This window comes from Zeugodacus cucurbitae, chromosome 3 (genome assembly GCF_028554725.1).
Source record: "Zeugodacus cucurbitae isolate PBARC_wt_2022May chromosome 3, idZeuCucr1.2, whole genome shotgun sequence".
NCBI lineage: Eukaryota > Metazoa > Arthropoda > Insecta > Diptera > Tephritidae > Zeugodacus > Zeugodacus cucurbitae.
The window spans coordinates 39979218-40123396 of record NC_071668.1 but is presented as its reverse complement, the minus strand read 5'-3'; the positions used below and the strand labels follow the sequence as shown (position 1 = coordinate 40123396).

The 144179-nt window shown below is 36.3% G+C and overlaps 3 protein-coding genes and 5 long non-coding RNA genes across 10 annotated transcripts; 2 read left to right on the top strand and 6 right to left on the bottom strand.

Annotated features, from left to right (window-relative positions):
* Window positions 1–10248: 10248 nt before the first annotated feature.
* Window positions 10249–13149, bottom strand: LOC105219704 (2-oxoglutarate and iron-dependent oxygenase JMJD4 homolog). Of its 2 annotated transcripts, none has more exons than XM_029045268.2 (2): window positions 12576–13149; window positions 10249–12520 (listed from the first exon to the last, which is right to left on the bottom strand). In XM_029045268.2, the coding sequence occupies exons 1-2, from the start codon at window positions 13103–13105 to the stop codon at window positions 11806–11808; spliced, it is 1245 nt and encodes a 414-aa protein (XP_028901101.2). In that variant the 5' UTR covers window positions 13106–13149; the 3' UTR covers window positions 10249–11805. The 2 variants fall into 2 exon arrangements, with proteins under 2 accessions (XP_028901101.2, XP_011194303.2); XM_011196001.2 differs by having other exon boundaries at window positions 10249–12517; window positions 12576–13144.
* Window positions 13150–37396: 24247 nt separating this feature from the next.
* On the top strand, window positions 37397–47733 carry LOC105219706 (uncharacterized). Its single transcript, XR_008470581.1, has 3 exons — window positions 37397–37531; window positions 37599–37765; window positions 47502–47733. It is a non-coding gene; the product is annotated as an uncharacterized LOC105219706 (long non-coding RNA).
* Window positions 37398–44742, bottom strand: LOC128920514 (uncharacterized). Its single transcript, XR_008470580.1, has 3 exons — window positions 44086–44742; window positions 37597–37861; window positions 37398–37519 (listed from the first exon to the last, which is right to left on the bottom strand). It is a non-coding gene; the product is annotated as an uncharacterized LOC128920514 (long non-coding RNA).
* Window positions 47734–48443: 710 nt separating the features above from the next.
* LOC105219705 (uncharacterized) lies at window positions 48444–54998 on the bottom strand. Its single transcript, XR_008470578.1, has 5 exons — window positions 54864–54998; window positions 49384–52839; window positions 48973–49320; window positions 48750–48911; window positions 48444–48692 (listed from the first exon to the last, which is right to left on the bottom strand). It is a non-coding gene; the product is annotated as an uncharacterized LOC105219705 (long non-coding RNA).
* LOC128920512 (ATP-dependent Clp protease proteolytic subunit) lies at window positions 54319–89964 on the top strand. 2 transcript variants are annotated; one of them, XM_054227902.1, is made up of 3 exons: window positions 54319–54662; window positions 67531–67947; window positions 89598–89964. In XM_054227902.1, exons 1-3 carry the CDS (start codon window positions 54621–54623, stop codon window positions 89847–89849), a joined length of 711 nt encoding a protein of 236 aa, XP_054083877.1. In that variant the 5' UTR covers window positions 54319–54620; the 3' UTR covers window positions 89850–89964. The 2 variants fall into 2 exon arrangements, with proteins under 2 accessions (XP_054083877.1, XP_054083876.1); XM_054227901.1 differs by lacking the exon at window positions 54319–54662 and adding an exon at window positions 55008–55140.
* Window positions 89965–94894: 4930 nt separating this feature from the next.
* LOC128920513 (uncharacterized) lies at window positions 94895–96346 on the bottom strand. The gene is made up of 4 exons (XR_008470579.1): window positions 95858–96346; window positions 95688–95777; window positions 95435–95625; window positions 94895–95017 (listed from the first exon to the last, which is right to left on the bottom strand). It is a non-coding gene; the product is annotated as an uncharacterized LOC128920513 (long non-coding RNA).
* A 16409-nt stretch (window positions 96347–112755) lies between these two features.
* On the bottom strand, window positions 112756–113706 carry LOC114804985 (uncharacterized). The gene is made up of 3 exons (XR_008470577.1): window positions 113547–113706; window positions 113170–113494; window positions 112756–113093 (listed from the first exon to the last, which is right to left on the bottom strand). It is a non-coding gene; the product is annotated as an uncharacterized LOC114804985 (long non-coding RNA).
* A 21364-nt stretch (window positions 113707–135070) lies between these two features.
* LOC105219707 (uncharacterized) lies at window positions 135071–136693 on the bottom strand. Its single transcript, XM_011196002.3, has 3 exons — window positions 136278–136693; window positions 135994–136216; window positions 135071–135924 (listed from the first exon to the last, which is right to left on the bottom strand). The coding sequence occupies exons 1-3, from the start codon at window positions 136317–136319 to the stop codon at window positions 135692–135694; spliced, it is 498 nt and encodes a 165-aa protein (XP_011194304.1). The 5' UTR covers window positions 136320–136693; the 3' UTR covers window positions 135071–135691.
* Between the last annotated feature and the right edge of the window lie 7486 nt (window positions 136694–144179).

The window sequence follows — 144179 nt, the reverse complement described above, 5'->3', positions numbered from 1 at the left end:
TTAGCCTTATATGCCCACGACAGGCTTTAGGATGCAATCAATGGCAAATGAGAGGCATATCGCTTTTTTGGTTTCGGAAATAAAGCTTTCATGGTTTCGGAAGTGGTCAACTTTATGCACAACGTAAGTATTTATGTTACTATTTTTAAATGTCCTTAACAGTGTAGCATCATTGACTGTTCATGCAATATGCTGATTCGATGCTGCTGCAATATTAACAGGACTAATTGTGGGATTTTGTATGACTACTAATCTTCTGCTTTCTCTTTGAGTTATCACAGGTTTCCGCCCAGTTATCTTTAAATTGCCCTTGTAATATTTCGTGTCCTTCTTTTTAATAACATTATAAACAGTATTCCTTTAAATTCTATACATTTTTACTAACTCCGAAGCCGAAACCCCAGTCTTAAACTTAGTAACAGTTTCCGATCTAGTTATAATCCTTAATTCCTTTGGTTTCTGCATTTTATTTACCAATTTTTGTATTTTAAGACTGAGTTAGGTTGTTATGAATGCAATAGAATCCAATTACTACTCTTGTTTAAACCAAATCCAAGGATAAAGGCTAAATCGGCGTGTGTAAATACTTTTGACGCAAAAAAAATGTGTGTATGTAAATACTTTTGACTACAGCGAGCCTTCAGTGCATTTGCTTATTTCTCCGCCATATTTCTAGCTATTCTAGCCAAACTGACTTCATTCGCTCAGGAATAGATCAAGGTTTTTAACAACATAGCATTTTGTTACCCTGCGGAAACAACAACAATAAGCGAAAGCTTTTTGTGTGAAACTTGTAAAAAAACGTCCGATGTGTAAATAATTTTGACTACCTCTGTATATGTTTATATCTTTTCAATCAATAAAATCAATATTGGTTTGCTTTATTTAAGAAAATGTTTCCAAAATCCAAATAAAAACTTGATGGAAAAATCGTACGTTCGCGACCCGTACGTTCGCGACCGGTACTCAACCTTATAAATAAAAAAACAATATACCTTTCACAGATGCATTTCTTTTAGTAACTATGTGTTTAAGCAAATCTAAAGACGTAAGAAAAAGTAAGTAAAAAAATAAGAAAACGTTTTACTAATTCTTTTTAGCCGGGTTGTTTGCTAGAAACATTAAGGTTATATATGTAGTTAACCGATCTGAACAATTTCTTCGGAGATATTATTACCTTAAGCAGTATCCATGTCAAATTTCGTGAAGATACCACGTCAATCGCGAAAATTTGCCATACGAGCCCTTGATTCCGATCGTTCAGTTTGTATGGCAGCTATATGCTTTAGTGAACCGATCTGAACAATTTTTTCGGAGATTAAATTATTTCTATGAACAATAACTGACACCAAATTTCGTGAAGATATGTAGTAAAATGCGGACGTTTTCCATACAAGCCCTTGATTCTGATCGTTCAGTTTGTATGGCAGCTATATGATACCTGTTCCGACAAATGATGATGGCAGTTTCGACAAATGAGTAGCTTCTTGAAGGGAAAATAACATCTGCAAAATTTCAAAACGATATCTTAAAAACTGAAGGACTAGCTTGTATATATACAGACAGACAGATGGACATGGCTAAATCGACTCAGTTCAACATACTGATCATTTATATATATACTTTATAGGGCCTATGACGCTTCCTTCTGGGTGTTACAAACTTCGTGATAAACTTAATACACCCTGTTCAGAGTATAAAAATGAGCGCTGGCCTCACCAAAAGTTATGTTATACTGTATGCACTGCACTACGCTCAGATTGGCAGCAATGCAAAACTAATCAAGGGAACGCCTGATATTGATATTGGAAATGGAAGATCATACTGCTGAACAACTCGCTCAGAGTTTACTAGATTTCTTAAGTAAGTATTCTTCGATTTTATTGAAACCTCCATAAATGTTTTTCAGTTTCTAGCTATCGATTGGAACCTACTACGAACGCATTGAAAAATTCTACCTTAGAAATTCCGATTTTGAAAAGGTTAAGGCCGATCTGATGCTTCGAAGGCGCTTTTATATGGTTTTATCACTATTAAGCAAGTTTTGGAAGACATTCTTAATAACGTGGATCAAAACGTAGAGTGACATAATAAAGCATACATACGGACTAATTTCAACGATGAATAAGTTAGAAACGCGAATATTGACAATTACGTGAGACAGAATTCTACAACGTTTGAAAGCGAATAGTGCTTCGCTCCAGGAATAAAGGATACGCCGTTTATGAACACTACATGATTACGTCCAAGCAATGCGATGCGTTTTATATATTAATAATAATAATAATAAACCCAAACGATTTCCCTCCTCCCGCCCAACCGACGCGTGGGGCGCAGTCCGCATACGAGCGGAATTTGCCGAGCCTAGAAAGGCAAGAGATTTTTAAGCGTCCGGTTCTAAAACTTCTCAGCAACAGAAAAAAACATTTCAACTGCTGAGATTTAAAAATTTATAAAAACAAAAAGTTCAAAATTTCTGAATCTTACTTATTAAGAGAAGACAAAATAGTTTTTTTGATGCTAAATATTGAGTCAGATGGATCAAATGTGCTGGAATGAGAATTAAAATCCTGACATATTCGGCGGAATGGTTCATTTAACTCAAAATTTGTTCTAGAAGATTTTAGAAGTAATGGTCTAAACTGCCTAGATGAACGAAATGGGACATTAAACTTAATATCAGACAAAAGGAATGAACTACAAACTAAACCATTCAGAAGTTTTACTAGGAATATTATACCTAGCATTTCTCTGCGACTAGTGAGTGTGGGAAGATTTATAAGTTTTAAACGACTAGTATACGGGGGAAGATTCAATCTTGAATCCCAATGTAAGTGGCCTAAAGCAAAAAGTAAAAATTGTTTTTGAACGGACTCAAGCTTATCAGAATGGGATTGATAGCTGGGATTCCATACCACAGAACCATACTCCAATATAGGCCTTACCAATGTTGTAAAAAGAATTTTAGTAATATACGGATCACTAAATTCTTTAGACCAACGTTTAACAAAGCTAAGAGCACCTTTAGCTTTTAAGACAATTGAATTTACATGAGAATTAAAATTTAGTTTAGGGTCCATATTAACTCCTAAATCAACAAAGCTAAAAACTTGCTCTAAACCGAAGTAATTTATTACATAGGGAGAAAGATCAACAGTTCTACGGGAAAAGCACATCGTTTTACATTTTTTAAGATTCAATGGCATATCATTTTTGTGACACCAAGTAACTAAATTATTTAAATCCGATTGCAACTCAGTCCTTTCGTTATGAGAAGTATATAATTTAAAAAGTTTTACATCATCCGCATATAATAAAATTCCTGAAAACTTAATTACAGAAGATATATCATTGATGAACAACAAGAACTGAATCGGGCCGAGATGACTACCCTGTGGAACCCCTGAAGTGACACTAATTGGATCGGATAATGTATTATTAAATAAAATTGTTGAAAACCAAGAAGATCCAGTTTTTGCAAAAGAATTGAGTGGTTTACTCTATCGAATGCTTTACTAAAGTCTGTATATATAACATCAGTATTCTTATTATACCTAAAACCCATTGACACATGGTTTACGAATTCAAGCAAGTTTGTTACTGTACATTTCCCTTTACAAAATCCATGCTGAGAAAATTAAATTAAAGGAGAGATTAAGAAAGTTATTTGGTCAGTGACAATAGCTTCAAATAGTTTGGGTATAGCTGACATTTTAGCTATCCCCTATAGTTCTCAACAGATGATCTAACTCCACTTTTATGCAAATGTATTATAAAAGAGTTTTTCCACATTAACGGAAAAATACCTTGTTTAAGAGATAGGTTGAAAAACTTAGTTAAGGGCAGATAGATATATTTTGCACACTTTTTAAGAAAGCTTGAAGGAATCATATCAGGGCCATATTTAACCGAATTTTTTAATGTAACTATATAATTTAAGACATCTGTTTCAGAAATAATTGGTGTATTAATTACAGTACTCGGACATAACACTTAATGATATGGCACATTCATAGGGGAGTTTGAACAATAATTGGATTTGAAGAATTCTACAAACATATTAGAAATAATATAATTGTCACATGACATTGTTGATTTATATTTCATCGCGGACCGAAAATTAGATAACATACGTTTGGAGTTGACGAAACCATAGAACAATTTCGGATTACGAATAATATTATTTTTTACTTTAATTATATAGTTTTTATAACATTTTTTGTTAAGCAAACTGTCGCAATTAAGAATATTTTAAATAGTCAACAAGAGCTCCAGTTTTTTTATAAAGTTTAAAAGCTCGAGCTTTTTTATTTTTTAATTTACATAGCTCATTCGAATACCACAAATTTGAACTTTTTCTTTTGGTAATAAAACATTTCGGAACAAATCTTTCAAAAATATTTAAAATTGTTTCATTAAAATGTGATACATTTAATTCAATATTACCACTGTAATCAGGCAAAGTCAATTTAGACAGTTTACAATTAATCTTTTTGAAGTTAGCTTTCGCAAAGTTGAATCGAGAACAAAGGTCCTGTTTATTGAAAACACGTAATTCGTCCATGATTTCGATATTAATTTCCAAGACAGGGTGATAAGAGTCCTCTGTCAAAACTAAAGGATCAGACCGGACCACAGAAACTGTTGAAGTATTATCAACATAGACCAAATCTAAGAATTTACCATACTTGTTCGGAATTAAGTTAATTTGGTTAAGACCCATCTCAGACATTTCTTCCAAAATTTCATTAAAGCTTAAACGAGTGCAAACAGGGCTAATGCAATCGACAACAGATGTGAAGATTATCAGCAATGATCTTCAAGGCGAAGTAAGCGGAATACAAAGTATAACCATTCCACCGGCTTCACTACACTCGACGACTTTGTCGAAAATCAAACACATAAACAACGTTTTGAAAGTCAGGAGTTTTTTGTCATTATTGATCACGTAATGTATGCTTTAACCAAACTTATGAAAGAATTTCATAAAATTACTGGTGTTTTTGGAGTATCTCAACAGCTAAAATCCCTCAAAACAGAAGATATTTTGGAAAACGCCTGAATTATGGTCAGTGCTTTTGAAGAAGATGTTAAGAACAGCATAGGTGACGAACTATTACAATTCGCTGAACTGCTGAAAACAGATGTGCCTACTATTATTGACTTGAAGAATCAAGATGGAGGATGGGGTCATGTGTAGAAGTTCACGTAAGTGAGGAAAGTTCCTGACTGTCATTCACTTGGGAGTGACCGGAACTATTCTTTTGCATGTGGCTCAAGCCGCTCACGACTTCCAGTCTTAGACCAAGTATCCTCTGAGTAGCCAACAGACATCCGTTTGGAAGCGAGCTAAAGTGAGAAAGCGAACCCCGCTTATGCAGTTGTTCGTAGGTTTTGGGACTCACCACATAAAAAGTAATAACCAATGAACAGGGAGCAATAGCTCGGACAAGGAACCCCAATATTGATAACGACCACTGCATCCAATAAATGCGATTGACGGGACAAGGTCGGAAGAAGGTGGGTCCTTATGACATCTACTACAGCAGTCATATAAAGGAGCGCAAATTTGGTGTTGAATTTGTGGTGGGAGTGAGACTCCGTCGCCGATTCCTGGAATTAACCCCGTTGGATGAACGTTTAGCCACATTGCGCCCACACACCGTCGGAAGAGCAGGACGATGTGACCAAAGATACTTTCTATGAGCGCCTAGAACTCAACTATGAGCGCTGCCCCCGCCATGATGTCAAAATCGTACTTGGCGATTTTAACGTTAGGGTGGGTAAAAAAGGTGTCTTTGGTACAACAGTAGGATAATTCAGCCTCCATGACGAAACATCGCCAAACGGCCTGAAGCTGATTGACTTCGCTCAGGCCCGAAATATGGTCGTCTGTAGTACTAGATTCCAGCATAAGAAAATCAATCAAGCTATTTGGCTGTCCCCGGATCGAATCACTCGCAACCAGATCGATCATGTTGTGATAGATGCCGAACGATTTTCTACTCGACTTACACTCCTGCACTCTGAAAGCACTCATCAGCAGCTCGGTATAACTGTGGGTCGGCATATCAAGCTCCTTACGTACAGCTGCAACCAAAACTATTGGTTTTCGGAAATGTCAAAAAAAATAGCTGGTATGATGAGGATTGTCGTCTCGCAGGGGAGAGAAAACAGATTGCCTACCTCGCAATGTTGCGATTGACCGCTACACGTGCGGGATGGGATAGATACCGGGAGCGGAAGCGAGATGCATTTGCATACTAAAAAAGAGGCCGAAATGAGTGAGTATGAAGAGCTTGACAAGCTGGCCGACAGGGGTAATGCTCGAAAAATCTACGAACAGATCCGCCGTTTAACATAAGGTTTCAAGACCGGAGCACACTCCTGTAGAACCCCCTGAGGTGATCTAGTGGTTGATGTCCAGAATACACTGAATTTGTGAAGGGAACACTTCTCGGATCTGCTGAATGGGAGTGAAAGTACAACACCAGGAGATGGCGAATCCGGTTCCCCAATCGATGACGATGGAACAGATGTTCCAATGCCTGACTGTGGGGAAATTGGAATAGCAATTTCCCGCTTGAAGAACAACAAAGCGGCGGGGGCCGATGGATTACCGGTCGAGCTATTCAAATACGGCGGCGAAGAACTGATAAGGTGCATGCATTAGCTTCTTTGCGGAATATGGTCGGAATAGCGCATGCCCGACGATTGGAATCTAAGTGTACTCTGCCCAATCCACAAAAAGGGAGACGTCACAATCATTTCACTTTGATGAATATTGTATAAGTTGCTCGATATTGGAAGTGTTATCTTTAAATTTGTCCATATTAAATCCAGAAAAGTATTTTGTAACAGTTTTGTTTTATTTAATAACCATAACTTGAGAACCTATAGGAAACTAAGCGTCTCTTGACAGTATGTGCTACAACGTTATAATCAGCCCTATTCCTGTTGTCGTTGTCGTTCTTATCGTCGTTTCGTTCCTACCCTGCAAAACATGTAGTTACTTATCTTATGGTGCATTGGTAAAAAAACCTGTATTATTTTATTGGTCTCTCTTGTTCTAGCAGCAGGAAAAAGTTACAATTTCTCCTCTTTTACGGGATGTCGGTCTCTCTCTCTCATTGATTTTGATGAAAATGCTGCATATGTCTTTCTGCTCTAATTTTTCTATTGTTTTGGAAAGCCATATTTCACTCTGTGGTTAGCAGAGCCATCTTTCCATGGTAACTTTAGTCATAGCAAATGGTCATTTGTGTGGCCACCGCCTCGTTACTAAAATTTGGTTCAGTAGTAGACACCTCGTTCATGCTACCGGTTACCTTTTATTCCGTTTAAAAAAAAAAATAAGTACACATTTTTTTATTTTTATTATATTTAAATTAGAATGGTATTTACATTAAAAATAATTATTATGGATTAATTTTTAAATGTTAGTATTTCAGTACAAAGTAAATTTTAATTTTTACAAACATTTTTTGGCTATCATTATACATTGATAAAATTTACATATTTTACATAAAAATTAGTATGAATTATTTAATTTTTATAATTTACAATTTCTCAAAAGTTTTAACTATTAACGATATATTGTATCGCCAAAGAAGTGATCGACATTTTTATAAATATTTTGCTTTCTTATGTAACGAGACACTTCTTTAAAGCAGTTCTTAATGGATTTTATCATATCCTCTATTGACTCTAAACAGTATCACTGTACTTGTTGCACTTCCGTTTATCTACCCTACAGTTTTAGTTTTCCATATATATTACATTTTTTCTAAATTTACATGTACATATATAACTGTTAAACTCCTTCTTATATAAGTTTTGAAAACCGTGTTCGACGCAGGATGGCGTTGCGAATGGATTTAGTTTTTTGGAAATATCACTCCAAAAAATCGAAATTTAAAGGTTTAATCCTTTTTCTAAAATCTCGGGCATACGCAGGTTATCTTTCCATTTCAGAAATTAAAATATCAAACTACAGTGGAACTTCCGGCTGGGATTTAGTATAGCATCGCACGATTTCGGGAATAAAGTGGGTATGAGATATTCGCGTTTAAAGTTTAAAAATTGTCTAATTATAACACGTAATTTCTCGCAATATATTGGATTTTTCATTTATATTTTGAACTTATTATACACTTACACTTCACTACTTTCTTTCCATGTATTTATTTTATATTAATTATTTTGAAATTTGCTTTAAATAAGCATTTTAATTTTTAGACGAAGAGACTTAGGATACACCGAGATATAATTAGGGGTAAAATCCCTCCTTTTTATTTATTTTGATTCATTTGAAATTTTTTTTAGATATGACAATGCTTATTTTTCGTCAGCATGCAACCTTTTTGTTATTGTGTGAATTGATAAAATTGAAGAAAAATTAAAATGCTTACTTAAAGCAAATTTCTAAATAATTTAATATAAAATAACAGCTCGATTCTGTGCACTTGGCAAAATAACAAAAAAGTTTAAAATTTTTTTCAGATTTTTATCAATTAAGAATTTTTTTGGTATTCTGTGACAATTTTGATAAAATAAAAAGTACGCATAGCTTTTCCCCACACGTGTGGGAAACAAAATAATGTAAACAGAAACAGCTGATTCTGTCCAATTATATTCGCATTGAATTGAAAAATTGATTTGAATTTTTTTTAACGTAAGTTTTCAAATACATTTCAATATTTGTTGCAAAATAGTTAATAATTCAACTTCAATTTCACAATAAATCCATTGCTTTTGGTCTAGACTTTTCTTAGGGTGCGCAAATATTCCATGCTCCGAAATTGGCACTATTTTTTATGCAAAAGGCCGTTATTTGCATGAGTGTTTGTTTTAACAGAGCCTTCTTCAGTGTGGCTTCGTTGATAAGTTTGGTTTATGATTGACCAAAGAGTTATCAGCCTATCTATCCGATTCTGATGTCGAGATATCGACTGAAGCCTTTCAGACCTGATGCAAAGTATTTGGTTTGGTTTCACAACTCCATTTACTCTATATAGATGACAAGGTTATACCTAACCAAACAGGGAGTGCCGCGCGTAACTAAAGTTGATTGATAATCAAATGGCAGAGCCTATATATTTACTTTTCCATCCCAGATCCTCCATAGTCTTTTGCTCCCCCGCAAAGCCGTAGAATACTTCATAATACATATGCATATGTCCTTTATAATATATTTAAAACTGTTTGGAATGCAATTTTGATTTAGTTGGTTGTTATGTTTACCTTCAGAAAAGTTCCTTGGGGTCTACGAAATCTAAACTTTGTTCTCTGTTGGCAAAAATTTTGCTAAGCTGTAATCCCATGCAATATATAGAAAACAATTTCGTCAATGTTACCCTCATTATCCTCATTTTTTTATACAAAAAACCGAAAAATAAACTTCTTAACATATTATAAAAACGGCTCAATAACGCGAGCCATCCACATGTTCATATTTTTCCTCTTTGTATAAAACTAACGACAAAAGTAAAATATCTCCATTGCAACAAATTCACTTTCACAACTATCCACAGCGAGATATTTTATTTGTCAAGAGCATTTTACTTCTTAACAACTTATAAAGAAAAGAGCTTTTTGTTTTAGACACAGAATACGAAATGCTTGATAAATTTCAATTTTTTACAAATTAGAAATTTGTTGAATTTGTAAAGTGAATAGAATAGAATAGGGCTGTAAATATATGGAAAGAAAGTAATGAAGTGTATGTGTATAATAAGTGCAAAATATAAATGAAAAATCCAATATATAGCGAGAAATTACGTGTTAAAATTAGACAATTTTTAAACTTTAAACGCGAATATCTCGAAAACTATAAGTCTCCTGCGGCTATAATTATATATATATTCTTAATCTGGAGGATCTCCTCTATACAACCATACACATTTTATCCCCGAAATCGTGGAATGCTATACTAAAGCCGAACTTCCATAACTCGAACTTCTATAAGTCGAAAATCGCCATAACTCGAAAATTTGAATTGGCAATGGCGTTTAGAAATCAAATTTCATACAAATTTTCTTCCATAACTCGAACTTCTATAACTCGAAGTTCTCCATAACTCGAACTCTTGAAATGGAAATACAGTTGATCTCCTTTTTGCACGGTTAACTGGGACAGTAAATTACTCGTGTAAAAAAAACCGTGCGAAAAAAACCGTGTAAAAAGGAGATCAACTGTAGAAGTAAAATTAAAATTTAGAATTTTACTATCGAGGAAGTATTTTAAAAGATATAGAAGTCAAGAGCCAAACAATAGCAAACTGCAACATACAAAATTAGAGAATATATGTTTTAATGTATTAACATAAAAGTTTGTGCGAAGTAAATAAATAAAACTGTAGGTAAATCTATATTTTACAGCTTTTTAAAAAATTGCATGTTTTAATGAAAATGATGATGCGAGTTAGAGAAGTTCCACTCTATTTCTAATTCGTAATTTTCATATTTACCTCAAATATTCGGCCCTATTCCCGTTGTCGTTGTCGTTTTAATATTCGTTTGTAAGTCGTCGTTCCTAAATTGGTATTCTTGAAGTATATCGTAACGCCTAAGATAAGTTATCGAAATTTGTCTACATATTTTATATAGTATACTTTAAGGCGCTCTTTTCCCATATAAAAATTTCTTTCTTATGTAACGAGACAAATTTTTAAAGCAGTCCTTAATGGATTTTATGCTATTCTCTATTTACTCTAAACAACGTTATCACTGTAATTATTGTACTTACGTACAACAATGTTAGTCTTCCATCTGTATTTGATTTTTTAAAAGAAGTAGTGGTGACATCTGCGTCCTCCTAACTTTCTTCTAAAATGTGTTATACTTCCAGCGTCTCATGCTCCTTGCTTCTGGCTAATCCGACTACTCTACCTAGTGGTCCAGCCAAAGGAGACATGGGTAGGTGTTTATTAACTCCTCGTCTTGTTGGAGTACTATTTTCTTCTTCGTTTTGAATTTTTAGACCTTTCATATCTTAAATATACTCTTAGATATAAAAATGCAATTTTATTAATGCCAACAATTTCCGACGCGAGAAAGCAGTGGAATGGCTATAGTTTTTTTTTTTTTTTTTTAAATATCCCACACAAGAAATCGAAATTTGAAGGATTTATCCCTTTTCATATGCATATGCAGGATATTTTTCCATTTCAGAAATTAAAATTTCAAACTGTTTCCGATTTGGAATTTTCATCTTTACTTCAAATATTCCTTCAAACAACCGCGTCGTTTCTATGACGCTCACAATTATAGCAACGACAAAAAACGACTGTTTCTATGTCGTTTCTATAGTCGTTGCAAATTGGGAAATCTCAATTTATTTTCGATAAATGTCGTTAACGCCAACAGGAATGCCAAATAGGCGTTCTTAAGTCGTTTTAAAACGATAACGACAACGGGAATAGGGGCGATTCTTTCAAATAACCGTGTCGTTTTTATGTCGCTCTTAATTATTGCAACGACAATAAACGAGTGTTTCTATGTCGTTACTATACTCGTTTAAAATTTTGGAATCTCAATTTATTTTCGATAAATGTAGATAACGCAGACAGGAATACCAAATAGGCGTTCTTATTACTTTTAAAACGATAACGACAACGGGAATAGGGTCGAATAAAAACAATAACAAACATCTAACAAAATTATAACGTTGCTACCGCAAAAAGCTAAATATTAGTAATCCAACGATATTCTACAATCAATCCTAATTATATGAAGCCCATATATTGCCATTACGAATACAACAAACAAATTCAGCTAATCTGTTAGCATTTATTTATAATTATTTTTATAAACAAGATGTACTCTCGCTCATTTGATGGGAGTATTGATCTAAGAGACTGATAAATGTTATGCATTTCTTATATAATTCTTTGCAGTTGTAGACAATTTTATCCTGAGTCATTGTTTTTAATAGAGTGTAGATATTTTTTAAATCATAGCAAATATGGAAGTCATTAAGATGAAACATCATACTTGAGAGGCACTGAATATTTCCATTGTTCGCATTTCCCCGACTTTTTTCTATCATAAATAAACGCTTCTTAGCTATAAAACAAAGTATATCCAAAAATTCACAAATATTTAAACCAAAATCTGCGTGCAAAATTTGTTGACATTGTTCATAAAAATTGTGAAAATTTTTGAGATCACTTATTTCATTCATAACTTTTCTTAAATTTTCAGAAACATTACACCATATGTATCTAATATTGACAGCATTAAACCAATTATGATTTACCGATATAGTGTCGGTAATGTTGTATACTTGATGATACCACCCACTTGGCACGAATATCGCTTCATTCTTTTGTTGATATATTACAAAAAAAGCTACATTTGATTTTCTTAACGCTTCCTCATTAATTTTGGAAGGCAATTTTTTGAACTGATCCAATAATTTTAACTCCTCACCGGCAGGTAAAAGAATCCATTTTTTGCAACCATATACATTGACAGACCAACTGAATGATCCGAAAACATCTACATGAAAAGGTGTCCTACTTAATAAATAATAATGATCAATATTTTTATTTTCTTCTTATTATAAAATATTACCAGGTGTTTTTCGGTCCCATATAAACGAATCGATAATCATCTAAGCCATTCTCTGTTAGAAATTCATTTAACCAATCTGAGGAAAAGTGTTTGGGGATATGATAAAATTCGTAATATGGGAGTTGCGATTTTAAATGCCAATCTTTTAAATAAGGGAAATTACAGTCTTCATCACTGTCACTACTTTGAATATATTTTTCCCATTTGTTTAAGAAATCATAAAATGATAATTCACTCGATACACTTTTGTCTGAACAGATTGTTACAGGAACTAAACAATCTTCTATTTTATCCTTGAGGAAAACAAAATTAATGGTAGCATCTGCACCCAGCTTGCTTGATATCCATGTGTGACTACATTCCCACTCATTGGACACATTCGTTAAAATCGCTGGCCAGTTTTGTTTTATAAATCTCCAATAAAAATTATTGTAAGATATTTCATCTATACAAAGTCTAATTATATTTGTTTGTAAATTTTTGTCTATTTTCTTACAACTCGACAAATCTATACGACTCATATCACTCATCCCCTAGCCTGAAGAACAAACAGTGAAAAACAATTTCTTCGTGAATTCTCGGTGGTAGATACCCGCCATTTTGGGTTTTAAATGGTGGAAAGCACAGTGCTGTATATATTGAGTACTATAATTTAGTAAGACTTTAATCATAAAATAGCAAATATTATATATGTTGTTGTCTTAAATAATGCGAAATTGTTTATTTATGCAATATTTCACATATAGAGGTTTTTAACGCCAATGTGTGCTATATTATATGCAAAAATATTTATTGAATATACATGAGATATTTTATAAGTTGAGTTTTTTTGAATAAAATACTGCTCTGACTGCAGCAGTTAATACTAATTCATTTATTTAATTCTACTAAGTTCGACGAATCGTACACTTTTTATTTTGTAAAAGTATAAGCGTTCTTTCTCGAATAGTCTTAAAGACAGCAAACAATTGTGCAATTTCAAATATTTTTTATACATATAACCATATAAATATGCAAATGGATTTCCCTGAAGGAAATCGCTTTCACTTATTTATATTTCCATACAGTGTCCAATAGATTTCTGACTAGCTATGGAAGACATTGCCAAGGCTTGAAAAGAGTGCCAAGAACAATCTTAAAACCAAATGTACTTGTTTAAGGTTATTTAGTTAAAATTATTGAAATTGTTTCATAGTAATATTAAATCTTTTAAAATTTGAAAGGGTCAAATGCAGTGTCATCAACCCAGGGATCACCACCATACAATTTATTGAATATGGAAAATAATCCCAATAATAATGAAAACAGTTATTTTATTATTTAATTATTTATTTAAGAACTGTTCATCGAACTTTAAAATTTTTGTGAAGGTTAAATGCTACCACAACACCCTAGGTACGACAATGGTACCGAAAAAAGCGTAGAACATTGCTCAAGTACACCTCGGTGGTGAGTAAAAATATGTGAAACAATTAAACTTTTTTTACTGTAACGAAAATGGATACCAGTAAAACCCAGAAACGACAATCGAAATCGATAATTTGCTAGATTTATCCAGCCATCCATATTCATTTTTGCCAGAGTGTTCTCGATGCGATGTATCGTCAACAATCGCCTATATAAGAGCTGCCGGATCGGCAGCAAGACACAGTTCTAATAAGAGAGTTGCGGAGTAAAGTACAAGAAGTTATAATATATACTTATTTTATGGCAAGAATGATAGAAGACAAGATTACGACAGGCGTTTACAGTTAGCTTTTTTGGGTTTTGAGTTCCTGTTGAGTGACAACTTTCACGACCCCGAACACGCGAGCAAAACAAAATTGCACGGTGGTACGAAACAATAAAACCAAAACAAAGAGCTGAAGTCAAGGCTAGTGCTTAATTATTATTTAAAATTCTAAGTGAAAAATGTATTAACTTGAAAAAGAAGTCCGCAATGGCGGAATTAAACAACAATAGTACAAAAAAGTCGTCTATAAAGAATTTTTTTCACTTTTCCAACCAACAAAAAAGTTGGCAAAATGGCGAACTTTTTGTAACAAAACATATAATTTTATTTATAAATATGCATTATTATATTGGATCATTTTATAAATGAAGATTTTAAGAATTACGTTCATTGTGATATTTTATCTGCACATTATTCAATTTGGTTCACTTTTCCCATTCGTGGGTCGTGAACGCTTCAGCCTGTCGTAATCTTGTCTTCTATCATTCTTGTTTTATGGATTATTTTATTGGTGTCTCTTGTTCTACCAGCAGGGAAAAAGTAACCATTTCTCCTCTTTTACGGCATGTCGGTGTGTTTATCTTGCTCGTTCTCTCTCATTGATTTTGATGCAAATACTGAATATGTAAAAATAGCTTATATTATTTTATTGGTCTGTCATGTTCTAGCAGCAGGAAAAAAGTTACCATTTCTCCTCTTTTACGGCAGGTTGGTGTGATTATCTTGCTCGCTCTTTCTCATTGCTTTTGCTGCATGCATGCATATGTCTTTCTGCTCATTTTTTTTATTGATTTGGAAAGCATAATGTCACTCTGTGGTTATTAGAGTCCTCTGTAGTAGTTTTTTTTATTTAATTAGCCGTCTATCAGTGGATATTGTTTGATGTATCATTTTCAGGGTCACCCCTTAGTCACAGGAAGTAAATTTATTGGTCATTTGTCGACTCAACTTTTTATTACATAAATTCGGTTAAATGATCTTTTATTCCCCTGACAGACGGCGGCGTTAACTCGGCATAACTGCTTTAATCGGGATTAATTCGAGAGTTATCTCAGTTAACTCCGTTTACTAACTCCCATTTAATCCTCAAAATTTTAGAGAGTTAGTGGGAGTTCGTTGAATTTTCGTTGGCAACATTGTTAAACATGGCCGCTTTTTATCTATTGTGAATGAAAATATGCAATACTGACAGATGTTTTTCAATTAAATGTAAACAAAAACATACGCATACTATTTTTTTCTAAAATGGAAGTAATGATATCGTAAGAACGTATTTGTGCGGCTAACAACCGCAATAATTGCTTTCTATCCAATTTTATTTCACCAAAATGGGAATATTATTGCCAATCAGCTGTTATGGGAGTTTATAACTCGCTTTGCTGCCGTCTGTCACCCACAAAATTGGAACTGATTAAAATCGCAGTTAATCGGGAATAACTTTGCCGTCTCTCTAGCGTATTAGTTTCATTTCACAGGTCACCAACTTTTTCGTTTAAAATGAAAAAAAATTAAATTTTTATTTTTGTTTATTTTATTGTATAAGGTATTCAAAATTATAAATTAGTATGGTATTTTTAATTTTTAAAAATTATTATAGACAAATTTTTATTCTAAAAGTTGCTAAAGAGAGTATTATAGTTTTGTTCACGAAAAGAAATGAATGATGGCCATGGCGGGGATTTTTGGGGTAAAATAAAATAGGTATGGTTGGAAAGCGGCGGTTCTCCAGATTATGTATATATATACGTATAACTGCACTGCTGACTTATACAGACATGTTCTGCAAATCGTTTTCGGGCAATATTTTCTCATTTTCCGTTTTCAAATCTCTTGACATGTTCTGTAATTCGTTCTGTTTTTGTTTTTTCGAATATCATTCTGCAAATCGGAATCGTTACAATTTTCCGTTTTCATATTTCGCAAGATAAACGATAGCGATTTTGAATCAAAGCATCGTCGCATTTATGCTGAAAAAGCCTTTTCTGTTAAAAAAGATTTTTGTTTGCATATTATTTTACCGTAGTTGCATTCCTGGTATTCCAAATTTTTTCACAAACCGACGTTGACGTCATGCTTTTCTGGAATCCACTTCAGACATTTGAAGCTTAATCCACTTCGGACACAAAATATTTTCTTAAACATTAATCACTTCGGATAAAGTGTTGGACATTGTACTTTACCTATAGCAATGTCGGCATACTTTCCAAATGATCGTTGATATGTACCTTCAGCTAAACTCCTAAGTCATGCAGTTTTATTAAATTTGGTATGGAGATTTCTCTTCAAAATGTATACTTTGGTTAAGTTTTTCTGAAAATGCACGCTTACTTAACCGACATCTGGTAACAAACCTGAAACCTGAAGTCGACAACTAGAAACGTTTTAGCAAAACTCACGTGGAATCCGGTGCCGGCAGCGGATTAGAATGGTCTCTCAAATGTCGTCTTTCCATTCTACCTTGATAATATCGTTTAAAACCAATTAATGGAAATAAAAAACATTGTTTCTTTAATAAAAACTGTTTAATTTCAAATTATTTAAAATTTTTAACTAACGAATTATGTTTTCTTTGTTTTGTCAAACTGTCACAAGGAAAACAGCTGTTTCGAATATAAATTCGAAATCAAATGAAATCGTACGATTTGCAGAACACCTAAAATAAAATCGTACGAATTGTAATTTCGGATCCGAATTGAAATCGCGCGATTTCCAGAACATGCCTGATTAACATGTTTTGCCTGGACTTGTAGAATTTTCGCGGCCGTTGAGGGCATTTAAGATTCTCGAAGTTTTGGGGTAGAAAATTAGTGTATCGGTGGAAGAACGTCCACAGATAAGCAGAAAAACCCTCTACATGTTTCCGAAACTCAAGAAGGTTTAGAAATAAAATAGTAATTCAATCATAGAATCATCGTAATTATGCAGAAAATACCTTGTACTATATGTTAAAAAAGATGTTCGTTTACAAATCGTTTTACCGTAGCTGCATGAGTGCCATCAATGCATCCTATCACTCTTGGTATTCTAAATTTTTGCACAAAATGAAGTTTCGCTTTTCTGGAATCCACTTCAAACATTTGAAGCTCAATCCACTTCGGATAAAAAATTTTTTCTAAAACATTAATCACTTCAGATAAAATGTTGCATATTGTGCTTCTACCCTTAGTAATATCGGTATCCTTTTAACTGAACCTTGATATGAACCTTCAGCGAAAAATCTAAGAATTGACGCCAATTTTAATAAATTTGGTGTGGATGTTTCTCTTATATATATAAACATATATATTTGGCGTAGAAACCGCTTTAAGCGATTATCGCCGAATCCACCAGACGAAACTATCTACTACTTCAAAGGTATAAATGTCAAAAGTGACGTGGGAGCCAAGACGCGAGTGCGCTGACTGTTTGTTTGATGACAGGAGATATTTCGTCTTGTCCTCATTCACCACCAAACCCATACGCTTCGCTTCTTTATCTAGTCTGGGAAAAGCAGAACAAACAGCGCGGTTGTTGCTTCCGCCGATATCAATATCATCGGCATATGCCAGCAGCAGTACACTCTTGTAAAAGATTGTACCTTCTCTATTTAGCTCTGCAGCTCGTATAATTTTTTCCAGTAATAGATTGAAGAAGTCGCACGATAGTGAGTCTCCCTGTCTGAAACCTCGTTTGGTATCGAACGGCTCGGAGAGGTCTTTGCGAAATATAGTCGGAAGAAAGCATGCCCGACGATTGGAATCTCAGTGTACTTTGCCCAACCCACAAAAAGGGAGACCCCACAATCTGCGCCAATTACCGTGGGAAAAGCCTCCTTAACATTGCTTATAAGGTTCTATCGAGCGTACTGTGTGAAAGTCTAAAGCCTTTTTTATAAGAGTGTACAACTACTGGCGTACGCCGATGATATCGATATCATCATAACAACATTCGCGCAGTTAGTTCTGCTTTTTCCCGCCTGGATAGGGAAGCGAATGAGTCTGGTGATGAACGAGGACAAGACGAAATATCTCCTTTCCTCAAACAAACAGTCGGCTCATTCGCGTCTTGGCTCCCATGTCACTGTTGACAGTCATAATCTTTGAAGTTGTAGAAAATTTCGTATACCTAGGCATCAGCATCAACCCCGATAATAAAGTCAGCCTTGAAATCTAACGCAGAATCCCTGAGTAGGCAATTGAAAAGTAAAGTCCTCTCTCGACGAACAAAAATTAAACTCTACAAGTCCCTCATCATTCCCGTCCTACTTTATGGTGCAGAAGCGTGGACGGTGTCAACATCCGATGAGACAGCACTAGGAGTTTTCGAGAGAAAGGTTTTGCGGAAGATCCATGGTCCCTTAAACATTGGCAGCTGCGAATATCGCAGACGATGGAATGATGAGCTGTATGTGTTATTCGACGACATAGCCATAGTCCAGCGAATAAAAAAACAGCGGCTACGCTGGCTAAGTCATCTTGTTCGAATGGACGAAAGTGCCCCAGCTCTGAAAGTTTTCGATGCAGTACCCGTTGCTGGAAGCCGAGGAAGAGGGCGGCCTCCACTCCGATGGAAGGACCTGTCTTCACTTGGTATTACCAATTGGCGCCAAACTGCCAAAAGGAGAGATGCGTGGCGAGCTGTTGTGGACTCGGCTATAACCGCGTAAGCGGTGTCTACGTCAGTCAAGAAAAAGAAGGCAGAATTGTCGAAAAAGTTAAATGTTTATTTACAGAAAATTTTAGTATAATTTATAGAAAATAAATATGTAGAAACTATTTGACAATTCAGTGATAAACGTAAACAATTAATTTAGGAAATCCGTTACAATTGGTGTCAAAGTGGGGTTGCCAAATAAAACTACAGAAGAAATAATGTCTCTTACTCAAGAAGACTTGAACACTTTATGGGCCGCTATGTCCTAGATATCAACACAATTGTCAAAGTTCAAAGAACAGCAGTCACATATTTTCAGCCAGATAGAAGTGAATGTGGACCGTATATGTATAGCGAGATAGAAGCGCATGGGGCCTTCTATGTAGCATGTTGAAAGAGACATTGTCTAATATGCGAGTGAAGTTTTCAGCACAGATTTCTTCACAGCTTAAAGAAGAGGAGGTGTCAAAACAGTCGGAAGCGAATGATTAGTCCTCACAATTGAAAGAGCAGGAAGAACGTAAGTCGATTGATGAGACTTCAAATAGAGCAGAGGTGGTTGAAGGAGCAAGAGGCACATATATCGACGCAGGTGACCACAGAGATGGCAGAAGTGTCATTGAAAAAAAATTGTGTGAAGGAACTACAAGGATCTCAACATGAAGTTCAAATTGAGAATCATCTAAAGAAAGAAGAAATGGCTACAGAACCTTTAGTCGCAAAACCTCAGTAAAACAGTTTTAGGTTGGCGAATGGTTGCTTATATCGAGTGTGGATAGGCAAAGAAGGACATTGCTCCCGATCTCACATGGTTGTTTGAAACGAAACATCACCTAAATTTCGCTACAAGATGCACAAAGGTCCAAGTGAAGGGCACAATGGCAACACGGAAACTTTGGGAAAAATAAAGCAAAGATTTTATTGGATTGGTTGTCGCCAATCAGTCACGTCCTGGATGGCTAGTGCTCAGTGCATTGAAGCTAAAGGGACGAGTTCCAAGAGTCATGGTCAGATGGAGCAGTATAGTTCGGGAGCGTCATTTGAGCGAATCCTCATGGTTGTAGCTGGTCCATTGCCTACCAGCAAATATACCCAAGCAAGAATACCCAATTCCAAGGCAAGAGACTAACGAGATGGCGGATGTGTCCTTCAACAATTTGGAAACGAGCCAGAAGCTGGGTGTCCGGAAAACACTTGCAGTTGCATTCTATTCACAGCATGGTTGAACAATTTAGCCGAAATTTGGTTAAGAATTTAAGGAAGCTGGTGGACAGGTACAGGAAATACCCATATATCCGTGTTCCTGTCTTATCGCCCTGCTTTCCAAGAACCAACGGCGATAATTTTTGGTTACTGATTGATTTAGTTAAGTTTAGAATTACTGCCAATGAGAAAGAAATGCTAAGCGTTTGATTCTGGCAGTATGTCTAATCGGGACGATCAGACTTATGTGGAGGGCATCGATCGAAATCGATAACTTGCTAGATTCGTGGCGATGTATTGCCAACAATCGACTATATAAAAGATGTCGGACTGGCAGCAAGACACAATTCTTAATAGAGAGTTGCCGAGTAAAGTACAAGAAGTTATAAGTAAGAAGTTGTAAAATTGTATAACGAGTAATAAAGTGTTAAGATCTTTGAGTTAGAAATAAAGATAAGTATATAACCATTAAATAGTGACTTTTATTTGACAATCCAGTGATCGAACTCAGGGTGGAGTTTCAGCGTAAACAACAGTTTTTGGAAATCTGTTACAATATGTTGTGATTGCTAGAATTTTTAAAAATTTTTTTCTTCTTAATTTAAGGAAGTTTAAACGTGAAAATAGGCCTACATAGGGACCGATCACCTAAAAAAGTCAGTAACGCTTCTTATTGCATTTCCCAAGGGTGGGGCTGAACTTTCAAAGCTTTTTAAATATAAATATTTGTAAATAATTTATGTAAAAACTAGTACTGTGACCTAGCCGAAGACGTTAGTGATAAGCGATATTTCACTACCTTCTTCTTCTTCCTTCCATCGGAGCTTCCACCAGCGGGTACTGCATCGAATACTTTCAGAGCTGGAGCACTTTCATCCAATTGAAAAGCGTAGCCGCTGTCTTTTTATTCGCTGGACTATGTCTATGTCGTCAAATAACACATACAGCTCATCGTTCCATCGTCTGCGGTATTCGCCGTTGCCAATGTTTAAGGGACCATAAATCTTCCGCAAAACATTTCTATCGAAAACTCCTAGTACCGTCTCATCGGATGTTGACATCGTCCACGCTTCTGCACCGTAAAGTAGGACGGGAATGATGAGAGACTTGTAGAGTTTGGTTTTTGTTCGTCGAGAGAGGACTCTACCGGTGACACTTATAGCGACAGTGACTGTTAGGCAGTAATATCCGTGATTGGTGATTTTTCTACAGCCACTCTTTTACTGTGAATGGAATTCATCACGGTACGAACTAGTTAACGGATGTTGTAGCGGGATTTTTTTTTGTGTTCGCGCTTGATATGCGGCTTTGTAATATTAGGTTGTTCATTTCAACAAAATTCTTCAAATAAGAAGTTTAATATCGTGAATCGCGTGGTAAAATTGTATATGTATTATTATTATTATTATTATATAAAATTTCGAAGATGGCTTTTAATAAACAAAGAAGTGAATTGTTTAAATTTTTCGACCCAATAAGTGAAATTCAAGCAAAATTTAAAATATGCAAATCATTATTTCGAATAAAACAACGAACGAAATAAAAGCAGGCTTACTTTTTGTTTCAAGTCATTCGTTCATTTAACATGACAATTCAATGTTTTGCTCTCAGCGAACAATTCAAATCCACAACACACTCAGAGCAACAAAAGCAAATGCTTGCATGACATTTTTCTCACCAAGCATTGTTTCTTCAAAACATTGCTGTCGGCAATGACAATGAAAGGCAATGAAAATCAAGCCTATGACAACGAATGCAATAAAACATTTTCCTTGTTCAAGATTTAAGTACGTCGGAATGCATTCCAGTGCATAACTAGCAACGACACAAACCGATCACATCAATCAGCTGATTAATCTATGCTGAATGATCCGCATAATTGTGATTTTTATTCATCTCCTTTTTGCATTACCACTCCTAGCGTAGTAGTTTCACTCTAACACATGTAATATTAATCTAAGCTCATTTGCAAGTACCTATAAGCATGCATGTACATACGTTTGGTATGGCGTGATGCTGTATACAGTTAGACAAATATGTATTAAAGATTGGCTCAATAAAGAAACGTCGCATTTGATTTACAAGCGGTGGACGATTAATACGGTTCTTTTTCTTTGACGTGTATTTTTGGTTAGACTCTTTAACATATTTTTGGTTCCTCCTGTGAGGAATCTATCGCGATCCACGTGTTTTTTTCTAATTATTACTTGAACTTCGGTTACGGTTACTTACGGTTCCTTATTATGGCTAGTCGTGCGCATTGGCAAGATGACAGAGAAATTCAATCCAGACCGAATTGAATGTGAGGTGCTCCGAGGCCAGATGGACAGGCATTTTGAAAGGTTTTCTGAGTATCACGCTGACCTAGCCGCCACCGCAGAAGCCAGTGAATTGACCACACATGATGAATTCTTTGCTGCTACAGAGATGCGGTACACACAAGTATGTATCAGACTACGTCGTATATGTGACAGCGTTGAAGACGAGACTCGGGTTGCGAATCAATTGGACATGCGGCTAGATCCGATTAAGATTCCTACTTTCGATGGTGACCCTTCGAATTGGCTAGCTTTTAAGGATCTTTTTGAAGCCCTACTGCACAATCGTAAGGATCTGGATTCCAGGAAACCCCGTTCAGTAAAAGCTACAAAGGTAGTTTGTCAACTTTGTTCTAACGGACACCTCATATACAGATGTCAACGGTTCATCAACCTGCCCATAACTGAATGTTGGGATACAGTTAAGCGACTTTCATTGTGTTTCAATTGCCTGAGAAATGATCATGGGTCTCGAGACTGTACATCACGTGATTGCTTCAAGTGTCATCGTCGCCACCACACCATGCTATGCAGGGACAATGCTGCGGACAGTCGGCCACTTCAGGAAGAGATATTACCAATAAATTGCCCGCACAAAATGTACACGTGGATACGCCTACGACACAGGTCCCACATATATATTCACGTCAACAAAGACAATTGACCAAGTCCGGTAATTTTTCGTTCATGGCGACCGGACCATTTTACTAGCAACAGCGAAGGTCGTCTTTATCGATCACCATGGAAGACAATTCGCTTGTCGCACTCTTTGCGACGTAGGCTCCCAGGTGAGTCTCATTACCGAATCTACTACAAAACGTATGTGTCTTCGTAGGCGACCTGGAGAAATACGCATCGAAGGCATTGGTTCTAGCACCGGAATTTACAGTAAGGGGCACGTAACGGTTCAGATGCAGGCTGCCGGCGACAACGGCACTGACTTCAAACTGGATGCTTATATCATACCGACGATAACCTCAATACGACAGATGCACATATCGATACAGGTTCCTGGAGCCATTTGACAACTTTACCGCTAGCTGACCCAACGTTTGGTACTCCCGGTCAGGTAGATCTGTTACTCGGTGCTGACGTACTGACAGGTCTTATTCTGGAAGGTTTGGTACAGGGTTCCTCAGAGCAACCTTGCGCTTTAAATACACGTCTTAGTTGGGTCGTATTTGGACCAGTGTCAACATCTACTCAAACCAAATCACACGCGTCTCTGGGTGACAAATGTACCAACGAACAATGGTTGGACACGTTACTTCGAAACTTTTGGGAACTTGAAGAACCCACAGTCACATCTGAGGTTCCAGTTAATGATTGTGAAAATATTTTCACCGACACGGTCAGTCGCACGTCAGACGGTCGATACCAGGTGCAAATTATATTTCGACTAGATACTCCTTCTCTTGGCGACTCCCAATCAGTTTGCAGTTCGTCAGTTCCTACAACTCGAGAGGAGGCTGGTGAATGATTCATGTCTTCGCGAACAGTACATCGCTTGCAGGAATATATTGCCCTCGACCACATGGAGCCTCTCGGACAGGATGCAATCAATCCAGGGTCTGGATATTTTATACCTCATCATGCTGTAACCACAAAATTTCGGGTGATCTTCAACGCTTCCGCGAAGACCTCGAATGGAATCCCCCTAAACGATACACAGTTTTCGGGACCTCAATTACATGCTAATATTGTCAACATTCTTCACCGTTTCCGTAAGTTCCAGACAGCAATTACTGCAGACGTAAAGAAGATGTTCCGGCAAGTATTAGTAGATACCCGACACCGTAAATGGCAACGAATACTTTGGCGTGAATCGCCAAACGATCCTCTTCAAATATATGAATTGAAGACGGTAACTTATGGAATGGCTTGTAGCCCATTCAACGCGATACGCGCACTGCGTCAATGCGCGAACGACAATTATAAAGTCATCTGTGACCCGAGCCGGGATGCCGCAGCGCGTCATAGCATACTTTGTAATTTCTACGTTGATGACTATTTGGATAGCGTCGAGACCGACGAACTCGCAATCGCCCGTGCAGAAGATGTGACTACTATTCTGAAGCAAGGTCAGTTTATATTGGGAAAATGAAACTCAAATTCTCCACATGTATTGTCTACGATCACTGGTACATCCGTTTCTGCCTCGGAACTGGAGCTGAACGACTCAGCAACGAAGGTTTTGGGTCTCTACTGGGATCCATTGTGTGATGAACTCATCTTCAAGGTACGCTTGCTTGAAGAGACCTAAATGCATACCAAGCGAACGGTCCTGCCTGACGTAGCGAAATTATACGACCCAACTGGGGTCTTAGCACCTGTAGTGGTTGTAGCCAAACTCTTCATACAGGACTTATGGAAGGCTGGTCTACCATGGGATGCCGAACTCCCTCCAGGGCTACTGAACACATGGCGGATATTCCGCAACAGTTTACAATATATTGGACGACTTCGTATTCCGCGTTGGTTGGGGATACGAGTAGGCTCTTCTGTGCTCTTACACGGCTTTTGTGACGCTAGTCGTAAGGCATATATATATATATATTTGGCTTAGAAACCGCTTTAAGCGATTATAGCCGAATCCACAGAGCGCGCCACTCGTTCCTCCTTTTTTGCTTTTTGGCGCCAACTGGAAACACCAAGTAAAGCCAGGTCACTTTGCACTTGGTCTTTCCACCGGAGTGGAGGTCGTCCTCTTCCTCGTCTTCCTCCAGCGGGTACTGCATTGAACACTTTCAGAGCTGGAGTGTTTTCATCCATTCGTACAACATGACCTAGCCAGCGTAGCCGCTCTCTTTTTATTCGCTGAACTATGTCAATGTCGTCGTATAAGTCGTACAGCTCATCGTTCCATCGTCTGCGGTATTCGCCGTTGCCAATGTTCAGAGGACCATAAATCTTACGCAAAACCTTTCTCTCGAAAACCCCAAGAGTCGTCTCATCGGATGTTGTCATCGTCCACGCTTCGGCGCCATACATCAGTACGGGAATAATGAGCGACTTGTAGAGTTTGATTTCTGTTCGTCGAGAGAGGTCTTTACTTTGCAATTGCCTACTCAGTCCAAAGTAACACCTGTTGGCAAGAGTGATTCTGCGTGGGATTTCAAGGCTGACATTGTTGGTGTTGTTAACGCTGGTTCCCAAGTAGACGAAACTATCTACTACTTCAAAAGTATAAATGTCAACCATGACGTTGGAGCCAAGACGCGAGTGCGCTGATTGTTTGTTTGATGCCAGGAGATATTTCGTCTTGTCCTCATTCACCACCAAACCCATACGCTTCGCTTCTTTATCTAGTCTGGAAAAAACAGAACAAACAGCGCGGTTGTTGCTTCCGATGATATCAATATCATCGGCATACGCCAGCAGCAGTACACTCTTGTAGAAGATTGTAGCTTCTCTATTTAGCTCTGCAGCTCGTATAATTTTTTCCAGTAATAGATTGAAGAAGTCGCACGATAGTGAGTCACCCTGTCTGAAGCCTCGTTTGGTATCGAACGGCTCCGAGTGGTCATTCCCGATCCTGACGGAGCTTTTGGTGTTGCTTAACGTCAGTTTATATAGCCGTATTAGTTTTGCAGGGATATCAAATTCAGACATCGCTGCATAAAGGCAGCTCCTTTTCGTACTATCGAAGGCTGCTTTAAAATCGAGGAAAAGATGGTCTTATGCTGGCTACGAAAACCTTCTTCAACATTCAAACAGTATGTATCCAGTGTAGCTTACATCCAAGCTAATTCAGACATCAACGCTTGGAAGCGTATTCGCTCGGAATTGAATCCTGACGATTGTGCAAGCAGAGGACTATCTCCTGCTTCCTTAGAAGATCATCGACTTTGGTGGACTGGACCGACGTGCATTCACCAAAGTATAGGCTACCGAAATATCGACAACACACATACGATGTGGTTTCCGTCGCTGACCAGCATCGGGCGTTACTTTTACATATTCGCCAGGTACAAAACAATATTTTTAAGCATGAAATTAATGCACTTGCATCTCAATCCAGAATAGTGGGTCGTAGACAAACCTTAGCCCTTAATCCATTCTTGGATGCAGACGGTATATTGAGAGTTGGTGGTCGACTTACCAACAACGACTTGTATGAAGATCGAAGACATCAAATTATAATTCCACGTGGAACTCTCGCTACCTAGCTAATAGCTGATGCACATACACGTTGCTTACACGGTGAAATACAACAGATACAAGTAAAGTCTTACATCTGGGGATGTAAATGGCTTCGCTCCCAAGAGAACGTGTACTGGTGGCACCAACCATCCTACCGTAGTGGCTTGGATTACTGTGGACCATTCCATGTGCGGGTAGAGGCACATCGCTCCACCCCCACCACCAAGACATACGCAGCAATATTTGTTTGTATGGCATCACGTGCGGTCATTCAGTCATTCATCGATGTTTATGATCGTTTCATTAGCCGACGAAGTGTTTGCGCCACTTTATACAGTGATAATGGCACTCAATTCGTAGGCGCTAATCGACAAATGCAGGAAGATTTAAAGGCTTGGGTATCCACACATGCCCAACAACACTTGGCGGCTGAAGGTAGGCGTTGGAAGTTCATCACCCCTTGCGCACCTCATCATGGTGGATAATGGGAGGCAGCAGTCCGTTTGGCTAAGAAGCATCTGCTGAGAGTCATGGGTAGACAGACGCTGAGTTACACTGAGCTCTCCAACCTCTTAACTCGTATTGAGGCTTGTCTAAATTCAAGACCTCTGATTGCTCTTTACGATGATCCTGAAGGAGTGTTAACTTTAACGCCGGGTTATTTCCTTATTGGACGCCCAATTAATTGTCGCCCAGAACCCCCATTGCCGTAAGCTCCGCTGAATCGTTTCCGCTACTGGCAACGTCTTCAGAAAATGCTGTAACACTTTTGGCGGCGCTGGCAAACGGAATACCTGAATACCCTTCAAGCTCGAAATAAATGAACCAGAGCGGAACCTAATGTCCAACGCGGTGACGTAGTTCTTATACGAGGTGAAAATCTACCACCGTCTGTCTGGCGCATAGGACGGGTAATCGACACCCATCCGGGCAGTGATGGGTTGGTACGTATTGTAACGGTTGAGTACAACGAAAACCAGAGGTAATCAAACGGCCTAATTGTTCAGCAACGATGTCAGCAACGATGTCAGCGACCGGTGCAGAAATTATGCCGCCTAACAGGTCCGTCAGAGGAATTACTAAACCGCGAGGGTTCAGCCACTTCTTGTAGTACGACAAAATGATAGCACATTTAAAAATATAAACACAAAATTAAATAATTAGGCAAAATTTTTAGATACTAGGCGGTGTTTAATAATGTGTGGATCCTCCTTGGTTTTTTAAAACTTCAGTGAGACGATTGGGTTTTGACTTAAATAATTTTTTAATGTATTTTTTCGGAATCAAATCCCATTTTGACACAATAGCATTTTTCAGTTCTTCAACGCTAGTGTATTGTTTATTTTCTGCATAAACGTGCCTTACCAGATATCCCCAACAATTTTCAATAATATTAAGGTCAGGTGAACGTGCAGGCCACTCTAAAATTTTGACATTTTTCTCCTCAAAGAAAGACTTGACTACTCTTGCAGTATACACAGCCGCATTATCTTGCTGGAATATCATGGGACACTCTGTTAATTGTTGTCCCCGATTCACTACTTCATTACCAATCAAAGCGAGATAATTTTGGCGGTTCATTTTTGACGGAACAAATTTTATTTCAGTTTTCCCACGATAGCCAATTCCAGCCCAAATCATAACACTTCCTCCTCCATGCTGGCGGCGTCTAAGGAAAAGGGTTTCGTGGTAACAGTAAGATCAACCATCTGGATCATCTAAATTAATTTTTTTTTCTCATCTGTAAAAAGCACACGACGCTATCTTTTCTTCCATTTTATATAACTTTCAGCAAACTTTAATCGTGCTTCACGATGCTACGCTGAAAGTGGTGGTTTTCTGAGCAACTTTCGACGTTTTATGGTATCGGAATTTTTCAAAATTCTTTGTATATTGCGAAGATTTGTTTTTACACCAGCTTTTACTGCGATTTGTCAGGCTGTGAGGTGACAATTCGATGCAACACGCAAAATTGATATTTTTTGCCGAAGATTTATAGCAATTTTTACCTCTGTGTCATCGAGCTGTTTTCCTCGACCAATTTTTGTAGAAATGTTGTTTAATAATTGATGTTTTTCAAAATAAATATCGCGATTCTAATTAGAATATTATAGGATAATTTTTCAAAACACTAGCTGATGCTTTATTGGCGGTTAAACAGCAACTAAACATAATTATGCCAATTTGTGCTATCATTTTGACGCGTCATAAACAGTTATTTTCTTTGCTTTGTTTAAACCAGTGGTCGGCAAATTTATACAATCAAACAATTTATTTTGTGAGAGTGTATACGTGTTGACAGCTACTCAACTGACCTGTTCTGTTCTACTGGTCCCGTACTTTTTTAGAACTGGTGAAATTAGGACCAATACTGTTTTCCTAACAATAATTTTTATAGTGTACGTTAGCTAAACACATACAATCAATTGTTTTTACTGCGTAGAAATGTGTATGAAAACATTAAAAAGCCGTAAACTTTATGTAAATTACATTCTTTGCAAAACAAAAATCGATAGTACTACTTCGAATTAAACACACAATTATTAATTATATTACAAACATTTTAAATGGCGAATGAAGTTGGAAAATTAATCGTTGTGTTTTTATGAACTGACTTGCAAAAATAATAGAAAAATTAATAATTTAAATAGAAATATAACAATATATATAAAAGCATTGTCGTTTGTGTTCATACATGCGTGCGTAAAATCCACCATACGTCCTGCTCGCTGTGAAGTCAGCAAGCAACTGACCTGACATCGCGTCTATAGTGTAAAAATGATTGCAAGTACGTGTGTTTCACACGTACACTCAGTGTGTGCTGGGCTGCCGATCACTGGTTTAAACTAATGTACCGTTATGTGCAAAAAACCAAGCGGACTGTTGTGACTACAGCAGTGGTCGGAACGAGAGGAATTGTGACTGTATAGGTGAGCACGAAATAATGAATACCCAGTGAGTACTCTGTAGCCTAACATTTTAAGAATGTTTTTAATTTTTCCATAAAACATGAATTTTTGTGCTCATTTATTCATTTTAGTTATTTTATTATTTAAACAAATATATTAGAACACAAAAGCATTAACTTTTCTGTCTTTAAATAGCTTAAAACCATAAATATAATATATAACATAAAACGACATTCATAAAAGTAGGCATTTCGCGCAGGGCACTTATGCAAAGTGCCATAGCCATGCGCGATGTTTACACGTTGCTGGTTCGACAACGACTGAATGATAGAGCGTAGGCGTACGTGTGACTTGAAGTGCTGAACACATAGACGATTACAAACGACGAGCGACATCTGTCAAATATTAAAATGCTTGCGTTCTTATTGGCACGGATTTTTGGACAACAGCACGACTTCACGACAAAAGGGTTGAAGTCTTCGCTGTCGCCAAATTAGAAATGTTTCTAATTTTTCCAACGACAATGGCCGCTGTAGAGTTGCCACTAATATGTGAAAGGTAATATTGTTTAATGTTCTCACAAGTATGACGTTATTTTGTCAGCAGAAACGTAAAATAGCTTTTCTATATCATTGTAATAACAATCGATTATTTAAAACAAATAAATCGACCATTTTTACATTTTTTGCACATATAATTTCACTTTGAACAAAATAAGTAAACTTTATTGAAGTGAAAGGTTTCAGTACGGCAGCAATGAAATTGCTGTTTGATATGTCACTGCCGTCTTCAAAATGTTCAAGACGCTGGCTTCAAAGCGACATTTGTAATCAGCCGTCGCTACGTCGTGTCGTGTCGTCGTCTTTGTGTTCAGCACTTGAGTCGGCACAATTGTGGTATGGAGTGCCGACCACTGGACTACAGTTACTACAGTGAAAAACAAATTCTTTGCACATGTTTTGAAGATAAAATTTTGCAAAAGTTTAATTGTGCTATCCTTTTGTCGCGGACTGTACATACGTTTGGTATGGCGTGATGCTGTATACAGTTAGACAAATATGTATTAAAGGACTAGCTCAATAAAGAAACGACGCATTTGATTTACAAGCGGTGGACGATTAACACGGTTCTTTTTCTTTGACTTACATATATTTTTGGTTAGACTCTTTAACATTCCTAATACATGCCAACACATATTGTTATTATTTTTATGCCAAAATATAAATTATTTTATAAAAATATTAAGTTTAAGAATATTTGTACACATAAAAATACTATTTCTTTTAGTATTAATGAATTTACATGCATAAAAATGTTTTGTCTACATAGAGAACGAGCATTTAATAGCAAACTCATGCAATAGGCCGCACACTTCTTTGGTGATTTCAAGTGCATTTGTGCAGCAGTTTATTTAGTGAAAATATTTCTAAATCTTTAACAGTATTATTAAATTTTGAAAGTAGCTTTTCAAGTGAACATTAAGAAAATTCAACAACTCTTGATTTTAAGAAGAAATAAATTGTGGACGGCTTGAATATGCGGGGGATGGTAGGATTTTCAGTGGTTGGCTCTGTAAATTGGTTGGTTGGTAATTGTAAATTTTGGTAAGCCGACATACCCGCGAAGATTCGCCATCGTCATCATAATAAAACGGCTTTTGGTTGACCAGACGCGCAGAAAAAATAGTGTGACGCTGAGTTGCAAATGCACGCACTTTGTTTTGTCGAAGACGGGCGTTCTTTAAGAATGAAATTGTTGATGGAGAATGAAATATTTAGAATATTTGCAGTATTGTATAAGGATACAAGAAGCCAAAGAATCAGCTGGTTAACGAGAATTTTTTCACAGCTGAGATCACCTGATCGATTTACTACGTTTTTCGACACATAGTTTTAATTAAGCGTAATGTAAAATATTTTTGTGGATAAGTATATGATAGAATTATTAATGAAAAATTTCATTCATAGCTATAGTTAATCTACTATGCAAAGACTAAATATCCTCAAACCCCTATCTAATGAATAGTGGTGGAGAAAGGGGTTCTTAACCTGATAATTACGGCGTATAACAGACAAAGAAGTGAACAACAAATAGTAAAGTAACATAGGCAAACATACACAGATTATATTCCGACTCATATTGACAGACAAAGGGACAGAATTTCTTTTTGTGTGTAACACACAAGAACTTGATATCGAAAATTTAATAACATAAGCATAAATTTTAAAACATTTAAAAATGTTTTGATACAAAAAATAAAATTGTGATAAAAACCATACAAATTATTCATTACAATTTCTAAACACCGAAAAATAGTAGAAAAAATTGCCAAAAGTTTACATCAAGTAATAAATTGTTGCAATTTGACATTGTAGATTTGAGTTTTTTTAGTACACTGCAACCCGCGCGAAGTGTCTATCGCCTTGAGACATTTGGCCTTTATAGTACCAAATTGTCCTTTTAGTAGTATATAACACACGAAACCCTTGCGAAGTGACTTGCGTTTTCCTTCATTCTATTGCATTCTTATCGCAATTTCTTTCAATGTATTTTAGATTTTCTACTTTTAGGTTTCTACATTGAAGAGTAAACATGGGAGAAAACAAGCGGATTATGTAATATCACTTCTTGTAATAATGAGATACATTTGTTATATTAGCAATTTTATGTATTTGTCTATATTTAGAAAATACATTATTTGAACAGAATCATTTTTTCTTTTAAAAATTACCCTTTTTCCATTTTTCCTCCAAATAACCAATTTTTTTTTATAATAAGCTATAATTTGATTACGGACTCTAGCCTTTGATATCCGTTGTCTTCCTCTCTGATTATGAAGGAAGGTTCAGAGTTCGACTCCTTAGTGCGAGCTTGCATATTTTTAATATTTTGTTCAGCAAGCCGCTGCGTTCTTTCGATACTCGGCTCTCGGGCGCGTACTTAAGGGGTCCTTAAATTTTGTTGAGCAAGCCTCTACGACCGTTCGTTACTCTATTCTCTGGCACACGATTGTGATACATATTCTCTTTGACTTGCAAGACTAGTTTCAGTTTATGATAAAGATTCACCATCACGGCGTCTTTTTGATACCCTCGCCTGGAAACTATTTCCAGATAGTTGAAATCTAGATCTTTTGAGCAATTTAAAATGAAAAAAAAAAATTAAACTGCCTTTGTACCAACATTGTACTAAATTATATGCTTAATAGCTATAAAAATAAAATTGACCAATCGGTGACAGCTATTATTTACTGAAAACTTAAAATGAGATGGATTTAGTTCTGCAAAGAAGTGATGTTTAGTTCTGAACATTTTTAGTGACATATGATTTTTGATTTCCTCTAAATATTCAGAGCGGGAGCATATGCGAAATGCCATGGCTAATGCATGCGTCTGAGGTTTTTTATGATTTTTGGGTAAATTGTAACTAGCGTTGCGAGATTCAAAACAAAAATTCTAACGATATGTACATAGCAGCTTTAGCGGAGGCCATGCGACATTTTTCAAACAATTTACAAAATTTCCAAAATGAATAATTCAAAAAATTATATAAAGGAATTGGAGCACACTTAAATATGAAGTTGTTTAGATAAGGATTGATTCGAAAGTATAAATGAAAAAGCTTTTATAGCGGTGGCATTTATATATATTTTTTCAAATGTAAAAAAACTTACTGTGACGAAACTATAATATTTAGACATATGCCGTCGCGACATTTTTTGAAGATAATTATAATAATAAATATAATTATAATTATCTGCAAATGTGTAGTACATTATTTTGTTCTATAAACAATAGTTTTCACAGCGCACCTCATGGAAGTAAAATTGTTGGTAATTTTGGCACACCTTGGGTTACATTATTTGAATTTTTATATTGATCCCTAACTTTTTTCAAAATTTAATATAGCCTATGTTCACCACAGATAGTGGAGCTTTCCAACGGTGAAAGCATTTTTCAAATCAGTCAAGTAGTTTCGGAGCCTATTCAATGAAAACAAACAATTAAATCTTTCCTCTTTATAATATTATTTGTATAGATAACTAATTTTAATGTTTTTAGATGGCAGGAAATAAATAGTGAATAGTTTCAACTACAACAATGACAACCAGCGACGAAAATGTGCTGATAGATTAGATAGGATAAACTCAGAATTGCAAGCACAGTTGCAAGAGGCAATGGAAGAAGTAAACATAAATTTGACAAAGCGACAAAAAAGATAGAAGGGAATTGAGGGAGACATTAGTGATGAGCGATATTTTACTAACGGTGAATGTTTCACCGTGATTGAAAAATCGCATATAGCAACTGCGATTAATTTTTGTAAATAGCAGTGAATTACAATCGTGATATCAGTTCAATAATTTGAGTTCGAGCACAGTAGCTATAGAGAAGTTTGGTGTTTTTGTTCACAGTACATATAGGAGTTAAGTAATTCCAATTCAATCACTGTATCAATAGCATTTCAGTAATTCTAATTCGATCACTGTAGCAATAGCAGTTCAGTGATTCTAATTATATCGCTGTAGCAATAGCAGTTCAGTACCAATAGCAGTTCGGAGAGTAGCAATCACAGTTCAGATGCAACCACAGTTCAGTATCACAGTAAAAATGTTAGTTGCCATTTCGATAATTTTGGGTGTGGTGAGTTAAATGTACCCAAAAATTATTGATTTATTAATTGTGATTACAAAAGCAGATACATTTTGGATATTGTTGAAATTAGGAAAAGAGCCGGACGCGCGTATATTGACACTGGTGACCTCACAGATTTCGGAAGAGCACAATAAAATGGAAGTTGAAGGGAGAGAGAACGAGCTACAATTCAATCGATCACTTATGCCAACAGGCGTTGCCAAAATTAAGACTGCATCGATCGACGGCACATTTTCGTTCCGCGTTTTCAAACTTCAATTTGAAAAGGCGAAAGAAAATAAACTCGCCGCATTATTCGGCTGTAGCAGAGTTTTAAAAGTATTCCTTATTGTGAATCGAATATGTGACAGATGCTACAAATGGTCAAAGTTAGATCTTCGAAAAAAAAATTTATATATCGATTTGCATTTGTCATATAAGCTTTCTACAAGCCATTTAATTAACAGGAATATGTAGATTATATCTTTATTTTGAATTTTTTAATAACAATATCCTGATTTAATAAATATTACAGTACTTTTCGTGTAATTGACCCTATGGTTAATTGATTTCCCCGTTTAATTGAACGGTGTTATCGGGTAAAAAATATAGCATATGAAAGCACATGTTAATTTTCTCGGATAATTCGGCTCAGTTAATTGATTGTCCTGCTTAATTGGTTCATAATATATGTAATCAAAAATCATTTTCCTTACATTCCTTACCCGGTTAATTTCACCAAATAATATTGTTGAAAAAACTAATATTTTAATCAACACTGTATAATTTTTATACTCTCGCAACTAAAGTTGGTAAAGAGAGTATTATAGTTTTGTTCACATAACGGTTGTTTTTTAACACCTAAAACTAAAAGAGTTAGATATAGAGTCATATATACCAAAGTGATCAGAGTGACGAGTAGATTTGAAATCCGGATGTCTGTCCGTCCGTCCGTCTGTCCGTCTGTGCAAGCTGTAACTTGAGTAAAAATTGAGATATCTCGACGAAACTTGGCACAAATATTCCTTGGTACCATAAGAAGATCAAGTTCGAAAATGGGCAGAATCGGACTATTGCTACGTCCACAAAATGGCGAAAACCAAAAACACATAAGTGTCATAACTAAGCCATAAATGAAGATATAAAAGTAAAATTTGGAATATTGGATGTAATTTTTTTGGGGAAGTGGGCGTGGCCCCGCCCACAAATCGGTTATTTGTATTTAACTCGAAAACTAATGAAGCTATATAAACCAAACTTTCTGCAGTCGGTTCTCTTACACCCCACCACACACCATGAAAAAAGTTGAAATCGGATAATAACCACGCCCACCTCCCATACAAAGGTTAGGTTGAAAATTACTAAAAGTGGGTTAACTAACTAACGAAAAACGTCAGAAACACTAAATTTTGCAGAAGAAATAGCAGAAGGGAGCTGTACTCATATTTTTTTACAAAATGGAAAATGGGCGTGGCATCGCCCACTTATGGGTCAAAAACCATATCTCAGGAACTACTCGACCGATTCGAATGAAATTCGGTATATCATATTTTCTTGACACCCTGATAACACGGACAAATGGGCGAAATCGGTTCACAACCACTACTACTTTCCTTATAACTCAATTTTGAAATCCATCTTATTCCTTCACTTTATAATGTAAACATAAGGAACCAATGAAGATAACGGAATAAAACTTTACACAATTAGTGTATATCATCTCTGGCTTCACTTGTGAAAAAATTGTCGAAAACGGACCATAACTTTTCAAGGCCCCAGATATCGAACATATTGAACTCAGCGCCTAAGGATAAATTTTAACCGAAAATATGGGTAAATCTCTCAGATATCTCAATTTAATTCAGAGGAAATTGTTTTCTTCTAATAGTGTGTCTCTGTTCCAAAAATTATTAAAATCGGGTCATAACATTTCCATATACCTCATTGTAGGTTTTTCAAAAGTATCTTCTCCTAGCTCCCATATACCTAATTATAGGTTTTTCAAAAATAAGGTGAGCTTTATTCCGTATATATGTTTTGGTTAAATTTCTTCAATAAATTGCGAGAGTATAAAATGTTCGGTTGCACCCGAACTTAGCCTTTCCTTAATTGTTTAATAATAAATTTGAATAATAAATATATATATGTACATAAATATATTCATAGATACCTATATTAGTTCATAAAATTGGTATTGCATTTTTTCCTATACTGGTAAAATACAGTGGAACTTCTCTTATGGAACGAAATTAGTATGAAATTTGATTTATAAACGCTACTGCCAATTCAAAAGTTCGAGTTATGGAGATCTTCGAGTTATAGAAATTCATGTTATGGAAGTTCCACTGTATATTCAAATATTTGTATTCAATCATGTATTTCATTCAGCATATTAAAGATACATATTTAAACAGTATTTTGTGAAATTTATATATACAAATTCAGAAAGCTTAGCCGTAGGTACCTCATCTACCATAAAGTGCCCAAAAAAGGTTCTTGCCGTGGACATCATAACGCGAAAAATTCATCCAAATCAACAAACCAAAAATATTTATTTTTAATGAACGAAGGAAAAAAGAAAAGATTACAAATTTAATTTTGGATAGATTTTGAACTAAAAAACGAACTTTTGTGGTAAAATTTTCGCAATATACTGATAGTTGTAAAAAATATATGTGGAAATTCTTCAACAAAACCGCTTCCTAACTGTTTAAACGTCCACTAAACGCTACATTCGCTCCAACCGATTCTTTCACATCCACCTTTATATAAAACTATTATTTAAAATATAAAATTAACTAAAACATATAAAGTCTAATATTATAAATTGTATCAGCGGAATATTCGTGTTTCATATATATAAATATATATATGTATATAGAGTTTCAATTAAGCGCACTGTTAAAAAATAAATATTATTGTATTTGATAAAATTATTAAGGAAAAACAATTGTTAATCTACTATGCAAAGACAAAATATCCTAAAGCCCCTATCTAATGAGTGGGTGGGTGGGTGCTGAAAAAGCGGTTATTTACGCAAAAATTAGTATATACTAGTAGCAGTTAGCAGCCGTGAGATGTAGAAACAGCTGCTCTATATATATGTGACATTGTGCATTTAGTTGAATAGTATTCGTCTCACTATTCAGACGTCATATCTAGTTAATAGAAGTGAAATAAAAAATATGTAATAATAAAATTTAGTGAAGATTTTAATAATGAATTCAAAATGAAAGTATTTGTTTACAATTGATTGATTAAAAATAAATAATATAATTAATCTTTTCTGGAAGAGCCAACTTCTGAAAGAGCAAGAATCTGCAGCATATCGACATCTAGAAGATTCATTTATTGATTGATGATACACAAATGGCTATTATACAGAGTATATTATAGCATAATATTATTTAATAAGTTAGTGGAATTAATTTTCTATCATAAATTATTTACAGTTGCATTGAGTTCGAGTGAGTCAACTGACAGTGATTCCGAAGTTAATTATTTATTGCATTGCCAAAGTTATTAAACCAACAAGTGCTTTTATTGAGTGGTTACGCCACCCTGAACGCAGGAGAATTGGATGGTTTTTTAGCAATTTTTTTTTACAAAAATATTTGAGGTAGGACTTCTTTACATTTATTTGTAATTTAATACATATTTTAAGCATTATAATCAATTTTCCGGAGCACTCCACGATTGACATTTAAATTTTTGTCTGAAACAAGAAAAATAATATTTTCCTTAAAAGGTGGAAAGAAAACATATGTAAATAATTTCGTATAAATTACGGTATATATATATTTTATTATTAAATATATTTTATTATTAAAACGTATATGTATATATATATATAGACATATATATTATATTGCCTATTATGAAAGGGCGACACGCAATTGTGTACGAAACTATTTGGAAAAGATAGTTGCAACATACATAGAGCAGGAATTTCGTTGCCATTTTAGAATATCGAGATGCCTCTACAAAAAATTGTGTAACGGGTTTGCAGAAAGTCGATGGTATAAAGATTTACGTGAAGACAAGCGTGCTTCTGAAAAAATACACCTGGGATTTTTTTGTCGTTTGCTGGTCATGAGGCATGGTTGATAGCAAAGAAAAATATACCTACTAATAAATAGTGAATAAACAAAATCAAAAAAAAATGCCTAGTAATAAATAATGAATAATCAGAAATACAACACTGTGTTGATGTCGTTGTCAAAAAAGTTCACAGATGTCTATCTGATGATTTCTGCTAGTTTTCCGTTTCTTTACATTCGCTAGAGAATATCTTGTCATTTTTATATTCCAATCTTCCAAAAAGCTAGCAGCTACTAGCAGTACGTATACAAAGCTATTGTATCTTTATACTCTCGCAACATGTTGCACAGAGTATTATAGTTTTGTTCACATAACGTTTTTTTGTATCACCCAGAAATAAAAGAGTTAGACATGGGTTGTATACGTATATATAAATGATCAGGATGACGAGTGAAGTTGAAATCCGGATGTCTGTCCGTCTGTACGTGCAAGCGATAACTTGAGGACTAACTAAGCCATAAATAAAGATATGAAAGTTCAAAAATGAGAGAAATCGGATAATAACCACGCACACCGAGGTGTCGCCCACTTATGGGTCAAAAACCATATCTCAGGAACTACTCGACCGATTTCAATGAAATTCGGTATATCTTCGCATATAACTCATTTTTTTTCCATCTGATTCGTTCACTTCATAATATATACATTAGGAACCAATGAAGATAGGAGAATAAAACTTTACACAAATACCGTATATCATCAGTGGCTTTACTTGTGGAAAAATTGTCGAAATCGGACTATAACTTTTCAAGGCACCGGATATCGAACATAAAAAACTCAGTGAATTATTTTTCTTATAAAGTTTGCCTCTGTATCAAATGGTACATCGGGCCATAACTTTTCCTAGATCCCATACTCCTAATTATAGGTTTTTCAAAAATACGATGGACTTTATAAATCTTTTAATATGCGATATATCTTAGCAAAATTAAGTGAGTGTTGTATATTTCATCTTGTTTGTGAAAATGAGTACAATCGGTTCAGGAATTCCCTCAGCCCTCATATACTTTATATAAGGATTTTCGTTATTCTATTGGACTTTATGCCGAATGTATGGGTCGAATTGTGTTATCTTTATAAAATTAAATCAATAAACTGTGGCCATATGCTCCTTGTAGGAGTAACAGGAACTATATATATATAAATTGCGAGAGTATAAAATATTCGGTTGCACTCGAACTTAGCCTTTCCTTAATTGTTTTTCTTAGTTCTTTCCACGTACTGTATGCTGTAAGAGAGAAAGAAACAACCAAGTTTCCGCTTGAACATGCCTACTTATGAAATTATGGAAAATTAAAATCGTGTTTTTTCTAAAATTATACAGAGCTATAATAAAACGAAAAATATGAAATATAATATAAAAAAATGTATTGATCTTGAATAGAGTTAGTGTTGTTGTGATTTAGTTTTCTATGATGAAATGGAGTCCATGTTTTTTATGTTGCTGCTATATATTGTTACTAGCAGATCCGGCCACACGTTTTTGTGGCTACGGTATACATTAAATTAAGTTGGTCCAATCTTGGCTTCGGCGACGATATTGATTACTGGAGGTTGATTTATGTTACGCAGCTGATTACAACTCACACTAAATTTAATTGCAAAATAAATGGTGATAGTACAGGCAATTTTATATAGTTTGGGATAATTGACTACGTCATCCTGGTTTGTAGCTGTGTCAACTCAGCTCCTGGAACGAAATTCTAAATTGTCGCATTAAGATCATCGATATATTTTTTTACCACCAATATAGGTCATTCAATCAGTCATTTATGGTTATCATATTGAGGTTTCATGTCTGGAAAACTTCTCTTTCGAGTAAATGAAGTGACAGAAATCTGTTGGAAATGCTATTAATCCATCGAGGTGTCAACTGCCAACTACTTCTACAATCGCAATTTGATATTGTTGGAAAAACACTCATATGTTAGTTGTTAATTGGCGATTCTTTATGTGTCGTCTCAAATTAAATGATTTTAGGCATGCGATTAGCCCGTCAGTAACAGTTGATCCAGGAATGATTGGAAGAGTCTGGCGTAAATCACCCGCTAACAGAATCCTGGCTCCACCAAAAACGTTAATCGACAATCAAGATCTTTTAAAGTCCTGTGCAGTACCTCCAGCGACTTTTTGAATATTTGGAAAATCTTCGTTATAGCGCTATTTTTGGCGATTTTGCAGACTGGTGTTTCGTTCATTTGCAATTCAGGAGTAATTTCAAGGCCGAATGTGCCCTTTGTTTGCCTACTAACAGGTGCCAAGTTGCCCCTATTCCTATATACTATATATGATGATTTTCTATTGGACTTTATGCCGAATATATAGGTCAAATTGTGTGTTATTTTAATAAAATTACATCAATAAATTGCGAGAGTATAAAATGTTCGGTTGGACCCGAACTTAGCCTTTTGTATTTGTTACAAATTGTTTTGGACTAGCGACACAACCTTATACAATTGAACAATAACAAAAATATTTTAACAAAGCAACAATGACAACCTTCAAAATATTATTTTTTTGTTTTCTCTTTTTATATTTTTCTTGTCAACTCGAATAAAATTCTCTTATTATTATCTTCCTCGCAATTTTTCCCGTACCTCCGTGCCCGAGTGACGCCTACAACTCTACAACGCATAGTTAGACGCCGAGCGGCTTTTCAAAATTTTTAACCCGTGATATCTTTTGAATGGAATGTCAGAATCTAATAATTCAAAAAGTTATATAAAGGTTTTGAAGCGATATTAAATAATAAATCATTTATTTCGATAAGGATTAATACTAAGGTACAAATAAAGAGCCTTTTCAAGTAGTGGTATTTTAATTAATTTTTTTTTATAGAAAATCGCTTATTGTGACAAAACTATAATAGGGTTAATTCGTAAACGCAGTAACTTGGTTGCACTGCATATTTGCAGGGGAAACGCGTTCGTCAAAAAAAAAAACAAAAACATCATTCCTGTGGGGGAGAATTCTTGAAATAATTAAAGAAAATACAAACCATGGCTAGCCTTAGAGATATGCTTCAAAAGTTTTTAGACAGATAAGATGATAGTATTTAGTCTTAAATATGAATATGGCTGTACCATATGTATGGCTGCCTTTTCTTTTTTAAATAACTTTTTAGTAAAAGATTTCTTCTCTTCACTTGTTTAATCCTTTTTTTATTGTAATTCAATAAAATATTCTCACTCTGAGTTTCCTGGTTATCAATAATTACGTTAATTAAAAATTCCATTTCTCTGGCGTTCGTAAATGCGAAAAAATTCATCGCAGCACAATCGCAATGGCAAGGCAGTAGAATCAGCTGATTGTGCAGTAGCAACCACAGCCGGCAAGAATACAGCAGGGTTGCACAAAATTACTGCGTTTACGAACTAACCCATAGTTAGAGATATGATGTCGCGACGTTTTTTGTAGATAATGATAAGTTCTACAAAATTGTAGTACATCACTTTGTTATATCTTCAATCGTTTTCGCAGCATTCGCGTTAAAGAAAGTTTTTTGGTATTTTTTTTACATTATCGGAGTTTTGGTAAGTTTTTTTAAACTAAATATAGCCTATGTCACTCAGGAATAGTATAGCTTTCTAACGGTGAAAGAATTTTTCAAATCGGTTCAGTAGTTTCGGAGCCCATTCGAGACAAACAAAAACAAACCTTTCCTCTTTATAATATTATAGTATAGATAAGTAAATGTTTGGTAAAATATTGAAATTATTTATAATACATATCATATATTCTTGATATTATAAATAATTTCTTTATCAATGTATGAATATTGAATAATATAGGAATATAAGAATATTCATAAAAATAATAATAAATTTATGTAATTTTAAATTATTGTAAAAAACATGTGTAAATATATACATAAGTGTTTTCACATAAAAATAGCTAAATTAATTTATAATTTATTTTGAATAAATATAATTATATAATGTAGTGATTTGAAATGTCTGAAATGCTAAATACTGATTGCTATGAATAAGAAATGATGACATATACACCGAGTTTCAGCGACTTGTGTCAATTCAACCATAAAAGGCCTGCGACACGTTCAATATGTATCGGAATATTTAGATCTCAAGCCTGTAAGTGTTTGATTGGCATTGAAACCGTTCAGCAGGTTATTGCCGAATCGATGATAGCGCGCCACTCCTCTCTTTCCCAGGCAGTTCGGAGCTAGTTGGAGATCCTAAATATAGCCATGTCGCTACCTGATCCTTCCAACAGAGTGGAGGCCTTCCTCTTCCTCGGCTACCTAGCCGGCGTAGCCGCTGTCTTTTTATTCCCTGAACTATGTCAATATCGTCGATTAACAGCTCATCGTCCAGGAGCTTTTGGTGTTGCTCAGCGTCAACTTACACATCCGTATTAGTTTTGCGGGGATACCCAATTCAGACATCGGGGCATAAAAGCAGCATCTTTTCGTTCTGACGAAAGCAGCTTTAAAATTGACAAAAAGGTGGTGTGTTGGTGTTGTACTTTCACTGCCATTCAGCAGGTTGGCGAAGTTTTCTTTTTTTTTATCAGTTCTTCGCCGCCGTATTTGAATAGTCCTGCCGGTAATATATCGGCCCCCGCTGCTTTGTTGTTCTTCAAGCGGGTAATTGCTATTCGAATTTCTTCACGGTCGGGCAATGGAACACCTGCTCCATCGTCGTCGATTGGGGAATCGGGTTCGCCATCTCCTGGTGTTGTACTCTCACTGCCATTCAGCAGGTCGGAGAAGTGTTCCCTCCCTAATCCCAGTATGCTCTGGGCATAGGTAACTAGATAACCACCTTGGTCTCTCTCATGAGAATGCTCCGGTCTTGAAACATTCTTTAAATCGCTTAAATTTTTCTTAAACTTTTCGAGCATTACCCCTGTCGGCCAGCTTCTCAGGCACTCCATACTCACGAATTTCGACATTTTTCATTTTTTGCAGCGATACGCAGTGAATTTGAGGTGCAGTTCCACAGTTCGCTTATACCGAGATGCTGATGAGTGTTCTCAGAAAGCAGAAGTGCAAGTCGTGTAGAGAATTTCTGGGCCGTCTGTTGCGACTACAGCTTTCTGACATCGAACCTTCCTTGTGTTTTTGAGTCAGAGGCGGGTGCGTATCTGCTGCTACCAGACTATGGTCCGAGTCTATACCTGGTCCTCGGAGAGTACGCACACACTGGAGGCATGTCTTCCGTCTATCACAACATGATCGATTTGGTTACGCGTAGGACACAGCCATGTTTCTTGATGAATTTCACTGTGCTGGAATCTGGTACACCAGACGACCATATTTCGGGCCTGATCGAAGTCGATCAGCCTCAGGCCGTTTGGCAATGTTTCGTCATGGAGGCTGAATTTTTCCACTGTTGTGCCGATTTTGACATCGTGGCGGGGGCAGAGCTCGTGTATGCGTTCTAGGCGCTCATAGAAAGTATCTTTGGTCACATCGTCCTTCTTTTTCGTTTGGGCGTGGGCGCAAATAAGCGATATCTTGAAGAACCTCGCTTTTATGCGGATTGTGGATAGACGTTCATCCACCGGGGAGAATGCCACAACCCGGCGACGGAGTCCTCTTCCACCACAAATCCAACACCAAATTTGCGCTCCTTTATACGGCCGCTGTAATAGATGTCACAAGGACCCACCTTCTTCCCTACGCACAACCGCAGAAGCGGGTTCGCCTGCTCACTTTAGCTCACCTCCAAACGGATGTTTGTTGGGTACCAAGAGAGCACTTGATCTAAAACAGGAAGTCGTGAGCTGCTTGAACCATGTGGAGAAGAATCGTTTCTTGCCACCCCCAAGTGAATGACAATCAAAAAGTTTCCTAATTTACATGAATTTACACACATGATGCCATCCACCTGTATTCCGATATTTATTGAACATTTAGCACGCAAAATTGATGGATTGCGATCCATATCAGCAAATATTTAAATATTTTGAAATCCAGATTATGGAACGTGGAACGCGTGATTTACAAGTCCAAATCGGTGAAAGGTGCCAAAATTTAAATATTTCTAAAAACTTTTATAATTTCTTTAATTTTATTATTCATATAATTATTGTTCACAGTAGAGTTTTTGCCAGAGCTATCCCTACAAGATGAGTAGAGTTAGTTATCTTATGGAATATTGGTTACCGGTAAAGAAAGCTTGTATTATTATTTTGGTCTCTTTTGTTCTAGCAGCAGGAAAAAAGTTACCATTTCTCCTCTTTTACGGCATGTCGGTGTGATTATCTTGCTCGCTCTCTCTCATTGATTTTATTGCCAATGCGGCATATGTCTTTCTGCTCTAATTTTTCTTTGTTTTGAAAGGCATATGTCACTCTGTGGTTAGCAGAGCCCCCTGTAGTAGTTTTTTTTTGTAACCAGCCATCTATCAGTGGAGACTGTTCTATTTATTATTTTCAGGGTAACCCTTTAATCAAAGGTATTGGTCATTTGTTGGGTCACCGTTTCGTTACTTAAATTTGGTTCATTGGTCTCCATTGGTCTTCATTCTATAGGTCACCTACTTTTCCGTTGAAATTGTTTTATTTTTATTTTTATTTATTTATTATAATTGAATGACGTATTTACATTTATAAATTAGTATTGTATAATATTTAAAATTTTTAATAATCATTATAGATTAATTTTTAAATATTAGCATTTCAGTACAAAGTGAACTTTTTACAAACGTTTTTGCAGATATTTATACATTGATTTTTTTAAAAAACTTTTTTGCAGCTATTTATACATTGAATTTTTATACATTTATATTTATACATTGACAAAATTTAAATATATTTTAAATATAAAGTTAATATTAATTATTAAATTTTTACTTTTTACATATTTCATATATAAATTTAGTATTAATTATTACATTTTTATTTTTTTGTAGTTGTTGCTATACAATTCATATAAAATTCCATTAGTATTACGAATGTTATTAGTATTCGAACATTCATTTGTATAATTTAATAATATTTTACATCTAAATTATGAATTAGCAAATGAATAAATTAATACTAAACGCGAACGATTTCCTTATAACTATCCTGTAAAGATCCAACGAAACTAATGAACCAATTTTGTTTGATGTCAATCCTATCCCATACGTACATCATAAAAAGGTTCAGCTCGTCGGAAAGAGGTTGTGCAACTGTGTGTTTTGCGATCTAAATGTCGGATGGGATTTGTTGTTGTCTTGTTTATCATGCATGAAAAATATTAGAAATAGAAATTGTTATTAACGATTAGAAAATATGAATATATTTGTATTCGTAGTACAAACCTAAGAAAAGTTGGAGCTATTGTAATTCTCCATTTGTACAAAGTATTTGTGTTAATGGTCTGAGTAGGCAATTGAAAAGTAAAGTCCTCTCTCGATGAGCAAAAACTAAACTCTATAAGTCCCTCATCATTCCCGTCCTACTTTATGGTGCAGAAGCGGGGACTGTGACAACATCCGATGAGACGGCACTAGGAGTTTACGAGAGAAAGGTTTTGCGGATCTATGGTAAACATTGGCAACGGCGAATACCGCATAAGATGAAATTATGAGCTGTATGTGTTGTTCGACGACATAGGCATAGTCCAGCGAATAAAAAGACAGCGGCTACGCGGGCTTGGTTATGTTGTTCGAATGGACGAAAGTGCCTCAGCTCTGAAAGTTTTCAATGCTGTACCCGCCGTTGGAAGCCGAGGAGGAGGGAGACCTCAACTCCGATGGAAGGACCAGGTGAAGAAGGACCTGTCTCCAATTGACGCCTAACGCCTTTGTGTCTTCAATATCTTAAATGGATAATGAAAATATAAGTAATGCTAAAAAACAAACATATATATATATATTTTCCATTGTTTCTGCGTTGTTGTTATACTACATATATTGCACCAGTGCTAAATCCAAAAACCTGAAATTATTTAAAATTACTAATTTGTATTATGTATTAAAAATATATGAAACATACCTCCACCAATTCCACCGTCACCTCCTTGCTCTTCCTTTACTGTGCACACGTATAACTGGAATGAAATTATTTGAATTATAAAAACTAATAACAAAAACAACACAAATAACTGCATTTATAAATTCTAAAAATATCCAAAAACACTTAACAAAATAAAAGAAATATTTAAAACGCACTTACATCCATTCACTTAAAATTTTATTTTCAAATGAACAGCGGCCATGGCGGCGATTTTGAACGGTTCATTGTATCTCTCTCTTGCACATACAAAAATTAGGGTTAATGAATTTTGCTACTCTAACTACCAAGATTGCCACTTAACTACAAAATGTTAGTAATGTGTATGTATTGGTAAAAGCATGTGTAGTGGTGTATGAGTTAGCTCCGTCTTGTAGGGATGCAACTCATCTGCCAAAGGTTTTTTTTGGTAACGTCCAAATATTGGATGCATATAATGAATTATTGTGGGTGGAAGAACAATAGCCAAATACGATTTTCTTTGGTTTTCTTCCGACATTTCATAAAAAAATTTACGAAAAAATAAACGTTTACATTTTTAAAGTATTTTTTCTTGTAAAAACACAACTAGCATCGCATACACTATACATACCACTACACATGCAAATTTTTTCAGCTTTTACCAATACATACACATTGCTAACATTTTGTAGCTAAGTGGCAATCTCGGTAGTTAGAGTAGCAAAATTCATTAACCCTAATATTTCTATGTGTAAGAGAGAGATACAATGAACCGTTCAAAAATCGTCGCCATGGCCGCTATTCATTTGAAAATAAAATTTAAGTGAATGGATGTAAGTGCGTTTTAAATATTTCTTTTATTTTTATTGGATATTTATCCATCTTATAAATGCATTATTTGTGTTACTTTAGTTATTTGTTTTTATAATTAAAATTTCATTTCATTGTAGTTATACGTGTGTGCACAGCAAGGAGGTGACGGTGAAATTGGTGGAGGTATGTTTCATATCTTTTTAATACATAATACAAATTAGTAACTTTAAAAAATTTCAGGTTTATGGATTTAGAATTGGTGTAATATATAACAACAACAACGAAAACAATGGAAAATAACATGGTAACTATAAATGCGTATATGTGCATGTTGAGTTAGTGCGTATTAAAATGTACATACATATGTATGTATGTACAAGAATGCATCTGTTGCATTATTTTTATTTTTTGTTTAGTTATTACAAGCATTATTGTTTAGTTATTACAAGCATTAAGCTGTTTATATATATACGTTTGTTTTTTAGCATTACTTATATTTTCATTATCCATTTCAGATATTGAAAACACAAATCTTCTTCTGCTTACGCGGTTATAACCGAGTCGACAACAGCGTGCCACGCATCTCTACTTTTGTTATTAGGCGTCAATTGGTAATACCAAGTGAAGACAGGTCCTTCTCCACCTGGTCGTTCCATCGGAGTGCAGGTCTCCCTCTTCCTCGGCTTCCACCAGCGGGTACCGCATCGAAAACTTTCAGAGCTGAGGCACTTTCGTCCATTCGAACAACATGACCAAAAATAAAAATAAAACAATTTAAATTTTTCATTTTCATACGGAAAAGTAGGTGACCTATAGAATGAAGACCAATGGAGACCTATGAACCAAATTTAAGTAACGAAACAGTGACCCAACAAATGACCAATACCTGTGATGAAAATGATAAATCGAACAGTCTCCACTGATAGATGGCTGATTAAAAAAAAACTACTACAGGGGGCTCTGCTAACCACAGAGTAACATATGCCTTTCCAAAACAAAGAAAAATTAGAGCAAAAAGACATATGCCGCATTGGCACCAAAATCAATGAGAAAGAGCGAGCAAGATAATCACACCGACATGCCGTAAAAGAGGAGAAATGGTAACTTTTTTCCTGCTGCTAGAACAAAAGAGACCAAAAAAATACTACAAGCTTTCTATACCGGTAACCAATATTTCATAAGATAAGTAACTCTGCTCGTCTTGCAGGGAATCCATCAATATTCAATACAGATCGCGATCCAAATATCACGATAAAGATTGAATGTGTAGCAGGTGCCATAGAGACTTTAATTGAAATGTTTGATCTATCACCGCCCTGCAAGACATATATTATATATACTTCTTGCAAATTCGGTGAATGATCTTAGTTCAATCACTGATGAAAGACCCAAAACTGCGAACGAAAACTCCACGTTCCGTTAGTTCTACTAAAACCAGAAATGAGAATTTAATAACAAAATAATTAGTTAAATTACATATTTATTGAATATACATATATATAACGTATTGAATAAATGAACAATTTTTGCAATCGGACAAAGGCTGAAGGAAGAGTGACAAATATCAAATATCCCGTGCGGCCTGCAATTGTAAACTGCGCATATTATGTGAGGACTCTTTTGGTTTCCTTAGGAGTTTTTGTAAGGTCTGTTCTTTCCTTAATTTCACTAGTACTAGATTCACCCAATTTTTGGAAGGAGCGTTTCTGTAAAATATAAAGTAAAATTTTAATTTTTACAACATAAAAGTTAGTAATAATTACCTTATGTTTCAGGAATTTAAATCTAGCACGGGCAACGTTCTAGTCTTAACATCCATGCTCTTACTGTAGTATTTCCATTTCGGTGAATCCATGTCCTTGTAAAGCGATACAACAACGTTATGATTCCTCAATATAAAGTGAAAATGAATCAAAAAAGTCCTCCTAATTAAACATACAAGAAGTATTTAAAATTCTATGATCACAAACATTCACTTAAATATACCCTTTAATTTCTGTGTTTTAGCTGCTAATGGCACGGCCAACTAAGGTGCCGGTAAGTCCAAAAATATTGCAACTGCTATGATAAACGGTTACAAAAGCACCTAAACCATGTCATTCCAATTCTGCCCGTGCTTTTGTTAACCAAAAGGTTTAATTGTGCGTAAAACAGAGATATTAAACCTAATATCTGGTGTGTAAGTGATTTGTGGTCGATGTAGCAGCGCTTGCATTCATAGTTCTGGTTTTGCTTGCAGCACATATTCCATTGCTTCGAAAGTTCTACGCTGCTTCCATAAGTGACACCAATTAGGTTGCGTACCTTTAACGCGCCGTATGAGGTTTGAAATATCTGTATGAAAAATTAATTAGAATTTAAGGCAAGACAATATTATTATATTCAACAATTATTTACGTATTCAATAGTTTCGCCTTTGATGTTGACCATTGTTGGCGTAGCTTCTATTGCGTGCTTCGACTTTACAGTGCGATGGAGTATCACCCTCTTCATTTCCATATTTCAGGTCGCTCTCCACCTGGTCCCTCCAACGGAGTGAAGGCCTTCCCCTTCCTCGCCTTCTTCCGGCGGGTACTGCATCGAACACTTTCAGGGCTGGAGTGTTTTCGTCCATTCGTACAACATGACCTAGCCACCGTAGCCGCTGTCTGTTTATTCGCTGAACTATGTCAATGTCGTCGTATAACTCGTACAGCTCATCGTTCCATCGTCTGCGGTATTCGCCGTTGCCAATGTTCTGAGGACCATAAATCTTGCGCAAAATTTTCCTCTCGAAAACTCCTAGTGTCGTCTCATCTGATGTTGACATCGTCCAAGCTTCTGCACCGTAAAGCAGGACGGGAATGATAAGCGACTTGTAGTGCTTGATTTTGGTTCGTCGAGAGAGGACTTTACTGTTCAATTGCCTACTCAGTCCAAAGTAGCACCTGTAGGCAAGAGTTATTCTGCGCTGGATTTCGAGGCTGACATTGTTCGTGTTGTTGATGCTGGTTCCCAGGTATACGAAATTATCTACGACCTCGAAGTTATGACTGTCAACAGTGACGTGGGAGCCAAGACGAGAATGCGCAGACTGTTTGCTTGATGACAGGAGATATTTCGTGTTGTCCTCATTCACCTCCAGACCCATTCGCTTCGCCTCCTAATCCATGCGGGAAAAAGCAGAACAAACGGCGCGGTTGTTTCTTCCGATGATATCAATATCATCGGCGTACGCCAGGAGCTGTACACTCTTGTAGAAGATTGTACCTTCTCTGTTTAGCTCTGCAGCTCTTATAATTTTTTCCAGCATCAGGTTAAAGAAGTCGCACGATAGTGAGTCACCTTGTCTGAAACCTCGTTTGGTATCGAACGGCTCGGAGAGGTCCTTCCCAATCATGATGGAGCTTTTGGTGTTTCTCAACGTCAATTTACACAGCCGTATTAGTTTTGCGGAGATATCAAATTCAGACATCGCGGCGTAAAGGCAGCTCCTTTTCGTGCTGTCGAAAGCAGCTTTAAAATCGACAAAAAGGTAGTGTGTGTCGATCCTCTTTTCACGGGTCTTCTCTAAGATTTGGCGCATGGTGAATATCTGGTCCATTGTTGATTTTCCAGGTCTAAAGCCACACTGATAAGGTCCAATCAGTTTGTTGACGGTGGGCTTTAGTCTTTCACACAGTACGCTCGATAGAACATTGTATGCGATATTTAGGAGGCTGATCCACGGTAATTGGCGCAGATTGTGGGATCTCCCTTCTTATGGATTGGGCAGAGCTAATGAGATTCCAATCGTCAGGCATGCTTTCTTCCGACCATATTCTGCAAAGAAGCTGATGCAAGCACCTTATCAGTTCTTCGCCGCCGTATTTGAATAGTTCTGCCGGTAATCTATCGGCCCCCGCTGCTTTGTTGTTCTTCAAGCGGGTAATTGCTATTCGAATTTCTTCATGGTCGGGTAATGGAACATCTGTTCCATCGTCATCGATTGGGGGATCGGGTTCGCCATCTCCTGGTGTTGTACTCGCACTGCCATTCAGCAGGTCGGAGAAGTGTTCCCTCCATAATCCCAGTATGCCCTGGACATCGGGTACAAGATTACCACCTTGATCTCTACATGAGAATGCTCCGGTCTTGAAACATTCTTTAAATCGCTTAATTTTTTCTTAAACTTTTCGAGCATTACCCCTGTCGCCAGCTTCTCAGGCACTCCATACTCACGAATTTCGACATTTTTCATTTTTTGCAGCGATACGCAGTGAGTTTGAGGTGCAGTTCCACAGTTCGCTTATACCGAGATGCTGATGAGTGTTCTCAGAAAGCAGAAGTGCAAGTCGTGTAGAGAATTTCTGGGCCGTCTGTTGCGATTACAGCTTTTTGACATCGAACCTTCCTTGTGTTTTTGAGTCAGAGGCGGGTGCGTATCTGCTGCTACCAGATAATGGTCCGAGTCTATATCTGGTCCTCGGAGAGTACGCACACACTGGAGGCATGTCTTCCGTCTATCACAACATGATCGATTTGGTTACGCTTGTTTCGAACAGGACACAGCCATGTTTCTTGATGAATTTTACTGTGCTGGAATCTGGTACACCAGACGACCATATTTCGGGCCTGATCGAAGTCGATCAGCCTCAGGCCGTTTGGCAATGTTTCGTCATGGAGGCTGAATTTTTCGACTGTTGTGCCGATTTTGACATCGTGGCGGGGGCAGAGCTCGTATATGCGTTCTAGACGCTCATAGAAAGTATCTTTGGTCACATCGTCCTTCTTTTTCGTTTGGGCGTGGGCGCAAATAAGCGATATCTTGAAGAACCTCGCTTTTATGCGGATTGTGGATAGACGTTCATCCACCGGGGAGAATGCCACAACCCGGCGACGGAGTCCTCTTCCACCACAAATCCAACACCAAATTTGCGCTCCTTTATACGGCCGCTGTAATAGATGTCACAAGGACCCACCTTCTTTCGTCCTTGTCCCGTCCACCGCACTTCTTGGAGGGCGGTGATGTCAACCTTTAGTCGTATGAGGACATCAACCAGCTGGGCAGAGGCACCTTCCCAATTAAGGGTCGGGACATTCCAAGTGCATGCCCTTAAATCATTATCCTTAAAACGTTTGCAGGGGTCGTCATCAAAAGGGGGGTGTCTCATTCGAGGCTTTCGTCGATTTTTCATTGGCACTTCGTTTTTATGTGGTGGGTCCCAAGCACTACGCACAACCGCATAAGCGGGCTTCGCCTTCTCACTTTAGCTCGCCTTCAAACGGATGTCTGTTGGCTACCCAGGGGATACTTGGTCTAAAACCGGAAGTCGTGAGCTGCTTGAACCATGTGGGGAAGAATCGTTTCTGGTCACTCCCAAGCGAATGACAATCAAAAACTTTCCTCACTTGCGTGAACTTCTACACATGATCCCATCCTCCAGGTGTTTATTATTAAATTTACTTTATACAAGCATTATCTAGTGTCATATACATATGTATATTGTATTAAATAGTTAAACAATTTGTGCCATCGTACGAAGGCTGGAGGAAGAGTGACAAATGTCAAATTTCCCGTGTGGCCTGGAAGTGCCAACGGCGCATATGAGGTGTGGACTTTTTGGTTTCTTTAGGAGTTTTTGTAGGATCTGTTTTTTCATTAATTTCACTAGTACTAGATGCATCCAATTTCTGGTCAAATGGTTTAATTGCATATGAAACATGAACCATTGAACCTAATATCTATTGTGTAAATGATTTGTGTTGGGCGTAGCAGCGTTTGCGTCCATAATACAGGATTTGTTTGCAGCACATAGTCCAATCACTTCGATAGTTCTACCATAAGGGACACTAATTAAGTTACGTACCTTTAACGCGCCGTATGAGGTTTATCTGTACGGAGAATTAATTAGAAAGGTAAGATAATAGGCGTGTTTTATTTTTCCACCACAAGCTAAAAGCTAAATCATGGACAAATAAAACGCACTTATCTTATTTCATATCTTCGCTTCAAAATGAATTGTGTTGGCAATGCGGGCCCGAACTCTCAGCTGATGCGTAATTTATTTGAAAAAGAACGGTTCCTTTTAAGGAATCTACAATCATTATTAGATCCGGGATGGTCAAAATAAATATAAGTTTTATTTCCAATTTTGCACACCGAATAGAATTAATAATTCTGGTTTGTTTACATTTTTATGTCTCAAAATGGGGTTTCACGTTGTTGCCAACTACTTTTTTTGGAAAAAACCTAACTATTGTGAATGAGTATATTGGCTGAGTCTTTCATGCAAAATAAGCTAATAGCTTAATTTGCTGGTCAAATAAAATACGCCTATTATTATTATATCCAACAATTATTTACTTATTCCATGATTTCGCAATTTGTATTGACTATTGTTGGTGTAGTTCCTATCGCATTTACAGTGAGATATAGTTTTAATGTATACCCTCTTCAATTTCAATTTGACTTCACAAGCCAACATAATTATGTTGGCTAAAACTTTCATACAAAATAAGCTAATAGCTTAATTTGCTGGTCAAATAAAACACGCCTTATATTTATCTATTCAACAATTATTAACTTATTATATGGTTTCGCCACGTAAAAATGATAACTGGGAAGTGTACAAGAACACCGTATAAAAAAGCCGTCCAAAAAAATCGTGTAAAAGCGAGATCAACTTGTTCAAACACACGAGAACTTTGGTTGTTTCTTTCTCTCATTCAGGGTGCTGTACGAGATGAGAGTTGAGTTTAATGTTTATGCACATTTTACCCTTTAGAGCCCTTTCACACAGGCAATTCCTGTTGCGGCAGTTCTTAGTTTTATAGGAGAGGAGGCGACGAGGAGAGGAGATTCGCGCCGAGTCTGCTGTGTTCGGGCAACACGCTTTGTGTTCTTATTCGTAACAGTTCGCTGATACGTAACAGTGTTGCATTTGCGTACATTTTAAAGTTAATGTATACAATATATTTGAAAATTTGAATTCAATCATTTAATTTTGTATGTAATTTGCAAATACATATATAAATATGCATATTATAATTAAAATATGTTAGAAAATTGAGAATAACGATAAAAATTAGTTAATGAAATATATTTTTTTGTTTGGAAACGATGCATACAAGAACTTGAGAAAATTATATGAAAGAGAATGAGAGAAAGACACGAACAGAGTTGTCGAACAAGAATTGCTCGTGTGAACCCAATGGGCGACTGCAAAAGAGAATCGCCCGAGGATTAACAACAGGAGTTGCCTGTGTGAAAGTGGACTTATTGAATATGTGTATATGTATGTAGTGGTGTTATTGAAATTTCTTTGAATGTGTTGGAGTTTCAGTACCCATGACTTGCTGTGTGACTTGTAGGGTTGTTTTGCTGGGTAAAAGAATAATAATTTTAGCTATATATGCTTAGGCACGGAACGTGACGAATGCAACAAATACTTACAATCTCCCAATTTTTACAAAATACAAGTACAAGTGTTTCAGAACATATTTTGAAAAAAGAAATACATATTGTTCAAAGCGATTTACCCTGTGTGAATATGTATAAGTTGAATGGAAGACGTCGATAAAAGCCACCAAAATTTGCTGATTAGAAGACAGTCTATCGATACTGCTATCGAAAATACTTACATTTGCCGAAGTGATAATTATTATAATTAAACATGTTGAGACAGGCATTACCATGGATTTGGAAAACTACGTTGGTACGTGTTTTTGTATATATACAAATATGTTTCAATGGAACACTCAGAAATACGTGAATCTGATTTTATGAGATGTAATACATATCACGCTTTAGATTTATCTGGCAATGAGCTACTACATAAACAGTTATTTAAAATAGAAATGAGGGTTGTCAAAAGTTTGCTTTTTAGTTTTATCTATGATGTATTAATGTTAAATACCACATTATCCTATGGTTTGTTAATATAGCCAATTTTTAAGCGCTTTCCGTGTTGAATTGGTTAGAGGAGGTTCGCCAGACATATATGAATGTGTGCATGTACATATGTATGCATATGTATAGCCGCAGGAGACAAATAGTTTTCAATTCACTGTGAGCATTTCATTTATGTTATGCACTTTTCACGCGTTTACAATTCAGTACATTGTATAGTCGCCTACAAGCTACTGTACACAGTACATACAGTAGAAAACCTTATTCGTGGGGAATTCTCGGTGGTAAGATAGCCGCCATCTTGGAAAAACGCAGTGCTGTATATATTGAGTACTTCATTTTAGTAAAACTTTAGTCATAAAATAGCAAATATTATGTATATAGCTGTCTTATATAAAGCGAAATTATTTATTTATACTATATTTCAATTATAGAAGATTTTAACATCAATGTGTGCCATATTGTTGCAAAAAAAATATTAAATGTTGATGAGATATTTCATAAGAGGTGAGAATAAAATACAGCTCTCATACAAGTACTTCTCTGTGGTACATTATTTTTGGCCATATTTGTTTAAACTTAACTGGCACAAAATTAGCAAAAAATCCATTTTTGCTAGTTTTTAATATAAGTTTTTTATGAAATTTATAAAAAGCTCAAGAGCTTTTACTAAGTTTGACGAATCCTACACTTTTTATTTTGTAAAAGTATAGGCGTCTTCAGAGATCTTTTTGCATTTTAAAATATTCATTATACATATAACCATATAAATATGAAAATGAATTTCTCTGAAGGAAATCGTTTTCAATTATATCAATTTCCATACAATGTCTAATAGATTGCTGACTATTTATGGAAGACATTGCCAATGCTTGAAAAGTTTGCCAAGAACTATCTTGAACCAGACAAACATACTCTTTCAAGGTTATTTAGTGAAAATTATTCAAATTGTTTAATGGTAATATTAAATCTTTTAAAATTTGAAAGCGCCAAATACAGTGTCACCAACCCAGGGATGTATTTATTTTAATACAATATTTAAAAATTAGTTGAATCGCGTTATACACTTGTACATAAAATATAACTAACTTATCAATAAATAACACTTAATACCACATAAAATTTAATAAATATCCGAAATAATTTAAAATAATTCCAATAATAATAAAAAAATTTATTTTATTTAATAATTATTTCTTCTTCTTCTTGACTGGCGTAGACACCGCTTACGCGGTTATAGCCGAGTCCAAAACAGCGCGCCACGGATCCCGCCTTCTGGCAGTTTGGCGCCAATTCGTTATTCCAAGCAAAGCCAGGTCCCTCTCCACCTGGTCCTTCCATCGGAGTGGAGGTCTCCCTCTTCCTCTGCTTCCACCAGCGGGTGCTGCATCGAATACTTTCAGAGCTGGAGCACTTTCATCCATTCGAACAACATGACCTAGCCAGCGTAGCCGCTGTTTTTTTATTCGCTGGACTATGTCTATGTCGTCGAATAACACATACAGCTCATCGTTCCATCGTCTGCGGTATTCGCCGTTGCCAATTCTTAAGGGACCATAAATCTTCCGCAAAACCTTTCTCTCGAAAACTCCTAGTGCCGTCTCATCGGATGTTGACATCGTCCACGCTTCTGCACCGTAAAGTAGGACGGGAATGATGAGAGACTTGTAGAGTTTGGTTTTTGTTCGTCGAGAGAGGACTTTACTTTTCAATTGCCTACTTAGTCCATAGTAGCACCTGTTGGCAAGAGTGATTCTGCGTTGGATTTCCAGGCTGACATTGTTGTTGCTGTTAATGCTGGTTCCCAGGTAGACGAAATTATCTACAACTTCAAAGTTATGACTGTCAACAGTGACGTGGGAGCCAAGACGCGAATGCGCTGACTGTTTGTTTGACGACAGGAGATATTTCGTGTTGTCCTCGTTCACCACCAGACCCATACGCTTCGCTTCCTTATCCAGTCTGGAGAAAGCAGAACTAACGGCGCGAGTGTTGTTTCCGATGATATCGATATCATCGGCGTACGCCAGTAGCTGTACACTCTTATAGAAGATTGTACCTTCTCTATTTAGCTCTGCAGCTCAGGTTAAAGAAATCACACGAGAGTAAGTCGCCTTGTCTGAAACCTCGTCTGGTATCGAACGGCTCGGAGAGGTCCTTCCCGATCCTGACGGAGCTTTTGGTGTTGCTCAACGTCAGCTTACACAGCCGTATTAGTTTTGCGGGGATACCAAATTCAGACATCGCGGCATAAAGGCAGCTGCTTTTCGTGCTGTCGAAAGCAGCTTTAAAGTCGACAAAGAGATGGTGTGTGTCGATCCTATTTTCACGGGTCTTCTCCAAAATTTGGCGCATGGTGAATATCTGGTCTGTTGTTGATTTTCCAGGTCTAAAGCCACACTGATAAGGTCCAATCAGTTTGTTGACGGTGGGCTTTAGTCTTTCACACAATACGCTCGACAGAACCTTATACGCGATGTTGAGGAGGCTTATCCCACGGTAATTGGCGCAAATTGTAGGGTCTCCCTTTTTGTGTATTGGGCAGAGTACACTGAGATTCCAATCGTCAGGCATGCTTTCTTCCGACCATAATCTGCAAAGAAGCTGATGCAAGCACCTTATCAGCTCCGTATTTGAATAGCTCGGCCGGTAATCCACCGGTCCCCGCCGCCTTATTGTTCTTCAAGCGGGTAATTGCTATTCGAATTTCTTCACGGTCGGGCAATGGAACACCTGCTCCATCGTCGTCGATTGGGGAATCGGGTTCGCCATCTCCTGATGTTGTACTTTCACTGCCAATCAGCAGGCTAGAGAAGTGCTCCCTCCACAAACTCAGTATACTCTGGTCATCAATAACTAGATCACCTCTGGGGGTCCTACAGGAGTGTGCTCCGGTCTTGAAACCTTCAGTTAGTCGCCGGATCTTTTCGTAAAATTAGCATTACCCCTGTCGGCCAGCTTGTCAAGCTCTTCATACTCACGCATTTCGCCCTCTTTCTTTTTTTGTCTGCAGATGCGTCTCGCTTCCCTCTTCAGCTCTCGGTATCTTTCCCATCCCGCTCGTGTTGGGGTCGATCGCAACATTGCGAGGTAGGCAGTCTGTTTTCTCTCCACTGCGAGACGACAATCCTCATCATAATTATTTAAGTACTGTTTATCGGACTTCAAAAGTTTTGTGAATATTAAATGCTAGCACAACACCCTAATTACCACAATTGTAGCAAAAAAAGCGTAGCACACAACCCAAGTACGCCTCGGTGGTGTGTTAAAAGATGAAAATTAATGTAAACAAAAAAAGGTTTTCTACTGTATATACTGAGCTACTGTAGACTGAAAAATACATTAAGAAAGGATACTGGCGAATATGACAGGCTACTGATCGCCAGACGCCATTTTTTAGTACACAAATATTATTTGTCAAAAACAGGCTACGTGATCAAGACCAGTTTCTTCATTATAGACTGTAGTTTTGAGTAAAGTAATAAATATACTTTAATTGTATTCGGATTACAACTGATAATTCTGTTTCATTGCTTATTATTTATTATTTTAAATAGTAATTTGCTTTTACACTTATGTTATATTTTATATACTTTTGGCATATTTTCTGTTGGATTAATGTGAAATTCCACAGTCATTCGCTTGGAATTTCTGATAGCTACCTTCAGCAAGGAATCGTATCGCTGCGCAAATCTTCAGATATGGAGGGACAGCAGTTGATCAATTTAAAATGCAGCCAACAAGTACGAAAATGCTTTGGTTAACCGAAATATCTTTTAAATCTATTTAAAAATATTCAAAATATAATATGGTGAACATAACAAAAAACATTTTAATTTTTTGTTCACTTTTTTGTAATGTTAACTGCATAAATTGTCAATCACATGTGAACAATGCTGCCAAGTCCTTTTAAAATAATTGACCAAAAATTAAACTTGGGGCTGTTATCTGCGTATTCTAGGATACTGAGCCGGACAGCCTATCGTAATATGTAGCCAGTAGCTTTAAACAATTGGGATGTTAATCGACAAAAAATCATGCACAGGCTTCCCTCTGTATTCCACTTCATTTCTCGATATTATATTGTTTATTTAGTGCTGTTCACCAAACCAGAGCTCCGTATGTAAGAGTGGGTAATGTATAAATTCACATGACTATATTTCTTTTAACACTGGATTTACCGACTGAAACCCGTCATTTTGACGGATGTGTTAAAAGGCGGTTTTGTTCTAAATTATTTAGAAAAAACTTTAAATTTATAACTAAAATTTTACCGGATTACTGTATATAAACTCCACCTTGGCTGTATGCTAATAATTAAAATTAATTTTTAAGAATTAAATCGCAAACCCGTCAAATCGACGGTTTCCGTAAATCTAGTGTTAAGGCCCCAGTTCTGTTTCGAACATGCCGGTGCATCATAGTTTACGACGGTCGTCCGATTGTGATGTGGCTAGCAACGTTTCTTTGTCTTTTCCCTACTGGCTAGCGACTTGAGAATTTTCGTCGTCCAGTTGGTAAATAGGATCGCCGTGGATTTAGCAAGAGAGGGTATCAGGTTCAGCGCAGAGACGAAGTGAGAAAGGTTGAGGTTATAGTCGTTCACTTTTGAACACATGTCATCCATTCCAGTGCCCGCGTTATTATAATGTAACCATCAGCGTATAAGGTGACTTAAATGCCTTCTGGTGGTTGTGGGGTGATGACATCTCACTGTGTAACCCTCTGTTTAATTTTTCTAAATTCCACCTCGAAATGATACGTCTGTTATATATCTTCTAGTAGCATTGTTAAATGGGTCGTGCCAAAAGCATTTAAAAGGTCCAGCGCTACTAGTTTCTCTTACAGGATGGTTTCTGATTGAGACTATGAACTATCTGAGCTTTTATGACGCTAAGTGTTAAGGTCCAGACCCAATGCTGGCTGGCTTTACTTGCTTTCGTTGACTTTGCTTTCAAAATAATCTCACAATCACTGTTGCCACACACTTAATTATTTGTACTTCAGAAAGTGAAACAAAACATGTTAATAGTTTTATATTAAATATTATATTATTATAAACTCTTTGTACATTTCTACATACATTTATCAAATATTTTAAATATAATATGTGATAAATTTTTGTGCCAATGTAGCAACACAAACCTTACTGAAATTGGTACATTTCGCCCAAACTGGTAACCCTAGTTACAATATCAAATTTCAAAAGCTTGAAGCAAAGCTCCATTTCATCTCTTTTCATATGCTCTAGTATAGTTCTATTCAGTTTTGACAGTTCTCACAGCAAAGCAAGCAAAGCTAGCCAGCATTGGGTCTGCTATATACCGGTGCGCTGAAATAAACATTCAGCGTAAGTATTATAACGAGAGAATTGCCATCATGAGCGATAGCCAGGCGGCACTAATAGCGCTTTCCTCATACGAAACGAAGTCCCGCCTGGTTAGAGAGTGCATGGATAGACTAAATTATCTATCATCGTGCAACAAAGTTCACTTCATCTGGGTGCCGGGACATAAGGGGATAGAAGGTAACGAAACTGCAGGCGAGCTAACTCCTACAGCTGCTGCAACTATACCGAATGGACCAGAACCCTTTCTGGCAGTGGGCCCCCACACTATCCGGGATATGTTCCGGGCAGAGGAAAAAAGGGTTAGGGAGGAGCATTGGCGCCATTCAGCTGGTTTGCGTCAATCAAAAGGCCTATTGGGAGGTTATAACACCAAAAGATTCAAGTGCTTAATAAACCTCCCAAGGTGCAAACTAAGGGTATTGGTGGGTATATACACGGGCCACTGTAAGCCCAGGACACAGCTTAATAATCTGGGCTTGGTCTCATCGCGGACCTGTCGCTTCTGTGACATTGAGGACGAAACTCCCCTGCACTTACTGCTGGATTGTGCAGCGCTTCACAGAAGCAGGAGCAAAGTTTTAGGATATACCATCCCAACAGAGGGGCGCATCGTCTCGCTAAGCCCTAATACTATCCTGGAATTTTTCAGGGTACTGGGTCTTATGGAGTCGCTGTAGACTTGGAGAGGGCACAATAGACCACTGGTCGTGGTGCTTACCTCAAAATCAATATCTATCTATCTATCATTGGGTCTGCACCTTTATAGTGGTGCTGTGCACTTTATGGAAGCCGTGCTGTGTTTCACTAGGTTCAGGTGGTTTATGAAAGTCGAGGGTAGCAAGACCTAAGATTTCCTTGGTGAGTTTCTCAGGTTTCAGAAGAGGGACTCTTCCAATTTTCTACATGTCGGGTATACTCTTAAAAGATCAGCGACAGATTGAGTATTTTGGTGAGGAAATTTTCTCAGACTGGGAATCATGCTTTCTAATTGAGCTCTTGGGGACCGTAGAGGCCCTAAGATGGCCACTCCCTGAGGGTGGGGGGCAATGCGGAAACAAGGTGCACTGCCGTCGAGGCCGTAATCGCAGTTGTGCGTTGACAGTATGAGGCCACATACATAACTTGTGCTCTACCCCCTGTGGTTTTTAAAGCGACCTGTTCTGGCCTTGATAAAATGGCTCCATCCATTGTATGAATTGCATATAACCATAGTGGAATTTGGATAGATCCTCTTAGCGCATACGTAGCATAAAAATTATTCAAACACCGGGTTGGACTCGATGACAACCCTGTTGTATGGACTTGCTTCAGTGATTAACATTTAAATTTAAAACTTACACATCAAAACAGGGTTAGATCGCGTAATAACAGCTATTGGCCGGAATATTCAGATCAATTCCGGTAACGTAGAACCAGCAGTTGTGGGAATTAATTATACTCGCATCATGATGTACAGAAGCATCATAAGAAAGTTGGTAATGTAGATAAGCGAAGTAATGGCGTAATTTCCTTTATCCACTATCAAAATTGATGAAATCGGATTTTAACCACGCCTATTTCTCATACAGAATTTAATAAGGAATAATACCAAAAGCTCTAAATTTTATTGTAAAGATGGTATAAAAGCGCTGCAATCACATTGCTATTATGGGTCAGAAACCAGGGTTCGAACTTACAGTTCATTCAAGCATACTTTGCTCTGCTGCTGAAAATATATTTTCGTTTCTAATCAGTTGTCGCGCAAAAATCTTATATTTTTATGTTTTAGTGGAAAATTACAATTTATTTTAAGGAGAACCCTTTGAGGAGCAGCTCTAATGCGGAATTGTCCTAACCATCTATATTGCCAGAGTCCCGGAAGTGCGTTTTTATCAGCGCTCTTATTCTGACCTCTGCTAATTAATTGATTAGGATAGGACCTATCCGGAAGTTTCATAGTCATAATAGTATAATTTACACCTCGAGTTAGGGTTTTATGCAACCTCGCCGCATCAGGTGACGTTTTCGCAGAATTTTCTGGAACTATTTCTTGACCAGTAAACTTTTCTTGTAGAAAGTCAGAATTGCCCAATTCTTCCTAGCACACATTCGGCTTTGCTGTATAGAATAATTTACACACTGAAGTCTTAAGATGAGATTTTTCGGACTACTGCAGTGGTACGCATCCGTCAGTGCTACCAGAGAGTCTCACCCGGAAGAATCATGCTGGTAGGACAGCTCACAGGTGTGATAAAAAATAGTAATATTCGATACACTTATTAATATGATCATAGCCATTCAAAGCTTTGCTAGGACATGAATAAATACTTACATTTCACTATGCACTTATATTTTGATTAAAAGTTAATAAATAATATGAACAATGCAGTCAATTGCTTTTAAAAGTGTAACCTCAAGGCAGTATCGGCGTTTTCTAGTATAAAACGCCACTTTACATAACAAAGGCAAAAACGTTCCTCTGATGAGTTTGGTTCCTTGATAAATGATGAATAACAGTTTCTTAAAACTCTCAAGTACTGAACACATAGACGACGACAAGCGACGAGTTTTTTTAGATAACAGCACGACTTCGCGACAAAATAGTTGAAGTCTTCGCTGTCGCCAAATTAGAAATGTTTCTAATTTTTCCGGCGACAATGGCCGCTGTAGAGCTGCCACTAATATGCGAAATGTAAAATTATTCAAAGTTCTAACAAGTATGACGTTATTTTGCTAGCAAAAGCGTAAAATATCTTTTATATATGATTTATAATAACAATCGATTATTTAAAATAAATAAATCAACCCATTTTTACATTTTTTGCAGAAATAATTTCGTTTTAAACTAAATATGTAAATTTTATTGAAGTGAAAGGTTTTAGGACGGCAACAATAAAATTGCTGTTTGATATGTCGCTGCCGTCTTCAAAATGTCCAAGACCCCGGCTTGAAAGCGGCATTTGTAATCAGCCGTCGCTACGTCGTGTTTGTGTTCAGCACTTCAGTTTTAACAGCTACTATAACATGATTCAATTATAAAAGGTTTGGTAAGTAGTGACAGCATAGATTTGACACTGCGTTAAAAAAAAACAATATTCGCTTTTTTTGTGAACGTAGTTAATAATATCTTTTAAGTAGTGTAAAATATACTACTATTCTCGATCTAAAATTAATAAGTAGCATGGAAATATGTCCAATAATAATAATGGTCTAATAATGGTTTGAATTTTTTTATTTTGCACGTCCAGTGCAGAGAGTTACTATCTATTTAATATTAAGTCATAGAGAATCGAATATTTAAAATTGTTCTCCATGAAACAAACATTTAATTTTATTTTCGGAAATTAATATTTAAACTTTATAATAAATCATCAGACACCTACAAACAATATAGTCTGGCAGAAGTTGACCTACACATTGTGCTTTCGCTTCAATTGAAGCGCTAGGAAGATTCTAACAATGCATAAGTAAAGTTTATTGATTACATAATTTTTTATCGAGATAGTTACAAAAAGAGCCAGAGTTGAGGATATAGTCCCAATTTCCTTCTGTGAAATAAACAATTGTGAAAACAAAGAAGGACGATTGGAAAGTCAGTAGTTAAATAGCAAACATTAATGTTGACTTGGGCCTATTTAACTATATTAGTTATCTCCAACAAATGTTCTTGCTATAACCCTTTTAACTTTAACTTTCTTATAATTGTATTCATCTGTTTTTTTTATACTCTCGCAACAAATGTTGCTAAAGAGAGTAATATAGTTTTGTTCACATAACGGTTGTTTGTAACACCCAAAACTAAACGAGTTAGATGTAGGGTTATATATACCAAAGTGATCAGGGTGAAGAGTGGAGTTCAAATCCGAATATCTGTCTGTCCGTTCGTCCGTCCGTCCGTCCGTTCGTCTGTGCAAGCTGTAACTTGAGTAAAAATTAAGATATCTTGATGAAACTTGGCACACTTATTTCTTGGCAGCATAGGAAGGTTGCTTTCGAAAATCAGCAAAATCGGACGACTGCCACGCCCACAAAATGGCGAAAACCGAAAACACATAAAGTGCCATAACTAAGCCATAAATAAAGCTATAGAAATAAAATTTGGTATGAAGGATCGCACTATGAAGAGGCATATTTGGATGTAATTTTTTTGGGGAAGTGGGCGTGGCCCCGCCCCCAAATAAGTTTTTTGTATATATCTCGCAAACCAATAGAGCTATATAAACCAAACTTTCTGCAGTCGTTTTTTTAGCCATTTCCTTATACAGTCCAGAAATGAAAGAAATCGGATAATAACCACGCCCCCCCCCCCATACAAAGGTTAGGTGGAAAATTACTAAAAGTGGGTTAGCTCACTAACCAAAAACGCCAGAAACACTAAATTTTACATAGGAAATGGCAGATAGAAGCTACACTCAGATTTTTTTACAAAATGGAAAATGGGAGTGGCGTCGCCCACTTATGGGTCAAAAACCATATCTCAGGAACTACTTGACCGATTTCAATGAAACTTGGTTTGTAATAGTTTCCTTACATCCCAATGATATGTTGTGAAAATAGGCCAAATCGCTTCACAACCACGCCTACTTCTTATATACCAGAACTTTGAAGATGATCTGAATCGTTTACTTTACAATATATAAAGTAAGCACTAGTGAATATATCAATGCAGAACTTTGCATAAATACTGCATTTACAGTGTGGCAGCCCCATTCTAAAAATAGCCGAAATCGGACCATAGGTTTTCAAGGCCCCATTAATCGAACATGAGGACCTCGGTGCTTCTAACCTAATATTAGGGTTTCCAACTTTCAATGGACTTTATACAATATATAAGACGAATATGTGGGTCAAATTATGTATTATATAATATAAATAAAGTTAAATAAATAAATTGCGAGAGTATAAAATGTTCGGTTACACCCGAACTTAGCTCTTCCTTATTTGTTTTGCCTTATATTTGAAATTAACTCGCTTTATATCACATTGGTTTTTGTCACAGTTCATCCTGGACCATCGACTGGAACTTCTTTTGGACTATAGATTAGTTTTTATTCAATCTTACATGTTTTAAATTCATTAAGTCAAATAAAGAGATGAGCATCTCGATATATGCAATTGAATAAGAATAATACCGAAGCGGTTAAAAGATTTTTTACTAAAACATTTCATTTTATCAAACAATTTTTCCGTTTGCGGAATGTAAAAATCCAATGTCAATAAAAAAAATCGAAAAAAACAGATAAAAATTAAACAGTATTGCCTACCCCTTGTATTGGTAAAATCTGTTACTGTATTAAAGATTTTGAAAATTTTTTTGAAGATATTTCGAAAAAAAAAACAATATTTTTTTTGCTAACGCAGAAGTGTTGTCAAAAAAGAGTGGGAAAGCTGTTTACTTATCAAACCTTTTATAATTGAATCATGCTACTATAATACGAAAGAAATGTTTATGTAAATTTTATATTATGAATCGTTCAAAGAGGGGCATATACAAATTGCAACGCATACAAAAGGTTGACATGTTCCTAATGACGCCGTAAACAAGTGGCTGAAGTTGTGCCAACCTGAAAAAAAAACAAATTTGAAATATTCTCAGCGGGCAAATTTAAAATGAGAATTTCCGGGTACTTATTTGACAGAATGAGATTTGAGGAACTACTCCTTCGTTAACATTACCGATATGATAACTATCAGATTGTTTTTTGGATGATAGGATGATTTGGAAACGTGTAGATAATTATTAAGACATAAACTGTAAACTAAATAAAAAACAATAAGAGTTACACAAAGGAACAAAGTTCGACTTATTTACGTGGAAAAAATTTTTCTACGTGTTTTATTAATAGTGAAAAACAATATAATAAATATTTTCAACTTAACCCTCATATTAGGTCAACCAATATTATTGAATACGTAAAGACAACATTAAAAAATGTATTCCAAAAATACTAATATTTTACATATTGCTGAATATTCAATTGTAAACAATAGATGTAACCCATTTGAATTGGACTATCTATTTATCATGCAGAAAAACTTTTGTATATCCATATTTTAACGAGAAGTCTTGGAACTTCTTTTTATACTTTCGCAACAAAAGTTGCTAAGAGAGTATTATAGTTTTGTTCACATAATTGTTGTTAGTAAGTCATAAAACTAAACGAGTTAGATATAGGATTATATATATCAAAATGATCAGGGTGAGGAGACGATTCAAAATCCGAATGTCTGTCTGTCCGTCCGTCCGTCCGTGCAACGGATAACTTGAGTAAAAATTGAGATATCTTGATGAAACTTGGAACACATTTTCCTTGGGACCGTGAGAGGATTGCTTTCTAAAATGGGAAAAATCGGACCAGTGCTACGCCAACAAAATGGCGAAAACCGAAAACACATAAAGCGTCATAACTAAGCCATAAATAAAGTTATAAAAGTAAAATTTGGAACAAAGGATCGCACTATGAAGGGGCATATTTGGATGTAATTTATTTGGGGAAGTGGGCGTGGCCCCGCCCCAAAATCGGTTATTTGTATATATCTCGCAAACCAAAAAAACAGTATAAACCAAACTTTCTGCAGTCGGTTCTCTTGCGTACCCCACCACACACCATGAAAATAGGTGAAATCGGATAATAACCACGCCCATCTCCCATACAAAGGTTAGGTTGAAAATTACTAAAAGTGAGTTAACTCAGTTACGAAAAACGCCAGAAACACTAAGTTTCACTTAAGAAATGGCAGATGGAAGCTGCACTCAGATTTTTTTACAAAATGGAAAATAGGCGTGACATCGCCCACTTATGGGTCAAAAACCATATCTCAGGAACTACTCGATCGATTTCAATGAAACTTGGTTTGTAATAGTTTCCTTACATCCCAATGATATGTTGTGAAAATATGCCAAATCGCTTCACAACCACGCCTACTTCCTATATACCAGAACTTTGAAGATGATCTGAATCGTTTATCGGTGCAGAACTTTGCACAAATACTACCTTTATAGTGTGGCAGCCCCATTCGTAAAATCGCCGAAATCGGACCATAGGTTTTCAAGGCCCCATATATCGAACATGAGGACCTCGGTGCTTCTAACCTAATATTAGGGTTTCCAACTTTCAATGAACTTTATACAATATATATGACGCATATGTGGGTCAAATTGTGTATTATATAATATAAATAAAGTTAAATAAATAAATTGCGAGAGTATAAAATGTTCGGTTACACCCGAACTTAGACCTTCCTTACTTGTTTATAATAATTTCAATCAGATTTAATAATGATTTGATATTATAATACATACATATATTCGTATAAATATATATACTAAATTGTATTGTTTTAGGAACAAACAACGTCAAACAAAAGGTATATTCATCTAATTCCTATGGTTGTTGAGCAAACGGGTAGAGGAGAACGCGCTTATGATATTTTCTCACGATTATTAAAAGAACGTATTGTGTGTGTAATGGGACCAATACATGATGATTTAAGTTCTTTAGTTGTGGCTCAGCTGTTATTTCTTCAATCTGAAAATTTTAATAAACCAATTCACATGTATATTAATTCTCCTGGCGGAGTTGTAACTGCAGGACTGGCAATATATGACACAATGCAGTATGTAAAACCTCCAATTTCAACATGGTGTGTTGGTCAAGCCTGTTCTATGGGTTCTTTACTGCTAACTGCAGGTACTACAGGTATGAGATATTCCCTTCCTAATGCTCGGATCATGATACATCAACCTTCTGGAGGAGTACAGGTATGTGGGCTTATTTTTTTTTTACTTTATTATATATGCATATATTTTGGTTCTATACATTGGAACAAATATATTTGAAATTTCATAAAAGATACGGTCAGAAAACAGTAATTTTTGACGGGTTATAAATACGGTACATATGTTTCATTAGGAATTTTAAATAAAACTGTGTAATGGAATGTTCAATTTTCCAAATTTATACGTTATTTTTTTATATTTTATAATCAGTATCAGAGACCCGCAGAAGTGCACCGCCACTCAAAATACACCGCGTGCTTACTCGCATATTTCTCATACTCACACTCACAGAATTTTTCCACTTAGCTCAAAGCGGTTAAAGAAACACCTAACTCTCTTCTGCTTATTCATGTTATTACTTAAGCTGAGCGACAACACAAAAAAAGCGGTTTGAGTAAATGACATTCTCAAATTTTAGCAACTCTCTGAGTATTGAGTTCATTTAATACTTTATTGTTCTTTGCACGCTCGTTTTGTGTGTTTTGTATGTGATTTACACGAGTGGCAGATCGAGCAGCCGAAGACGCCGTTATCCATGTGCTAAACCCCTGTAAGAAACAGCTGAAGGTCAAATGATCAACAAAACAATAATTAGTGTGTATATGCATGGACAAGAAATAATAATCGCTTTTTTTCCAAAAGCAAACTTTGACTATATTAAAAAGGGATATAAATATTTCAATTTTACATGATAAACATTTTTATAATTCTAATTATCGTACGAACAGTCAAAAGGTTGACATTGTTCTTGCAGGAAATGTTCCACAACGAATGACACACTTGCTTCAGCATACATAAAACAACAAAAAAGTTTGCAGTTCTTAATAAACAACGCACAAAAAACTGAAGCACGACAAAAAAAGAATAGACGAACAACAATACAATAATAAACACTCAAGTACACGCGCTACTGGTGATGAGTGTGTCTTGCTTTTTCCTTTGCTAGTCTTGAGTATGATCACCACTTGTCAGTGAAAATCAAAAAGAAGAATGTGTAAAACAAATACAATTAATATGCAATAGCAAGTATTCGACTGGCTCAGTAGCTTCTCCACTCATAGTTCTTTGAGTAGATGTTAGCTCACAATGCATGTCTATGAGTGTGAGTGGACACCGCCATCACTTTTGAAGCAAGCTTACTCTAAGTACGGAAATTAGGCACTCATGCAGTTCTCTGATCAGTATTGTAGTTGACCATTTACAACTGAAACGACTACAGAATGCATTTATACTAAAAACGAGATTTAAATAATGTGGCGAAGTCGCAACCTAAATTAGTTTTTTTTTATTATTTACAGTTTGTCAAGAATGATTTTACACCTTGAGAATAAACAAATTTTTCACTTTCCGCATTTTTATTTCAGTTTAACGTGTTTTTTTTTTTTTAATCAAAGATGGTTACTTTCATTATTTCAAGAAAATTGACACAAGTGCAAAGGCAATGCAAAAACTAACAAAGAACACCAAAACACAAGTATCGCCAATACAGGCATGTTCTGGAAATCGCGCGATTTCAATTCGGATCCGAAATTACAATTCGTACGATTTTGTTTTAGGTGTTCTGCAATTCGTACGATTTCATTTGATTTCGAATTTCATTTCGAAACAGCTGATTTCTTAGTGACAGTTTGACAAAACAAATAAAAGAGAATTTGTTGATTCAAAATTAAAAAAAATTTAAAATAAAGTTTTTATTAAAGAAACAATGTTATTTTTTATGGTAATTTTATGTCGGCATTTGAGAGACCATTCTAAATCCCTTTCTGCATTGTATTCCACGTAAGTTTTGCTAAAACATTTGTACTTGTCGACTTGAGATGGTTTCTTTTTGCTTCAGGTTTATTTCCAGCTATCGGTTAAGTAAGCATGCATTTTTAGAAATACTCAACGAAAACCTAATCTTATAAAATTGGCGGCAAGTCTAAGGTTTTTCGCTGAAGGTTCATATCAACGTTCAGTTGGAAAGGATACCGATAATGTATCCAAAATTTTATCCGAAATTATTAATGTCCAGAAAAGCCAAACTTCATTTTGTGCAAAAATTTGGATTACCAGGAGTGATAGGATGCATTGATGGCACTCATGTAGCTAGGGTAACACCATTTGTAAACGAACATCTTTTTTTTAACAGAAAAGGTTTTTTCAGCAAAAAAGAGATGTTTGTACGAGTGAATTCTTATAGTGTTAGAAAACTTCTAATTTTTCTGCAATTGATTTACAGATTTGTGATTCTGATATGACAATACGAGGAGTAGATACAACTCGCTCTGACGCAAGCCATGATGGTTTTGTATTCAGTATGAGTAGTGCAAAATAATATTATTTCTCGCAACTGGTAATCGAGGGTCTTGGCTCTGGGAGATTCTGGCTTTGGTATAGAACCATTCTTACTTACTGTATATAGAAACCCCACCCCAAAATCACCAGAACTCAGATTCAACCAGCAACACGCAAAGGCATGTAACATTATTCGTTATCGTTGTTTAAAAAGTACCTTGCTGTATACGCCACTAAAAGTAACAAAGATAATTAATGTTTGTTGGGCTCTATATAGCATATGTAGAACTTATCAAATAGATGATATCGAACCAGAAACAGGGTTAGAAACCGATAAAATTGACGAGGAAATAGCTGAAAATGAGGAAAGCAAGAGTTTAAATAATCTAGGTAAAAAATAAAAATTGTATGTAATTGATGCGTATTTATTTCGATAACTCAATATCTGGCATTCTCAATTTTATTTTAACTTTTTCATGATTTAACTGCTCCATTCGGATATGATGCCTTCTCTCTAAACTCTGCGCTTTTAGACGATTTTGCTCTACCAACAATTCATTTTGTTTTTCAACGGCGCCACAAAGCCGTCGAATATCGTCATTTCCTTCTTCTTGTTGTTGCATCATTTTGTGCTGGCACTCACAAATTTCGTCCAATGTTCTAGAAATTTTTGTCATGCACGTTTGGAGCGAGTCTTGATTTTCGGAAACTCGTGGTTGTTTTGACGCTCTTGGTGTTACTTTGGCTTCCCTGCTTGTCTGTGGACGTTCTTCCTCCAGTTCCCTAGCGTTGAAGCTTGTTTCAGGCCCAAATCGTATAGCATCCTGAATGCCATCGCGCGAAAATTCCACAAATCCTGGCAATATTCCTCGCTATTTGAGAGGATATGATTCTTGAAGGGTCCACCGCTTGTTCCAAATTGTTATGCACAACCTTTTTGCGAATGCACCCCTTTCAGTTAGACCATATCTTAACAATTAAAGACAAAAATTCAGCTCAAATCTATCACATACCACTTACTTTTTCAATCCGTTAACGTCCTTCTGGGGTGGTTCTTCAGCATTTAGCAATGTGGTTAGCTCCTTCCACTTTTCCTCAACGCCACTTTATCGATTTTGAAAAATTGCGTGCTAAATCTTCATGCGTTTCCATAAATTGAACTAAAATTAGCTCTTGTTTTGAATTTTTATGGTTTCCCCTTAAAGTTTAAATAACAACTGGGGAAACTTTAGTATAGTATCCCCCGATTTCAGGGTTAAAATAGGTATGGTTGGAAAGAGGACGATCTCCAGATTACGAATATATATAATAGTTGCCGCAGGAGACTTATAGTTTTCGAGATATTCGCATTTAAAGTTGAAAATTTCACAAATTTTATGTGGCGATATTTCGATTATTACTTAACTTTTAATTTATATAATACGCTTATTATACACTAACACTTCACTAAATTGTTTCCACATGCTTATTTTATATCAATTGGTTTAATATTTGCTTTAAATAAGCATTTTAATTTTTAAACAATTTTGTTTATATGCACAATAACCAGGTTGACAGATATCAAGTATTGCCATAACCAAACAAATGAAAATAAAAATAATAATCTTTCGCGTATTTCTTTTTTCTGCAATTGCGGCCTTCGGCCGCGCTTTTGAAAAATAACTCTGGTCCACCCAATATCATGGTTTTTCAAGAAACAGGAATAAATGTATTATAAATCATGTAATTTTTTTATTAACTTTTATTCGTTTGTAAAATATGTAGATTTGGCAACACTTGATATCTGTCAACATGGTTATTGTGCATATAAACAAAATTGTTTAAAAATTAAAATGCTTATTTAAAGCAAATATTAAACCAATTGATATAAAATAAGTATGTGGAAACAATTTAGTGAAGTGTTAGTGTATAATAAGCGTATTATATAAATTAAAAGTTAAGTAATAATCGAAATATCGCCACATAAAATTTGTGAAATTTTCAACTTTAAATGCGAATATCTCGAAAACTATAAGTCTCCTGCGGCAACTATTATATATATTCGTAATCTGGAGATCGTCCTCTTTCCAACCATACCCATTTTAACTCTGAAATCGGGGGATACTATACTAAAGCCGACCCTAACAACTTTCACATATATAGCTATTTGGTTTATATTTATTTGATTTCATTAAATACTTACATTGAAATAAATGTTTCTTAAATGAACCGTTGATTTGTGTTAAAATTCGCAGAACAGGGCGACAAAACGATTTGCCGATGTTCGAAAAAAAATCGAAAACAACGATTTATTTTGAGAACGGAAAATGTGAAAATATTGCCCGAAAACGATTTGCAGAACATGCCTGATCGAGTACAAAATTATGCCATTGCTTTATTGTTAGCTTTTTTGTGTTTTAATTTCCTACCTGCGCGGTAGTACAAAATAATAAAACTTAGACAAGCGTCGAAGAGAATTATCATTCAAAGAGAAGTGTTGAGATGTTTCCACCTCGTCTTCTTCCAGGCAACTTCTGTAGCTAGCACCTGGTTCCAATTTTTAATGGGACAATGACACCTTCAACCTAAGAAAAAAATATTACTGAGGGCAAAGAGCTCCCAATATGTCGATAGATCGTAAGATGGCGAGATTTTTCTTGGGTCAGAAAAATCTTGCTACTGACCAGCGCTTGTGCTGCTCAGCTGAAGCCCAAATGTCCAGTAGAAAATCACAATAGGAAAGGTAGTGCTCCTGCAAGCGCTGGTCAGTGGCTAGATCCTTCTGACTCAAGGAATCGTAAGAAGTCTTTGGAGCTCTTCGTCCTCAGTTTTTTGAACATCCTCGCGAATTAGCGAATTTAGAAGTAAAACACATAAGCAGATTTGTAGAAGGTTCACTGCGATTTTCGAGCCTTAAGGTCTAAGTAGGGATTTTTCTGACTTCCCAAAGGACTGTCATTATAGTCTAAGTCATATTTAATAAATAGGAAATTTACAGTGAAAGTAGCAGATTTCATATCAGAAGAACGAGCAATAAGGGCTGGTGTACCTCAGAGCAGTGTATTAGGCCCTACTCTGTACATAATATATACAGCAGACATTCCAATAGCTAATAACGTATTGACATCCACTTTTGCGGATAACACAGCCCTAGTAAGTCGTAACAAATGCTCCATTAGAGCAACAAAGTGCTTTTATACAATGCGGTCATAAAGCCGATTTGGATGTATGGAATTCAACTGTGGGGTACGACTTGTGAAACTAATATTGATATAATACAAAGGTTCCGATCGAAAATGCTTAGATCAATCACGTGCTCACCATGGTACATTCGCAATGAAAATATCCATAAAGATCTTGGTATCCCTATGGTAAAGAAAGCAGTAGAGGACAGCAGATTGAAATATACATATATCTAAACTCCGTGATCACCCAAACCCATTGGCTAATGCTTTAGTACATTCCTGCGATCAAACACGCCTAAAAAGAACACGCCTGCATACAAAAGAGCAACGTTTCACCAATACAGTTCAATCACTTGTTTGAGCTTGTCTAGTTTTTTAAATAGATTTAAGATTTTATAACTTATTGTTAGGCTTAAATAAAAAGCAGATTCAATAAATAAAGAAATATTGAAAAAAAATTATAGTCTAAGTGTATTCCTCCTCTTGTTCGGAATAGCCATGCACCCTAATCTAAGGTGTATTAACAAAACACAGTTACAATTTTGGTGGAAAAAGTGCATGTGTTTGGATTCCAGGGAATGAGGATATTATGGAGTCATCATCGAAATCAATTTTATAATAGAATACAAGGTTATTAAACTGCTACCCAATGTGCGTCTGTTCGAGTTATTTTATTAAATTATCCCTTCTTAAATACTATTACATCCTTTTCCGAGAAAGCAAGTCGGACGAGCACTGAAAATTTGTATATGGATGATTTATGCTTTTATGCTAAAACAGTCACATTTATAGTTCTAATACAAAGCCGAAATTCGAATATACATACGTTTTCATTCACACGAAATTCATGATACGTAATTTTTTTCATGATTGAAAGAAATATAAATCACATGAAGTTTACAATAAGGCTGATTAACTTGAAAACAAACTGAGTATTTTTTTCTTCAATATTTCTTTGTTTATTGGATCTGCTTTGTTTAAAGCCTAACAATAAGTACTTAAATCTTAAATCTATTTATAACTAAAGAAGCTCAAGAATGTGGTTGAGCTGTTTTGGTGGAACGTTGCTCTTTAATAGACAGGTAGATCACTTATTTTTAAACGTGTTTGATTGCAGGAATGTATCAAGGCATTTGCTACAAGTTTGGATGTTCACGAAGTTTGGAAATATATTTTTTCTGCTGTTCTTTATCTCCTTCTTTACCATAGGAAATGTTCTAAGCTTTTTAGATAAGAATCTCTGAATTATATCAATGCTGGTTGCACATGTCGTATGCTTGCATTTTTGCTCATTAATAATGAGGAAAGTTTTTGATTGCCATTCACTTGGGAGTGGCCAGGAACGATTCTTTTTCATATGACTCAAGCAGCTCACGACTTCCGGTTTTAGACCAAGTATCCCCTGGGTAGCTAACACACATCCGTTTGGAGGCGAGCTAAAGTGAGAAGGCGAAGCCCGCTTCTGCGGTTGTGCGTAGGGCTTGGACCCACCAAATAAAAAAATCTCCCCAATGAAAATAAACACAGAGCCTCGGATGAGACACCGCCCTTTTGATGACGGCCCCTGCAAACGTTTTAAGGATAATGATTTAAGGGCATGCACCTGGAATGTCCGGACCCTTAATTGGGAAGGTGCCTCTGCCCAGCTGGTTGATGTCCTCATACAACTAAAGGCTGACATCACCGCCGTCCCAGAAGTGCGATGGACGGGACAAGGACGGAAGAAGGTGGGTCCTTGTGACATCTACTACAGCGGCCATATAAAGGAGCGCAAATTTGGTGTTGGATTTGTGGTGGGAGAGAGACTACGTCGCCGAGTCCTGGCATTCACCCCGGTGGATGAACGTCTTGCCACAATCCGCATCAAAGCGAGGTTCTTCAACATATCGCTGATTTGCGCCCACGGCCCAACGGAAGAGAAAGACGATGTGACCAAAGATGCTTTCTATGAGCGCCTAGAATGCACCTATGAGCGCTGCCCCCGCCACGATGTCAAAATCGTGCTTGGCGATTTTAACGCCAGGGTGGGTAAAGAAGGTGTCTTTGGCACAACAGTCGGAAAATTCAGCCTCCATGACGAAACATCGCCAAACGGCCTGAAGCTGATCGACTTCGCTGGGGCCCGAAATATGGTTGTCTGTAGTACCAGATTCCAGCATAAAAAAATTCATCAAGCAACGTGGCTGTCCCCTGATCGAAACACGCGCAATCAAATCGATCACGTTGTGATAGACGGAAAACATGTCTCCAGTGTTTTAGACGTGCGTACGCTCCGAGGACCAAACATTGACTCGGATCATTATCTAGTAGCAGCAAAGATACGCATTCGCCTCTGTGCAGCAAAGAACGCCCGTCAACAAACACAAGGAAGGTTCGACATCGAAAAGCTACAATCACAACCGACAGCCGAACGATTTTCTACTCGACTTGCACTCCTGCTCTCTGAGAGCACTCATCAGCATCTCGATATAAGGGAGCTGTGGAACGGCATCTCAAACTCATTGCATACCGTTGCAGCCGAAACAATTGGTCTCCGGCAACGCCAAAAAACCAGTTAATACGATAAGAATTGTCGTTCCGCAGTGGAGAGAAAACAGACTGCCTACCTCGGAACGTTGCGATCGTGGGGTGTGGGATAGATATCGAGAACTGAGAAGGGAAGCGAGACGCATTTGCAGACGTAAAAAGAAAGAGGCCGAAATGCGTGAGTATGAAAAGCTTGAAAAGCTGGCCGACATGGGTAATGCTCGAAAATTTTATGAAAAGATGAGGCGATTTACAGAAGGTTTCAAGACCGGAGCATTATCATGTAGGGACCGAGGAGGTAATCTGGTAACGGATGTCCAGAGCATACTGGGATTATGGAGGGAACACTTCTCCGACCTGCTCAATGGCAGTGAAAGTACAACACCAGGAGATGGCGAACCCGATTCCCCAATCGATGACGATGGAATAGATGTTCCATTACCCGACCATGAAGAAATTCGCATAGCAATTACCCGCTTGAAGAACAACAAAGCGGCCCAGGCCGATGGATTACCGGCCGAGCTATTCAAACACGGCTGCGAAGAACGGATAAGGTGCATGCATCAGCTTCTTTGTAGAATATGGTCGGAAGAAAGCATGCCTTACGATTGGATTCTTAGTGTGCTCTGCCCAATCCATAAGAAGTAGATTTCATAACAGAATAACGAGCAATAAGTGTAGGTGTACCTCAGGGCAGTGTCTTAGGCCCTACTCTGTATATAATATATACAGCAGACATTCCAATAGCTAATATCGTTTTGACATCCACTTTTGCGGATGACACAGCTCTAGTAAGTCGTAACAAATGCCCTATCAGAGCATCAAAAGTATAAAAGGAGCACTTAACTTATGTCGAAGAATGGCTGGCCAACTGAAGTATAAATATTATATATATATATATATATATTTGGCGTAGGAACCGCTTTATGCGATTATAGCCAAATCCACCAGAGCGCGCCACTCATTCCTCCTTTTTGCTTTTTGGCGCCAACTGGAAACACCAAGTGAAGCCAGGTCACTTTGCACTTGGTCTTTCCACCGGAGTGGAGGTCGTCCTCTTCCGCGGCTTCCTCCAGCGGGTACTGCATCGAATACTTTCAGAGCTGGAGTGTTTTCTTCCATCCGTACAACATGACCTAGCCAGCGTAGCCGCTGTCTTTTTATTCGCTGAACTATGCCAATGTCGTCGTATAACCCTGAGGTACACCTGCCCTTATTGCTCGTTATTCTGTTATGAAATCTACTACTTTACCTGTAAATTTCCTATTTCTTAAATATGACTCCATTGTTTTATGCAATTCGTTAATTATGAGCGATATTGCTATTTTTGAATCACTGTGATTTTATATTGCTATTGCGATTGCAGCAAAAAAACGAATTTATGAGAATTTGTAATCTAAATTTTTGTTTAATTTTTTATATTTACATTTTTATTAATTTTAACAATATCCAAAATTTACCTGCTTTTGTAATCACAATTAACTAATTAATAAATTTTGGGTACATTTAACAGCTTTTGTAATCACCGTACCCAAAATGATCGAAATCGCAACTAAAATTGCTACTGTGATCACTGAACAGTGATTGCTACTTTCGAACTGTGATTGCTAATTTTCGAACTGCTATTGCTACTGAACTGTGTTTGCTGCTGAACAGTGATGTGCTGAACACATAGAAGACGACAAGCGACGAGCGACATCTGTCAAATATTAAAGTACACGCGTTCTTATGGGCACAGATTTTTTGACAACAGCACGACTACGCGACAACAGGCTTGTAGTTGTCGTTGTCGCCAAATTAAAAATGTTTCTAATTTTGCGGACGACAATGGCCGCTGTAGAGCTGCCACTAACATGTGAAATGTAAAATTATTCAAAGTTCTCACAAGTATGACGTTATTTTGCCAGCAGAAACTTAAAATAGCTTTGATATATCATTTATAATAAGAATCGATTATTTAAAATAAATAAATCGACCATTTTTACATTGTTTGCGTAAATAATTTCACTTTAAACTAAATATGTAAATTTTATTGAAGTGAAAGATTTTAGTATATATATATATATGAAAGATTTTAGTACGGCAACAATGAAATTGCTGTTTGATATGTCGCTGCCGTCTTCAAAATGTACAAGACGCTGGCTTCAAAGCGACATTTGTGATTAGCCGTCGCTACGTCGTGTCGTGTCGTCGTCTTTGTGTTCAGCACTTGATTGCTACTTTTCGAACTGATATTGATCGGATTAGAATCACTGAACTGGTATTGCTACAGTGATCGATTTATAAGTATTGAACTGCTATTGCTACAGTGATCGAATTAGAATTACTGAACTGCTATTGCTACAGTAATCGAATTAGAATTATTGAACTCATAAATGTTCTGTGATCGAACAAAAGCACTGAACTTCCCCATAGCTACTATGATCGAACTCAAATTACTGAACTGCATTAGCGATTGTATTATAGTTTTGTTCACATAACGGTTGTTTGTAAGTCATAAAACTAAACGATTTAGATATAGAGTTATATATATCCAAATGATCTGGGTGACGAGACGAGTTGAAATCGGAATGTCTGTCTGTCCGTCCGTCCGTCCGTCTGTCCGTGCAACGGATAACTTGAGTGAAAATTGAGATATCTTAACGAAACTTGGAACACGCATTCCTTGGCACCCTAAGGAGGTTGCTTTCGAATGAGCAAAATCGGACTATTGCCACGCCCACAAAATGGCGAAAACTAAAAACTTATAAAGTGCCATAATTAAAACATAAATAAAGTTATAAAGGTAAAATTTGAATTAAAGGATCGCACCAGGAAGGGGCATATGTGGATGTAATTTTTTTGGGGAAGTGGGCGTGGCCCCGCCCCCAAATCGGTTATTTGTATATATCTCGCAAACCAATGAAGCTATATGAACCAAACTTTCTGCAGTCGGTTTTCTTACGTACCTCACAACACACCATGAAAATAGTTGAAATCGGATATTAACCACGCCCACCTCCCATACAACGGTTAGGTTGAAATTACTAAAAGTGGGTTAACTCACTAACGAAAAACGTTAGAAACACTAAATTTTACAGAAGAAATAGCAGAAGGAATCTGCACTCAGATTTTTTTACAAAATGAAAAATGGACGGGATTTAATGACAGATTTTAATAAAATTCGGTTATAATATAATTTATATTTGTTATCCTGATAACACGGATAAAAAATGGGCGAAATCGGTTCACAACCACGATAACTCCATTTTGAATTCCACCTGATTCCTTCACTTTATAATGTATACGTAAGGAACCAATGAAGATAGCGGAATAAAACTTTACACAAATAGAAACACAAATTGTCTGCGATTAAGCTCTTTTATGATCCTGATAATTTCATTGGTTGAAGTTTAACCTCCTCGGTCCTTTTGTCCAGCCTACATATTTCAAATGTCTGTACAAATGCATTTAAAGTAATTTTTCCATAAACGACCATTTAACTAGCCAGCTGTACATGTTATTTGTACTAGAAGTCAAGATGTTTTTATTTTATTCTGCGAATAATGTGAAAAAAAGCACAATATGTGTGGTCAATCTGAGTGTAAAAGCGGTTTTGTAAAGTGCAGGTGCAAATATACTTCAATTTTAAAAGTAGTGTACCGGAAAACTTTGTATGTATGTTTAGTTAAGTTGTTACAATAATAATTAACACATTAGTGTATACATTTTGTCAAAAAGTTTATTCTAATACTGTTTTTTCTGACATTTTTTCCCGCCACTGGACATTTGTAATGTATTAGTACATTTGCAAGTAAATTTTCTGAACAGTAGATTTTAGACCTGGTCGTCAATAGCGATATTGAGGATATGCCCATTGTCCAACAAATATTATTATTAAACATTTTTGGTTTCATAATGAATTTAAAATTTTTTGAAGATTTAGCGTTTCTCTGATGTAATTTGAATTATAAAAAATATGTACTTTATGTTCTTAATAATATATATATATGTATATATAATAATGTGTTTTATTTAAGTTAGTTACAAGTGTCCAGCCTATTATCCTTTATGTCCTTGAACAAACTTTTTCTTCAAATGAACATATGGAAAGCTAGGAAAAAGTATTTTTAACAACTTTTAGCTCTTCGGTTGCGCTCAGGACTGATGTGATTAATAGACCAAATCGACTCGTTTGCGGTATTGGGGATGACTGGCAATTTAAAATTGTTTTTTGGGCAATTAGGATGAAATACCTTTTCTAGGTGATTTACAAAGCAATTTGCCTTTTCCTCATTACTACGTGCCTAATTACCATTCCACTGTCTTATAGGCATGTTGGAATCTTCTGGTGGCTTAAAAGACTTTTGGACTTTCCAAAGGGAGTTTTACTTGCTAGAATTTGGACACAGGTTCTTTATATAACTTTCAGTGTTGTATTCTTTATTGCGTTTAACTGCTTTTTTGATGTTGATGTTTCTAAAAACCTTAATGTTGCTTTTTGGTGTTGCCAAGACAGCTGAATTAGTTATTACATCATTAAATTCTATTATGTTTTCATCAATATCTCTTCCTGTATTTATTTTTACATCGATGTTAATGTGGCTACTGATATATTTTCTATATTTCAACCAGTTAGTAATGATCAGAAGATAAGTCAGTACATGTATCAGCTGTTATAAGCGATCTATCTATATCTTTTACTACAGCAAAATCTATTAAGTCTGGTATTTTGTTTCTATTACTGGGCCAGTATGTCGGCTTACCAGGAGATATTATATCAAGGTTACTGTGCTTATTTAGAATATTGTAGTACAGCTGTCGTCCTTTCGGATTAATAAGACGTGATTAATCTCAAACCTGCTAGAAATCTTGGACCTAGCGTTCCAAATAGTCTTTAAATTCGCAGTCTGTAATAATCTGATAATAATTGTAGATTCCTTAAAATATTTGAATATTATAGAAAAGCGGTAAACAAAAGAAAATTTAATTTATAAATTCAACCGTTTTTTTTTTTTTTTCAAATAACTTACATTTCAGCTGAGAGTTCGGGCCCGCAATGCCAACACAATTCATTTGTAAGCGAAGATATGAAATTGGATAAATGCGTTTTATTTGTCCACGATTTAGCTATTAGCTTGTGGTGGTTAAATAAAACACGCCTATTGTTGTGGTATGCGGTTCTAGAGCACGGTGGTTTAGCCGCTCTCTAAACAAACCTGCTGTTCAATCGTGCGCCTGGGTGATTTGTAACATGAAATCTATATCCCGGTATAAAGAAATTGTTTTTATGTGTTAAATGAGTTTTGACAGTAGCATAACATCTACGCTTTTTTCAGTCAGATATCCAGTTTGTGTTGGTTCTATGTGTTAAATGAGTTTCTGACAGTAGAATAACATCTATGCTTTTTTCAGTCAGATATCCAGTTTGTGTTGGTTTACACCGTTGGCATTCCATATACAAATATTTATTCTACACTTTTTAGATAATAAGGTTTGTAACATGTGGATTTGTGATTTGATCAAATCTCATGTTTTGCATGGTAGACATAAATTGTGTCATACATTGAGTAATATTTAGAATCATATTTTCAATACCACCATTTGGTGGATTTGAGGTTGTTGCTTTTGCTCAGCGTTGCCTTTTAACTCATTTGCATAGCTTCCTTGGATAAGGCTGTTCATTGAATTACAGGTTTCGAACTCTGATCTGTAATTTCTATATTTTCGTTACGAGGGATATTCATCATTTGGTTACGACGAGCTTGAATCCTCAGCGACAATTTTGATTCCAAGTCTTTATATACAGGGCTGCCCCTGTAGTTGGCAGTCTGATTTCTTCCACAATTACGGCATTTTTTATTTGTATCCTCTTTTTTAAGAACACATTTTCATGTTGGGTGTAAATCACCACAAACACTGCGTAAAGTGCAATAAGATTTGTTATGCCCATACTCTTGGCAGTTGGTGCATTGTACCGAACAATTTTTTTTATGAGGTTCTTCAACGGTAATTCTACAATGGAGGAATAAATTTAAAAATTTATTTAAATTTTAACTTGAATATTGGGTGTGTTTCATTCCTTTCGAGCTCTTCAGTTACTGAGAATAATAATTATTGTTGTTATTTGACAAAAATTTCACTATATCCATAAATCTTTTCTCAGTGTAGGATTGTATTTTAATTGCATCTATATTGCCTTTTTTCAAAGGCACTGTATGGAAATTGTTGGTACCTACAACTTCACTTAGTTCAGCAAAGTGCATTTGAGCTACGCTCACGCAAATATATTGGCGGCGGCTTGGAATTCACAACTGTGGTGGTGTGGAAAATCTGTTGCCACTTAAATTTTCAGGCTTATTCGTATCAAGCGTGGCGGGTTGAAACTTGCTTGCTTGATTTATGTCCCTTCTGCTCTTCGGCTGAGCGCTTCTATGACTCGTCTTTCTCAACGTTGGATTGTTTATTTGTTGAAGCAAATTTTTTTGTGTTTGGTTTTCTTTGTTTGTTTTGCTCACTTTTATATGTTGTTTATTATTTACTGTTTTTTAAACTGATTTGTTTTGATTAAATTTAAGGTTTTAATTTTCGACGGTTACACAATTTATTGGTTTTTATTTTTTTTGCTTTTATTCTTATTTGTTTTGAATTTCACGGATTTTCACGGAGTTCATTCCTCTTTGAAAGCTCACTCAAAATCCTTTGTAATACCGGAGTTTATAAACAATAGTGCAAAAAAAATCTTTTAAGAGTTTTTACACTTCCCCAAACAAAATAAACCGACAATTTTAATGATGTGCATTATTATATTGGATAATTGTATAAATGACTGTTTTATGAATCTTGTTCATTATGATGTTTTGTTAGCATATTATTAAATTTGGTTCAATATATTTTACATTTCCGTTTCCCATTTGACAATTCTTCATGTTGCCTATTCTCATTCTGACGATCGTGACGTCACTTCGTCGTGATCTTGTATTCTATCATTCTTGAGTAGCATTCAAATTTGTAAGTGTCAAGAGAGAGTTTTCAACCTATACGGACGTGTTTTTGATCCGTGATAATTCTCTAAAACATATAATTCTCTAAAACATCTCTGAATGCCTACTGTAGCTTTGTCGAGCCTGCAAACAAGCTCCTACCAACAAACAAGGTAAATGCGAGAAGGATGAGTCATCACAGCGATCAACTGAGCAGCACCCGATGCAGAGCTTAGAAACAACAAAAGCAGCAGAAAATGGCAGTCAACAACGGCCAGCAACAAACATTACCACCCAACCAACCAACAAGTAAGCAGGTACCTCTAAGCGAGCAGACAGCGAAGAAACGCATACCGCAAGGTGAGAATGCACAAACCAAAAAAGGTCAATCTGTTCAGATTGGCATTGACCGCTACGTCAATATTAAAAGGAAATTAAGTCCTGTGAAGTTAGCGGTCAATCCTAAAAAATTTCAAGGCGGCACGCCAATCAAGAATAAACCTGAAGTTTTAAATGGCAACAGATTTGCCGTACTAAGCAGTGGTTCTGATGATGATGCGAAGGTTCCCACCACAGTCGCGTATGCCAAACCGCCCCCAAAATATTTGCGCGAACGTAGCTCAAATACTCTTGTTGCTAAATTAAGCGAAATTGTAGGTACAAAAAACTTTCACATAGTGCCTTTAAAAAAGGCAATATATATGAAAATACAGACATACACTGAGATAAGTTTTATGGATGTTGTAAAGTTTTTGTCAGATAAAAACCAAAATTATTATTCCTATCAGCTGAAGAGCTCAAATGGCCTAGCTATAGTAATTAAAGGTATACAGTCTTCCGTAGACTCTAGTGAAATCAAAGAAGCTCTTGAAGAATGTGGCTTTGAAGTTAAAACTGTCGTAAACATCTTTAACAGAAATAAAGTACCACAACCCATGTTTAGAATTGAATTGATGCCGAAATCTAACCAGCTAAAAAGAACGAAGTGCATCCAATATATAATTTAAAATATTTGTTGCACCGTAGAGTAACCGTAGAAGAACCACACAAAAGAAACGGTCCGGTACAATACACCAACTGCCAAGAGTGTGGGCATACCAAATCATATTGCACTCTACGCAGTGTTTGTTTGGTATGTGGTGATTTACACCCCACTTCAAAAGGTACCCTCAAGAAAGAGGATTTAAATAAAAAATACAGCAATTGTGGAGGAAGTCACACTGCCAACTACAAGAGTTGATAAAGATTTGAAATCGAAGTTGTCACAGGGAATTCAAGCACGACGTAACCAAATGTTACATACTCCCCGTAATGACATTATAGATATCACAGACCATGTTCCAAAATCTAGTAATATTAAAAATAATGCTGTACAAGGGAGCTAAGCCAATGTTGTTAACGGCAGCAATGTACATATGCAACCACACAAAATCCCCAAATGGTGGCATTGATTATATGATTATAAATCTTACGCAACGTATGACACAATTTATGTCTACAACGCAAAACATGATCCAAGATTTAATAAAATCACAAAACCAAATGCTGCAAACTTTATTAAGTAAAAAATGAGATTACTAAACATTTGTATATGGAATGCTAACGGTGTTAACCAACATAAACTAGAGATTATTAGATTTCTGTCAGAAAAAAAATATAGATGTAATGCTAATATCAGAGATTCATCTGACAAACAAAAACAATTTTAAAATACCGGGATTTAGACTGTATGTTACAAATCACCCGAATGGAAAAACACATGGCGGAACGGCAATATTGGTTAGAAATCGGTTAAATCACTATACTCTAGAATCTCATGCTACTGCCCAGTTACAGGATACAACAATATCGTTAAAAAATTGGGTTTGTGATTTAAACCTAACGGCTATATACTGCCCACCTCGTTTTAAAATTACAGATAGCGAATTTAAAGACTCAGGTGGATATTATAATGCAAAACACATGTACTGAGGGTCACTTCTTATTAATCCGAAAGGACGCCAGTTGTACCAAACCATTATGAACCACAATAACCTTGATAAAGGGTGATTTTTTAAGAGCTTGATAACTTTTTTTAAAAAGTCTTAGGTGGTCCATTCGGAAAGTCCAATTTTGGGCAACTTTTTCGAGCATTTCGGCCGGAATAGCCCGAATTTCTTCGGAAATGTTGTCTTCCAAAGCTGGAATAGTTGCTGGCTTATTTCTGTAGACTTTAGACTTGACGTAGCCCCACAAAAAATAGTCTAAAGGCGTTAAATCGCATGATCTTGGTGGCCAACTTACGGGTCCATTTCTTGAGATGAATTGTTCTCCGAAGTTTTCCCTCAAAATGGCCATAGAATCGCGAGCTGTGTGGCATGTAGCGCCATCTTGTTGAAACCACATGTCAACCAAGTTCAGTTCTTCCATTTTTGGCAACAAAAAGTTTGTTAGCATCGAACGATAGCGATCGCCATTCACCGTAACGTTGCGTCCAACAGCATCTTTGAAAAAATACGGTCCAATGATTCCACCAGCGTACAAACCACACCAAACAGTGCATTTTTCGGGATGCATGGGCAGTTCTTGAACGGCTTCTGGTTGCTCTTCACCCCAAATGCGGCAATTTTGCTTATTTACGTAGCCATTCAACCAGAAATGAGCCTCATCGCTGAACAAAATTTGTCGATAAACACATTTCGAACCGAACACTGATTTTGGTAATAAAATTCAATGATTTGCAAGCGTTGCTCGTTAGTAAGTCTATTCATGATGAAATGTCAAAGCATACTGAGCATCTTTCTCTTTGACACCATGTCTGAAATCCCACGTGATCTGTCAAATACTAATGCATGAAAATCCTAACCTCAAAAAAATCACCCGTTATAATATCTCCTGGCAATCCCACATACTGGCCCAGTGATCGCAACAAAATACCAGATTTAATTGATTTCGCTGTAACCAAAAATATAGATATTTCGCTTGTGAAAGCTGATACATGTACAGACTTATCTTCTGATCATTCTGTAATAAAGTTGTGTGAACAACCCATATTCGTTGAGCCAAAAGTGGGTCTAACATCTCACAAAACGAACTGGTTAAAATATAAAAAATAATATTGATGTAAAAATAGATACCGAAAGAGATATTGATGAAGGTATAAGAGAATTTAATGATGTAATTTCAAATGCAGCTGTCATAGCAACACCAAACAGAAACAATAAACCTTAGTCGCAGAATCACTAATAATGTAATAGAAAAGCTTATAAATGATTCCCCTTCTACTCAGCTTCAACTAAAATATGCTGTACGAAAACTAAAAAAAAGTGCTTAAACGTGAGGAAGAATACCACATAATTATAAAAAGAAACTGTGTCCAAATTCAAACAAACGAAATTCCCTTCGGAAATCCCAAAAGTCAAGGAAGTCTCCAGTCGACTTCAACTTGCCTATAAGAGGCTTGGGTGGAAACTGGACACGAAGTGACGAGGATAAGGCAAATTGTTTTGCAAATCACCTAGAAAAGGTATTTCAACCTAATTGCTCAAAGAGCAGCTTTAGGCTACCAATCATCTCTAATAGCGCAAACGAGTCGCTTGGGTCTATTCAAACGTCATCGAAATTATTAAAATCATAAAAGAGCGGAATCCAAAAAAGTCGGTAGAACACGATAAATTTACTCCAAAAATGCTAATTGAGTTACCAAATATTGCTTTAACAGTGCTTTCCTTGCTCTTTAACGCTATTTTCAGTTTCGGGTACTATCCAATTTCATGGAAAAAGTCGCAATTCATCATGATAGACAAACCAGGTAAAGACTTGACACAGACCAATCTGTCTTTCTAAAATATTTGAAAAGGTGTTACTATCAAAGATGTCTCCTGTAGAACAAGTAGATAGAATTACTAACGAAATCAGAAGGGCGTTCGAGTATAGAGAGTACTGTTCTGCTATATTTCTAGATGTGACTCAGGCGTTCGCTAAAGTGTGGCATGACGATTGATTTTATATAAGATTAAAAAGAAGTTAACGCTCGAAATGAATAAAACCTTGGAGTCTTATTTAAAAATAGAAAGTTTACTGTCAAAGTAGGAGACTTCATGTCTGAAGATCGACCAAAAGAGCTGGTGTACCTCAGGGCAGTGTTTTAGGGCCAACTCTATACATAATATATACAGCAGACCTTCCAACAGCTAGTAATGTTTTGAAATCAACTTTTGCGGGTGACACAGCTTTAGTGAGCCGAAACAAATGGCCAATTATAGCATCAAGAGTATTAGAAGACAACTCAATCAATTGGTTGAGCTTTTCTAGTTTTAATTAGAATTAAGATTTTATAACTTATTGTTAGACTTCAAAATGCTTATTCAATAAATAAAGAAATACATATATGAAAAAAAAGAATTAATTGTTATGTTACATATTCTTCGTAATGACATTTAAAATAAATTTGTTAATTAGTTAGTGATTCCTGTTTGTTTTTTTTTCATATCTAAAATAACCAATAATTTCTTTTTAAAACGACGGGCAAAAGCTAATCGTTTGAAGTAGTCCATCTATTGCCGTATAATGATAATTTTAGTAAGAACGTTATACCCCTGACAGACGGGGGATTAACGACTTTAATCGGGATTAATTCGAGAGTTATGTCAATTTACTCCGTTTGCTAACCCCCATTTAATCCTCAAAATTTTATAGAGTTAGTCGGAATTAGTGGCATATTCGTTGGCAAAATTGATTTAAAAGACCGCTTTTAATCTATTGTGAATGAAAACAAGCAATACTGACAAAATGTAAACAAAAACATACACATTCAATGCATTAGATAATATTTTCTGGAGTGGAAGCTCTAATAATAACGTATTTATTTGGTCTACAACTTTGCTTCCGCCGTTTTCCAATAGATGTCTCTAGGGTCAAGCACTGGTCGATGAAATCGATTTTTTTTTTATGTCGATCTTGGACATTTGTGTCAACATTAACCCAACAAAATATTTGTAGAGATCTGTTTGCATCCCAAACTTATTCTCAACTGAAAATGTCACTTTTTGAGCCGAATTCTCGACAATTGCGGGAAATTTTGCTTTTCTTTTTTAATTCCAAGAAAAGTGCGGCTGAGGCTCATCGACATTTGTAACCGTTTTTATACAAAAAAAAAACTTAAATTTACAAAAAAAAGGCGGAAGCAAAGTTGTAGACCTAATATATTTTTTAAAATTTAGTCATTTTGTACGAATTGTGCGGCTAACAACCGCAATATTTGCCTTCTATACAAACTGAACTGAAAATATTCATACATTTGTTGTCTTTGAAATCATCGACATTTTTTATGAAAATAAAAGTTTAAATTTCCACATATAACGAATCAGTGTGACGAGTAGAGTTGGGATACCTGTCTGTCCATCCGTGCAAGCTGTAACTTGGTACACGGGTAACCTGGCGCCATAAAGAGGTTGCTTCCGAAGATGGGCGAAATGGGACCACTACCACACCCAGAAAATGGCGAAAACCGAAAACATGTAAAGTGCCATAACTAAACCTTAAATAAAATTCGGGAAGCAAAATGTTTATTTTTTTGGATAGTGGGTGTGGCCCGCTTCCAAATAAGTTTTTTATATATGTCTCGTAAGTAACGAATGCTTTATCCACAAGACTTTTTGGAGGAAATTTTTAAGACATTATCAATTATCATTATGTAGTAGGAAAAGGTAAGAAATCGGGGTTATTAGCACGCTTACCTCCCATACAAGGTTATATTGAAAATTATTATTAAAAATTGTTATATTAATTGAATTTGGAAATGGCGTGTCGCCGCCTCCTTATGTGTCAAACCCCATTTCTCTAAAACTACTCGACCAATTTTAACGAAATTCGGTTTATAATATTTCTTTGGCTTGGCATCCCAGTGCTATAGTTGGGTGAAATTAGCTAACAACCACGCCTACGTTTCTTATAACACAATTTTCAGGTCCATCAGATTCGTTAACTTTACAATATATAAATTAAGCACCAGTGGATATATCGGGATAAAACTTTGCACAAACACCGCATTTCGTGTGTGGCATAGCCCGTATATAGATATCGAGCATGAGGACCTTGAAGCTTTAAGGTCCTAATTTTTCAATGAATATATTGGCAAATCAATCAGATATCCTAAAGAAATTATATATCGGTTAGTATGCGAGATATCTTAGCAAAATTATACGTAAAATCCTGGATTTATTATAGCTTGATGGCAAAAATTGTTAAAATCTGAATGACCCCAATGATTTTTGTTAATCTAGTGGACTTTATGCCAAATATGTGGGTCAAATTGTATGTTATCTTAATTAAATGTACATAAATAAAATGCGGAAGTATATAATGTTCGGTTACACCCTAAATCCTTTTGAACAGCTGGAATGCAACAAAATAATCTTCTATTGAAAATTCGGTCACCTATTATTTTTCTGAAATCACCTCGATAATGCACCGGTTCACGTTTGTCTTCAAAAATATCTTCTTCTTCACTGGCGTAGGTATTCCTCTGTTTGAAAGTTTGCCGCCAATTGGTAATACCAAGTGAAACCTGCACAAAGAGTAATTAAATGAAATATGATAAATTAATTTATCCTTTCAAATTTTTCTTAATGATTAAATTATGTAATATAATGTAAATTTTACTTAATTAAAGTTTATTGATTTGTATGTATTTTCATTATTAAAATAACGTTTCTCTTCACAGGGACAAGCAACGGACATACAAATCCAGGCGGAGGAAATTATAAAGCTAAAAAAACAATTGACAAATATTTATGTAAAACATACCAAACAATGTTATGACAAGCTTCAACAGAATATGGAACGTGATAACTTTATGTCGCCAGAAGAGGCGAAAAAAATGGGTTTAATTGATCATGTTCTAGAACATCCCCCTCAAGCAGAGGTAGAGGGGGAAGTAATGAGCACAGTTAAACTTTCAGAAGCGGAAGTATGAATGTTTAAATAGTACACAATTAATAAAACTTTTTTGTGACTTATATAGATATATACTCGTACTTATATAGCCATTTACATTTTATATTTGAATGGGAATAAAATATGTACTCAGATATACTGATTTTTGAACAAATTATGTGGATATATCGTTGTCTTGAGTTTTATAGATCACAAAATATTGAATAATTAAGAATATTTGTTTTTACGTTATCTATATTTTTTTTTCCTCATATTTGAGTCCTGACAACAGTTAGTTCTACGCTACCGGATTTCATCCAGTTTTATTTATGAAGTGCAATATCATCTATGCAATAACATCAGCTGTACACCGGAGAAGGTATATCAATATCTCCGACTCAAGAATCTCAGCTAAACATCCATTTAGATCTTTTGAAAGTGAACGCCAAATATTCACAATGTTCAGGAAATGTTAGCGTATAACTACATAGTCAACCACAGAATATTTATAATTCCCTTGCAATCTTCATAAATAAAGCTTGCTATATAGTGTTTTGAGTGGAGTTTTGCTTCATTACTTTAGCATGAAACAAGTAAAGAATTTATACTCCCGCAATTTATTTATTTAATTTTATTAATATAACACACAATTTGCTTACTTTATATATTGTAAAGTAAACGATTCAGATGGACTTCAAAGTTCTGGTATATAGGAAGAAGGCGTGGTTGTGAACCGATTTGACCTATTTTCACAACATGTCATTGGAATGCCAGGAAAATATAATAACCCGAATTTTATTTAAATTGGTCGAGCAGTTTCGGAGATATGGTTTTGGACCATAAGTGGGCGGAGCCATACCCATTTAAAATTTTGTATACCAATTTGAGTGCTGCTCTTCTGTACCTTCTTTATAATGAAATTTAAGGTTTCTGGTGGTTTTCCTTACTGAATTAAAGCATTTTTAGTAGTTTTCAACATAACCTTTGTATGGGAGGTGGGCGTGGTTATAATGAGATTTCCTTCATTTTTGGACTATATAAGGTAGCACATAAAAGAAACGACTCTAGAGTTTGGTTGATATAGCTTTAGTTTACGAAATATGTAGGAAAAACTTAATTGTAGGGGCCACGCCCACTTTCCCAAAAAACTTACAAAGCTTTGTGACATCACATTACAAAATTTAGGGCAATATCGTTTCCCCCTCTGCTGCGCTCCTGGGTGCTAGACGACTGGCTGCTCTGTACTACGCCGATCACGCGCGGCTACTTCTGCCGGCGGTGGCCTGGTTTTACCGCTGCGTATGCATGCTTGTTATTGTTTGCAAGACTGACAAGTGCCGTCGCACATGCTTCCCGCCGGCGCAGTGACTTCTATTCGTTCCCATTGTTTACCTGACAATCGTTCAAAATGTGACAACTTGTGACAAGGAGGGGGGAGGGGTTAAAAAGTCCTTAAATTCGTGTGACGTAATTTATGGATAGCCCCTTAGATGAACAAGACTATTATACTCTCTTTAGCAACTTTTTTGCGAGAGTATAAAACAGACACAGTCAAAAGTCGCCGTATTTTGGTTTCAGTTTGGAGAGTAGCAATCACAGTTCTGTAGCAATAGCTGTTGGGTGAGTAGCAATCACAAGCTCTGTATATTAATTGCTAGCAGCTGCTGGCTTTTTGGGAGAAAAAGAATATTAAAATACACGCGTTTTTTATGGGCACAGCTGTTTAGACAACAGCACAACTTCGCGACAAAAGGGTTGAAGTCTTCGCTGTCGCCAAAGTAGAAATGCTTCTAATTTTGACGACGACAATGGCCGCTGTAGAGCTGCCACTAATATGTGAAATGTAAAATATTTCAAAGTTTTAACAAGTATGACGTTATTTTGCCAGCAGAAGCGTAAAATAGCTTTGATATATCATTTATAATAACAATCGATTATTTAAAACAAATAAATCGACCTACTTTTACTTTTTTTTGTGCAAATAATTTCACTTTAAACTAAATATGTAAATTTTATTACAGTGAAAGGTTTCAGTACGGCAACAATGAAATTGCTGATTGATATACCGCTGCCGTCTTTAAAATGTTCAAGACGCCGGCTTCAAAGCGACATTTGTAATCAGCCATCGCTACGTCGTGTTGTGTTGTCGACTTTGTGTTCAGCACTTTACTCTCACAGCTAGCGAAAGTAAAAAAATGGAAAATTGGCAGATAGACATCCGAGTGCTGTTTTGGCAATTACGTCGTATTACATCTTAAAAATTAATGAATAATTTGTTGTTCAAGATCTTTTAAACTGAAGTAAATAAATGACAGTATAAATTAACTTTTTAATAGTAATTAACTTTTATAATAAAACACAGTCATTAATTAATATATGCGCATATGCCCGTATAATGTCGTTTGTATAAAATTTTAACTTTAATAAACAAAAATTATTAAAAATAACTAAATTAAAGCAAATACTCAAAGAAGCCCTGATTTACACATACATTCAACAGCTGCGAAAATTTCACCAGCAGCTCTCACGCGATTAGCTGACGCTCTCTTCTGATAATTTTTTAAGTAAAGAAGCAATTTTGTCGCGATATCGATAATTTGGTTGGTGGTGTGTCAGTTACATCCTGAACGTATTGAACCTCAGGAAAATCACCAGTTATGTAGGTACATATATGTAATAATAAGTCTTCGTCTTCATAAATCTGTATGTTGAGTGGTTAGATACCAGTAGATTCAAAAGTTCTTTAAAATATTGCGGTACGAAAATGTTATCTGGATAGGTGGTTAGTTAATTTGGCTACATTATATATTGTTTTTTGTATGCCAGGATTTGTTGCAAAAAAATCATGTTCCCATTGAAATAAGTCAAATCTACCCCATTCGATATTGTATAATGTGGCCCACACTGATCTTAAATGCCCCAATCGCATGTGATCTTAGGAGCCAATATTTCTGTACGACAGAATACCTGTTGAAGAAATTGACAAAATTGTTTGGAATCGACAATGTCGGCCATGTTGCATCATTTGCTTCTTTATCAGGGCTTTGTTCCTCAATAATGTTCGATTTGGCAGCATTTGATGCCTTCGTACAGGTAAAGTAGGGTAAATAATGAATAACAGACATGCATTCATAAGAACAATAATTTGGAAATATCCATAAAATGAACTTAAGAAACGTGTGAGTCTGGAAAGGGCTATGTTTGTTGCAACTTTTCTTCTAGAGTGAACATTAGAAAATTCTTTAACTTTTGTTTTTTAGCATCCTCGTGAAGAAATACAGTGATCTCCGCTTAAGTGCTTTTCCCGCTTAAATGGCTGTAAGATTTAAGCCACAAATACAAAAAATGTTTGCAATTTTCCTCTTTTAACTTCAATCCTCTTGAAAACTGGTTGGCACTACCTGGGGGCTTTCTTCCTCTCTTATGCACTGGTGCTACACAGCAGTGGTAAGACTGATTCCGCTCTACGGTGCGGAGTTTAGCGGACACCGACTACCTGACCCCATTTTTCAAATGGGAAAGAAGGTTCAAAGTAAACTTAGAAAGAAATGGCTGGCGTAAGGGCATAGCACCTGCACGCAGCAATTTAAACATATTTACGGCTCGTAAATGGAGGACGAAGTAGACGTGGGGATATACTGCCCGGAGTTATGTGTAAGGCAACCATTCAAACTACCGGATCACTGCAGTATATTTCAAGCGGAGGTGTTTGCAATTGAAAAAGCCGCTGAGCTATCCTTAAGCGCACCAATAGGATACTCTAAAGTAAACATATACGTATACGTGGTAGGACAGCAGTGGATGATGTCGCCAGAAATAGGCGACTTCAATTCTACTGGGTGCCAGGGCATAGAGGGTAACGAGATAGTGGACGAGATTGCCAAACGAGGCGTAAGACTGTCATCCGAAAACATGATGAACGTAGATAAACCCATACACTGTCTATATGATGATCTAGACAGAAACTTGGTAAACAAGTTCAAAGCGCGCCGGAAGAATATACCGGGATGCAAAACCGCAAAAGTAGATAGATCGCGAAGACTGCAGGAAATGTCAAGAGCTTTCGAGATTTCGTTGGTGAAGCCTCAAAGCCTTTTGAAATTCGCAACATGCGCAGGCATCCTAAAGGATGATTACTCCTCATTAACTAAGTGACGGCACTCCATCTGGTATCGCAAAGGACACATAGACCAGTTTTCTATGTGTGGCTTTTTAGCCTACCAGAATAACCTAACCCAATTCCCGCTTAAGTGCGGGAACGGTAGTTGTCGCTGATGAAACTTACCAACTTCTTATGAAAAGCAAAAACAAAAATGTATAACAGCTGATCGGTTATCAAGTAGCCGACAGTATAAAAGGCAAAAAAAGGGTTCTCAATAAAAATTTTGATTGATCAAACGCTATAAGGCAAATTAGATTTACCACTTGGTTTTGTGCTCAATTTGTAGTCGTATACAAACCAGCATATTCCAGACTGTTTCTTTGCTAATCCGAAATCTGTCGCGGAAATCTTCATCGTCATATAGCTTGAAGAATTTAGGCCGGGATCTGTTTTCTTTTGTTTGTGGTATTATTATAATATTCCACAGATCTTCGTATTATGGGTCACTGTTACTATTGCAATACCAATCCGATTCCATATTTTATTTCACAAAAAATAACTTCTTATTTTTCTTCTTTACACAAATAACCGATAATTCCCCAGTGGGACTTGGAAGTAGGAAAGATGCTTCCTACTGAAAAAATAAGTAGAGGTACTTTCCGACAATAATACTATCTAATTTGGTTTTTCTGTTCAATGTTATTGGAGCGAAGGACCTCCATTTCGCTTACGAATTCATATGACGGAAAGTACTTTCCCCACACCTAATTTTGATTAATTCAGTAGGTAGTTACTATAAACCTAATATTTCGTGTACTTCGAAGTACTTTCCCCACACCAATATTTTATTAATTCGGTAACTACTACTCCAAACTATTTCTTTCTTCTTTCCTTCAAACTATTTTTTCTATTACATACTAGTAACTACTTACTATGAACCTACCAACAGCAGAAACAGTGGACACCATTAATTTTATTTAAATATTTTATTTTTTAAAGGAAAAAATATATACATATTTTCTAAATTTTTTATGATTTCAGAGGCATCAATGAAAGAATTATATTCCCATGGCGAGTTTGTTGAAGATTTCCAACAAGCTTTAAAACTGGCGAAAAATCGTCATTTTAAAACAAACGTTGACGATGTTTAAACAGCTATTTCACTATTTGACTAATAAATATTATACCTATTTTTCTATAGATAAAAATCATTAAAAATATAATAGCAAAACGGGAATTATTAAATCTATTGAGGGTATTTTCGAAAGGAGTCTTATTGTTCAGTTGAACTATTATTTACCAAACAAGCAGTCGATTAACCCCTTGCATTATTTTAAGAAGTATTTGGAATGAATGCCATCGTAGTTCAACTGAACAATAAGACTCCTTTCGAAAATACCCTCAATAGATTTAATAATCCTCGTTTTGCCTATTATATTTTTAATGATTTTTATCTATAGAAAAATAGGTATAATATTTATTAGTCAAATAGTGAAACTTAAGGGATTATATAGACAACTTACATAGTCTGCACTGGAACCTGCCACTATATCTGCATTCAGTTTTTTTAATGTTTCCAAGTTGGACAACGGGAACACACTTCTCGTTCCATAGGAGCCCACATCTTTCTCAAATAGCTGTTTAAACATCGCCAACGTTTCTGCTTGTTGTCTCTTTATGATGTTTTGGTTGGCTATAATGATATCAAGTTTTTCTAATAAACACAAACGTTTTGATTAAAAACATTGAAATTATGAACTTTGTTATTGACATTACCTTCTAATTTAGTGTTAATCGTTGTATTTATATTGGTAAACTCGCTAGAAGCGATAAAGAAATCAGAATCGAGGACTTAAATAAAGACATCTGCAATTAAACATAAGTGTAACAATTTTCATTTAAAACATATAAAATTATTAGATATCTAAAATTTATAAAAATATTACCAGATGACGTTATGAAGAATGGGCAACATGACGATTTGTTCTCCATGAGGCAAAGCTGTATATTTATAATTTATATCACTTATTTTGAATATTTCTAAATCATAACATATATCTTTACTTGCTATTACTATTCCTAATGCTGACAATGATTGGACTGGTTGCGTGAAAAAATTATCAAAGTTCAAAACTCTATTGCCCACTATATATTTCTCATCATCTATTTGCTTAAATTCCTTAATTTTGAAGGGAATGCAAGAGTTATACAGCAGTAATTATTGGGTTGAATTGTTGATAAAACAAGTAAGGAAGGGCTAAGTTCGGGTGTAACCGAACATTTTATACTCTCGCAATTTATTTATTTAACTTTATTTATATTATATAATACACAATTTGACACACATATTCGTCATATATATTGTATAAAGTCCATTGCATTGAAAGTTGGAAAACATAATATTAGGTTAGAAGCACCGAGGTCCCCGTGTTCGATATATGGGGCCTTAAAAACCTATGGTCCGATTTCGGCGATTTTTAGAATGGGGCTGCCACACTATTAACATAGTATTTGTGCAAAGTTCTGCACCGATATCTTCACTAATACTTACTTTATATATTGTAGAGTAAACGATTCAGATTGTCTTCAAAGTTCTGGTATATAGGAAGTAGGCGTGGTTGTGAAGCGATTTGGCCTATTTTCACAACATATCATTGGGATGTATGGAAACTATTACAAACCAAGTTTCATTGAAATCGGAGATATGGTTTTTGACCCATAAGTGGGCGATGCCACGCCCATTTTCCATTTAGTAAAAAAACTGAGTGCAGCTCCTATCTGTCATTTCTTATGTAAAATTTGGTGTTTCTGACGTTTTTCGTTAGTGAGTTAACTCATTTTTTGTAATTTTCAACCTAACTTTTGTATGGGAGGTGGGCGTGGTTATGATCCGATTTCTTTCATTTTTGGACTGTATTAGGAAGTGGCCAAAAAAACGACTGCAGAAAGTTTGGTTTATATAGCTCTATTGGTTTGCGATATATGAACAAAAAACTTAGTAGGGGGCGGGGCCACGCCCACTTCCCAAAAAAAATTACATCCAAATATGCCCCTTCATAGTGTGATCCTTCATACCAAATTTTATTTCCATAGCTTTATTTATGGCTTAGTTATGGCACTTTATGTGTTTTCGGTTTTTGCCATTTTGTGGGCGTGGCAGTAGTCCGATTTTGCTCATTTTCGAAAGCAACCTTCCTATGGTGCCAAGAAATAAGTGTGCCAAGTTTCATCAAGATATCTTAATTTTTACTCAAGTTACAGCTTGCACAGACGGACGGACGGACGGACGGACAGACAGACATTCGGATTTGAACTCCACTCTTCACTCATATCTAACTCGTTTAGTTTTGGGTGTTACAAACAACCGTTATGTGAACAAAACTATAATACTCTCTTTAGCAACATTTGTTGCGAGAGTATAAAAATGATTGTAAAGCTTATCACTAATAATGCCTTTCAAAACAATAGGGCCAGTATACAAAAGAAACTGCCTAAACTCAGTTGCCTTCCAGAATTTTAATTCATCGAGGCTTCTTGGTTTTCTTGAAAATTCTTTTGACATAAAAGTACCTAAAGCAAGTAACCGTTTTGAAATCAGTTCTTTATTTTTTTTTTTGCAATTTGAAATTATTTGTTTTACGGTTTATAATGCATATCAGCATTTTTTTTGTTACTCCTAGATCCAATAAATGCATGGGATCTTGAGGAAACTGCGATACCATTTTTATTCCAAGCTTTTCGAGTTCTGAAGGAATATTTTTAAACATGTTATTATGATGTTCTGGGTGCACACGATTTTTAAAATCTAAATCCGTCCTTTCATCGCACCTTTTTGTGCTATGAAACACAACATGTTCAATTGTTTTCCCTTTCTGTGTGCATTTGTGGCAACCATTATGAGCATTGTGACCTACAACCCCTGTAGCATAAGCTCTTGCAGGGGCGTCACAAATAAATGCTCTTATCTTTACAGCTATACGTTGTTCATTGATGAGAACTCCTTCTTGCATTATTTTATTTAAATCATTATTAAAATCATGTAGGTATTGATCTACACTTACAGGTTTAGAGCCACCGATAAACGCTCCTATTAAAAATACATATTTTTCTTGCATATTTTCTATAGAGCCTAATATTGGCCATAGCGACCTTTTGGAATTTTAAATAAAGGAAGACCATCAATGCCTATATCTATCACTATTTCAGACATGTTTTTAATCCTATCAGACATTTTTTGTAAATGATAGCTAATGCCTATATGGAAATATTCGCCAGGATGAACGCTTTTTACAATAATTTTTTCGTTTTGTCCTATTAGACCATGTAACGACAAAGGGACATCCAAGCATTCATCTTGCAAAATTGATAATAATGAGTTTACTGAATTTCAACTTGGGCTGTACTCAAAGTACCACTTTTTCAGTTTATATTTTAAATCATTTTTTTTTTTTAATTTAGATGAACTTGGATTATCTAGAAAACAACAAACACGTGGTAATTAAAAAAAAAGATTATTATTGTTGAGTTTAACTTACTATCATCAATTTCATTGGAAATGTCTTCCAAAAATACATATTTCGTTTTCATTGGAAATGTTTTCCATAAATATATCATTGCTTGGAGATTCTGCTTGCACATTTTGTAGTTGCATTCTAGCTAAATGCGCAGCTGCTAATCTTTTTATATGACGTTTGCCGAAACCGCGTATCATCTGATAATATTATTAGTATGTACGATATGTACATGTATAACATGTTTAATAAAATTTAATGATTAATAAAATTTGATGTTAGTACTTACCTTGATAACTATATATGTTTATCCCAGTGGGACTTGGAAGTAGGAAAGAATTGGATACTTCCTACTGAAAAGGCAAATTAGATTTACCACTTGGTTTTGTGCTCAATTTGTAGTCGTATACAAACCAGCACATTCCAGACTGTTTCTTTGCTAATCCGAAATCTGTCGCGGAAATCTTCATCGTCATATAGCTTGAAGAATTTAGGCCGGGATCTGTTTTCTTTTGTTTGTCGCATTATTATAATATTCGACAAATCTTCGTATTATCGGTCACTGTTACTATTGCAATACCAATCCGATTCCGATATTTTATTTCACAAAAAATTACTTCTTATTTTTCTTCTTTACACAAATAACTGAGAATTCAAAACAAAAATCAGCTGTTACCAAAACACTGGATAAGTCTCCCATTTTCAGTTCTTAAGCATAACATAAGTATGAACTGTAAAACACTATTTACCTATTTTATCTTAAGCACAACTTAAGTAAGTTCCTCGACACTTAAATGAATCCCGCTTAAGTTCCTCGACGTACTTACTGAGCTCTTTCTCAAATACTTCGATCCAATATTATTTGTTTTTGAATGAAAGTCACATTTATTTCTTATTAATAACAAAAAAATTATGTAATAACAACAATAAATATAAACAAGTAAGGAAGGGCTAAGTTCGGTTGTGACTGAACATTTTATACTCTCGCAATTGATTTATTTAATATTATATAATAGACATTCCGACCCACATATTCGTCATATATATGGTATTAAGTCCATATAGAGTCATATGTAGAAGTTCACGTAAGTGAGGAAAGTTTCTGACTGTCGTTCACATCCGGTTGTGCGTAGGCTTTGGGACCCACCACATAAAAACACCCCCCAATGAAAAAGAAAAAACAGCCTCGGATCAGAGACCCCAATTTTGATGACGACCACTGCAAACGTTTAAAGGACTACGAAATAAGGGCATGCACCTGGAATGTCCGGACCCTTAATTGGGAAGGTGCCTCTGCCCAGCTGGTTGATGTCCTCGTAAGAGTAAAGGCTGACATCACCGCAATCCAAGAAATGCGATGGACGGGACAAGGACGGAAGAAGGTGGGTCCTTGTGACATCTACTACAGCGGCCATATAAAGGAGCGCAAATTCGGTGTGGGGTTCGTGGTGGGAGATAGATTCCGTCGTCGAGTCCTGGCATTCACTCCGGTGGATGAACGTCTAGCCACAATCCGCATCAAAGCGAGGTTCTTCAACATATCGCTGATTTGCGCCCACGCCCCAACGGAAGAGAAGGACGAAGTCTCACTCTCGTGTGATTCCTTTAACCTGATGCTGGAGAAAATAATACGAGCTGCAGAGCTAAACAGAGAAGGTACAATCTTCTATAAGAGTGTACTGGCGTACGCCGATGATATCGATATCATTGGAAACAACACCCGCGCCGTTAGTTCTGCTTTCTTCAGACTGGATAAGGAAGCGAAACGTATGGGTCTGATGATGAACGAGGACAAGACGAAATATCTCCTGTCGTCAAACAAACAGTCAGCGCATTCGCGTCTTGGCTCCCACGTCACTGTTGACAGTCATAACTTTGAAGTTGTAGATAATTTCGTCTACCTGGGAACCAGCATTAACAGCAATAACAATGTCAACCTGGAAATCCAACGCAGAATCACTCTTGCCAACAGGTGCTACTATGGACTAAGTAGGCAATTGAAAAGTAAAGTCCTCTCTCGACGAACAAAAACCAAACTCTACAAGTCTCTCATCATTCCCGTCCTACTTTACGGTGCAGAAGCGTGGACGATGTCAACATCCGATGAGACGGTACTAGGAGTTTTCGAGAGAAAGGTTTTGCGGAAGATTTATGGTCCCTTAAGAATTGGCAACGGCGAATACCGCAGACGATGGAACGATGAGCTGTATGTGTTATTCGACGACATAGACATAGTCCAGCGAATAAAAAAACAGCGGCTACGCTGGCTAGGACATGTTGTTCGAATGGATGAAGGTGCTCCAGCTCTGAAAGTAATCGATGCAGTACCCGCTGGTGGAAGCAGAGGAAGAGGGAGACCTCCGCTCCGATGGAAGGACCAGGTGGAGAGGGACATGGCTTCGCTTGGAATAACCAATTGGCGCCAAACTGCCAGAAGGAGAGATGCGTGGCGCGCTGTTTTGGACTCGGCTATAACCGCGTAAGCGGTGTCTACGCCAGTCAAGAAGAAGAAGAAGTCCATTGAAAGTTGGAAACCCTAATATTAGGTTAGAAGCACCGAGGTCCTCATATTCGATATATGGGGCATTGAAAACCCATGGTCCGATTTCGGCGATTTAGAAAGGGGCTGCCACACTATAAATGCAGTATTTATGCAAAGTTCTATTCCGATATCTTCACTGGTGCTTACTTTATGTATGGTAAAGTAAACGATTCAGATCGACTTCAAAGTTCTGGTATATAGGAAGTAGGCGTGGTTGTGAACCGATTTGGCCTATTTTCACAACATATCATTGAGATGCAAGGGACATATTACAAACCAAATTTCACTGATATTGGTCGAGTAGTTTCGGAGGTATGGTTTTTGAGCAATAAGTGGGCGGAGCCACACCCACTTAAAACTCCCCACTTTGACTCCTGAGAATTTTGTTGATATAGCTTTAGCAGTTTACGAGATATGTACAAAAAACTTAGTAGGGGGCGAAGCCATGCCCACTTTCCCAAAAAATTACATCCAAATACGCCCCTTCCTAGAACAATCCTTTGTACCAAATTCGCAGTGGTCCGTTTTGCTCATTTTCGAAAGCAACCTTCCTATGGTGCCAAGAAACAAGTGTTCCAAGTTTCATCAAGAAATCTTGATTTTTACTCAAGTTACAGCTTGCACAGACGGACGGACGGACAGACAGACATCCGAATGTCTCTCTTCACCCTGATCACTTTGGTATATATAACCCTATATCTAACTCGTTTAGTTTTGGGTGTTACAAACAACCGTTATGTGAACAAAACTACAATATTCTCTTAGCAACTTTGTTGCGAGAGTATAAAAAATATTACAAAACTATGTATATTATTTTATTCCTTTTGACATTACTCAGCGCATTTAATGTCAAAAATATTAAAAGATACATTTGAGCGGGGAATTTTTTATGCAAATTAAGAGAAAAAACATGTCATGTTCATTTTGGAAGCCATCTCTTTGATAAATAAATGTGGTCTTAAAAAAACACATTTCTATTAGATTCTGATTGATAGGAGCACCAGCTGCTCCAAGATACAAATAAAGCTCCAGGTGACATCGATTTTTTAAAATTCAAAACATTGTTGTCAAACATCGATGCTTTTTGATTTATTTGAGAAATTTTGTAGATTCTAAATATAATCTGTATTTTGTATTGAATGTGCTGAGTATTGTCAAAATTTCATATTTATTATTATTAATAAGTATTTTTGTTATTAATAAGAAATACTTGATCGAAGTATTTGAGAAATAGCGTGGTAAGTAACTTGAGGCACTTAAGCGGGGATTAAGTGCCTCAATTAACTTGTGGAAGGCTTAATTTTTAGGGGGATGGATGGGGGTAGGATATTCCACAGAAGTTGTCTGTCTTCAATATTCTAAAATTTAAATTTTGTCATCCGCGCTAGAAGATTCGCCGTCATCATTGTACTGAAACGACTTATGGTTGACCCGGCGCCCAGAAAATCTTCTGATTCATGGTTGTGATAAGGGTTACACGTATATCTTCTAATTTGCAAATCTTGTTGTAAACATGCTGCTCCTATTTTCTTTCTAAATATTACATTATTTATTTCTAGCCTTTCCGGATTTTGTGTGTCAATATTCAACATACCTAACCTTCATTTTCTATTTAATTTTTGGATATATTACTCATTAGAAATCATTAAGTTTTTGAATACATAGTAATTCCCGCTACGCAAGGTGACGGGGAGTGGACGGATAACTGTAAGGATTCATTAGAAGACCTATTCAGTGTACACTTCACGCGCTGCAAGAACACGGTTTGTCCCATTAACGAAGGGAAAAGAGCTGTAAGTGTACCTGAAAATATCATAACAGAGCGGAAGATAGAATGGGCAATCCAGTCATTCGACGCATTTAAATCACCCGGTACGGATGGAATTATTCCGGCCATGCTGCAAAAAGGTCAATGGTTGGTTGTTCCGTGGCTAAAAACGATTTTCAGGGGGTGCTTGAGGTTCAGCTATGTGCCGCATTCATGGAGAGAGGCTAGGGTTGTGTTTATACCAAAGGCAGGTAAAAACAACCCAACCTACTCGAAAGAATTTAGACCCATAAGCTTAACTTCATTCCTCTTGAAAACGCTAGAGAAAATACTGGATGCGGATATCAGGGATGCAGCGCCTCCCGGCAGCTTGTCTAAAGCGTAACATGCTTATACAAAAGGCAGATCCGAAGAGACTGCACTCCCTTCACTGGTATTCAGCATCGAAGAAGTCTTGGAATATAAGGAATATGCCCTCGGAGCTTTCCTGGACATCTCCGGAGCTTTTAACAACGTGTCTACGGAAGCCATCCTGAACAGTATCGAGTCACTAGACGTTGAGACTGCAATACAACGGTGGGTCAAAAGCCTCTTGTTGCGATGCCATAATGACCAAGGAGGTCCGCAGGGGTACCCCACAAGGTGGGGTGTTATCTGCACTCCTATGGACATTAGTGGTGAATAAATTATTAAGGAAGCTGGACGGCAAAGCCCCTAAGATAGTAACATATGCGGACGACATTGCCATCTTAATAACGGGCAGGTGTCTACACACTATTAGCAACATTATGACTGCCACTCTCACTACTGTACTGAACTGGGCAACTATGCAGGCTTGGGGTTGAATGCGGAGAAAACTGACTTGCTTGTTTTACGAGGAAGTACAAAATTCCCACATGGAGACACCCTCGTTAAATGGGACAGAACTGCCTCTCAAGGACCGCACCAAGTACCTGGGGGTAGTCTTGGACAGCAAACTGCTATGGAAGTACAATGTAGAGGAGAGAGTAAGGAAGGCCAGCAATGCTTTATATGCGTGCAGCCAGATGCTTGGTACTACCTTTGGGCTTTGTTCCTCTCTTATGCACTGGTGCTACACAGCAGTGGTAAGACCGATTCTGCTCTACAGTGCTCTAGTGTGGTGGACAGGCGCACGGAAATCAACGTATCGAAAGCCAATGGAAACGGTTCAGCGGCTTGCGGCTCTTTGAATAACGGGATCACTAAGAACCACCCCAACGGCGGCTCTTGAAATAATACTTAACCTGCCGCCTATAGATTTCTTCGCTGAAAACAGCGCTGCAAAATTGGCGGGGCGCCTTTTGGCAGCAGGAGAATTTATGTATAGACCTTCGGGCATAGCTCAGTGGGTAATGGCAGTTTGGCGGACACCGACTACCTGACCCCATTTTCCAAATGGGAAAGAAGGTTCAAAGTAAACTTAGAAAGAGATGGCTGGCGTAAGGGCATAGCACCTGCACGCAGCAATTTAAACATATTTACGGACGGCTCGTAAATGGAGGACGAAGTAGGCGTGGGGATATAATGCCCGGAGTTAGGTGTAAGGCAACCATTCAAACTACCGGACCACTGCAGTATATTTCAAGCGGAGGTGTTTGCAATTGAAAAAGCCGCTGAGCTATCCTTAAGCGCACCAATAGGATACTCTAAAGTAAACATATACGTATACGTGGTAGGACAGCAGTGGATGATGTCGCCAGAAATAGGCGACTTCAATTCTACTGGGTGCCAGGGCATAGAGGGTAACGAGAGAGTGGACGAGATTGCCAAACGAGGCGTAAGACTGTCATACGAAAATATGATGAACGTAGATAAACCCATACACTGTCTATATGATGATCTAGATAGAAACTTGGTAAAAAAGTTCAAAGCGCGCTGGAAGGATATACCGGGATGCAAAACCGCAAAAGTTATGTGCAAGATGGTAGATAAGAAGTACACGTAATTTTTATTGGCGCTCGATAGAGGCAAATTTAGGAATATGGTCGGCATACTCACTGGTCTCTGTCTTGTGGCGGCGCACGCCTACAAGATAGATCGCGAAGACTGCAGGAAATGTCAACAGCTTTCGAGATTTCGTTGATGAAGCCACAAAGCCTTTTGAAATTCGCAACAATCGCAGGCATCCTAAAGGATGATTACTCCTCATTAACTAAGTGACGGCACTCCACCTGGTACCGCAAAGGACCAAAACTAGTCTATGTGTGGCATTTTAGCCTACCAGAATAACCTAACCTAACCTAACCCAATTCCCGCTTAAGTGCGGGAACGGTAGTTGTCGCTGATGAAACTTACCAACTTCTTATGAAAAGCAAAAACAAAAATGTATAACAGCTGATCGGTTATCAAGTAGCCGACAGTATAAAAGGCAAAAAAAGGGTTCTCAATAAAAATTTTGATTGATCAAACGCTATAAGGCAAATTAGATTTACCACTTGGTTTTGTGCTCAATTTGTAGTCGTATACAAACCAGCATATTCCAGACTGTTTCTTTGCTAATCCGAAATCTGTCGCGGAAATCTTCATCGTCATATAGCTTGAAGAATTTAGGCCGGGATCTGTTTTCTTTTGTTTGTCGCATTATTATAATATTCGACAGATCTTCGTATTATGGGTCACTGTTACTATTGCAATACCAATCCGATTCCATATTTTATTTCATAAAAAATTACTTCTTATTTTTCTTCTTTACACAAATAACTGAGAATTCAAAACAAAAATCAGCTGTTACCTAAACACTGGATAAGTCTCCCATTTTCAGTTCTTAAGCATAACTTAAGTATGAACTGTGAAACACTATTTACCTATTTTATCTTAAGCACAACTTAAGTATAGACTATGAAAGGCACTTAAATGAATCCCGCTTAAATTCCTCGACGTACTTACTGAGCTCTTTTTCAAATACTTCGATCTAATATTATTTGTTTTTGAGTGAAAGTCACATTTATTTCTTATTAATAACAAAAAAATTATGTAATAACAACAATAAATATAAACAAGTAAGGAAGGGCTAAGTTCGGTTGTGACTGAACATTTTATACTCTCGCAATTGATTTATTTAATATTATATAATAGACATTCCGACCCACATATTCGTCATATATATGGTATTAAGTCCATTGCATTGAAAGTTGGAAAACATAATATTAGGTTAGAAGCACCGAGGTCCCCGTGTTCGATATATGGGGCCTTAAAAATATGGTCTGATTTCGGCGATTTTTAGAATGGGGCTGCCACACTATTAACATAGTATTTGTGCAAAGTTCTGCACCGATATCTTCACTAATACTTACTTTATATATTGTAAAGTAAACGATTCAGATTGTCTTCAAAGTTCTGGTATATAGGAAGTAGGCGTGGTTGTGAAGCGATTTGGCCTATTTTCACAACATATCATTGGGATGTATGGAAACTATTACAAACCAAGTTTCATTGAAATCGGAGATATGGTTTTTGACCCATAAGTGGGCGATGCCATGCCCATTTTCCATTTTGTAAAAAAATCTGAGTGCAGCTCCTATCTGTCACTTCTTTGGTGTTTCTGACGTTTTTCGTTAGTGAGTTAACCCACTTTTTCTAATTTTCAACCTAACTTTTGTATGGGAGGTGGGCGTGGTTATGATCCGACTTCTTTCATTTTTGGACTGTATTAGGAAGTGGCCAAAAAAAACGACTGCAGAAAGTTTGGTTTATATAGCTCTGTTGGTTTGCGATATATGTACAAAAAACTTAGTAGGGGGCGGGGCCACGCCCACTTCCCAAAAAAAATTACATCCAAATATGCCCCTTCATAGTGTGATCCTTCATACCAAATTTTATTTCCATAGCTTTATTTATGGCTTAGTTATGGCACTTTATGTGTTTTCGGTTTTCGCCATTTTGTGGGTGTGGCAGTAGTCCGATTTTGCTCATTTTCGAAAGCAATCTTCCTATGGTGCCAAGAAATAAGTGTGCCAAGTTTCATCAAGATATCTTAATTTTTACTCAAGTTACAGCTTGCACAGACGGACGGACGGACAGACAGACATTCGGATTTGAACTCCACTCTTCACCCTGATCACTTTGGTATATATAACCCTATATTTAACTCGTTTAGTTTTGGGTGTTACAAACAACCGTTATGTGAACAAAACTATAATACTCTCTTTAGCAACATTTGTTGCGAGAGTATAAAAATGATTGTAAAGCTTATCACTAATAATGCCTTTCAAAACAATAGGGCCAGTATACAAAAGAAACTGCCTAAACTCAGTTGCCTTCCAGAATTTTAATTCATCGAGGCTTCTTGGTTTTCTTGAAAATTCTTTTGACATAAAAGTACCTAAAGCAAGTAACCGTTTTGAAATCAGTTCTTTATTTTTTTGTTTTGCAATTTGAAATTATTTGTTTTACGGTTTATAATGCATATCAGCATTTTTTTTGTTACTCCTAGATCCAATAAATGCATGGGATCTTGAGGAAACTGCGATACCATTTTTATTCCAAGCTTTTCGAGTTCTGAAGGAATATTTTTAAACATGTTATTATGATGTTCTGGGTGCACACGATTTTTAAAATCTAAATCCGTCCTTTCATCGCACCTTTTTGTGATATGAAACACAACATGTTCAATTGTTTTCCCTTTCTGTGTGCATTTGTGGCAACCATTATGAGCATTGTGACCTACAACCCCTGTAGCATAAGCTCTTGCAGGGGCGTCACAAATAAATGCTCTTATCTTTACAGCTATACGTTGTTCATTGATGAGAACTCCTTCTTGCATTATTTTATTTAAATCATTATTAAAATCATGTAGGTATTGATCTACACTTACAGGTTTAGAGCCACCGATAAACGCTCCTATTAAAAATACATATTTTTCTTGCATATTTTCTATAGAGCCTAATATTGGCCATAGCGACCTTTTGGAATTTTAAATAAAGGAAGACCATCAATGCCTATATCTATCACTATTTCAGACATGTTTTTAATCCTATCAGACATTTTTTGTAAATGATAGCTAATGCCTATATGGAAATATTCGCCAGGATGAACGCTTTTTACAATAATTTTTTCGTTTTGTCCTATTAGACCATGTAACGACAAAGGGACATCCAAGCATTCATCTTGCAAAATTGATAATAATGAGTTTACTGAATTTCAACTTGGGCTGTACTCAAAGTACCACTTTTTCAGTTTATATTTTAAATCATTTATTTTTTAAGTTAGATGAACTTGGATTATCTAGAAAACAACAAACACGTGGTAATTAAAAAAAAAGATTATTTATGTTGAGTTTAACTTACTATCATCAATTTCATTGGAAATGTCTTCCATAAATACATATTTCGTTTTCATTGGAAATGTTTTCCATAAATATATCATTGCTTGTAGATTCTGCTTGCACATTTTGTAGTTGCATTCTAGCTAAATGCGCAGCTGCTAATCTCTTTATATGACGTTTGCCGAAACCGCGTATCATCTGATAATATTATTAGTATGTACGATATGTACATGTATAACATGTTTAATAAAATTTAATGATTAATAAAATTTGATGTTAGTACTTATCCCAGTGGGACTTGGAAGTAGGAAAGAATTGGATACTTCCTACTGAAAAGGCAAATTAGATTTACCACTTGGTTTTGTGCTCGATTTGTAGTCGTATACAAACCAGCACATTCCAGACTGTTTCTTTGCTAATCCGAAATCTGTCGCGGAAATCTTCATCGTCATATAGCTTGAAGAATTTAGGCCGGGATCTGTTTTCTTTTGTTTGTCGCATTATTATAATATTCGACAAATCTTCGTATTATCGGTCACTGTTACTATTGCAATACCAATCCGATTCCGATATGTTATTTCACAAAAAATTACTTCTTATTTTTCTTCTTTACACAAATAACTGAGAATTCAAAACAAAAATCAGCTGTTACCAAAACACTGGATAAGTCTCCCATTTTCAGTTCTTAAGCATAACATAAGTATGAACTGTAAAACACTATTTACCTATTTTATCTTAAGCACAACTTAAGTAAGTTCCTCGACACTTAAATGAATCCCGCTTAAGTTCCTCGACGTACTTACTGAGCTCTTTCTCAAATACTTCGATCCAATATTATTTGTTTTTGAATGAAAGTCACATTTATTTCTTATTAATAACAAAAAAATTATGTAATAACAACAATAAATATAAACAAGAAAGGAAGGGCTAAGTTCGGTTGTGACTGAACATTTTATACTCTCGCAATTGATTTATTTAATATTATATAATAGACATTCCGACCCACATATTCGTCATATATATGGTATTAAGTCCATTGAAAGTTGGAAACCCTAATATTAGGTTAGAAGCACCGAGGTCCTCATATTCGATATATGGGGCATTGAAAACCCATGGTCCGATTTCGGCGATTTTTAGAAAGGGGCTGCCACACTATAAATGCAGTATTTATGCAAAGTTCTATTCCGATATCTTCACTAGTGCTTACTTTATGTATGGTAAAGTAAACGATTCAGATCGACTTCAAAGTTCTGGTATATAGGAAGTAGGCGTGGTTGTGAACCGATTTGGCCTATTTTCACAACATATCATTGAGATGCAAGGGACATATTACAAACCAAATTTCACTGATATTGGTCGAGTAGTTTCGGAGATATGGTTTTTGAGCAATAAGTGGGCGGAGCCACACCCACTTAAAATTTTGTATACCAATTTGGGTAGAGCCCTTCTGTACCTTCTTTATAATGAAATTTAAGGTTTCTGGTGGTTTTCCTTACTGAATTAAAGCATTTTTAGTCGTTTTCAGTGGTCCGATTTTGCTCATTTTCGAAAGCAACCTTCCTATGTGCCAAGAAACAAGTGTTCCAAGTTTCATCAAGATATCTTAATTTTTACTCAAGTTACAGCTTGCACAGACGGATGGACGGACAGACAGACATCCGAATGTCTCTCTTCACCCTGATCACTTTGGTATATATAACCCTATATCTAACTCGTTTAGTTTTGGGTGTTACAAACAACCGTTATGTGAACAAAACTACAATATTCTCTTAGCAACTTTGTTGCGACATTAATCAGCGCATTTAATGTCAAAAATATTAAGATACTTAAAAGAGGAAAATTGCAAACAATTTTGTATATGTGGCTAAAACAGGCATTTGAGCGGGTAATTTTTTATTTTTTATCAGGTTCATTTTGGAAGTCATCTATTTGATAAATAAATGTGGTCTTAAAAAACACATTTCTATTAGATTCTGATTGATAGGAGCACCAGCTGCTGAAACAAACAAAGCTCCAGGTGACATCGATTTTTTTTAATTCAAAACATTGTTGTCAAACATCGATGCTTTTTTATTTATTTGAGAAATTTTGTCGATTCTAAATATAATCTGTAGATTGGTTTGTTTAAAGTTAAAATTCTGTTTGCCTTTATATTACTGTTATTTGGTAAAAATCTACACATGTATTAGCTAATTTTTTTTTTACAATTCTGTGTTTTATTAAATTAGTGAATGTTTAAATGTTTCCATCTTTGAGGAAAAGTTTTGGAATTTTCCGACAGAGTTTTCTATGTTGTATAGTTTCTTAATAATTAAGTTGTTGACTTCGTATATAAGTATTAAAATATTGATAATCAAATGTCGTATCATTCTCTGTCTCCTAAATTAAGTTGACTAATGATTGTACTTTCAAACCAGAATCAGAACTTTTCCTTCACAGACAACATTGGGCTTTTTCGGTAATGCACAAATTTCTGGCAGCTTTGCGAAGTTTGCACAGCAGATGCTATGCATCGAAATATTTGCATTTATGAACATAAAGATGAGTGAAAATAAAAATCGAGTATTTTTGACAAAAAATTCAATTTTTATTAAATAAGAATCGTAAAAATATATGTACACAAATTATTACTTTAATGACCAAGTAGCATTAATTGAATTTCGCCTTGCATTTTTTCTGCAACTACTTTTTCTTCACTGCAGAATTTTCGCTTTTTGCGCATCAGCTACGCCATGTTTGCTTTTATGAATATATAATTCTGATGCAGATGCTAGTTTTGGTTTTCCGAACAGTTTGCATTATATACTGCGCAGTTTGAATTACCGAAAAAGCCCATTAGTTCCAGACATTACTTTCTCTCGTTCTATTTTTGTATTTGAGGTTCTTGATTGGAATACTTACAATGGCTTTTATTTATTTAATATTACAATATTTCTTTAATATATAATATATCAATCCCGATTCACACGTCAAAATATGAATGAAATTTAAATAAAACAACTAAGGAAAGGCTAAGTTCGGGTTCAACCGAACATTTTATACTTTCGCAATTTATTGAAGAAACTTACAAACATACAAAATTTACCCATAAATTCGGCATAAAGTTTGAGGTAATTCTTTCATTTTCACCAGCAGGGTTAACTATATCCAAGACTATAGCTCACCTAATTTTGCTAAGATATCTCACATATTAACCAATACATATATGCGGAATAAAGCCCATCGTATTTTTGAACAACCTATAATTAGGTACATATATGGGAGCTAGGAGATGTTATGACCCAATTTTAATATTTTTTTGTAACAGAAATACTAACTATTAGAAGAAATCAATTTCCTCTGAATTATATTAAATTATCTGAGGGATTTACCCAAATTTTCGGTTAAAATTTACCCTTATGCGCTGAGTTCGATATCTGGGGCCTTGAAAAGTTATAGTCCGTCAATTTTTTCACAAGTGAAGTCAGAGATGATATGTACTATTTCTGTAAAGTTTTATTCCACTATCTTCATTGGTTCCTTATGTATACATGATAAAGTGAAGGAATCAAATTCAAATTTGAGTTATAAGGAAAGTAGTCGTGGTTGTGAACCGAGTTCGCCCATTTTTTATCCGTGTTATCAGGGTGTAAAGAAAATATTATATACCGAAGTTCATTGAAATCTGTGGAGTAATTCCTGAGATATGGTTTTTGACCCATAAGTGGGCGATGCCGCGCTCATTTTCCATTTTGTAAACAAATTTGAGTGCAGCTTCCTTCTACTATTATTTCTGTGGGCGGGACCACACCCACTTCCCCAAAAAAACTACACCCAAATATGTCCCTTCCTAGTGCGATCCCTTATTCCAAATTTTACTTTTATATATTTATTTATGGTTTAGTTATGACACTTTATGTATTTTTGGTTTTCACCATTTTGTGGGCGTGGCAATGGTCCGATTTCGCCCATTCAACCCCCTCACTGCCCCAAGGAACATGTGTTCCAAGTTTCATTAAGATATCTTAATTTTTACTCAAGTTACAGCTTGCACAGACGGATGGACGGACACAGACATCCGGATTTCAAATCTACTCGTCACCCTGATCTCTTTGGTATATATGACTCTATATCTAACTCGTCTAGTTTTAGGTGTTACAAAAAACCGTTATGTGAACAAAACTATTATACTCTCGTAGCAACTTTTTTGCGAGAGTATAAAGAAGGAATATTGTGACAAGTCCGAGAATTCTCTAGCTAGTGTAATCATAATTTTGTTGTATAATTGGAGTTGATTTAGTACTGTCTTGATGGCTATTGGTGTATGTAATTTGATTTGATTTTCTTTTAAGACATACAGCATGTGCTGGAATGCGTTTTCGCATGAAATTGCTACCGAACACGAAATACGCTGTGCTGTATTTCACTGTTCCGTTTTAGTTTTCGAATAGCAAATTGTAACGATTTAACATGTGTCAGAATTCGAAATCGTCATATTTTTCCGTTTTGAAATCGGTCGGCCGTGTGCACGCGAATGATATATTTTATGCATAAATTGGAAAAACAGTTGATGGTTTACGTATTAAATCGTAGTTAATTTAATGTTTATAGTTTATTTATATTAAATTTAAAATATGAAGCCTTTGAAATGTCTTTCCCTAAAAAATCTAGACGTAGCTGTTAAACAACTATGACCGTTGGCTTTATTAGGGGCCTTTATCGCTAATAATACTTTCAAAGGCTCCTTTATTTATCCTGTAGAACGAAAGGATTCTATAAATAATCAGATTCAGTACGTCAACGCTGGGCATACAGCTTTATACGTTTATGTACTTACATTGAATATATAAATAATGCATCCTGAATCTATCTCATGATTTTTCCAATTATTTCAAAAGAGCAAGTAAGCAGAAACAATTCCATTTAACAGTTTCTGCTCATATTTACAAAAATATTTTACACAAAATTATTATTAAATGTCAGTTGTTTGATTACCAGCTGTTTGGAATTAAAGTTCGAATCGAGTGAATTTTATCATACCTCTAATTAATTTGAAATTTCGATATTAAAATGAAATCGCACGATTTCCAGCACATGCCTGATAATTAGAATGAATAAAAAAAAACACCGTTATCTATAAGGAACTTAAGGGATTTATCGAAAGCCTTGTTTACCGAAATACATATATGGTAGCGGTGACTTATTGTTTTCATTTATTAAATAACATGTCTCTTGTCAAAAGCTCTTTGTTGAAAATTTGCCGCCTCATTGTAATTGTGCATTTCTGTTTTCTGACCTGCCTTTTTGATTCTGCCGTTTTATATTCTTTTGAGCGAATTACATTTCTCTTTCTTTTATAGCCCGTTTAAAATCTTCTCCAAGGTTGGTCGGTTTTATTGATCTCACTGTAGCCTGATTTCTGTTAAAAGTGGGGTAAACATATATCTGTTAACAATTTATTTGTCTTATCCAAAGTAGGCTCCGATTCTTAGGTCTCCGCTATGAAAATTTCAATTTTTTAATTTTGTCATATAATAAACATAAAAAATACCGAATTGTGGAACTCGAACATGGAGTGGGCTCATTTCTCTTGTCCGCGCAATGCGCACAATGAGAGCGTCCTTAATATATTTCCAATCAAGACTGGCTCCTGTTTTACCACTGATAAGCGCGAGAATTCCTTCGATATTTATTTATCGATTTTAGGATTACCATTGTTATTAAGTCCATTGAAAGTTGGAAACCCTAATATTAGGTTAGAAGCACCGAGGTCCTCAAATTCGATATATGGGGCATTGAAAACCTATGGTCCGATTTTAGAAAGGGGCTGCCACACTATAAATGCAGTATTTATGCAAAGTTCTATTCCGATATCTTCACTAGTGCTTACTTTATGTATGGTAAAGTAAACGATTCAGATCGATTTCAAAGTTCTGGTATATAGGAAGTAGGCGTGGTTGTGAACCGATTTAGCCTATTTTCACAACATATCATTGAGATTCAAGGAACATATTACAAACCAAATTTCACTGATATTGGTCGAGTAGTTTCGGAGATATGGTTTTTGAGCAATAAGTGGGCGGAGCCACACCCACTTAAAACTCCCCACTTTGACTCCTGAGAATTTTGTTGATATAGCTTTAGCAGTTTACGAGATATGTACAAAAAACTTAGTAGGGGGCGAAGCCATGCCCACTTTCCCAAAAAAATTACATCCAAATACGCACCTTCCTAGAACAATCCTTTGTACCAAATTCGCAGTGGTCCGATTTTGCTTATTTTCGAAAGCAACCTTTCTATGGTGCCAAGAAACAAGTGTTCCAAGTTTTGTCAAGATATCTTAATTTTTACTCAAGTTACAGCTTGCACAGACGGACGGACGAACAGACAGACATCCGTCTTTCTTCATCCTGATCACTTTGGTATATATAACCCTATATCTAACTCGTTTAGTTTTGGGTGTTACAAACAACCGTTATGTGAACAAAACTACAATATTCTCTTAGCAACTTTGTTGCGAGAGTATAAAAAATATTACAAAACTATGTATATTATTTTTTTTCCTTTTGACATTACTCAGCGCATTTAATGTCAAAAATATTAAAAGATACTTAACCCTTTCGCCCCTACTGGGACAATATGTCACAGTAAACTTCAAACATGTGTGTAACTTTTAATTTTGATCCAATTATCCAATGAAATGTACCCAATAAAGCCTTGAAGTCTTCTTTGATGATCAGTAACCGCATTCCGTTATTATTGACATCAATTTCCCGTTAACGAATATTTTGCACAGACATTTCGCGAAATTTCATGAGTCACGCGTTGTATTTCAATGTGAAACGTCTATCTGGTTCAGTTTTTATTCGTAATATTCCGCTTGCTTTACGGTTTAGGTGTGAATAAAGATAATTCCTTCGAAATTGGAAACAAATTGGATTGAAAAAGGTAAGTTTTTTTATATTTGTAACTACATTGGGACATATAATCCCAATAATGCATTTGTTTGGGATAATAATATCCCAATATTTGTTTATACCATTAGATGTCTACAAGGAAAAAATTGGGTGAGAACGAAATTGTTGATTATTTTTTACAAGAGGATAACGACGATATGGCCGATAATTTTAGTGCCTCTGAGTCTAGCTATGAACCATCGGATGACGATGACGAAGATGCGGAAGTTCCTGTAGCAAACGCTAAATATGTAAGCAAATCAGGTGATGAGTCTTCTTCTGAATCGGAGTTGGATGACGATGATGGTCAAGTTTTAGGCGATCATCTTAATTCTTTAGAGAACAGTGAGGATCAGCCATTAGGCAATAAATGTAGCTGGACAAAGTTTGACGCCGGCGTCATTTTCCAAAAAGTTTATAGATACGTATTGCAGAGTGCACAAACCAAAGGATTCAAATACTAAACAGAGAAAAATCTGCAAAGCGTGCTCTTACCGACGAGTACGATATTATGCTTTTTTTAGGAGTCACTTTGGTAATGCACTACAACCACTTACCATCAATTGCTGATTATTGGAGTAAAAATGAATCTATGGGAAACTATATGATGTATGGCAAAATTCAAGGGTCGCTCAAGTTTGAAACAGGATATGCCTTTGAAGCCAATAAAGAGAGGGATAAAATTATGGCTGCGCTGTGATGCCAAAACAGGCTACACTTATGACTTGAATGTATATACTGGAAAAGACACATCCTCTAATCTGAATGGAACTCTGGGAGAACGGATTGTAAAAAACTTGACAGCAGGCATTCGTGAGCAAAATGTTGTTTTAGCGTTTGATAGGTTTTTCACCTCAATAAATTTGCTAAAGACCATACCATTCCTTGTGATTGGTACATATATACGAACGCGTAAAGAGACTCCTGTATTTAGTGGACGTCTACAACGATCAGAAAGTCAATTCCAAATAAATTGCTATGGTATAATGGCTGCTCGATGGATGGAATCGAAAGAAGTCCTGCTTGCTTCTAACTGTCATATGCCTACTATAACTAAAGTTAGCCGGAAACAAAAAGATGGTTCTAAATTAGAAGTTGATTGCCCACTAGCTATTGCAGACTACAATCGTATAATAGGGGGCGTAGACTTAGCAGATCAGAAGGCTGCAATATACAACATGAATCGTAAGTCGCAAAAATGCTGTGGTTAACGCTTGGATTATATTTACACAACGTCAACGCCGTAAAATTTCGCTCATTCAATTTATTGTGCCATTAGCCGAGTCAATGATAGCTGAAGGAATAAAGCACAAAAAGCTCACAACACGTCAATGTGGGGGAAGACAAGCGAAGCGATCACGAACTGAACGTCTAAATATTGGCGATCATCTTCCTATTGAACAGCCTTCTCGTCGCCGATGCGTTCATTGCACTTCACAAAATAAGGAAATCAAATACGTCTGTTCTGGATGCAACAACGCTTTATGTTTTAAATGTTTTGCTTCTTTTCACAAGTGACTTAAATTTGTAAAAGGAAAAATGAATAAACAGTGAAATCCATTATTTTTTATTAAAAGTTGATATTTCATTTTTTGTTCCTCTTGGTATTATTGGGACTTATGCGTCCCACCTATAAATGTTATTGGGATTATATATCACAGGATAACCGTAAGGATATCCGATTTTTCAGGTATGCCAAACATATTATATTTTAGTCATACTACAGTATTTGCTGTCGTAATGATAAAAACCCCGCCTGATATCGAAAAAAACTCAGGGGTGAAAGGGTTAAAAGAGAAAAATTGCAAACAATTTTGTATATGTGGCTAAAATAGGCATTTAAGCGGGGAGTTTTTTATGCAAATATAGAGAAAAAACATGTAATGTTCATTTTGGAAGTCATCTCTTTGATAAATAAATGTGGTCTTAAAAAAACACATTTCTATTAGATTCTGATTGATAGGAGCACCAGCTGCTCCAAGATACAAACAAAGATCCAGGTGACATCGATTTTTGATTTATTTGAGAAATTTTGTCGATTCTAAATATAATCTGTAGATTGGTTTGTTTAAAGTTAAAATTGTGTTTGCCTTTTTATTACTGTTATTTGGTAAAAATCTACACATGTATTAGCTAATCATGTTTTTTACAATTCTGTGTTTTATTAAATTAGTGAATGTCTAATTCATAATTTAATGTAATGAATATTTCGCCGGGCCCGAAATATGGTCGTTACTAGATTCCAGCATAAGAAAATCCATCAAGCTACTTTGCTGTCCCCGGATCGAATCACTCCCAACCAGATCGATCATGTTGTTATAGATGGACGACATGTCTCCAGTGTTTTTGATGTGCGTACGCTTCGTGGTCCCAACATCGACTCGGACCACTATCTTGTAGCAGCTAGGCTACGCACCCGCCTCTGTGTAGAAAAGCGCACACGTCAACAAACACAAGGAAGGTTCGACATCGAGAAGCTGCAATTACAACCGACAGCCGAACGATTTTCTACTCGACTTGCACTCCTGCTCTCTGAGAGCACTCATCAGCATCTCGGTATAAGGGAGCTGTTGGACGGCATATCAAACTCCTTACGTACAGCTGCAACCGAAACCATTGGCTTTTGGAAAAGTCAAAAAAACATCTGGTATGATGAGGATTGTCTTCTCGCAGTGGAGAGAAAACAGACTGCCTACCTCGCAATGTTGCGTTCGACCGCAACACGAGCGGGATGGGAAAGGTACCGAGAGCTGAAGAGGGAAGCGAGACGCATTTGCAGACAAAAAAAGAAAGAGGCCGAAATTCGTGAGTATGAAGAGCTTGACAAGCTGGCCGACAGGGGTTATGCTCGAAAATTTTACGAAAAGATCCGGCGACTAACTGAAGGTTTCAAGACCGGAGCACACTCCTGTAGGACCCCCAGAGGTGATCTAGTTATTGATGACCAGAGTATACTGAGTTTGTGGAGGGAACACTTCTGCAGCCTGCTGAATGGCAGTGAAAGTTCAACACCAGGAGATGGCGAACCCGATTCCCCAATCGACGACGATGGAGCATATGTTCCATTGCCTGACCGTGAAGAAATTCGAATAGCAATTACCCGCTTGAAAAACAATAAGGCGGCGGGGGCCGATGGATTACCGGCCGAGCTATTCAAATACGGCGGCGAAGAGCTGATATGGTGCTTGCATCAGCTTCTTTGCAGAATATGGTCGGAAGAAAGCATGCCTGACGATTGGAATCTCAGTGTACTCTGCCCAATACACAAAAAGGGAGACCCCACAATTTGCGCCAATTACCGTGGGATAAGCCTCCTCAACATCACATATAAGGTTCCGTCGTGCGTACTGTGTGAAAGACTAAAGCCCACCGTCAACAAACTGATTGGACCTTATCAGTGTGGCTTTAGACCTGGAAAATCAACAACAGACCAGATATTCACCATGCGCCAAAAGCTCCTTCAGGATCGGGAAGGACCTCTCCGAGCCGTTCGATACCAGACGAGGTTTCAGACAAGGTGACTCACTCTCTTGTGATCTCTTTAACCTGATGCTGGAGAAAATAATACGAGCTGCAGAGCTAAATAGAGAAGGTACAATCTTCTATAAGATTGTACAGCAGCTGGCGTACGCCGATGATATCGATATCATTGGAATCAACACTCGCGCCGTTAGTTCTGCTTTTTCCAGACTGGATAAGGAAGCGAAGCGTATGGGTCTGGTGGTGAACGAGGACAAGACGAAATATCTCCTGTCGTCAAACAAACAGTCAGCGCATTCGCGTCTTGGCTCCCACGTCACTGTTGACAGTCATAACTTTGAAGTTGTAGATAATTTCGTCTACCTGGGAACCAGCATCAACAACACGAACAATGTCAGCCTCGAAATCCAGCGCAGAATAACTCTTGCCAACAGGTGCTACTTTGGACTGAGTAGGCAATTGAACAGTAAAGTCCTCTCTCGACGAACCAAAATCAAGCACTACAAGTCGCTTATCATTCCCGTCCTGCTTTACGGTGCAGAAGCGTGGACGATGTCAACATCCGATGAGACGGCACTAGGAGTTTTCGAGAGAAAGGTTTTGCGGAAGATTTATGGTCCCTTAAACATTGGCAACGGCGAACGGAGCAGGTGGAGAGGGACCTGGCTTCGCTTGGTATAACCAATTGGCGCCAAACTGCCAAACATTGTAATTGTGCATTTCTGTTTTCTGACCTGCCTTTTTGATTCTGCCGTTTTATATTCTTTTGAGCGAATTATATTTCTCTTTCTTTTATAGCCCGTTTAAAATCTTCTCCAAGGTTGGTCGGTTTTATTGATCTATGCTATGTAAACTTTAATTTTGTCATATAATAAACATAAAGAAAGACCCTCCTGTACGGAATTGTGGAACTCTAACATGGAGTGGGCCCATTTCTCTTGTCCGCGCAATGCGCACAATGAGAGCGTCCTTAATATATTTCCAATCAAGACTGGCTCCTGTTTTACCACTGATAAGCGCGAGAATTCCTTCGATATTTATGTATCGATTTTAGGATTACCATTGTTTATATGTAGGTATAAATCGAATTGCATCCTGTATCTTCAATATGGAAAGACTTCACTGGAATTAGCACTTGTCTCTCCTTGATTTGGATGGGAATATCCTGATAGAGAAGTTATTGATGACTGATCGTCTTGTCTTACTATAGAGGTCGCCCTGTCCCCGGATAGGCTTGTGTTATTTCTGGTGTGAGGAATATTTTTTTTTACTCTTTCGATGGTAGTCATTTATCTGTTAATGTGAAACTTATTATTAGTAAATTAAGTGTAGTAAGGGCAATGTAAAAATTTACAAATATATGTACAGTGGAACTTCTCTAACTCGAATCACCATAACCCACAAAAAAACATCGAGTTAGAGAGACTTCGACTTCGAGCTCTAAAATAGGAGTTATAAACTGTTTTATTTATTTACTTCGCAAAAATTTTTAAGGACATACGTTAAAAGATGTTTTTATACTCTCGCAACAAATGTTGCTAAAGAGAGTATTATAGTTTTGTTCACATAACGGTTGTTTGTAACACCCAAAACTAAACGAGTTAGATATAGGGTTATATATACCAAAGTGATCAGGGTAAAGAGTGGAGTTCAAATCCGAATGTCTGTCGGTCCGTCCGTCCGTCTGTCCGTCTGTGCAAGCTGTAACTTGAGTAAAAATTAAGATATCTTGATGAAACTTGGCACACTTATTTCTTGGCACCATAGGAAGGTTGCTTTCGAAAATGAGCACAATCGGACCACTGCCATGCCCACAAAATGGCGAAAACCGAAAACACATAAAGTGCCATAACTAAGCCATAAATAAAGTTATGGAAATAAAATTTGGTATGAAGGATCGCACTATGAAGGGGCATATTTGGATGTAATTTTTTTGGGGAAGTGAGCGTGGCCCCGCCCCCTACTAAGTTTTTTGTACATATCTCGCAAACCAATAGAGCTATATAAACCAAACTTTCTGCAGTCGTTTATTTTAGCCATTTACTTATACAGTCCATAAATGAAAGAAGTCGGATAATAACCACGCCCATCTCCCATACAAAGGTTGGGTTGAAAATTACTAAAAGTGTGTTAACTCCCTAATGAAAAACGTCGGAAACACCAAATTTTACATAAGAAATGGCAGAAGGAAGCTGCATTGAGATTTTTTTACAAAATGGAAAATGGGCGTGGCGTCTCCCACTTATGGGTCAAAAACCATATATCAAGAACTATTAGACCGATTTCAATGAAATTCGGTATATAACACTTTCTTGACACCCTGATGATACGGGTGGAATATGGGCGAAATCGGTTCACAACTACGTCTACTTCCCATATAACTCAATTTTGAATTCTTTTGATTCGTTCACTTTATAATACATATATACATTAGGAACAAATGAAGATAGCGGAATAAAACATTACACAAATACTGTATTTGAGCTGTGACATCACTTGTGGAAAAATTGTCAAAATCGAACCATGACTTTTCAAGGCCCCTGATATCGAACATGAAGAACTCAGTGCCTAATGGTAATTTTTCACCGAAAATATAAGTAAATCCCTCAGATATTTTTATGTAATTCATCCCCTCTGAATTTTTTTCTTATAACAGTTTCTCTCTATACCTGATATGGTAAAAATCGGGTCATAACTTCCCCCAGATCCCATATACCTAATTATAAGTAATATTAAATTAAGTGAGCGTATAGTCTTCGATACTTTGTATCTTGGTGGTGAAAACGAGTGAAATCGGTTTAGGAATTACCTCCGTCTCCATATACTATTTATGATGATTTTCGTTATTCTATTGAACTTTATGGGTCGAATTGTGTTATCTTTATAAAATTACATCAATAAATTTCGAGAGTATAAAATGTTCGGTTACACCCGAACTTAGCCCTTGCTTGTATATGCTGATATACATATCTGGTCAAATGGCAGATAAATTTAAACCAAAAGAATTGCATATAAAAATACGAAACTTGACAAGCAAATAAAGGTATACTACAGTCCACTTAATAAGTATAGCGTACAAGCTAAGAATCGCTTCCATTAATCATTATATGTCGTATGAATATTTCTTATGTTCTTTATTAATAGAACTAACCTATAAATTTATTAACAAAATAAAACAAAAATTATTACTGATAAAGAAAAAATCCAATATTCAATTCTCTTGGTTTAGTTTAGTATATAAAATCAAACTTATCATGAATTCAATTAAAGAGCTAATGGTGGAAATAGGTATTTTCTTCCTTTCGGCTTCAATGCACTCCTTAGATCTCTAACTTAATAAAATTGTCGAAAACCGGATTAAACTTGCTGCAAAAGTAATCTCCACAGATTTTCCATGTGGTTTAAGTCGGGGCTTATAGCGGGCAAGTCCATTAAAGCTATATTTCTATCCGAAAAGGCACCCCTTGTTGCAGCTGCAGTGCGTTATAAAAGAAATTGGGGTTAATCCATGGTACTTGAAAGCCCACCATACCATGAGAGATCATTTCTGGAAATTTCTCGAATGACTTGTTTCTAGTGGTTGTCGAATATCGCTCCAATATTTGTCACTGTTGTCGGGCAGTCTAAATTAATATTTTCTAACCCCACAACAACTGCCTTTGGATATATAGCATCCTTGATGTTTTGTGTTGAGGTAGCAACTTATGTTTGATCTCGACGAGTGGACAATTATAGAATTATTTGCTGCCTAATTTTTGTGAGGAAAATGTTTTTATTTTCTTCGACCGTTCATGAATCTTGGGAGGACGCCCACTTCTTCGTGTTGTCCCATAAATTTCGGACTTTTTTGGAAAGGAACATTTATTTTTCTCATTACGAGTTTTTTTCGAGATATTCATTATTTTTGTCCCAAATTTTCATATCAATTGAATTCTACTGCGCTCAAATAGTGATAAATGTTTTCCGCGTGGTATTTCGAAATTAATTACTACGTTAAGTACGTTAAAGTGAATAAATCACGTTTTAATTATTTATTATTCGCACATATATGATATCACATCTTATAGGCCAATATCGCTGCTGCCAGCAAATGTTCAAGAATGTTCTCATAAAGAGGCTCAAATCAATAATAGATCGAAAACACCCTGGTATAAGGTGTCAGTTCGGCTTTCGTGATCACCATTCAACAATTGACCAGGTACACCAAACGAAATTAACGTTGAAAATGCTATGGATAATAGGAACGTTTGTTCGGCGGCCTTCTTAGACGTGTCTCAAGCTTTTGATAGAGTTTGGCATTCGGGTCTAGTGCTGAAATTGATGTATGTTACCCAAACAATATTGCGAAATAATTGCTTCCTACCTAAAAGATAGATACTTTCGCATAAAACAAGAGGATGCATATTCAAACTTGCAATCGATAGAAGTGGGTGTTGCCCAGGGAAGTATGTTGGGGCCAATGCTTTACTTGCTTTTTACAAGTGATATCCCCACTGACCCAATTTATGTGACAGCGACATTTGCGGATGACACAGCCCTGTTAGCAGCAGTAGAGTCAACCTCAGTATCTACCCTTCGAGTGCAAACAGCAGTCATAAAACATCATACCATCCTATTTATATAAATGGTACTCCTATACCACATCACAATAATGCTAAGTATCTTGGAATCACCCTAGATGCCAAGCTTCGCTGGAAAGAGCATGTCAAGAAAAAAGGGGTGAGCCTGATTTAAATTTCAATCGAAAACAAGCTGTTTATACATAATCAAGTACTAAAGCCAATTTGGGCCTATGGAGCTCAACTATGAGGTTGCCCAAGTCCAAACTGTATTGCCTGCATTCAGCGCTTCCAAAATAAGGTTCTAAGAAGTATAGTTAATGCTCCTTGTTATATTAGATCTGCTGACCTTCACCGTGATCTTGGTGTGGATTCGGTTGTAAACGAAATAACCAAAGTTACAAGGACTCACGAAACGAGGCTTAGACAGCATGTAAATGAAGAGGCATCTTGACTCATCGGAATTTCTGATCGAGAAAACCGACTGAAACGTATGAGGTCTTCAGACTTAGAAAAGCAACTGTAACAGCAAATGAGTTTCTCTAACATTTCGCTTAATTATTATTTTTAACTTATTAGAATTAAATTGTTGTTAGTATTTACTCATTGTATCCTAGGTACAACTGTAATAAAAAAAATGATTTTAAAAAATCAAATTCGTTATTAATAGCAAAAATACTTTTACGTAAACGTAAAAATTTTGCTACATTATTAGTGCAGAAAAATGTGCTAAGGAAAAGCATAACAAAAATATAAAAATATTTTGGAAACCATTAATTAGATTCCGAATGAATTGTTTTAGAGTCATTTCAAAATGCAAATTCCAACTTTCGAGGTAAGAAATGTTATTGATAATTGAAATGTTATATTATTATTACTCCATTTTCTTGAAATTACTATGTATTCTCGGGCTATTATGGAATAAGTTGCCTACTGGATGTCCCGGAGTCGCGTTGAAGAAGTGTCTTTATATGACAATAGCTTTAAAATCAGAGTAGCTTTCCCGAAGTTAGAGACAATTGTAATATTGCAATGAGAGCTTGTTACAGAGAGAGAGTCAATGCATACAACTGAGCAGAGCCAAATGAGAGTTGCGGAAGCTTTTGAGTCTTGCCGATCACACCCATTCCCACATGTTTTGGGATGTATTTATGGGATTCAGATACATATCTTACAGCCGTCCAAGGATAGTATTAGTTACTACAATAGAAAAGGAAAGTATTCTGTTATAGTGCAAGTAAAAATTAAATTCATTCTTAAAATATTTATTATATTAAAATAACGCATATAATTATGTCAAGCTGTTGCTGATAGCAATATGCGATTTCTCGACTTTTTTGTAAGATACTATTTTAACTATTTTCTTAAATTCTGGTGCCGAGTCTTTTAAATCATTTGTTGTTGTTATCAATTATCAATTTTATTTCCTACTTTGCAATTGTTTGTGCGATTGCATATTGTTTTTGTTTTAATTTGCTCTTTTTCTTTTGATTCGTCTTTTTTTCTTTCATTTTTGCTCACAGCTGTTTGCGTGTTATTTTTAAGTGGCTCAGTGCTTCTCAAACTGCTCACTATTATATTGGTTGTGATCTCGGCTAATTCAGTATAACTATTATTGTTTTTCTATTTACTATTATATCATATTTTAATTTTTATTATTATTTACTATTCTGTTTTTTCCTTCAATTTAAAATTTTTTTTTTTTCATAATGACTTGCAATTTTCCGAATTGTACTATTAAAGGCGATTCTGATCGTTTTGTTTCTTGTTGGCTTTGTGACGGGCTTGCCCATCTTAAATGTGCTGGATTGACAGGTAGAATCTTAGATTCTATTCTCGATGGAAAGGGTCTGCGCTGGTCGTGCTTAAAGTGTAGACCGACAGATATTGAATTATTTAAAGTTTTTAAACAGGCGCGCAATAATTTTAAAGAAATCGGTCGAGAACTTCAAAACCTTACAGAAAAATTTAAGCATTATGAAGTGTTGTTTCAATCATTTAAATGCCTAAATGATCAAGATGATAATGCTAAGCCTTCATCAAAACGTAAACGTCCGTCTAATGAGGAACCTGCCACTTTGTCCGTGAAAAGTATGTCACCGGTGAAATTAGACCTTATTAATCTCTCATCTCCTTGCCCTCAAGGAGAGAAGCCTTCCTCTTCAAAAGTGCTTAATCCTCCGAAAACAATTAACGATAACCTTAAGCGGAAAACTATTCAGGATCCGCCTCCTATTAACTTTGAGTTTGTGGCAAAAAATTTGGTAGTAATACCTCAACGAAAATCTATTTTCGTTTCGAGATTCGCTTCGGATACCACAATCGAAGATATAAAGTTTTACATCTCGTCGAAATTAAAAATTAACGATATTGATATTGATGTGAGAAAATTTAACTTTAAATACGAAAGAAACATATCTTCTTTCAAGATTGGCGTTTCAGCTGTTAATTTTCAATTGCCACTTGATGAATCATTTTGGCCACCTGGTGCTTTCGTGCGCGAATTCGAGCAAAAGCAACAAAAACAAACTGTAATTGCTCATATTCCAAAAAATGCCGCGGATTCAAAAAACTAATTATAAAAAATTCATTACAAATTCACTATCAAAATGTAAGGGGTTTAAATACAAAATTAAAAGAATTGTATTTGAACAGCACTAATTGTAATTTTAAAGTCATCGCTTTTACTGAAACTTGGCTTAAACCTCATATCTTTGATAATGAAATATTAAATAGTGAATTTCAAATCTTTAGATGCGATCGACTGAACAGAGTCGGGGGGGGTGTATTATTTGCTGTGCATTCTTCAATTCCATCTGAAGAAGTAGAAGTTCCTCATGCGGACTTTATTGAATTTAAGTGCATACGAATTTGTATTAATAAATGTTCTATTTATCTAACTTTATCTTATATTCCGCCTCAATCGGACTTATCTGTATATACGCAGCATGTTTCTTTAATAAATAATGTTTTTTCAATTGCTAAGAATACTGATTACATAATTGTTCTAGGCGATTTCAATTTACCGTGTGTATCTTGGAAATCTGTTGACGATTGCATTACCCCTTTTTGCACTCGTTTAAGCTTTAATGAGTTTTTGGAAGAAATGTCTGGGATGGGTCTTAACCAAATTAACTTAATACCGAACAAGTTTGGTAAATTCTTAGATTTGGTCTATGTTGATAATACTTCAACAGTTTCTGTGGTCCGATCTGATCCTTTAGTTTTGCCAGAGGACTCTTATCACCCTGCCTTGGAAATTAATATCGAAATCATAGACGAATTACTTGTATGCAACAAACAGGACCTTTGTTCTCGGTTCAACTTTGCGAAAGCTAACTTCAAAAAGATTAATTGTGAACTTTCTAAATTGACTTGGCCTGATTATAGTGGAAATATTGAATTAAATGTATCACATTTTAATGAAACAATTTTTAATATTTTTGAAAGATTTGTTCCGAAATGTTTTATTATCAAAAGAAAAAGTTCAAATTTGTGGTATTCGAATGAGCTATGTAGATTAAAAAATAAAAAAGCTCGTGCTTTTAAACTTTATAAAAGAACTGGAGCTCTTGTTGACTATTTAAAATATTCTAAATTGCGTCGTCAGTTTGAGGAACTTAACAAAAAATGTTATAAAAACTACATAATCAAAGTAAAAAATAATATTATTCGTAATCCGAAATTGTTTTATGGTTTCGTTAACTCCAAACGCAGGATTTCAAATTTTCCGTCCGCGATGAAATATAAATCAACAATGTCATGTGACAATTATATTATTTCTAATATGTTTGCAGAATTCTTCAAATCCAATTATTGTTCAAACTACCCTATGAATGTGCCATATCATCAAGTGTTATGTCCGAGTACTGTAATTAATACACCAATTATTTCTGAAACAGATGTCTTAAATTATTTAGTTACGTTAAAAGATTCGTTTAAATATGGCCCTGATATGATTCCCTCAAGCTTTCTTAAAAATTGCGCAAAATATATCTATCTGCCCTTAACTAAGCTTTTTAACCTATCTCTTAAACAAGGTATTTTTCCGTCAATGTGGAAAAACTCTTTTATATTACCTTTGCATAAAAGTGGAGTTAGATCATCTGTTGAGAACTATAGGGGGATAGCTAAAATGTCAGCTATACCCAAACTTTTTGAAGCTATTGTCACTGACCAAATAACTTTCTTAATCTCTCCTTTAATTTCATTCTCTCAGCATGGATTTTGTAAAGGGAAATCTACAGTAACTAACTTGCTTGAATTTGTAAACCATGTGTCAATGGGTTTTAGGGATAATAAGATTCCCTATTCTCTAATTAAGATTCAATTCTTTTGCAAAAACTGAATCTTCTTGGTTTTCAACCAAGACTTCTTGAATGGGTATCCTCATATCTTACAAACAGAAAACAACAAGTTTTATTTAATAATACTTTATCCGATTCAATTAGTGTCACTTCAGGGGTTCCACAGGGTAGTCATCTCGGCCCGATTCTGTTCTTGTTGTTCATCAATGATATACCTTCAGTAATTAAGTTTTCAGAAATTTTATTATATGCGGATGATGTAAAACTTTTTAAATCATATACTTCTCATAACGAAAGGACTGAGTTGCAATCGGATTTAAATAATTTAGTTACTTGGTGTCACAAAAATGATATGCCACTGAATCTTAAAAAATGTAAAACGATGTGCTTTTCCCGTAGAACTGTTGATCTTTCCCCCTATGTAATAAATAACTTCAGTTTAGAGCAAGTTTTTAGCTTTGTTGATTTAGGAGTTAATATGGACCCTAAACTAAATTTTAATTCTCATGTAAATCCAATTGTCTTAAAAGCTAAAGGTGCTCTTAGCTTTGTTAAACGTTGGTCTAAAGAATTTAGTGATCCGTATATTACTAAAATTCTTTTTACAACATTGGTAAGGCCTATATTGGAGTATGGTTCTGTGGTATGGAATCCTAGCTATCAATCCCATTCTGATAAGCTTGAGTCCGTTCAAAAACAATTTTTACTTTTTGCTTTAGGCCACTTACATTGGGATTCAAGATTGAATCTTCCCCCGTATACTAGTCGTTTAAAACTTATAAATCTTCCCACACTCACTAGTCGCAGAGAAATGCTAGGTATAATTTTTCTAGTAAAACTTCTGAATGGTTTAGTTTGTAGTTCATTCCTTTTGTCTGATATTAAGTTTAATGTCCCATTGCGTTCATCCAGGCAGTTTAGACCATTATTTCTAAAATCTTCTAGAACAAATTTTGAGTTAAATGAACCATTCTGCCGAATATGTCATGATTTTAATTCGCATTCCAGCACATTTGATCCATCTGACTCAATATTTAGCATCAAAAAAACTATTTTGTCTTCTCTTAATAAATAATATTCAGAAATTTTTAACTTTTTGTTTTTATAAATTTTTAAATCTCAGCTGTTGAAATGTTTCTTTCTGTAGCTGAGCAGTTTGAGAACCGGACGCTTAAAAATCTCTTGCCTTTCTAGACTCGGCAAATTCCGCTCGTATGCGGACTGCGCCCCACGCGTCGGTTGGGCGGGAGGAGGGTAATCGTTTGGGTTAATAATAATATCCCGGTCGGTGCCACGACGCCGCAGTGCGGTCAGCTAGTCCATTGAAGCGAGCAATTGTAAATAGCCTTATTCCTCCAGAATGCCATTTGTTTGGTATACGTATTCATTAAAAACGTATTTAATGGTAGGTTACAAAAACAAGAATACTAAATTTTTAGAAATTCACGATATTAAGTTGGCAAAGAATGTTATTATGTCTTGTTTAGTACTTCATAACTTTATATTAGAAGGAACTGACGGCGAAATTATTTATTTTATTAAATTAACACATTTTGTTATATCACAAAACTTATTAAATACTGAAACCAATTGAGATCAATGTAAGACACAGATTAAAGTCAGGTGATTACTTATTTAGTGAAAGTTGGGCTTTGCGCAGCTTTTTAATTTCATCAAGTTTTTGTTTTTATACTCTCGCAACAAAAGTTGCTAAAGAGAGTATTCCACATAACGGTTGTTTGTAAGTCCTAAAACTAAACAAGTTAGATACAGGGTTATATATACCAAAGTGATCAGGGTGACGAGTAAAGTTCAAATCCGGATGTCTGTCTGTCCGTCCGACCGTCTGTCCGTCCGTACAAGCTGTAACTTGAGTAAAAATTGAGATATCTTAATGAAACTTGGAACACGTGTTCCTTGGCACCATAAGAAGGTTAAGTTCGAAGATGGGCGGAATCGAACTACTGCCACGCCCACAAAATGGCGATAACCAAAAACACATAAAGAGCTATAACTAAGCCATAAATTAAGTTATGAAAATAAAATTTGGACCATAGGATCGCATTAGGGAGGGGCACATTTGAAGGTAATTTTTTTGGAAAAGTGGGCGTGACCCCGCCCCAAATATGTTTTTTGCATATATCTTGCAAAGCGATAAAGCTATATAAACCAAACTTTCTGCGGTCGTTTCTTTTAGCCGTTTCCTTATACAGTCCAAAAATTAAAGAAATCGGATAATAACCTCCCATACAAAGGTTAGGTTGAAAATTACTAAAAGTGCGTTAACTCACTAACGAGAAACGTCAGAAACACAAAATTTCACAGAAATGATAGCAGAAGGAAGCTGCACTCAGATCTTTTTACAAAATGGAAAATGGGCGTGGCATCGCCCACTTATGGGTCAAAAACCATATCTCAGGAACTACTCGACAGATTTAAATGATGATGATGACATGTGTGGAAAATGGATGAAATCGGTTCACAACTACGACAACTTCCCATATAACTCAATTTTGAATTCCATCTGATTTCTTCACTTTATAAGATATACATAAGGAACCAATGAAGATAGCAAAATAAAACTTTACACAAATACAGTATATGATCTGTGGCATCACTTGTGAAAAATTGTCGAAACGGACTATAACTTTTCAAGGCCCCAGATATCGAACATGTTGAACTCAGCGCCTAAGGTTAAATTTTAAACGAAAATATGGGTAAATCTCTCAGCTAGTTTAATGTAAATCAGAGGAAATTGTTTTCTTCCAAAAATCTCTGTTCCAAAAATTATTAAAATCGGGTCACAATATCTCCTAGCTCCCATATACATAATTATAGGTTTTTCAAAAATATCATCCCCTAGCTCCCACATACCTAATTATAGATTTTTCAAAAATTCGTTGGGCTTTATTACGCATATATGTATTGGTTAATATGTGATATATCTTAGCAAAATTAAGTGAGCGTATAGTATTGGATATTGTGTACCTTGCTGGTGAAATTGAATGAAATCGGTTCAGGAATTACTTCAGCCCTCATATCTATATATGACGATTTTCGTTATTCTATTAAAATTTATGCCGAATTTATGGGTAAATTTAGGCGTTATCTTAATAAAATTTCTTCAATAAATTGCGAGAGTATAAAATGTTCGGTTACACCCGAACTTAGCCTTTCCTTACTTGTTCGTTGTCAATTTTCTCCTTCAGCTTTAAGCAGCTCGTCCAATAACTCCATCTCATATGTAGCTTCCTTTCTAAAAATTCCAAAACATTACGAGAGCGTTTTCGATGATTGGCGGATCGGCAAACACTATTTTCACTGCTGAGTGCTATAGCTCCCATTTTTTCAAGTGGAATACAGCACCTAATGTTGCTATCCATCCGAAAGAAAAAATTTTCGCTTTCAATCCTAAATTAAAATACCTATTGACTGACTAATTTTCAAAGATTTCGTAGGTGTAGCTGAGCGATTCCAATCCCAGCTTGTATGGTTGCGTTACAATCAAGTATTGCTTTTAATTGTATCATCTCTTGCGCCATATATTCTGTTCTATGTTTCATACAACAATAACAATTTCATTCATAAAGAATGTGCGTTTTCGAAGGGTCTCTATCCCTAGCGTTTTATAACTCCCGCCAAGTTCCTTGTTAGCAATGGCCGATATATTCCCCATTCATCACCTTTTGGGGCTGCGTATAAAGTTGTTCACCTTAAGGAAATGAATGGAGAAATACCCCACCCCACAGTGGCTGAGCGGCGAGTTTGAGCGGCATTTGTTTTTTTTTATAAATTTCTGAGGGGTTTATTGCTATAATGTCGCATTCATATTAAATATTTACTCTTTAAAAGAAAGAAGATTTGGAGTTCATTCTTTAAATCGAGAAAGACCACATTATGGTGAATTTAATCATTTATATAAAAATCTACGCAATTTTCCAGACAGATTTTGGTAGTAATGTCGTAGGTCTGTTAAAACTTATCGGTAATCTTTTTATTTTTAAAACATGATAATATATCTTGCCATAATTGAGGTCGACTTTGCATACATGAAATTAATAATTCTATATATGTACATACATATATATTTGCCATTTTTATTGTTTGTTACTCAGCCGCTAATCAGACATTAGAACAGGTTTTATTACCGAATTGTGCCGCTCAAAAATGCAGCATTCAGAACGTTCATTGTGTGACCACTTCAATAGCATTTCAATGTTTTAATCGTCTGCCGTACACCGTTTAGTAACTCATTGCGTGGCCGAGGCCTTAGCCAGGCAAGTGGCCTCTTGATTCCACGAGCCACATGACCTTTAACGACGACATTGACATTGTTCAACGATTAAAAAGGGTAGTCGCACGATGCCTAGGTCATGTTGTCCGAATGGATGAAAGCACTTTGAAAGTGTTCGATGGTTGAACCACGTTCAAAAGACCAGGTGTAGGGCGACCTTGTTACGCTTGGTATTTCCAATTGGCGCCAAATTGCTAGAAAAGGAGACAAATAGCGCGCTATTATTCGGCAATACTCACGTAAGCGATGGCTACGCCAATTACATACATAATATATCCTTACTTAATAACAATTGTATTTGCTATATGAAACGCCTGTAGTAACAACTATCGTTATAATTTAATCGCTATAATTTACTGAATTTTGCTTCCGTAATAATAATCACATTAAAATTGAATATGTAATTTAATAAATATAATAAATGCTGGCGTAGATAAAGTCAATGGAAACAATAATAAATACTCTATAAACTTTTAAGTGCATATACGAAATAGCGTTATTTCTGACAATTCCCTACTTATAGGTGTGCTTTGTTGAATATTTTACATTTGAATTTAGCACTTATATACGCATGAGAGTTTATTTCTAATATCAATTTTCTTAGTTCACGAAAAATATTAAACGGGAACGTTTTCAGCGTTATGACGGTTTCCAACAGTGTCGCAACTGTATTATTTACGATTATAACAGTTTCCATCTTTATTGTTCAAGGTGACCATGCAGTTGTCGAGAGGATTTTAATTGAATTCGTAACGACCTTTAATTTGACTATGAATGTTATTATTTTCGCTTGTACTAAAAGTAGTAAGTAATTCGACACATTTAAAATTTCATGAATTGTTTTAATTTTGTGCTGAAAAGTTACCTTATCTTAAATGTCATTATAAGTTGAAATGTGAATTTTCTTCCTTCCTCAATGAAATTATTTAATTATTCTGTAATAATACCAAATTCACAATCTTGATGTGATTGTTCATTACGTACCAATTTTGTAAAGGACTAAACAGTTTATTACAATCTGATATTTTTAGTGAAAAACGTTAAGCTATTTTCAGATTCTCTCATTATTATTTAAACAATTGTTAATATACATATCTTTCTTCCGCTTCCTCTTCAATGAACTAAGCATGAAACGTAGATATCGTAATGAAAGTATATAAGAACTGTCACTTGATATAAAAATTGTGGTATCTATTTTGGTTCTCATCAAGATACCCTAATAAAACTTGATTCAATTTAGTTTTGTCAAAGTTTTGTAAGCAACAGCTTTTTCATTATTTTTCTACACCCGTTCTGCGTTTACAAAACAATATTGTCATTTTTAGAAAAATATTCCGCAAATTGTTCAAAAAGTTTAATATTGAAGCAGATATTCACCAATGCAAGGGTAGACAATACTGCTTCATTATACTCTCACAACATGTTGCAAAGACGGGATTTTGTATGCCATAAAACCCCGCTTAAGTGCTCCTTCTTAACATGCAAAACTTTTGACAATTTAGCCGGAAAGGCACTTAAACAAATCCCGCTTATTACAAAACGTATGTATATGTTTTCCTTTTGATAATACGCAGCGCATTCAATGTCAAAAGTATTAAAAGACACTTAAAAGAGGCATAAAGTTAAAGAGAATAACGAAAATCATCATATAAAGTATATGAGGGCTGAGGTAATTCCTGAACCGATTTCACTCATTTTCACCACCAACATCCATTATATCCAAGATTATATTCCCACTTAATTTGGCTAAGATATTTCATATATTAACCGATTAATAAGACACTAAGCCCATTGTATTTTTGAAAAACCTATAATTAGGTATATGGAAGCTAGGGGAAGTTATGACCATTTTCAATAGCAACCCTCTCACAGTCCCAAAGGACATGTATATCAAGTTTTGTCAAGATATCTTAATTTGTACTCAAGTTATCCGTTGCACGGACGGACGGATGGACAGATAGATGGATGGATAGATAGACAGATAGACATCCGGATTTCAACTCGTCTCGTCATCTTGATCATTTTGATATATGTATATACCCCTCGTTTAGTTTTATGACTTACAAACAATCGTTATGTGAACAAAAATATAATACTCTCTTTTGCATCTTTGTTGCGAGAGTATAAAAACGATGCCGCAAAATATTGTTATTTAAGCAGAAAAGGCACTTAAACGGGGGACACTTAAGCGAGGATCACTGCTGTCGCATCAGCAAATGAAATCGAGCATCAACAACATTTACGCGTCATATTCCAGCGCCTTCCACAGTACGGTATAGTCATCAACACAACAAAAACAAATCTAGGTCGCAAATAAGTCGAATTCTTCGGGCATACCAATACTGTCAATGACATAAAATCACTTGCTGAACGAGTCAAATTCAAAGCGGATTACTCTCGTCCTTCAACAATCACCAAACTACGAAACTTCATTGGTCCAATGAACTTCTACCGCAAATCATCAATCACACAGTAAGCTTATTATCCCACTTAATTTGTAGAAAAACTCCGATTCACTGGACCACAGAACTCGAAGACGCATTTTCAAATTGCAAGAAAGCACTCAATAACGCACTCTCTTGGTACACCCGCGTAACAACGCCGAATGAGCCATCTTCTCAGATGCATACGAAAGCGGAATAGGTGCCGCTTTGCAGCAACGGATTGACAAACAGTGGCAACCACTCCCCTTCATTAGTCGAAAACTCGCAACATCCGTTCAAAACAATCAACATACGATCGTGAACTCAACGCAGTCTACGAAACAGTTCAAACAGTTCATAGATCACAAACCCCTAATACCTGTTTTCAAACAGAAGCCTGAACGCGCATCACCATGGCAATTTCGACGACTCGATTGCATTGGTCAGTTTACCACAGATATACGGCACATATCTGGATCACACATCGTTGCGGGCTGCAGAACTTCAACAGCTTGAGCTATGCAAAATTAAGAGTAATACCACGGACACTACAATTCGTCCATTTGTACCACAACCGCTAAGACGACGAATCTTCAACACTCTCCATTCAGTTTCATACACAGCTCCTAGACGGCTCATTACACAAAGGTACTTTTGGCCATCAATCAACAAAGATTGCATCACTTGGACCAAAGAATGTATTTAATATCAACGCAACAAAACTTCACTACTTACATTCCCACCTACCGCCCACCCACCGCAATGTTTCAACCACCCTCACGTTGTTTCGAACATATTCATATAGTTTCGGTGACAATTCCAGTAGTGATGAGCGATATTGCTATTTTTAAATCACTGTGATTGTATAATGCCATTACGATCGCAACAAAAAATGAATTTATGAGATATATTTTACACTTTCAAATTTATTAAATTTAACAATATCCAAATTTTACCTGCTTTTGTAATCATAATTAACTAATTAATAAATTTTGTGTACATTTAACTGCTTTTGTAATCACCGTACCCAAAATTATCGATATCGCAACTAAAATTGCTATTGTGATCCTGAACTGTTATTGCTACTGAACTATGATTGCTACTTTTCGAACTGCTATTGCTACTGAACTATGATTGCTAATTTTCGAACTGCTTTGCCACTGAATTGTGACTGTGAGCTGTTTGACATCTTATTTATGTATGGACCAAAAAGAGTAAAATGGATCAAACCCAATTCAAAACCGAAGAGCACAGGGGTGTGCGTAAGAAAAACTAAATAAAATGAAATAAATGTAGCTGATTTACATGAATAGTGTCACAACTAAAAAAACACGATTTTTAAGTTGAGTATGCAGAAATGTGCGTAATATCACTGTCCATATGGTGTAAAAAATGCATTCTGATTCGTAAAAAAATAAACAGTCAGGATAAGAATAGCTGCCATCGATTGGTCATTTTTCTGCTCGCTATCTTTGGGCGTTGCTCGCCTGTCAAAAATTTTACATGTGAAAGCAACAACAAAGTAGTAGTAGTAGTAGTCTAGTTGAATTCGTGCAGGAGAGTATGCGAATACCTTTTTAAAAATCTTTTTAATCAAAGGACAACTTAATGCCAAAATAATAAAAATTGTTATACACAAATTTGAAATTGAAAATGGTAGGCGAAGATAAATCGTAATTATTTTTGTATTGAATAAAAAACGTTAATAAAAATTAAATTTGTTGCAGAAAACGTAAGACGTGGACGGTGGTAGAAACCAAGGGTTAGTATCCCCTTGCTACTAAGGCCAAGCAGTTGAAGAAGACGCTCCAAACAAATGTACCAAATATAAATATACAACTTTTTTCTAAGTGGTACAATATCTCTTCCACCAGTATTTGTTTTGGGCTTAATGCTATTTGTATATTTCTCTGAAAGTAAAATGTTAAAATAAATTTGTAAAGTCAATAAAATGAAAATATACGTCCATAAATATACACCTATTAAATATTCCACGGTCGAACGCCGCAATCTCATGTACGATTTGAATTCATTCTCGCCATAGCCTTCAATTTTTTGGCATTTATTGGTTACCTCCATATACGATTCCTCAGAGCTTGATGATGATTCCGAGCTGGAGCTAGATGACATTTCATCTAAAAATGCTAATATACCAGCACTCCCAATCATAAGCTCCTCTTCATTTTGTAAATACTGAGAAACCTGTACAATAATGTATTAGTATAAACACAATACATTACACAAGTTTAAAAAACTTTCTTACTAAATTAAAAAACTCATTGTTTTGCATTTCCGTTTTTAACATAAAATGATTCGATTTTTTTCAACTTTGATTGTTTAAATTGATTTTAGCGAACTGTCAAAGAGTTTAGTGTGACCATATAGACAATTCGATTTCAGTGCTGGCAGTTCGTATGAAAATTTGGAAAGTTTGTTCAATTGGCTTGTCTATAGCAGTTAGCCCATCGATGACAGCTAATGTGTCGTTATTCCACTTATTTTTAAGCTCAATAACGAGACATTTAACTTATGACAGCGAATTTAATTTGTATTTTTACAACTAACCTTAGTAAATAATATACAAAAAGAAAGTTTACACCCAAGAAAAAATTAACTATTTAGTCCACTTATGCTCAGCACTTTTCTAGTTTAAACAATGAAAGTATAGTATTTTTTATATTTGCTAAATAAGAGATAATTGAAAACTTATATTGCTCTCCTAAAAAATCGACTTTTCGAGTTGTGGCAATATTCATCTAAATGAGTGATATATTTTTGCATATACAAAAGAAATTTACAATCACTTTTTTACATTTTATTTAAAACAAATTAAAGAAATCGTTTGCCGACCAAATGAGGGTGAGGAAGAACAGAGTTCCTTAGCCAAGATTATATTATTTAATGCATTAAATTTAACAGATCCATCACCAAGTAAAATTTCGATGAGCAACAGGATGATACATATGATTGCTATCTTATCTTTGTTTTCATATCTGCAGTATGCGATAAACAAATTTTGATTACACATCCATAAGTGACATTGGTTTACCATTCAATATGCATTCCACAACTAAATTGCTATTAAGCACTTAAAAATCAAATTATTTTTGACAATCAAAAGTTATATTGGCGCACCGCGTAGCTTTTCCCACATTTGAAACCAATTAGCAACGCTTCTACTGAATATTATTGAAGCGATAATGATAAAACTCTGTTCATTTATTGGATAAAATAAATTTCCTAAAGTATTGCATTCAAAATGGACCATTTCACAAAGTGAGGACCCAATGATCCAAGAGAATAAAAATGGACCAAAACGGCAACCGTGATTGTGATTGCTACACTTCGAAAAGCTATTGCTACAGTCATCGAATTAGAATCCCTGAATTGCTATCGCTACGTGATCGAATTAGAATTAGTGATCTACATCACACGTATGCTTATGCTCTAGCATGTTGTTTGATGTTATGTATTAAATTTAAGGTTTTAAGCTGTTTAAAGACAGTAAAGTTAAGGCTTTTATGATCTAATATATTTGTTTTAATAATAAAATAACTAAAATGAAGAAATGAGAACCAAAATGTATGTCTTATGAAAAATTTGAAAACATTCTCAAAATGTAAGGTTCCAGAGTTCTCACTGGGTATCTTTCCTTTCGTGCTCACCTACACAATCACAATTCCTCTCGTGCCGACCACTGAACTAGAATCACTGAACAGTTATTCCTACAGTGATCGAATTAGAATCACTGAACTGTTATTCCTACGTGATCGAATTAGAATTACTGATCTGATATTGCTACAGTGATCGAATTAGAATCACTGAACTGCTATTGCTACTGTGACCGAATTAGAATTACGGAACTGCTATTGCTAGAGTGATTGAATTAGACGTACTGAACAGCTATTGCTACAGTTAGGTTAGGTTAGGTATAGCTATTGTGATCGAACCCAAATTATTGAACTGCCATTGAGATTGTAATTCACTGCTATATTGTTTAATCACAGTGAAAAAATCCCCGGTAGTGAAATAACGCTCATCACTAACATCCACTATCTGATGGACACTCCAAATGTATGACAATAATCGACAGATTCACACGCTATCCAGCAGCCGCACCACTCTTTGACGGCACAGCCGACCGTGTAGCACATGCACTCATGCAAACTGAGATATCCTCCTGCTTCTCAACATACTCGATAATATTGTATCTCGATATATTGTTTCAAAGGATCTAGGAAATTCAACACACGTCTGCATACGAAGCGATAAAGTGAAACAATAATTTTCATCTCCACACGAGGGACCATCACAATCATGGAGCGATATGAAAAATACTGCAAAGTATAACTTTATGGAAAACCTACCCACATAGCAATAGATCGGGTAAAACCAGCATTTAATTGTAGTGACGATATCGAACATCTACATTTCAATCCGCCTGGAAATATCAACATCAATTCTGATCCTCTTACTACTAAACATTCAAATCAAAAAAGAGTACAATTTAAAACTCCTACATAAAACAAAAAAATCACTTGTATGGGTTTCTTTTTTCCAGAAGGGTAGATATGTGACGATACCCACTAAAGGTTAAGTTATTCTGAATTTCACTTTACCTTATTATCCTTCGTTTTACTTTACCTTGCTATCCTAAGAGTTACACTATTGCCATCTGCCTTACGCATAGTAATTACGCAATTACATTAATACATTATACTAAACAAACATTAGAGCATCATCACCTGATGCTTGTCGATCACTATTACCTTACAATAAGTTAATTAATGCTAAGCTAATCATGTTCAGTTGGATTTTGGTTATCACGTCGCCCAAACGAGCAGTAATACAGGACCATTTACCACATATATATCATATTGATCAGGACGACGAGGCGAGTTGAAATCCGAATGTCTTTCTAAAGATATCTTGATAAAACTTGATACACATGTTCCTTTGCACTGTGGTTGAGAATCGGACACTTGTCACGCCCGTGGCGTGGCTCCGTCCCAAATTGGTTCTTTGTCTAAATCGAAGCGTGATTGTCCGCTTAGACTATAGCCTTTACACATCTTCACAGGAAAAAGTCTAATGGTGTGATATCACACGATTTTGATGGCCAATCGACCGGCCCAAATCGTAAAATTATCTGCTCACCGAAGTGTTCTCTCAATAAATCCATTGATTGGTGCGATGTGTTGGAAGTGGCACTGTCTTGTTGAAACTAAATGTCGCCGAGATTCCGAGCTTCAATTTCAGGCATCATATAGTCGGTTATCATCGCGCTCTAACGTTACGTAACACCGGCATCACTTTTTAAGAAATATGCACCGATGATTCCACTGGCCCACTAACCACACCAAACCGTTGTTTTTTTTCGGGATAAAATGGCAACTCTTGAATCGTTTCAGGTTGCTTTTCGTCCCAAATGCGGCAGTTTTGCTTGTTTACATACCTATTGAGCCAGAAATTGTCCTCATCGCTGAAAAAAATTTGGCTCGAAAACGGATATTCTTGGAATTTGTCAAGAGCCAAGTGATGTCGCTTGGGAAGGCCAAGCAGCTTCGGTTCTTGCACAAGCTGTATATGGTACGCTTTCAATTTGAAATCTTGACGTAAAATGCGGCAAGTTGTTCTATACGTCAGTCTGAGTTGCTACGAAGGGCGCTGAATCGACTTTCCACGGTCTTCATGTACACTCTCAGCTAAGACTGCTATATTTTCTTAACTGCGTGCTGGATGTGGTCTATTCGTTCGGCAGATTATATTGACGATTTTACTTGAGCGAAGCGCGCAAAACACATTCTTTACATAACGTTACTTTCCGGTCTTAGACCAAGTATCCTCTGGGTAGCCAACAGACATCCGTTTGGAGGCGAGCTAAAGTGAGAAGGCGAATCCCGCTTATGCGGTTGTGCGTAGGGTTTGGGACCCACCACATAAAAACGAATAACCAATGAATAGGAAACAACAGCCTCGGATGAGACACCCCCCTTTTGATGACGACCGCAGCAAACGTATAAAGGATTATGAGCGCCTATAACGTACCTATGAGCGCTGCTCCCTCCACGATGTAAAAAATCGTGCTTGGCGATTTCAACGCTAGGGTGGGTAAAGAAGGTGTATTTGGCACAACAGTCGGCAAATTCAGCCTCCATGACGAAACATCGCCAAACGGTCTGAGGCTGATCGACTTCGCCGGGGCCCGAAATATGGTCGTCTGTAGTACTAGATTCCAGCATAAGAAAATCCATCAAGCTACTTGGCTGTCCCGGAACGAATCACTCGCAACCAGATCGATCATGTTGTGATAGATGGACGATATGTCTCCAGTGTTTTTGATGTGCGTACGCTTCGTGGTCCCAACATCCACTCGGACCACTATCTTGTAACAGCTAAGATATGCACCCGCCTTTGTGTAGAAAAGCGCACACGTCAACAAACACAAGGAAGGTTCGACATCGAGAAGCTGCAATCACAACCGACAGCCGAACGAATTTCTACTCGACTTGCACTCCTGCTCTCTGAGAGCACTCATCAGCATCTCGGTATAAGGGAACTGTGGGATGGCATATCAAACTCCTTACGTACAGCTGCAACCGATACCATTGTCTTTCGGAAAAATAAAAAAAACAGCTGGTATGATGAGGATTGTCGTCTCGCAGTGGAGAGAAAACAGACTGCCTACCTCGCAATGTTGCGATCGACCGCAACACGAGCGGGATGGGAAAGATACCGAGAGCTGAAGAGGGAAGAGAGACGCTGGCCGAGCTATTCAAATATGGCGGCGAAGAGCTGATAGGGTGCATGCATCAGCTTCTTTGCGGAATATGGTCGTAAGAAAACTTGCCCGATAATTGGAATCTCAGTGTACTCTGCCCAATCCACAAAAAATGAGACCCCGCAATCTGCGCCAACTATCGTAGTATAAACCTCCTTAGCATCGCTTATAAGGTTCTGTCGAGCGTACTGTGTGAAAGACTAAAGCCCACCGTCAACAAACTGATTGGACCTTATCAGTGTGGCTTTAGACCTGGAAAATCAATAACTGACCAGATATTCACCATGCGCCAAATCTTGGAGAAGACCCGTGAAAAGAGGATCGACACACACCATCTATTTGTCGACTTTAAAGCTGCTTTCGACAGCACGAAGAGGAGCAGCCTTTAGGCCGCGATGTCTGAATTTGGTATCCCCGCAAAAGTTGACGTTGAGCAACACCAAAAGCTCCGTCAGGATCGGGAAGGACCTCTCCGAGCCGTTCGATACCAAACGAGGTTTCAGACAAGGTGACTCGCTATCGTATGACTTCTTTAACATGATGCTGGAAAAAATAGTTCGAGCCGCAGAGCTAAACAGAGAAGGTACAAATTTTTATAAGAGTGTACAGCTACTGTCGTACGCCGATGATATCGATATCATTGGAAACAACACCCGCGCCGTTAGTTCTGCTTTTTCACGCCTAGATAAGGAAGCGAAGCGAATGGGTCTGGTGGTGAACGAGGACAAGACGAAATATCTCCTGTCATCAAACAAACTGTCAGCGCATTCGCGTCTTGGCTCACACGTCACTGTTGACAGTCATAACTTTGAAGTTGTAGATAATTTCGTATACCAGGAGCTAGCATCAACACCGTTAATAATGTCAGCCTTGAAATCCAACGCAGAATCACTCTTGCCAACAGGTGCTACTATGGACTGAGTAGTCAATTGAAAAGTAAAGTCCTCTCTCGACGAACAAAAACTAAACTCAACAAGTCCTTCATCATTCCCGTCCTACTTTATGATGCAGAAGCGTGGACGGTGTCAACATCCGATGAGAGGCACTAGGAGTTTTCGAGAGAAAGGTTTTGCGGAAGATTTATGGTCCCTTAATCATTGGCAACGGGGAATATCGAACGAAGATGGAATGATGAGCTGTATGTGTTGTTCGACGACATAGACATAGTCCAGCGAATAAAAAGACAGCGGCTACGCTGGCTAGATCATGTTTTTCGAATGGACGAAAGTGCTCCAGCTCTGAACGTTTTCGATACAGTATCCGCTGGTGGAAGCCGAGCCGATGGAAGGACCAGGTGGAGAAGGACCTGTATTCACTTGGTATTACCAATTGGCACCAAACTGCCAAAAGGAGAGATGCGTGGCGCGCTGTTGTGGACTCGGCTGTAACCGCGTAAGCGGTGTCTACGCCAGTCAAGAAGAAGAAGAATTCCACCCAAGTGTCATACCTTTAAGCAGCACGCGTATTACAAAAGTAAATCGGTTGATAACTCTACACGAAGTAGTCGGGACCATCGTAAGATCTATGGACAAGAAGGAGTTCACCCTCGCGTCTTTCATAGACGTGGAAGGTGCCTTCAATAACGCTAAAACCACTGTACTGACCCCGTCTAAGGGTAAAGAATAAACATTTCTTACCAGATCACTTGTGGAGCCCCGCAGGGAGGAATTCTGTCCCTTTGCTCTGGGTTACTCTGATCAACAAATTAATACTCCTACTTGTCAGGGAGAACTATAACATTGTCTGCTACGCGGACGACTTAGCGATTCTGTGTTCACGAAAAGATCCCACTCGCTTATCCAGACTCTTAGAGAAAGCCCTTAAAATCTCCTCTATTTGTGCGGAAAGACACGGGCTCTTGGTAAATCCGGAAAACGCGGAAGTATGTCTTAATACGAGAAAGGCAAAAATTCCACAAATTAATTCCTCTTCCTTAAGCGGCAAATACACTTGCAGACTTGTATGCATACCGGGTCGCAAATCAGTTCCCTATACAATTATGCGACAAGTTGTTCACACATCATTTCGTTGCAATCTTTGAAGTGAGCGGACGTTATGGCATCGGATGATGAAATTGTGGCACGCTTTTGGGGCGAACAATTTTATAAAGATGTTTACTGAATTCTCTAGTATCAAATGCCTTTCAGGGTTGTTTTATTTAAATTTTTATTTAAAAATTTCGAAAACTCAACCGTTGATACTTCATCTTCGATGATGTGTCCAAAAAAGGATCTTCGTGGATATTATAACTCATTATTAAAATCAATAAACCAAACATATTTCGGCAGTAAATGGATAAATCTAGTTAATGATCGAAGGAAAAAATGTATATTAAAATTTAAATTTTTGATAGATTTTTAACAAAACAAAACTAAAATTTTCGGCATATTTTGGCTCAGAATAGTTCTAATAAAAAATATATATATCTTTCTTAGTTCATTAACTAGATAATGTTATTGCAAAAAAATATGCAAAGTTTGAACAAAATCGCTTCATAAATTTTCGAAATATCGTGTCGCGCCATGCGTACACAACCTTCCACGGCAAAAATGAAGCAGGATTGAGATCGGTCTGCTTACCACACAATACACTTTGCTTCCCGTCACAACGACGAGCAGAAAAATGGAAACATTTCAATTTTGTTCATACTTGTATGCAGACCCAAATTTTGGTGTGCAGACTACATGTATGCCATACATGACAAGTAGTACAGACAAGTCTGCAAGTGTATTTGCCGCTTTAAGGGGTAAAATTATTAAACTCAGTCAAATATCTTGGGGTTATCCTGAATAAAAAACAAAGCAAAAAACAAAGAGAATACATTGAGTGCAGGACTTCCAAAGCTCTCCGAGTATGGAACTCATATAGAAGAGAAGAGAAGACAGTCTTCGGCACCATATGGAATGTATTGTGACGAAAATGTATACTAGAATAAACTAGAATCAACAACGAAATCGATAACTTGCCAGATTTATCCAGACATCGATATTCGTCGTTGCCAGAATGTTCGAGTGACGATAACTTGCTAACAATCGGGTATATAAGGGCTGCCGGACTGGCAGCAACACACAGTTCTAATTAGAGAGTTGCGAGTAAAGCAATTAGAAGTAAGAAGTTGTAAACCTGTACAAAGAGTAATAAAGTGTTAAGTTTGTTAAATTAGAAATAAAGATAAGTGTATAACCATTAAACAGTGACTTTTATTTGACAATCCAGATCGAACTCAAGGTAGAGTTTTAGAGTAAACGACAGATTTTTGGAAATCCGTTACAGTATATTGGCTGTACACAAGTGTTATCCGACCTATACTAACATATGGTGATTAACCTGAAAACCGATTATTCGAATATCCGGTTTGTAACCGTTCGTACGAATATTAACCGG

What these genes read in the sequence shown, in the direction of transcription:
- LOC105219704 (XM_029045268.2), bottom strand. Translation starts at nt 13,105, where the DNA reads ATGAGTGATATGAGTCGTATAGATTTGTCGAGTTGTAAGAAAATAGAC. An exon ending in ATGGGACCGAAAAACACCTG is followed by an intron (nt 12,521 to 12,575) that starts GTAATATTTTAT and finishes TTATTTATTAAG; the next exon opens with TAGGACACCTTTTCATGTAG.
- LOC128920512 (XM_054227901.1), top strand. Translation starts at nt 55,036, where the DNA reads ATGCACTTTTCACGCGTTTACAATTCAGTACATTGTATAGTCGCCTAC. An exon ending in TTCGTGGGGAATTCTCGGTG is followed by an intron (nt 55,141 to 67,530) that starts GTAAGATAGCCG and finishes GTATTGTTTTAG; the next exon opens with GAACAAACAACGTCAAACAA. An exon ending in AACCTTCTGGAGGAGTACAG is followed by an intron (nt 67,948 to 89,597) that starts GTATGTGGGCTT and finishes TTCTCTTCACAG; the next exon opens with GGACAAGCAACGGACATACA.
- LOC105219707 (XM_011196002.3), bottom strand. Translation starts at nt 136,319, where the DNA reads ATGTTAAAAACGGAAATGCAAAACAATGAGTTTTTTAATTTA. An exon ending in ACAATGAGTTTTTTAATTTA is followed by an intron (nt 136,217 to 136,277) that starts GTAAGAAAGTTT and finishes ATTATTGTACAG; the next exon opens with GTTTCTCAGTATTTACAAAA. An exon ending in GACCGTGGAATATTTAATAG is followed by an intron (nt 135,925 to 135,993) that starts GTGTATATTTAT and finishes TTTTACTTTCAG; the next exon opens with AGAAATATACAAATAGCATT.